This window comes from Cydia amplana, chromosome 14 (genome assembly GCF_948474715.1).
Source record: "Cydia amplana chromosome 14, ilCydAmpl1.1, whole genome shotgun sequence".
Taxonomy (NCBI): domain Eukaryota; kingdom Metazoa; phylum Arthropoda; class Insecta; order Lepidoptera; family Tortricidae; genus Cydia; species Cydia amplana.
The window spans coordinates 11,556,736-11,700,914 of NC_086082.1; the positions used below are offsets into that span (position 1 = coordinate 11,556,736).

The 144,179-nt window shown below is 37.1% G+C and overlaps 2 protein-coding genes across 2 annotated transcripts; one reads left to right on the top strand and one right to left on the bottom strand.

The window, feature by feature from the left end:
* Positions 1 to 664: 664 nt before the first annotated feature.
* LOC134654137 (MOXD1 homolog 1-like) lies at positions 665 to 84,526 on the top strand. The gene is made up of 13 exons (XM_063509586.1): positions 665 to 848; positions 39,906 to 40,376; positions 66,766 to 66,915; positions 70,308 to 70,466; positions 72,411 to 72,723; positions 74,212 to 74,313; positions 75,318 to 75,481; positions 78,035 to 78,151; positions 78,697 to 78,843; positions 79,700 to 79,854; positions 80,696 to 80,796; positions 81,909 to 82,075; positions 83,773 to 84,526. Exons 2-13 carry the CDS (start codon positions 39,936 to 39,938, stop codon positions 83,950 to 83,952), a joined length of 2,196 nt encoding a protein of 731 aa, XP_063365656.1. The 5' UTR covers positions 665 to 848; positions 39,906 to 39,935; the 3' UTR covers positions 83,953 to 84,526.
* Positions 84,527 to 87,714: 3,188 nt separating this feature from the next.
* Positions 87,715 to 121,121, bottom strand: LOC134654138 (fatty acyl-CoA hydrolase precursor, medium chain). The gene is made up of 5 exons (XM_063509587.1): positions 120,384 to 121,121; positions 106,254 to 106,363; positions 104,844 to 106,157; positions 89,904 to 89,995; positions 87,715 to 88,359 (listed from the first exon to the last, which is right to left on the bottom strand). The coding sequence occupies exons 1-5, from the start codon at positions 120,799 to 120,801 to the stop codon at positions 87,855 to 87,857; spliced, it is 2,439 nt and encodes an 812-aa protein (XP_063365657.1). The 5' UTR covers positions 120,802 to 121,121; the 3' UTR covers positions 87,715 to 87,854.
* Between the last annotated feature and the right edge of the window lie 23,058 nt (positions 121,122 to 144,179).

Here is a 144,179-nt window from a genome sequence, read left to right on the forward strand (position 1 = left end):
GCTTGCCGCCTTAAAAAAAAAAGAAGTGTACTTTTCTGCTGAAAATACGCTAACGTATTTGAGACACCTAAGTAGTCGCGGTACCAACATTATAATAATAAGTGCTGATCATCTGTTTGGCTGTTTAATGGACCTATGCCTATTCTATCTATTTGATATGACCATTTCAACTTTTAAAAAATTTGGAATTCGTTAAATATTGGAATTTGTAAGCAACATTGCAGTCCCGAAATCGAGAGTGCAATGTTTTTAACTTTTTAATTAAATAAACTACGCACTTCGCGACCTATTTTTTAACCGGCAACGTCGACTTTGCCGTCCATTTTTGATAAAAATCAATTGTTGTTTACCTATTTTTATTACTTTATTTCTATGTTAGTTTTTAATAATCTTCATACAACATGTAAAAGTTATTGAAGACTGTTTTATTTTTAATCGTCTTGGCGAGGGCATTAATTACCGTGTTCCCAAATAAATAAAAATTATATGCCTAGTAGTAAATCATTATTAATCAACAATCAATAATAAAAACTTTATGAAACACAAATACGTATCATTCTAATTTGCACTATTACATTTTGGGGACTTTCATTAAACCAAAGCGGGTAACACCGAGCGCGGCCGTTCGTTCCGTTTCGTTCATTTCAAGTTCAGTCAGTCCAACGTCGGCAGGCTGATCGGGCGTTACTACGCATGCGCGCAAACTTCGAACTGTCATGACATCGAACGTAAACAAAACAAGTGAATTTTTGTGATAAACTACTTTAGTTTTCCCCAGTTTCCTGTATGAAAACTTTGGATATTGTGAACGAGTTGGTGCTTAGTGGGAGTGTGTAACAGAATTTCAAGTGAGTGTCGTTTGTTTTTGCTTTTCGCATGCTTTGACCGAAGCAGGCCGGCGAAAAATTTTAGTTATTTTCTTATTTTAGCAATCCAACTATAATGAATCTGGGCGCTAATTTTATTTTAGTAGGCAAGGAATGTGTATTGTGTGCCTGGGAACGATTTGGCGAGGGTATTCGAACAATTTAATTGTAATAAATAAATTGGAAAGCGAATTTAATTAATTTAATTATAACGGTTAATTTTGATCGTTTAAGTTTAAGTGGTTGGTTTATTCTGCAAAAGAACTTTTAGGAATTTATTAATCCATGCAATTAGCGATAAAATCAAATAAAACATATTGTTTTTAATTAGTATTTTTCACTGAGACTATAATTAATAGTGCTAATGTAGGTGCAGTCAGCAGCAAAACAAGAAATTGTTTCAGTTATTCCAGTTGGATAAATGTTTAATTTATACCTAGGCAGATGTCCAGTTTTTCTTGATTCGTGGAATGTCAAAAACGTTACAGTTGACTTTACTTTGAAACCTATGTTAGCTAATAAAATTTAATGTCAAATGTCAAAGTTTAGCATTCTGAGTCACCGGGTAGGTAAGTACTTACTTAATGTCGAAACATGTTGCGTGCAAAATGGTTAATACTCGGTATTCATAGTGTTGCACATCTCACAGTTAGGTAAAGTAAGTGCCTATAGTACCCACCTGTAGTGTTATAGTACAAGTACTACAGTAACTGTCAGTTATACTATACTTTAAAAATATTCCAAACAGTCTCCAGGAAATTATCAGAGCGGCCAAGGTGCTCAATAATATATCTGAAGTCTGAACATGCACTGAAACTAAAAGATACTTTGTACAGATATTTGTGAGCATCTTGGCCGTTCGGATATATCTGATGGCGACTATACTACGATTAACGTGTTAAAATTAATCAGCTGTTTTCACATTAACCCATTATGTAAGAGGGCTCCTAGACTTCCTAGGTATCTAACTAAGGCCTCTGTTATTCGTGACATGACATATTGAGTTGAGACAAAAGGTTACCACAGGTACCACACGTTGTGGTAAAAGATGGATAAGTAATATGTAGACTCTTTATAGCCGGCGCCTTTATATACCTACTACCGAAAAAAGTATAGTTTGCTTGAAAACGGCACAGTTATTTTCGTCCGCCTCGTGTTTGTAATTAAAGGGTTTTCCATACGAATGCAAAGCAGGTGGGGCCTCAAACTCGTCGCGCCAGATAAGCTAAAGAGGCACTTCCGTTTTAATAGAGTTGCCATGCATTTGATTATTTTAGGATAGTCTCGAATTTAGAAAACGTGAGTGCGTGCGTGCCTATTTTTGAAAGAAAACTATGTCTGACATATGTAATAGGCGTAATAGTAATTACTTATGGAACTATAAGAATATAAAATATTTATTTAAAAGAAAAAAAACCTTAAGTACCTATTAAAATTTGTTAATGTGGCTTGGTTAGGTATTGTGCTGTTAATATTGCAATAGAACAATAGTTTCGTAAATATTTTGTTTGTATTTCCTTATTTTATTAAATAATGTAACTTGATTAAACCTATAATCATTGTTAAGAGGTCACACCCCATACCTAACATAATGATGTATTGGTATGATATAAAACTGTCATAAAAAACAATAAGTTTGTCTAGGTAACAAGTAAATAAAGACAGTAACAAATAAAATACAGGCAAAACAGGCAATCCATAAAATAAAAACATTTTAAAAATTAGCCTCGAGATAAAAAAATTAACCGTGGCGTGTGCGTTAGAGAAATTAAAAAGATTAAAACGCTGTAAGTAATAACTTAATGGATGGCTCTCTTCTAGTTTCCTACATGTGCACTAATATTAAAGGCAGTCTAGACGCTTCGATTTTCCATTACGCCTAATAAGAACAGATTGCTAATTTGTTGCATGATCTTGGAATTCGTACTTACTTGCCAACACGTGAAGTGGGGACAGATATTTGAGATATTGTTGTGCAACTTTTGCGATTAAACGATTACGATCTTCGAAGCTTTCTGCATGCTACAGCTGGTATTTCCTAAATTTCTGGTTCACGGTTAGGTACCTATTTATTTGAATGATATGGTTTTGCACCTACTTTAATGACACCACGGCACGCACACAGTCATAGAAAGAGTTATTCTAGATGCCAAAAACACAATTTCAAAACATGAAAATACAGATCAAGTATGTTGGTATCAAACTGTATTTGGGATTGCAACTTTCTTTCTTTCTTTGTAGGTATAATATTAGATCAAACGTCAATTCATCCGATGCAAATAAAACTCTTGAGACTCGTATTGCAATTCAGAACTTATGAAGGTCGTGATCGCGATGAATTGATATGACCTAATAATCCGTTTAAAAATACTATTTCATTTAATACATTTATTAGTAATTAGTTTACATGCATATTAAATCAAATTAAGCATATCATACATGCACGAATTGTAATGTTATGAACCAGACCTAGGCACAAATTTGCAAATGACATCCATAGAAAGAAAGAAAAAAATCATTTGCAAAGTTATGTTCGAAATCCATTGAATAGTCTTGTTATGCTTATAAACGTCCTTGCAATTAATAACTGCAGATAGACAATAGGTACGTAATATCTAGAGTTAAAACATAATTGCTAGGATAAAAACAACTACTTAGCAATAGGGTAGGTACTTAACATTATACGTAGCATTTTTTGTTTCAAAGATAAAATATAACAGCAAATCTTACGTTTATTGAATCAAATTATATCAACTATTTAATTTTTGACGACTGGTCTGGCCTAGTGGGTAGTGACCCTGCCTGTGAAGCCGCGGTCCTGGGGACAAATCCCACTAAGGGCATTTATTTGTGTGATTAGCATAGATATTTGTTCCGGAGTCTTGGGTGTTTTCTATGTATTTGTATATTTAATATCGTTGTCTGAGTACTCACAACACAAGCCTTCTTGAGCTTACTGTGGGACTTAGTCAATCTGTGTAAGAATGTCCTATAATATTCATTTATTTATTTATTTATTTATCCTAATAATCGTCTCAAATTAGCGACTTAATTCTAATTTACCGTCAGCCACTATTAATTTGGGGTGCGGAATTCACAATGAGCCCTGTGCCAATTCTAGTATTAAAATGAGGTCACCCTATTCCTCTTTGAGTTGCCTATTTATGACTAGGGTTGCCAAAAACCGTTGGAAATAAACTCGATTTCTTATACCGGATTTTACCGGGTTTTATTTATTGTTGGAAATTTAGAATCATATTTCGAGTCGCTTAATAGGGCACTTTTACATTCGTGGACAGTTGTTGCTGAGAGCCGGGTGCGACAGTTAGCAGTGTTAAAGCGCCCAAAATGCTATACTAATACCACTTATATGCCGAAATACCTGTTGCTTATCTTTTAAACACTGACGCAACTAAATTTGCGCAAATACCAAAGGGAAGTATTATGCAGGCAGGCAACAATCCTAGAGTTAGTTAAGTGCCCATGGCAAATTATTTTTAAATAAGTAAGTTGGCTCGACCAGAAATAAACCTCGCTATTATTTTTTTAATACCAACATATTATCTGTAAGAGTAATTAAATATTTAGTTATCAATAGATATCCTAAGAATATGTAGTGTACAAGAGTACGTAATGACGTATTATTTACCTCAATTATTATGCGTCACAGCAACAACAAATAAAACGTGATGTACAAAATAGTTCGAGTATTCATTGAAGTTCCTATCTATCTTATTCATGAAGTCATGACTCAGGGTGAGTAGACTATGAGTAAGTAGGTTTACGACCAGGTACCTATATCTAAATGAGTCAATAATATTTGAGCATCAGCCAATTTTAGAAATAAAAACCGGCCAAGTGCGAGTCGGACTCGCGCTCCAAGGGTCCCTAACATTAAGTCCGACTCACGCTTGACTGCACATTTCTAATAGGTTTTCCTGTCATCTATAGGTAAAGAACTATTTTGTGTAGTTACCTATTTATTTAGGAGATAAAAGGAGGGGGGGGGGATGGTCGGACAGACAGACAGACGCACGTGTGATCCTATAAGGGTACCGTTTTATCCTTTTAAAGTACGGAACCCTAAAAAGCGTATGCGTTTAAACTAAATACACAATCTATGTAGTACATATTGTATAATTTGTATAGCAATTTTAAATTAGGGTAATTCCGGGGTAGATGGCCATAAGGGGGAGATTGCCCATCCAAATATTTCATGGTTCTGATGGCTAGATGTCGCTAGTTTTTGTTTAGTACGCTTCACGTCATGCTTGGGAGCAAAGATATGGCCAAAATTTTGAGGGAAAAACTTGTAAAAGTACGTAAAATCCTTGTTGATTGTTTTGACTAGTGCAAATATTTCTTAGAGGGTTCATATTTTACATGGTGGTGATGCTAGTGTCTTATTCTAATGGTGTTATTTGCTTTTGGTGCAAAGTATACGGTTGTAGTTACGTTCTAACCTAAATAAGAATGAAGGTCGAGTCTCAACTTGTTTTGATTTTAGGCGTGGTCTTCTCTCCCGGACGAAAAGCAGAGATGGCCAGTTCAAGTTGGGGTATTATGGCCATATGGCCGTGAAGGCACACTGTGATGAAGATGTATCTATCACGAATTAGGTATCACAAAGGTTATCAAATATCAGTGACAACGTCCCCCTATGCATGATAACGATGAATAAAGGAAAATGGAGTTAATTTAGAAAGATAACTATTGCAGGTGTGGGAAAAAATATCACGTGCCTTTTCTCCTCCATAATTGCGCTGTAGGTGGCCTAAACGGGGTCTTGAGAAGAAAAGGGACTTGGGGAAGTTGGGGAATAAAATAGAAAAAAAAATTATACTCAAATGAAGAGTTATGTTATGGCCATCTCTCCTGTAATGGTATGATCAGAAAAATATTTATATTGCGAACAGCTTGAAAAAATGTTTCAAAAAAAAATTACAATTGGCCATCTCTCCCGAGGTATCCGGGAGTGATGGCCAATTGTAAATTTTTTTTGATACATTTTTTCAAGCTGTTCGCAATATAAATATTTTTTTGTTTCTTTAATTTTCGAAAGTCAATTTATCAAAGTTTATGAAGAAGTAAATATTTCTTTAATTACATGTAAACTTTTTTTTTATCGAGTCCTAAAAAAACTATGGCCAACTACCCCGGAATTACCCTAATTAGTACCTACCTAATTGTGCCGTACCTACACCGTTCTCGTAAGTGCAATGTGAACATTATGAACTGCAAACAATGAGGGTCTCTGGGGTCGAGGCCGCGTCGAGCTAATAGATCTTCCGGTCCACATGTTGTACAAAAATAGACTCGCAAGTCTTGGGCGCGTTTACGCGGTTATCGCACTCACTGATCCGCACGCCGCTCCGGTGTATGAGCGAGAACGGTATAACATTTATGTTTAAGCCGCGCCCAAAACCGAATTTCGCAAATTGCTCTTTTATTATTTATTGGCATTTTTCTCTGTCACTCTAATTACGCCTTCATTGGAGTAAAAGAGAAAGATCCACGCAATTTGCGAAAAACTGTTTTCGCGGTAGCCCCTCTGAGAAGGTACAATGTGTGTGCGAAAGCGTTCGCTTAGCGGCTATGGGATGGGACACAACTATGTACCTACATGATATTTGAATCATTTAAAATACATATACATTAGTATGAAAATGTGCGTTCACGAAAGTCCATATTTTTACGTTAGCTCGATTATCGATTTTAGTTCCCCCGTGCACTTGTTATATTATAATATGCCCTTCAATCATTTAAGGCCAGGTTTTCGATTATGACGCCAATCTACGGTGACTCGCGTAATTTCATAGTCATTAATGTCATTATACGGGGCAATTACATGCTAAAACACGTAGGACGTTCATTTGTTATAATATATAATCGCCCAGTGTAATCGCGCACTTAGTTTATTTATAAACAGTCAAACGACTATACTTACTTAGCCATTTAAGTAGGCTAACAGCTGCTAAAAGTTCAAATGAAAGTTAAAATAACCGTTAATAAACAAGAAGAAACCACTTACTAAGTTAACAATGAGACCCTCTCACTGGTCAGCTGCGCCGGCGCAAAGGGTTGGCGTCCAATTACATTTATACACTATTTCATTTATTTTCAACCTTATAACTACACTCATAAAGTCGACGCTACAACGACAGTGTTTAAAGCAGAGCCTCGTTTAACACATTCTGTGAATTTACTGTCAAAAAGTCCTTTCAAGTAGTAAATCTATCAATTTTTTCAAGCAAGTTTGACTCCCATGTAAGCATACTCATGGATGGATCAGGACTGAATTAGATTAAACAAAATTTGACATCCGCAATATCCGCATTGTCGCAGCAGTGACTCGCATGTATTAAAAATTATTTTTCTTATCCCGTTGCCATAAGGTTTATTTTAGCATCTTCGCAATCCTTTTAAACAATTCGCACTGTCCTTTTACGCATGCATCCGCAAACACTTGAGATTATAACAAGTCAAACAATACAACAATAAAACGAGAGATAGTGAGCCTCTCGACGCTCCGTTGTCTGTATTGACCAAATAGTCCTTTACTATTGTCTCAAGGGTCTTTTATGACCGTAGTAGACCTGTTCGATTTTTGGAGGGTTTTTTTGCTGGCATCTATTCATGGTTTGGAATCATGAGGTTTATAAGCGTATCGATATTACGCCATTCAAGTGTTTCGAGGTCCGTAGCTTTTTAGGGTTCCGTAGCCAAATGGCAAAAAACGGAAACCTTATGGATTCGTCATGTCTGTCCGTCCGTATGTCACAGCCACTTTTTTCCGAAACTATAAGGACTGTTGTTGAAACTTGGTAAGTAGATGTACCTATTCTGGGAACCGCATTAAGATTTTCACACAAAAATAGACAAAAAAAAACAATACATTTTGGGGGTTCCCCATACTTAGAACTGAAACTCAAAAAATGTTTTTTCATCAAACCCATACGTGTGGGGTATCTATGGATAGGTCTTCAAAGATGATATTGAGGTTTCTAATATCATTTTTCTAAACTGAATAAGTAGTTTGCGCGAGAGACACTTCCAAAGTGGTAAAATGTGTCCCCCCCCCAATGATAAAACTAAAAAAAATATATGATGTACATTACCATGCAAACTTCCACAGAAAATTGGTTTGAACGAGATCTAGTAAGTAGTTTTTTTTAATACGTCATAAATCCCCTAAATACGGAACCCTTCATGGTCGAGTCCGACTCGCACTTGGCCGCTTTTTTTATTAACGGACGAGTCCTTTTTATTTACGGCATTTCATTTCTTATGAGGGTTGGAGGGACGATAAAAGGGGGGATTAAAAGGGGGGATAAAAGGATGCTGAATTCCTAATAGCAAACTTAAAGGCTTTGCACATTTTGTATTACATATGCACACACATTTGACACGAATGCACATCACGTACGAGAACTTTAAAGTGTTAAACCAACTGATTTCTCGGTACCTAACATTTCTGTTTCTGCGAATGTGCAAAGCCAAATGTTTACATTATGAGAACAGGTTCAAAACGTAACAGTCAGTAATGTATCCAACTTAGCACATGTCAAATAAGAGGAGAGATCAAACAGAATGTTTCCCAGACAGGAGCATGTTTGGAAATATTCCGTGGGAGTGTGGGAGGTGCTAATTAAGACCAACAGCATTAAAGTTTGAGTAGCTTACTAAAAAGTATGAAGGATAGGTCAGGGAATGCGCGCCATGTGTGACTAGGTAGGTATTTATAGGTCTGATTGGTGCATCCCTTCCCTATTCAGATTAAACGAAGAATGAATTGTATTTCGAACATATTATTGATTAAGTATTTCTGTTTTTGGAGTCTGTCTTCTAATCTATGTGGTCATATAATGCCCTGGATATGGTTCTGATCAGTATCAGTGATCATATCATTTACTCAGTCTTACCATTTTATGTGATTTTGCTGCTCCTTTGTGGGGTTATGTAAAATAAATAGCTAGAAGAATATAAACATGCAAAACTGCAAAAACTAAACATATTTTTCATGGAGGTCGAGTAACTCGTCTAATACAACGTTAAATGAAAAGCTTGTACGAGTACGATATATGTTAGGGGGATTGCAAATGCTGCATTAATACCGCGTCAGTACAAAAAGATAATACATTGTCTCACACACACACACACACACACACACACACACACACACACACACACACACACACACACACACACACACACACACACACACACACACACACACACACACACACACACACACACACACACACACACACACACACACACACACATATGCTGTTATGTTATAGAACTGCTATTACATGTATCATAATCCGCATTACCATCTAAATTGAAGGAAAAAATATACAGCCATTACGCGAACCTCCGCATCCAGAGCATTCTACTCTACTATTTTTATTTGCTTTCCCCTTTTTTCATAACCCAGGGAAGCAATTTTGCGAGATTTTAAATTTGGGTGTTATTCCTATAATATTACGAGATATTTGGTCTCCTATAATTAAAAACAAAACATCCTGTAAAATCAAAGAAAGCAAGGGTGTATAAACGTAAAATTTAGTGTAATCTTCCTGATAGTAAAGATCTTTAGGAGTCTGTTTTAATAGGTTTATTTGGGTTAATTGTGTTCTTCCATTAAACTTGACATAAAGATCCGGAACTTCCTTTGTCTCGGGCAAATTCACCTTCAAAGTCTGCATTGCGAAATGACTTTAAGGATTCATGAGATCGAGAAACAGTTAAATTGTTGTTTAAACGAGCAGCCTTTGTTGACTCGTACTAGAAGCATATTCTATCCAAATCTATCAGATACCTTTACTATCGTAACTATGGCGTGGCTTCCATAGAATTATCTAAAGTTATTTCCAATGGCTTGTTTATTTTGTGCTAGTAAAACTTTTGTGGTCTTAATAACCCAAATTCATTATAGTAAAGTTTGATTTTGAACGACAGGAACCACTACGATATCTGCGCGGAAATGTATACCTACATATATATGTGTATGTAGTCAAAGTAGCCAAAGCAATAGAACAATCCTAAATTCACTTTTTACTGAAGATAAGGATAGAATAGAGAAAAAGGTTCAAGAGAGAAATTTTAATGTAGAAGAGAATTGCGAGCAGGAAATGTAAGAAACGAGAAAGACTGTGAAAAGGTGAAAAGTTGAAAACCTTTCGAGTCCAGCCAAAACTACGGTGAAGCGTTTTCTGCATCGCCAAAATTTATTCAGCTCCGATTTCTACATGACAGATCATACAATACAATACAAATCCTCTTTATTGCACAACCTCAGAATAAATGTACATGGAAACACAAATAATACATGAAGACAGAGGTAAACAACAGGTGGCCTTATCGCTAAAGAGCGATCTCTTCCAGACAACCTTTAGGTAGTGGAGAAATGAAAAATGATATAATTAGGAGGTGCAAAAAAAAACATATCATATTGCAATTTCTCTGGTTAGTCCAAAACATGTGCTAACTTTGTAGTCGGCGCAAGCCGTCATAACATAAATTAACAAGCAATAAAACATTACCGTCGGGCATTACAAACGTCTGTGACACTGACTCATCTGTTTATTCATAACTAAACATCTTGACTCTAAATGGAGACATGTCGTGACCTGTTAGTACTTGTCACGAACTTGTCTGTACTGTTAGACGTCTGAAAGTTTATGGATTGTTTTAATTAAATTGTTGAATAAACGGAGCCGTTGCATTTGAATATTTAATTGGAACTGTCTTTTATTTTGTACATTTCAATGTCTCCATTTAAGATTGATTTTCAGATTCAGCTAAATTATTTACAGTTAGAAATTATAACTTTAGCAAGTCTGTAAATTATTTTGGAAGATCCCTTACGTAACTCCGATCGCCAGTAGGTACAGTCAGCAGCAGAAGTTGCTAAGCGGGCCAGGTGTTCAAAATGATCTTGACGCGACTTTATGGTTAAGAGAATAAGAGCGTGTCAAGGTAATTTTGAACACCACGCCCGCTTAGCAACTTATGCTGCTGACTGTACCGCTTCTGATTCATAATACATACCTAAGTGCAATTGACCTTAGTTATCTGACAACTGTTCTATTAATACGTTGTTAATAGTAATCGAATGATTTCGTATTACTAAATCATGCATATGACAATTGCTTTATGTTAATACGAATAGGTTTAAGTTATGCGTGCCTGATTTGCTTAGCTGCGAAATGACGTCGGAATTGGAATGATTACAAAACGGAAATAATATTTACATTTGAGGACTTATGACAATTTGGATTTGCAGCATGTGTACTTTGTGGTTCACGGTCGTCGTTTGATACAACTTGCATATAAATTACAATCCAGTCACTTATCAACTTGTTTATTGCTGTTAGTGGTACAAATTAATGTCTTGAATACCCAAGGCGCCAGTATTTCCTCATAATGTATTTATTTGCAAGGATATTCCAGCAAAAAGTATGGATTGCTCCGTCCTTAATGACCCCTTGAGTCCGAACGGACATCCTCTACATATGAACATGAAACAAAAAGGCATGTTTAATAATATCGAATGGCTACCGTTTGCTTGGTTTTTTTGCCCAAGGGCTTCATTCGCGTGCGCGTGTCTAAAATTACACTGGGAGTAATATTAAGGGAAACATTAACGAAGAAACACATTTTAGCAATTTCCTTTCGGTTCGCGTGCCGTTTTTTTAAGTTTATTTATGCAATATACCTGCGTTTTATTACCCAGCACTAGTAATTAGACGATACTTTGTTACATCTTGACATTGAGAGAGGTACAATAAGCGATACGTAAAGTATCTAATTATTGATGTAATTGTCTTGTTCTAATTACATTCATTGTCTTACATTAATGACATGACGTCAAATTTAAATAAAGTCAAGTCAAGTCAAGTGATTTTGTAATGAAATGACTGACGCAGCGTATGCTGAGCCCGTTCCTTTTGCCGCACAATTATTCTTATTTTTTCAATCCTTATGTTTTGTAACCTGTATGCTTTTTGTGTTGCAATAAATGGTTTCTTATTCTTATTCTTATTCTTATTCAAAGTTACGGGAAAGAATTGCTTACTTAGAAAATTGTAGCGCGATTATCAATCTGTGTCTACTTGATGTGTCTGTCTACTTACTTTTAATAAAACCGAAAATTCAGGATATTAGCAATATCTGGGTTTGTGTGTATACCTAAACTTGAGAACGGTACTTACTGATCGGCTTTTAAACGTTACTTGCGTGATAAAGATCGACGTGGTTACAATCTCCAAAGCAATTTAGAGCTCGAAATGAATTCGGCTGTCGATTAATTTTGTTTTGAAATAAGAACTCAAAATCGACATCATAAAAACACAAATCAATCATAATCGACTTGAATTTCGGCTGCAACTTTGTGGTGTATGTTTTATTATTAAGGCAGAATTAAAATAAAGATAAAATGTGGATCGATTTTAGGGTCCAGTATTTACCACTCCGCTTTTTATTTGAATGAATTTAACTAATACCAAGGTTATTGTAACTTTATCTTAAAGGTTTGTCAAAAGTTATAATTTTAGTTGTCTCGGCAGCATATTATCTTTTGTAACTTTTAAATTAGTGCCGTTGTCTGATTTTGCCGCGGAACCTAAACTTTGCATACCGTATAATGGTTTCAAGTTTTTTATCTCAATTACTACCTACAGCAGCTCGGTCTGGCAGGCTAAGCGCTGCTCAAATCACAGATGATGATGAATGATTGCTGGGATTTCATTTAATGATCGTCTCGACTGGCTCCCAACTGGTAAGACGAAACGATGGTTCGAAATCGTTTCAACTTTTTGCTTTACTTTGGGATACACTTGTATTAAAAGTGTCTGATGTCATGAATTTGTTAGCTAATGTTATACAAGGTAATAAATAATCAAATAAACCTAATGTTTCTGTCTTCTCAGAAGCGTGATGAAGATCAAAAGAAAGAAGAAATCTACAAAATAACTGCCTCTGTTATGTTAGTCAAATCGATATCAAATTGACTATTTATATTCGATACGGCACTCTCTGTGAATATGTTTGTTTAATTCAAGCCGTGTGCCTTTTAAATTATTCTGAATTCATTTGTGAATCGAAGCATGCTGATTTCCTACAAGACGAACATAGTTAATAAGATTAATGAGGCACTATTAGTTCAGCATATTCTAGCGAAATTAGACTGACACTAACAAGCCAAGCTAAATAAGAGTCATTTACGTGATGAAGAATAGGTGTAAGTATAGATATAATCAGAAATTCCGCTTGTTATATATAGCTTTGCGTTGACTCAGGACAGTGCATTTTTTGGAATACAAAGTAGTTTGTGTTACTTTTATGATTCTTATATTTATGCGGTCTGTTGATGTTTACAAACGGTCTCAAAATACTTCATTTTCATCATGCCATGCCAACTCTATTTGGGAAATAACTTTTGGACGTCGCAGATATATTGTTATCTTTGCAAGATCTTTGATTGCCGTCATGTGAGTTATGTGACACACTATACATAGGACTTCAAAGATCAAATCAATCGGCAGGTACAGGACGAATAGAGGTAAAAAATTGGCCGGGGGCTTGCAAACTTAGAGGGGGATCAGAAATAAAATCCCCACAACAATAAATACTCGCAATGTTAAACCGAAAACTGATTAAGGATTCTCTCCACTCCCAAGGTAAGCTTTATGCAAATAATATAATGCCGCGAACGGCCGCGGAATACTGGCTTTACAATCACCCGGTGTTGTTTCAGAAACATGGAAAACCATTCTCGAAGTCCCCGCTAGTTGGATAATGAAATTATGGCCGAGGCCTGAAGCAATATTTTCCATGATAGAATAAATTCAGATGAATTTAATTTACTGAGTGAAATATAAATATTTATCGAACTTTATCGTTGGATATATTTTCAACACGGATGTTGCGTATTGGCACAATAAAATATGTATATTTAATTTGGTTAAATTTGGCTGCTTCTTCCTGGAATCTAAATTACAAGCTCGGACGAGACTACAAAAACCTTTTTTGACTAACATTGTGTAATAACCGTGTATTGCCAAGTATGTTCCTAAAAAAGGACGGAAGGTACGGTTCGAATTTTAAAATAAATATAAAGAACGAGTTTAGGAAATGAACACAACGGTCGGTGTGGGCGAATGAATGGTGCGCAGGAGTTTATTCTAATAGCTCGCAGAGCGCGGGCGTCGGATGATCACTTGGATGATCCAGTATAAGAACCCCTTTTAATTACGCAAAGATATTAAGGGTATCGAGGTCACTTTACACTGGTAATGCCTAAAAATACGATTCGCCTGAGCTCGTGCTTCAAATGGTACCTACACGTTGCGCAGGAGGCAGGAGTAAGGTTGACTGATCTGTCACTGAACTGAATGATGTAACGATGTTGAGATACAATGTGAATGACTCGTCTATTACGTTGACGCTTGTTAAATAAGCTTATGGTAATGTTGAATAAAATGTTACCTTATTCAAATTGGTGATGACTTATGTTTTTTATGAACTGTTTTCTATAATTTGTCAAGACAAATATGTGCCGATGAGTGCCTTAACAAGTTTGGGGTACCGTTAGCAAACAATGACTTGACTATACATACATGGTAGTTATGTACGAGCGGACCGACGTTTATAATGGCGCTCTAATTTATGTTGTTTGAAGTTTGCACGTTAACAAGTTGGAGCGGTCAAACTACTTAGCCTAGTCAGAAATTAATAAGATGGTAGCTATTTACCGGTAACTAGCAACTTGAACTCACGAACTTGGGAAATGTTAATAATTACCTTTGTCGCTTTGCAGAAAATTGCAGAGAAATGAGAAAGTATACGCCAACCAATCAGCATTGGAAAAATCTCTTTCAGAATCAAAATTCAAACAAGTTATTGTGCCCAGCCGCCATTCACTCGTTCCTTTCAAAAACTGGCAACACTACTGTCAGGTGTGTTCCCGCGCCGTGCCCCTTTTTTTCAACGTCCGTTCCCGCATTTTGAAAAGGAATGAGAAAGGCACAAGCACCATGGAGTACAAGCTAAACTGTTCCTTAGACTAATGTTTCACTGCCGAAAATCGCTTAGCCCCCATTAGCTTGATGAAAGAAAGAATGAATGGATCGTTTCCCTTACAATATGTTGCAACGGTTAAAAATTCTGCTTGATTGCTCGTAGTTTTAAAGAATAGAATTCAAGTGACTGAAGCATAAGTGTTAAATATTTATTGCACGTAAACGTATAGCGTTCTTCTTATGATTGAATTTCTCATGATACCTTCAGTACATTTTTGCTCCGCAGAAACCATTTTATCAATAGATACAATATCAATAATCTTCACACGCTACTGGGTATGCTTTCAATTCCGAGATATCGGATATTTCTCACGTTGGTAATGTAAAAGTGAGATGACTTTCTAGGAGATTAAACATAAATATACTTTGCGGACATTCACTAAGTTATATACCTATATTACATACTTTCGGACGCTGTAATATTATCCTGTAATAGGTAGATTGAACCGACGCCCTCAAACCGCGCAATAAATAGGAAGGAAATGATAAAGAATAGAAATAATAGGTGTGTCTAAGAAGAAGAAATAATAGTGAGAAGTAGCCGTCTTCGAAAGAGATTATTTTACGCTTAGACTTTTACTTATAGGAAACTGACACGATCCTTGCCTATACCTACATATTTACGTATTTCTGTAAATGCGAGTCCAACGAAATGAAAATTTCGTGAAACTTTCGGTAATTCAATTACGCGAATGCTATATCACGATAAACTTGAATGGGTCTGCAAATCTTACGAATGACCAAAGTATCCTGTTTCTTCATCTGCAATCAGTACAATCCTATAACTACTAAAGACATCACTGCATTCACTCATGAACCAAGTTCTTTTGCCGATATTTAAAATGCCGCAGCGCAACAGGCCATTTACTTTCCAATGCTCATATCATATTGAAGGGTTAAATCCGATAAGAAACTTTGAGCTGTACACGATAAAGTTTAGATTGTCTTCAAAGTTGAAGAGAGATGTGAAGGAAGTTGGTACAACTAAGAACAGCAACATCGGACGTGGGATGAACGATCGGAGGCATTTGCATTATGCGGACAAAAAGAAAGGAAGTGAAATGTCTGCGGAACATCGATACACTTATCGCATGTCTAACAAAAGCGTTCATCGATTAACAAAAAATAACCCGTGACTGCTAGATGTTTCACGATCCAGTTTCTAGGGAGCACATTGATGTTGGTTTTTATTTTATTACTGATCTCGTTTCGCCAGAATTGGATAAAAATCATTTATATGAAATATACATTGCAAAAACACAATTCCAAAATGAGATAAACTACTAAAAGTGCAAAAAATAAGAAAATGTCCAACTAATTTAATTAAAATCAAAAAAGAAGAGCCCAGAAATAACGCAGTTATATTATAAGCCATAATTTGGTTATTTCAAATTGTGAAAAAAGAAAAAGAAATACAAGTCAATTTAGCAATAGCCTCGCGCAACATTTTCTGATATTTTAACGAATCATTTGAATCTGTCCCCTGTGGGAGAAGCCTTTCGTAAATGGAAAGCGACTGGCTGGGAATTTTAGATTAGGCAAATAAGAATATACCGTACAATCACAATTTAGCTCGTCCTATCTAACAAGATTCCCTTTGAGTTTGAACAATTTCTATTATGAATGTATTGTAACATCCTGACACGTTTTTGTAATCAGGAATTAAGTTTCGCGTTTTGTTGTTAATGAGACTAAGGTATTAATGTAAATTAAACTTTGTGGTTTGTCTTCTACATTCTGCTTTCTTAGAAAATGATAATGCTGTTTTTTGTACAATTATGGTATCATCAGTTCGCAGGATCGCAGCTTCAGACGTGCATTTTAAACTGTTTAAAATATCAAATATTTAACAATTCGCTTGAATGACACAATGCTATTATTATATGAATACAGCACAACATAATCAATAACATAGTACCTACCAATCCCATCACGAAGTGATTGTACCTGTAGATCGTCCACTCGCACCTGTCCATTAACCCTCAGTTTATTGTCAGTTTCGTGAAACGATTTACGATAGAGCAAGTCGAATCGGAAACAAGGCCGTGGCGGCCGTGTGCTCCGAATAGTGTTAATTACGGAATCATTGTAGCCATTTTGCCACGGACGCCGTGCCGGTCATTAACGGTCCCGTGAAGAATGGGTTGGATGGAGCATGCGCGGTGCAGCTGCTGAACGCACGGACTATTTCTGAGCAGGGGTGGAATTACAGTTGCTTCTCAAAAACCAGCGAGTTGAAGGTTTAGACAAACCAGTAGAAGCACGCTGTCATGTTACATATAGTTCTTACGGATTATGAGATCTTGTCAAACTGGTTTGCGCGTGTACTTGACTTAACAACGCTCGCGCTCGCACAATCAAAGGAGATATTCAACCAGCTACGCTTACTAGGCAGGCACATCGCCTATAGCAAACCAGCATTAGGGTGATCTTGGATTACGAATAGTTGTCACGGATCTGGAGTTATACTAGAGATTAGACTTTAAGGGAACTAGACAGCTGAACGCACGAACCACTTCAGATGATCGCGTTTGTGTTTTTGTCACTAACCCACAAAAGCTTTCCATTGCCTTCCGTACTTCTTGTCATTTGCATGTAAACCGTAGCAGTTTAGTTTTGTTAAGTTCGTGTTTGAAAGAAACTGAAGTCAAACTGTGAATTGCATTGGCATTGGCGATTTTTACAAAATGTTCCATTCAAAATTTTGGGTAGGGGAGAAGTCATTGATCCGTATAGTTGAATGGGTTTTTGCCTTTCCTGTTATCTGGAAGAAAGCTCTAGCGAGATAAAAGTGTGTATTGTTGTTTTTGTGTGTTCTAGTTGGCTCATGCCCGGTGACTGGTGGAATGTTCACGGTCCGCGGCGCCTTTCGTAACAGTCTTCTTGAGCGCTAGTGCAAATGTTTTTGTGTGGATATGGTTTAATGGATTTGTGTCGGTTTCGAAGTGTTGACCGATTTAATTTGTATCTTCAAGATCGATATCTGCTAACGAACGCCTAGTTTTGAGTTTCTAAGGGAAAGTTTGAAACAATGGATCCATCCGTGGATTGATGTTCGTCTTGCCAAAGTTTGCAGTTACCAGCTAAGTATAAAGAAACATTTTGAATCCATGAAAATTCGTACGACTTGATCTTATACTTACGAGGGGCGTTCAATATATAATGAGAATGAGATGCAAACTCTTTAAATATTAGGAAAGTAAATACTGGCCGGTAAAGCTAATCTACCTAGCTGATTGCCATGAAAAAAAAAAACTAACTGTTTTTTGTTTAAAAATAAAATACGGCGATTTCTTTGCGATGCTATTGAGTACGTTAGCGAAAATGGAGAAAATTGAACTGCGCGCCGTTATCAAATACTTGTGTTTGAAAAATTTTTCTACGGACCAAGTCAATTTAGATTTACGGGACACTTTAAGGTCTAATGCTCCTCCGTATTCGACAGTCGCACGTTGGTGCGCCGAATTTAGACGTGGAAGAACATCGACCATGGATGACCCCCGCTCCGGACGCCATACTACAGCAGTAACTGAATAAATTGTGAAAAAAGTCGAAAACTTAGTTTTGGCGGATTGTCGTGTCACGGTTCGTTTTATTGCTGAAAATGTAAAGATTTCAACGGGGAGCGTGCATAATATTTTACATGAACGCTTGGGTATGAAAAAGGTATCAGCGCGTTGGGTACCCAGAATGCTTACTGACACACAAAAACAAACTAGAGTCGAGATTTGTCAAGAAGCTTTGGACCTGATACAGCAAGACCGGGAACTTTTTTGGCGCGATTTATAACAATGGACGAAACATGGCTCCATCATTACGACCCTGAAACGAAACTGCAGTCTATGACATGGAAAAGGCCATCATCTCCAACTCCGAAGAAATTCAAGGTGGGCCCATCTGCCGGTAAGGTCATGGGCTCTGTTTTTTGGGATGGTAAAGGGGTCGTAATGATTGAGTATCTCGAGCATGGAGCCACTATTACGGGCTCTTTATATGCCAAACAAATAGCAACATTGCGCAATGAGATCCGTGAAAAACGGCGAGGTAAATTCTCGAAAATTGTGTTGTTCCATCAGGACAATGCACCGGCACACAAGTCCGCCGTTGCAATGACTGCAATACGTGATGCTGGGTTCGATATCCTTAAGCATCCTCCGTATTCACCAGACCTCGCCCCTAGTGATTTCTACCTATTTCCGAGATTGAAGGAATACCTAAGAGGCAAGAAATTTGAAGACGACGACGCGGTAGTCGCTGCAGTACAAGATTTTTTAAGTACTCAAGATGAAACCTTTTTTAGAAATGGAATTTTAAGTTTAGAAAAAAGATATACTAAGTGTATTATGCTAAAAGGTGACTATGTCGAAAAATAAAATTACATTTAATAAAAGTTGTATATAACATACTCATTCTCACTTTTTATTGAACGCCCCTCGTACAGTCTTAGGTACCGGTGTATTTATAAAATATCTGCTTATTAGCTTTCCAACCACAGTTTCAAATTTAGTTGTAAACGATGGATGCTTTAAAAATTTCTAATTTCCATTAAATTGTTCATAACGACACAAATTGAACAAAACTCAGGCTGTAAAACGCTGTAGTGCACGCAAAGTGTCTATTAGCCTTACTAAATGAAATTGTGGCGTGTGCGCTAAGCTCTTTCAGGGGCTCAAATCCTTCATAATTGGAGCGAATAGTCTTGCCAACTGCCGTTAGGCGCGTTCTCTAATCCTTTGGCGATATAGTACTTACTTAATGAACTGTCAACAAATCTGCCACATTGTTTACTCACTAAAATCTATGACAAAAACGTAACATTTTAATACCCATTATTTCGTATGCCTACCTGTTCCGTCCGGTGTGGTCGGTCCTTATTTCCTCAGCTCGGAAAATTTACTTTAGTCCGTTCTCAAGCTTCATATTTCATATCGCAGACAGCATACAAATCCAAAGTTCTCAGACGGATTGGTGGACAAATCGCTCAACAAATCGTCGTCGTGGATCTTCGAATTCGCGAAGGAACGGATGCTGGAATGTCAGATCGTGACGGCAGGTGCACGGGCGTTGCTCCCTTCGCGGTGCCACTCGTGCCGAGTCCGCAATCGGACGCGCTTCTGATTTCAGGGTTCCTTTGACAAAACGAGCCCCTAAAGTGTACTTGGGTGTGAGTTACTGCTCTGAGAGGATTGAGCTCGGAAACATATGGGATAGGATAACGCGTTTTGCGACATTCATCTTATTTCTAAGCCCGTGGTATTTTCTACTTTACTGACTTTAAAAAAACTAGGAGGTTTACTGTTTCACCGTTTATTTTTTCAATACCTATTATCTTGTCATAAACCTACTAGTGATTAATAGTATTTAAATCTTTAATTAAATCCCTATCTAAAATTGTAACCTGCGTAGAGGGGAAGGCTCTAAGTTGTCTTTTCATATCCTTATTTGCTACAAATTCAAGACAGATGTTAATTAATACATCTCCGAGCGGCAAATTCATGGCGTAACGAAGATTATTCATATCCCCGCACAATGTTGCATTGTTGCATCAGCAACTTCGCGAGGGCACAGATGGATGCGTCTTGGAATTCGGAATGCTCTGAGTAGCTGCAGATATTTCAAAGTTTGCAACTCATTGGATCTGTACGAGTAACTTTTACGAGAGTCCCGTGACATAGTAGTCTTGAAGGTGTTTATTTCATCTTTCATATCATTGTATACTAGAAGTACTGTACTGTATTCACCCAGGAGAAATCTTATTTATTTTTGAGAATTTCAACCGAATCAGAATGTCTAAAACGGTTTCAATTTCAAATTTACTTATTAAGAATCTTTGGCCCAGACGCTAAATATTCGATTCCAGAAAAGCTTTTGAAAATTGCGGATACTTTGTTTATCTTTTTTCTCTTCGTTCTGTACGGAATATTTTCCAAGTAGGTACACTCTAAAAAAAATTTGGTTGGCCCTATCAATATCTTGATAGTCGTAATCAAGCATCTTGATTCCATACGAGCCTAACAAGAACTTAGACACATCAAATAAGGTAATTCTGATTGCTATTACTATATCTATGTAACTGAACCAATTAAGATCTTGTTCAATATTTACACGAAAAATAATTATGCTAACTAATTGATCCTAGCAAGATCAACTAAGGGCTTGATAATTATTATCATGATAAGTTACTGTACCAACTAATACAAACAAGTCAGTTTAACTAAGATGTAGGTCAATATTAACATGAAGAATTACTGTATTAACTATTTGACCCAAATAAGTTCAACTAAGAACATGATTACATCGACTAATGCAGCTTATTAGTCTGAACTAAGATATTGTTAAATTTGAATCTCAATTGTTTAATCAGTTCAACTATGAATCTTGTCTAGTACAATATACCATTCTTCATCAATTGTACTAGTACAATAAAAGACAACAACAAACAACAAGCTTCATAGTTGAACTGATTAAACAATTGAGATTCAAATTTAACAAAGTAAAGTTTTATGAAAAGGGGGTAAATGAATAAAACAAAAAAAAAATATATATAATAAGATGTTATTTATTCATCTAAACATTTAGAAAACTAAACGTTTTACATTTAAAAATTGAACTTTCTTTTACATACCTTACATATATATTATAATTAACATTTAAAACGGGCTACAAATATAATGACCGTTTGGCGTACAACTGTCGATTTCCCCCTTAGGGTACCCGTTGGCGGCAGGCTCGGGGACGTCTGTCGCCTACACGAGGGTCCCTGGGATGGCCAATGCGCAAAAAATGGCGCACTCTTAGAGAAGTAAAGGGAAACAGTTCCTCCGAAGTCGAGTCCGCAGTTCGGACAGCCGCTGGCGGGGTTTCGGAAGCATGGTCCCGATCGTTTCCCGTGCCTCGCCTTAAAGCCTTGAGGCGGCCAACAGGCGTTTTACTGGGTAGACCTGGGGTCTCATTAGTCCACAACAGGGATTCCCACATAACCATCCCGGCCCGTCCTTTTATTCCCGTCGCCGCGATTAGCACTTGCTCCATGTTGCACATACACTATTATACATTAGGTACACAAAGCAAAGGTAACACGTTCACTGTTCCAGGCTTGCCGTGAAATAAAGGCACAAGTAAAGTTTATTTCGTTGACGCGTACTTGAATGACTAAGTACGTAGTTGAATGTTGAACGTCGAGGCTGAGACTGACTCCCCACTCGCACGGCCACAGGCGCCGCAGGGGCGCGGGCGGGGAGGACCGCGGGTGCACCGGCGCCCCCCTACTTATCTCTTGATTGAACGGATTAACTGATTATTTAATTTAATTATGAAGAAAATCGATTTAACAAATAATTCTTAATAGAATGGAATATTAGTTTCGTAATTAATGCAATAACTTGATCATAATGGGATTGAATGTTTTATCTTCGTTGTTCTAAATATTATATGTTTAGTTGATTAAAATACCAAGTCTTATGTAAATCAACAAAGAGAAAATAATCACATAAACTATTAAAATGTTCATAACTATTAACATATTTATCTGTTTTAATTAATTTGTTAAGGATTGAATCAACCTACGTTACATAATTATGCCAACAAGTTAATGATAGATGCAAAGTATACAATTGTTAGGATTAATAACATACCTACTTTATTAGTTCAATCACAGATACACTTATTGTTTTAAGTAATCAGGTTTATTTGATTTATATAAGATCGTTATTGTTATAATTAACTTAACGTCAACTAAGAGAAAACTGCTCTTAGTTGGTCTTCATTTTTTAGAGTGTAGCTTCGTACTTGACGATTAGTATTAAGAATGTCCTTTTCGATTCGCTAAACGTGATGAGTCATTGAACAAAATTGACGGGTCTGTTTTAAGTGCCGATATGATCTTTTTATAAGTACCTAATGGTCGGGTGATTTTATTAAGCTTGTTCTACATAAATGTTTATTAGCTTCTACATTTAATTTAAGCAATCATAAAGTGGAATAAAAGCTAATATTGTTATTTTTTCTAAGATAACGTTTACTCATTCACTTTGTCTGGGTTCGTTCACATAACAGTTTTAATTTTACTTTATTGATGAATTTTAATGTATTTTCTGTTTCTGTCTATATTTCGGCTCCGTCTCGGTTCAGAGTTCACAGCTGAGCTACGAAGAAATCAATACGTCTGGAAAGCTATTGTTCAGATTTTCACACAGCTGTTTCTGATTTTCTCATAATTATTGCGGGTAACGTGAGCTTCAAAGGTAATTCCGTCGAGGAATGCGCGTTGTATAATTGACACTGACAATTGAAACGTGGGTAACCTTGGCTACACTCAGATATGGGTATGTAAATCCATGTTTATTTATTGGAATTATTTACCTCGATATTGATATTGATAGTTTTAAGTAAGTAGGTATGAAATAATCGTTGACCACTTTAGCTGATTGAATTGACGCAGTCAACGGAATCAACTCGTCGCTTCGTTCAACGGAATCAACTCGTTGCGTCGTTCCATTTTAACTACAATCGTTACCAAAGTAACTCGTCGATAGATGTCTTTGTATAAGTACTTTCATATCATCATAAAATCATAATAAATAATATTAAGAACACTTGGAGAACTTTTGAGCTCATGTTCTTGTTAGGTTCCTGCATGGCATCAATTTCGTGTGTTTCAAAGAATTAAACATTCACATAATACAACATAATACTTGTATTCAGATTTCAAACCAAGTATTATTTTATAAAATATTTATGCTCATATTAAAAGACTGCAGTTAAGAAGAAGATTATTTGTCACAACTGTTGTAATATAAACTTATACATATGAATGCTTACTTTGTGTTATTATATTACATGGCTAAGCACGGCCACTAAGTCGTTCACATAATTCCTTGGGATATAAAGGATCATATTATTCTTGTGGACATAATGTCTAGGGAACGCATACAGGACTGATGTCTTAAGAATAAAAAGAATGCATATACGAGTATCTTGTAGTATTAATGAGAGACCTTTTGTAAAGAGGCATGGTACATATATAATCGTGGAGTTGGCTGAGATAAAGTTACTAAGCAAGCGAATTGTTCAAAATTATCTACACAAATTTTTGGTCTCATTGCAATAAAGTCCAGGATTATCTGGAGCGCTAAATCATCTTTATATTTATTCGGTAATCTTACTCTTAGTTTCGAAATTCAAAGGTTAGATTGATTATTTATCTCTTTTTCGTTTTATAAAGAATTCGCAGTAGAATTTACGTAAGTAGCTACAAAATAATTTGTTCGAAAATCAACAAGTTATATCATTAGGTATTAAAACGCCGTTCTCTAATAACCGTTATAAACAATTGGTCATAAAACAATTCTGCGCAAAGAATTACATTTTAGTCTCGTATAACAAGTTAAAATACCGTGGGAGCTAAGATGTCTAGTCTTCGTTGTTTAGGATAATGATTTCATAACTAAATAAACTACCTAAATAAGACTTCTGTAACGTCTGTAATTTCTACATTGCGTTGTCGATTGTCAATGGCGGCAGTTTGTGCACGATGTCCGAGGGTTCGAAGTATAGAGGGTGTGGTAATAGGCAGGGGTTCATTTCGCTTCATCGAATCTCGTGAGCAAAGTCTAGTGTAGTATCGGCAAACATTATTAGGTAGGTACTAACTATATGACTACTTATAGAAGAGTCCGGTGGACGATATTCGTAAGATTTCGGGTCACTTCTGGATGAGATTAGCTCAGGACCGGGACAAGTGGCGTACCAGAAGCGAGGCCTTTGCAAAGCAGTGGAGATTATGGGCTAATATGATGATGAGAAGAATCAGAGCTGCAGTTTGCCGACCCTTGGCCATTTGGTCACTAAAATTTTACTAAAATGCATCTTAGGTTAATTATATTTACTAGAGTTTAAAAAAGTGGATATTGAATATTAAATGTAAACAGTTATTAGTCTTAACTCGCAGAATTTATTTACAGCGCATTGGACAAAGTTTGGTTATGTTGTAAAAAAGTTGTTTTCAAATGAAAACCATACGAAAGCGACATAATTATGCTCTAAACTATCGGGTGTCACTTGTCACACTAGAAATGCAGATATGTTCTGTCGTCACGAACAGTAGGTACCTAGATAATACCTGCACTGCGGTATTTGTGCATATTGAGCTTTCACGGTAATTTGCTGAGTTATGGACTATCTAGCTCAGTATTAGCACGATACTGAATACACGAACATGATGGTTCCCAGTACATATTACCTCATATTTGCTAGCTGATATAGGTATTTGTTTACATACCTCCAGGGATCAAGGTACGTAACGCAATGCTACGATTCCAATATAGTAAACCTAGGAGCAAAATGCTGTTTATTTTATTATTTACTAGCGCTGTACGGCTCCAAACCACGCGTGGTAATGTTGTCGTCAAGAGGTAAAAGTTTGACAGTCGAGTTGATACCAAAAAAAAACGTACCTATGACATTGTAAAGCGCTATCGACTCCAGCTTTTAAGTGCGCCTGACTGCAAAAACTTTGCGCGGTAATAATAAGAAGTATTTTGCCAATGCTATCACTCAAACCATTTACATGTCAGCTACCATCATTATACTTATTCAAAATGAACCTTGGTATGCGCGTTTCTAGAAGCACTAGACTAGATAATAAACTGCGAAGATTGATAGCGGATGTGTTTTTGCGCCAAAGCTATGCGTGTTGGCAGACGTGGCCAGAATAATTATCTATTGTTTACAGTTATATTATTGAACTGTTATGTATACAGTCAGACGAAGTGTTTCTACTTCTAGGTACATGAAGTTCAAAACGTAGTTTTCTGACAATTGATTAAAAAAAAGGGTGAATTTTGTCTCATTACAATTTCTTATAAAATATATCATATTATAATATAAGCCAGGATTTTACCCTCGGGCTGCAAGGAAATAAGACTCTCAAATAGAGTTTGCACGACGGTTCCGAAATGTATGGGAAGATCCGCGGATCCGGATCCAGATCCGGATAATTTCATACATTTCGGATCCGGATTGCAAACCCTTCTCTCAAACCAACGCGATTCTAATCTTATCCCTATACATTTAAGCATCGAATAAGAGCGTATTCACATTATCCGATCCGATATCGAACGTCGGATCCTACATTCGTGTACGTAGGATACGCATACAAAACAAAATTATCGTCCGACAGCTGACGAGGGGTCCGACATGTCTGAAATTATCGGAAGTGCAATGCAAATGCGATATGTCGGATGGATATTTATCGTTTTATAACTATAGCTGGTCAACCAAATCTTGTCAGTAAAAAAAGGCGCGAAATTCAAATTTTCTATGGGACGATATCCCTTCGCGCCTACATTTTTCAAATTTGCCGCCTTTTTCTACTGTCAAGATCTGGTTAACCAAGTATATAATGATTTCCTAAAATGAATAAATAAATACAAACAAAAACAAAAACACAACATTTTACTTGCATCCGACATCCTATAATATGTGCCAATGAGAAATCGCTTTCCAGATTGTTGTCAGACTAATAATTTCGTTAGCTCCGGCTCCAATATTAATGTACAAAGATAACATACGACTTTGTTTATCAAACATACTTGTTTTTATAAGAAAAAAGGCATCGGGTTACTTGATATTGAATATAACCTCTAGCCGTCCAGAGACCTATAAAGGTCTCCTGTTCCATTCTAATTTGAACTTTGTGTTGACAAAATAAAATTTCTTTTTGCTTGGCAAGGTTTGACGTATGCGGCGGCTAGAGGTTCAGACAATGGTGCTCTGACAAAACAGAGACAGTTTCATTGCATTAAAGAGTTCCGTGGTGCGTAGATTTTGCTAGTAAAGCTATTTACGGGTCAGAACGATTTTACGCTGTGGAATACATTTTGAATGAAATATATTTATGTTACTATAACCACTGACAAATTTCCTTAATCCTAGTAAAATTAATTACTAAAGGCAGGTGTATTTAAGCAATTCTAAGCCTATAATTATCACCTCGTTTACTAAATTCCGATCCAATGTTATCACGCGATTAAATCGATGAATATACGAATGTAAAGTTTAATGGCGTAAAATTATCAACCAAAACTTGAAATAGATTGACATACTTCTCACACTGATAGAACTCTAAAAAAAACTCGTCTTGACGGAAATGCGAGTTGCAGTCATTTTATTTTCCATAACCGGGCCATTTAACCGACAATATACAAAGAGGGCAATGTCTTTATTCTTTATCCATGCGCTTATTATTCGGGTAGAGAAATATTTAGGAGGACATTTGCAATACCAAGAAATCCGTGTAACTGGTACTTTGGTTCGCATGCAAACATGAATTCTTGGTGTGTCTCGCTTACAATGAAACATTTACATATGTATGTATTACGCCACATAAATTCATATTGGCCCATTCCTTTCTTATTTAGGAATATTACACAATTTGAATTGAATGTGATATCACCTGTGTCTAAAGTGATCTCATATAAAGTAATTGTCCTGTAATATTTAGTTATTTTTATAAATCGAAAATTGCATTACGAGGGGCAAACTGAAAGTGTTTAGAATAGAAAAAGCTGAAGTAATTAGGACGTTACTCTTTATTTTAATGCGTGCTTTATCTCTTTCTGACCACGCGTACAAATTTTCATTAGGATAGGATTACCCTGAAGCACACACAGCTCATTCTTCCAATGCCTTTTTTATATGGCGGGATTCAAGATTTTTTTAACATTGTCATATGAATACTGAGGGATATCAAAAACTACTGATATACAATTTTTTGCCAGTATTTTTTATTAACCGCACAACTGTGCGATGTAAACTTTTGACGTCACTCTTGAATGACATGCTTCTCTATGATCATCCGTTGAATAACTACAAAAGCGATTAAATGTGTAATTTATAAACAGACGTACAAGAACTAGGCTTCATTATGAAACTATAATTGAAGCCTACTGTAACTCTGTTGTTGGCTGAGCCCACAATGAAAATCGTTATAAATAGTAATACGAAAAAATTCTTAGGTCGAAATTGGAATAACGCTCGACGCACAATTTCCAAATTGCCATCAATCCTGAAACACAGATAACGACCAAATTGCATATACCTCAAAAAAAGTATAAAGAGTTATATTTCCATAAATAATATGCCTCTTTTTGTTATATGATCTCTAAGTAGCCTTTTCTAAGAACTTTCAGAGTTGCCTACGTAAATTAAATTTTGGGGTTATATATTTAGACGCAGTGCCCGGTGTCATCTGTTTAAAAAAGGTCTCCCATTCCACTGTATTTTAAATCTTCAATTTGACAAATCATAATTGCATTAGTCTTGGCAAGTTTTAATTTGTGGGCGGCTAAAGGATAAATATGACAACCTAAAAAACATTTGATATAGGTAGGCAGTTAAATCCTTCATAAAAGAAGATTCAATGACAAAGATTTAGATATCTGTAACCAACGAACTGCAGACCTAGCTGCAATTCTTTTCACAATAGTATCTCAGGATATTTGAAACTAATAAATATGATCTTATAAAAGCACAACCGCTCAGATAAAAACCTATCTGATGTAAGCACTCGTGCGCAACTGATTAGGCAAATGTAGACCGCACGATTCATTAAAGCCGCGAAAAAGGAGAGAAAAACGGTTACGATACGGTGAACGATGAAAAATGATTGTTTAAATGACATGTTATGGACATCTGACTTTATAACTACATATTTTGTCGTAATTTTAATTGTTAATTGTACTTGTGCCATACGACTAAATAAATAAAATGTTATGGATGAATTAGAACGCTTATACTCACATAAGAAGAAGGTATAAAGGTACCCACTCGTATCTTTAATGTGACATAAAACTTTACAGTTAGATACATTTGTCATACGCCTGAATCATGCTTATTCCTAATAAGGGAAATACAGTAATAAAATAGGTAGGTACCTACTTCAATAAAAACATAAATACAAGGTGCTAAAATTTTAACGACTTTTTTAAGACCGGGCGAAACTAATCTTTCCAAAAAAAGACTGCTAAAAAAAGAGTTGGTATGGTAAAGTTTATCACCGGCGTAAGATATCTGTAGCTTTTTAGCATGTTTGATAAGTTGAAAAAGACGCATAAGTCTGCCAAGGCTCTAGAATTTATTGTCCATTCTACATACTTAGTCACTAAAACATAATAACAAATACTAATGCTCATTTTTACCTATTCTATAAAACCTGTTTCGCGTTTCGAGCTTTTTCAACACGTCCAATGTCTTAGGAATAGAGCGGAAACGCCACAAAAACTGCCAATTGCCGGCACACCGGCCAGAACAGGGGGTATTATTGAACTACCTTCCAAACTCACCAACTCATAATATCCAGTTCAACTACGATCCCCAGTCGTGCAGAGTTGTTAATAATTTCAATGCCTCACTGTAATGGTTTAACCGAGAGATGGGAATATCGGCCAGAGCCCAGAACAAGATCGGAGATCATTATCCACTTACAGGGAGGAAGTTGAAAACCGCTCCGGTAAACGGGCCATTTTTGTTGGTTTTGCTTTCTCGTCCATATGGGCCTTGAATGAGAATTTTAAAATTGTATAGGTACGTTGTATTTGTTGGTAAAAATATGCTCATAAAACTTACTGTGTCCTAAAAACATTTGACACGCAAAATTTGCCTTAAAATAGTTTTCGTATAAAAGCATATATTTACCCCAAATCCTATACGAAATTTACATGTATAAGTAATCAACGTATTTGTGCCTTGCTTTTATTCTTGTGTGCGTGAGTAAAAGATCAAGCGTTGAGTAGGTAGTCGAAATCAAATTCCAAATATTACAAATATCTCCGCTCATTTCAATATCTACTTATAAATAAACAAAACTAAAACTCCAAGAGATTACAATCAGTTACAAAGTGTACGGTCGTAGTGGAATCGATTGTGAAGTAGGATTAAAATTAGATTAGATTTGAAATGAAGCCGGGACGGAGATTGTTGCAACTGCAATTAAACTTCAATTCAAATCGTAAATACGTTTTGTTGGACTTTTACAAGATGCTCAAGACATTTTAAACGGTAATCCTTTGACACGAGTCGACTGCAGCTTTATTTCAGTAGGTAGTTACCAACACAATTTTTCTCTTATACTTTTATATTATAAATATGTAGAAAGAATAAAGCTTGAACACGACAAAACGTAGGCACACATTTTTGCTTATAATTTTGGTAAAGGTTGGTTACATTTTATTTCTTTACTTAAATTAAAATCGCTATGTCGCAGTCGGATTGTATAATCCGCCGTATTACATTACGGCTAGCCGTTTTACAAAACAGGGGCGTTTTGAAATGCGGCGGTTCGACGATTAGCCGGATTGAATGCGGCTGAATGAAAATCCGCCGGAATGTATTCGGCGCCATACGTTCTTCAAGACGGCTAGCCGTAATGTAATACAGCGAGTCATTAGCCGCCGCTTTGACAGTTTTTAGTGCCCATTTTTAACACTCGTGGCGCTGCCTGACATAACAACAACAAACTATGAAAAACGCTGGGGTGTCCATCAAATCTGGAGTTCGTCGGACTGTTTCTTTTCAAAAAACATTTCCTTTGCAACTTAACTAGACGGAGACCCGCTTCGCGGGGCTCCTATTTCTGAGCGGTTTGCCCTTCGGGCATCTGAAGCTACCTAACGAACCTAACCTACCTAGCTATTGATTTAGTGAGACGTCCGTGAAAACATTACACTTTGGGGAAAAAAGCGTAGGTAGGTAAGTAGGTTAGGTTCGTTAGGTAGCTTCAGATGCCCGAAGGGCAAACCGCCCAGAAATCGGAGCCCCGCGATCTAAGTTGTGAAGGAAATGTTTTGGAAAAGAAACACATGAAGTGCGGTGGGACCATGGTAAAAATAAATTAAATTGCAAACATTGTCAAACTCTGGTTACGTAGGCGACCGAAAGAATGGTCACTCTACAATTTAAATAGTAGATACGATGCGGCTAAACGTAGGCCGCCTTATTGAAGAACGTATCGTAATGACAATCCGGCTAATCGTCGAACCGCCGCATTTCAAAACGCCCCTGTTTTGTAAAACGGCTAGCCGTAATGTAATACGGCGGATTATACAATCTGACTACGACAGCTATAGCAGGAAGAACATGTAATACCACAATAGTTGTCAATTCTATAATTCGTTTTCATGATAACGAGCTTTAAACAATGACGGAGCAAAATCACTTTGCACCAATAGCCTTGGAAAATTCGATTAGGCTAAAGAAACTTGTGAAAATGTTAATATGTCATGGATCGATTCGTTTTTGTGCTTTTGAAACGTTGCGGAGACGTTAATGGATGGAAAGACAACCAGAAAGCAGAAAAACACGAGATTGAAATGAGAAAAAAAAAGAAACTAGGAACATACAGCGTTCTTACATAAAGACCGAAACCTATCTTTTCTTATGTTGCAACAAAGGTACAAATATCTCAAATTTATGTACAAAAAGTGAAGTCAAGTTAGATTAAGAGCTAGCAAAAGCTTATCTGCTCCCAAAATAGTGGTGCTAAATGAAGTTTGTTTGCAAAATGTAGGATATAAAAACGTTTGATCATTGTAACGTATTTGAGCGTGTTAAGTGTTAGACGATGGTTCTATAGAAATTCAAACTTCAGGCAATAACACAAAATAAAAAGTTTGACTTGTATGAGTTGCTAATGATTTGTTAGCTGGACGTCCAATACGCAGTTCGTCCAAATCGCATTTTGTCCATTCGTCTACTACGCAGTTTGTCCATAAGTGATGCGTCCATTTCGTGATTCGTCAATACGCAGTTCGTCCATTTCGCGATTTGTCACTCTGCATTTCGTCCATTTCGCGATTCATCATTACGGAGTTCGTCCATTTCGTGATTCGTCTATTAAGAGGATATGGGAAATGAGAAAATGTCAATAATATCAGCTACGCCGATGATATGGTGCTACTGGGACCCGCTGGTGTTACTGTTGTTAGGGCCCGGCCACATGTCCACGGTGCGGCGCCGGCCACCGTGTAACGGCACGGCGTCGTGCGGCGGTACGGTGCCGTGTACGGTGCCGCGCACGGTGCGACGGCACGGTGCCGCTACACCGGCGGACGGCGCACCGCTCGGTATTTATTGTTTTGCTGTTGCATAGTTCTCACGTGCTAATTAATGCACAATAATGGCTGACAATTTAGATGTCGACTTTTTAATTTCACTAGTGGAAGCTCGTCCCGTTCTCTGGGACAAGACTAAGGAAGACTAGGATAAGAATAAATACCTACACAACACACATTGAGCATGTGAAATTCCTCATTGACGTTCGTTACTTAATGTTGATTAACAAATATGCGACAGTTCCATCCTGAGGGTCTACCGCGAACACCGAAATTCGCAAATTGCGGGCATTTTTCTCTGTCACTTTAATTACGTCCAATTGGAGTTAAACAGAAAAATGCCCGCAATTTGCGGACTTCAGTGTTCGCGGTAGACTCTTTTGGTTTGCGAGCGAGCTGACAACTTTGCGCAGGGAATGCTTGGAAATGTCGCGTTCATGTAAAGTTGTGTGAACGAGGCATATATCTGTGACAGTGACAGGGAGAAGGTACCATTTGAGTAAAATTACCATTTACCTAATTTCATTTGAATTAGAACAAATATACTATATTTAGTTATAGCGTAACAAACTATCCGCGGTATGTGTGGCGCCGACGCCGACCGCCGCTGCTGGCGGAGGCGCGCGCGCGCACCGGCCTGCTGCGCGAGGCGCCGTGGACGAGGGCCCTGCGCACGCTCAATCGTGTTGCTACCCGGATTGATGTGTTCCATTGTTCGGAGAATTACTTCAGTAAAATCACTTTGTTTGTATTATGTTATAATTCTTAGAAATAATTGTTGTGTTGTGTTGTTTTGTCCTATGTAAATATTTGCTACACTATCGCATTGGGCAACTGTCATGATAGCTGTACTGTTATTATAAATAAGTAACAAAAAAAAAATCCTCGGATAGTTCAGTCAAGAAATATCGAAATGCCGGGACGTGCCTCTCTCTACCCAGCCGTGTGTTCCAGTTGATTTGTAGAACTTCGCTTCGCTCGCTCGTTCGCCAATCAATGAATCTTTGTTTCCATTCCATTAACCCCTTGACCGCCAAATACGTCAACTGACGCGTGCGGCTACAGCCCAAAGCCCAATGTCCACCTTCGTGTCTTCCTACAAGGTTCACGAAAACGCGCCGCTCACGCACAGCTGTGTCGTACAACTCGTACAAAGGTGTACGTAACTCAGACAAACGGTTCGAATTTTCATAAATGACCCGTGGCTGCAGTAATGAGAGACGCATAATTATATTTTTCTTGACAAGATTTCTACATATACGAGTTGGACGGAATGCCTACTGGACAAAATGTGTGTTGGACTAAATCCATGTTGGACGGCATGCGGTTGGACGAAATACGTGTTGACGTAATACGCGTTGGACGAAACGCTGTTGGACGAAATGCATGTTGGACCAAATACGTGTTGGACGAAATGCGAATTGAAATATCATTTGGACGAACTGCGTATTGGACGTACAGCTAACAAACCCTCTTGTGATTACATCAAGCGTCGCCGTTAATTGATTCGCATAAGGAACATTGACTATAGAAAAGTATGCAAGAAACATTTGCTAAAATGACTTAAACCTATTTTAAAGAAGCCACAGTTCGTATTTTGGTAGCATTCATCGTGTTGTCATTACACTATAACAGTGACGAAGGAGTATTAACATGGTAGACATGCCGACAATGCCAAAAGGGTACTTTTGGCGGATGGTAATGAATGAAGGCGGATGGCAATGGACTGGGTCCATATCAATGAATATTTGAAAAAGACACCTGTTAAAGTTATATTATCAACTAATCCGCAGTGAATCAGCACATAACTCTGGCTTGGCCTACTGAAACATACGGTAATCATGTCGTGCAAAGTGCCTGTGTCCTGGTCATCACAAAGTCTGTGACATGTTAAATCCTGAGGCTGAAATGAAAGTCTAGTATATTAGCATGATAATTTATAATATTTTCCATTATATTCACTATATATTTCGCGCCATTAAACCTTTATTTTATATTTATTTGTAATTTTATGTGCACAAATTTTGGCGTGTTCAAGCTTTACATGGACTGATAATAATAAGTCCTTACTTCTATTATTGTTCAATTTGACATCGCCAAAACCAACAAACGAAATATAATGTGTTTTTGTCTAAAAGAGTTACTTAAGTTACTTTTATTAACAATTTTTCTCCGGCTAATTAAAATTCAGACAGTACCAAGGCATATTACCTAAGATTTTTATGACATTACCCAGATTTTTATACCATTACAATGAGTTTAACAAAAAAGTGACACTTACCAATTTAGCTTTAAAAACCCGACTTCTCTGGAACCCGTGTATGTGTAATTAAAATTCCGTGTCAACTAATCACTTGCCCAAAAATGTACCAGAAACAGTTTATATTACATTTCAGTTTTTTGCTCTCACTTCCAAATAGTGAATTTATTTGCCGGACTCCGATAATGGAACTGAAGGTGTTTTAATTTGATGCATTAGTGGGCGGTGTTTTTGATTGGTAAAAAGTCCGTTTAAAACTTGGAGAGGATGAAGTGTTTAGGCAACGTCTTACTGCAATGTTCTTCCGAAAAATTAATCTTGTACCTCGTACCCTACTTTTAAATGTTCAAAGATTTTTAAATGACACGAGTTTTTGTATTATTTTTGTTAGTAGCAATTCGTTGTTGGTTAGTTACGTGTTTTGAGATGTTTAAGAATATCAGGCGTGAACTGAGAAATTATCAGTTTATCTTACTTTATAAGACTAATAGACATCGCTAAGTGTCAATGACACGAAGTAGCGTGCAAATGGTTAATGTCAGATTACCACTTGGAAAGTAGGTAGTGATTTACGTCTTCCAATGTATTATTATATGGAGCGTACGCCGATTCATTCATTCATTTGTTCACAGTTGAAGTGCTAATGACAGATATCGTGTCTCATTCCCGCCAAGGGATAATTGTTCTTATCAGGGATGTTGCGGATGCCGATTTTTTGACATCCGCGGATGCGGATGCGGATGCGGATTTTTAAAGGCTCACATCCGCGGATGCGGATGCGGATGCGGATGTCAAGATAGTACCATAAAAAACGTCAAATATTACATTTTAGTAATTTTTATTTCAAAAAACCGGCCAAGTGCGAGTCGGACTCGCATTCCAAGGGCTCCGTACAATAAGTCCCACTCACGCTTGACTGCTCATTTCTAATAGGTTTTTTGGTTAATGACTAAATTACCTAGCAGTCTAGCACTTACGCCGATGCTAAGACGTTCCTGTACCGACCTGTTCCACATCCGCATCCGCATTACATCCGCATCGATTTTATGCGGATGCGGATGCGGATGCGGATGTTGAAAATAATGCGGAAGTTCCGCGGTTGCGGATGCGGATGCGGATATTCGCAACATCCCTGGTTCTTATGACAGTAATTTCACAAAATTGCTCTGCATTGGCAACCATAATTGTATGCCTTTACGCAACGACTATTGGATTTAAAGTTTTATTTTATGTTTAATAATGGTATTGTTCCTTACTCGTTGGTGATATGTACCTCAAATAATTTGGGATAAGTACCTCTACGGCTTTGACTTATCATCTGTTCGCTAAAATAATTATATACATACCTATATTTAAATAGTTAAGATGAGTTTGAAAAAGTGATGACTCGACTATGCTAGAGCGATAAAAAGGCAGATAACGAAATTTCGATTTACTTTGTCCGCGGTAGGCCTCAGAACTTAAGCTTCGCCGTTTTTATCAGTCAGCGGGCTATATAATGACATTACCCTAATACATACATAGTTAACAAGAAAATCAGCGCCATGGCTTGCTGTGGCAAAACGCTGAGTGGGGATCCTTTTTAGTTAGCATCTAATATAGTTTGTGTTGTACGTGTTTATTTTATAATATTGAACTCAAATTACGATGCATGTATTTTATTTCTTTCTTTATGCATTACAATATTATTAATAAATACGCAGTTGCATCTCTTACAGTATTTAAAGCTCTTATTTTTTTCATCAAAAGCAGTTCTCGTTTTTGGAATTTGGTCGCTTTTATTATTCAAGAAGTCGTACATTACACATGGGACATTAATATGATTTATCCTCGAGACACGAGATACAATTGCAAACCACGCCATCCGAGGTGCCTCGGTAACAGATGGACCGTGGGATTTTTTGCTCGAAATGAGAGCGTGTTCGTTTAAGGGCCCGTAATGAAATGTTGAAAACCACACTTAGTTCTTATAGTCTCTGAAAAGGAGACTTGAAATCACTATGTTGGCACTGACAGCAGTAAGGACGAGTGCCTGTAAACTGGGGTAAGGTAGATTCATGTTTGACTTTGGCTGTTCGATGTAGCTTAATGGTTCAGTACAGTCGCCGTCAGATATATCGTAGCCACCAAGTTGCTCAAAAATATCTGAACATTGATTCAATAAAAGAGGCTTTGTGTATGATACCTATTTGTTACCACCTTGGCCGCTCCGATATATCTGATGGCAACTGTACCTAGCATCTTTTACACTCTTCAAATGTCAAAAGCTGTATGTTTCAATCTCCATGCCATGTACGAGGAATGCGAACGAGAAATAATCACTTAAATCACGAGTTGCGGTACGGGGGAAACTCGACCACAAATGGTGCAAATGTGGAATGTGGGTAAGTGGAGTAGTGACAGATGATGTTGATGATCAATATAGGTAGAGCACTTTCGTACTTCCCCTTTGTATTTTGTGTGCAGTAATATTATATCATATGTCAAATGTAAATATGGCCATCATTCTCTCATTTCATTAAGTAAGTAAGAGAAAAGGAAAACAACGGCAAATGTGAATGATGAGATGACGAACGACAGAGAGGTATGGAGGAAAAAGACATGATTCACCGACCCCAAGTGATGGGAAAAGGGCAAGTAAAAAGTTGCTCACATTTATGTACCATAGAGAAATATAGTAAGACAAGAGTGCTCACTCCATACATCAGTTCAGACTATTAATTTCAGTGTCTACATCTGGCATCGAGTAGCGGAACTATCAGTACTGCTACTTGATAATAGATGTCGCACCGACCGGAAAGTCTTATCTCAACAGCATAAGACTTTCCGGTCGGTGCTACATCTATTGTCAAGTAGCAGTACTGATAGTTCCGCTACTCGATGCTAGATGCTAATAGTCTTTTTGATACTAAAACTGATGTATGGAGTGAGCACTCTATGTATTTTTTTTTCTCTATGTATGTACTTATAAACAGAGCCCGGAATTCTCGTGGCATTTTTGAGCTGTCATAGGGACTTCTCGTTTATCGACTTCTGATTATACATATGTATATCGATAAATACAGAATACAATATTTAAAATATGATTACGAGTACAAGTAAACCACATGCAGTCTTATCGCGAATGAGCGGTCTCTTCGAGATAACCTTTGGATACCAACTTTTTACCAATTTCCTAAATGTTAGTTATTATAAATTTGGTGATCGATAACATACAATAGTACGGAACTACTGATGTGCAAGTTGCAGAAAGTTTCTATAAAATTCTATAAATTCTCGGAAATTTCATGAAACTTTCACTAGGAAATATGGGAAATTTAAATTTAAAGTTGGAAAGTTTCAATTCTCATACAAAAATGTAAGAAATTTTCCGAATTTTTCCTACGTTAAATTTCCGAAACATTTCGCAATTGGAAAGTTTCTTTAGGCACATCATCAGTATACGGAACCTTGGGACTCCTGGTAGTGCCAACTGAGCGCGCTTCTCTGGGTATTTTCCGCAAGCCTCTGCTTTGATTTAAAGTTCAAGCAAAAACTTGAATTGCTTAATGTAAGCGGAAGCTATATAAATAACTTTATACTAACCGGTTTTTGTAATCTCAAAATGATAAGCGCGCTTTTAATCAATTACGGCCAAACCAAAAGGGACTATGATTTTAGCAATCTATGTCTGTATAAGTAGGTACACTATGTGGTTTGTATGACTCATGTAGGGTTTGCAATCCGGATCCGAAATGTATTAAATTATCCGGATCTGGATCCGGATTCGCAGATATTCCCATACATTTCGGATCCGTCGTGCAAACCCTAGTCTCATGTGTTCAACCGTAGCATCGAAACTTTTAAGCCGATTTTGATGAATGAGCTGTCAACTTACACCTGAGTTGAGACTGCGGCGGCCTACATTTTTATCGATCCAAAAAAGGTTAGGTTCAAAAATCCGTACTCTGATTCAAATTTTTAAAGTTTTTTGTCTTATTTTCATTTCTTCTTTCTACCAAACTTTGATAGGCAATGTCCGTAAATTATTAACAAAAACAATTAGCTCTTTGTTTTAATACAGCCGTCTTCAATTCCACTATAAAAACATTTTACAGTACCATCTCCGAATTTCACTTAGAATTATTCCGTATATTTTCACTGCCTTTTTATTACCATCCTGGAAGTAGAAAGAGAAAGGGGCATAAAGGGCTACGTTTTTGTTAGGCAAAAGGCTTACGTTGATTTTATGACTCTTCTGTTTTTGCATAAAACTCTCTTAGAAGCAAGATGGTTTTATGGAGGACTATTTGCCGTTGGGATTGATCTTATTGGTTAGCAAATAGCGCTTGAACGCGGGTAAATATTTAAGGGGTTTAGGGGTCGATATGTTTACTTTTCGCACGTGTTTTAGCAATTTGCTTAAATTATTAATTTGAGATCACATTGTAAATATTCGCAGCTTATGAGTTTAGGTTCCAATTAACTGGGAGCAATATTTTTATACCAACATGTTTATATGTACATATGTAATATGTGGAATGGACGAAGGCGGGCTGGATATTATGTGTTGTGTACGTAATTGATTTAAAGTATTAAGTATTTTAATTGTATTGGCTTCATCAATTGCAACGGCATGATTCTAGCTGCCTTCTGTATTAGGTTATAAAGACGTATTTGGCAAATTTTGAAAAATAAAATATTGGTAGTAAGTATTATTAGTCATCAATGTATCCAACAACTTTCATAAAAATATATTCCAAACAAGGAATAAAACACCTAATTGAGACTTGTATGTGCGTATCTCAGTTTTATGGGACCAATGACTCGGACGAAAGGCGCCGATTTGTGACTAGTATGCCAATGGGCGATTAGTCACCACTACTATTTGTTTATTAGAAAATAGATAGAAGATATAACTACATGTATATAAGTATTATGAACTTTTTTATGGACCTGATTTAATTAATGTAAGAATCGGGAGTAGTGTACAGTCAGCTGGAGAGAAAAATGTACCCCCTGAATCAAATTGTGTATGCAAAGATGCTAAGCGAATGCGAAAAAGCGAAAGCGAAGCTATGACCGTTGGTAGACCCTATCTCGTTGCAATTAGGTTTCCGATTGGTCTGTTACTTATTCTCGAAGATGTTCTTGTTAAAGCAAGCATTCGTCAAAAGTTATGACTACAACATATTTTTCCTCAATTTATTTACATCCTTGGTTGTTCTCTACAATAGGCATATTTAATAAAAGTCAAACTCATGTCAATATAGTCACAGTAAATGTTATTTCACAAACCTGACCATATGGACGCCATATCTCTAAAACAGGTCATTACCTCCTGCTGCCAGCCTCGTTATCCAATGTAATCACGAGTTAATACCCTAGTAGGGGCCTTACTCCGGAAATAATACCCGTTTAATGATTACATCCGCGTGTTATAATTTTTATTATCTTTCATTAGTTGCGTATCATCAGGTTTCGGGGGCCATGTTTTAATTTAAGTGTATCAGTTCACTTTTTTACTGGATACAGGTTTTTTTCTCACGAGCCTCACCTTCAAATTTATTAACGCGTCATTTATTTGCTTTTATTTTTGTTTCAGGACTGATGAGCGAGCGAGTATAAAAGAAAAATGCGTCTGCAAACAGTGATCACGTTAGCTGCGATTTTGACATGCGATGCTAAGTTACCGACACATAAGAGCCACATTCAACCAAATGAATTGCCTCCGAATCCGACGCAAAATTCCCAAGCGTTGCGACTATTAGACGTCCAAGCTAAAAGTGCTAAAACTAGTAGAATTGTAAACGAATATAAGCCGAGGCATAGGCGAGATGTGTTTGATTCAAAAAGCTACAACGAATCTAGTTTAATATGGACACATTCAGAGCGTCTAGACGAAAACGGGGATGTAGTGCTCCGATGGGTGAACTCTGATTCGAGTATCACCTTTAGGGTTGAGGCGCGCACCCGCGGCTACATCGGGATCGGATTCAACTCTGCGAGGAACATGCGGGGGGCCGATTTACTAGTCGCCTGGGTCGACGATAGGAACAATCATGCTCATGTTTTGGTAAGTTTGCAATGCACCTATATCACCTTTTTCTCACGTACGATGTAGGTGATTTAACAATTCTTCAAAGCAGGTAAACTGATCGAATAGGGACAGAATATACGAGAAGCTAGGTGTTATAAGTTAAAATCTGTCCATATAATTTTATAGACGTTGGTTTTACCGAAATTCACTGCTGATACTGTATAGTTAATAAAATCGAACAAACGAGTGTTTCGCAATTATGAATATTGATTTGATTCAAAAACGTATAAGTTATCTTTAATACGGACACATTCATAGCGCCAGAATGTACACAGTCATGCAGTACATACACCAATATACTCGTAACACAAATAATCATGCTCACGTTTTGGTAGGTTGGAAATGCACCTGTCGTCCCATTCCCACGTAGCTGGTGGTCGATTCAAGGATTATGTCGTAAAGTTTGTTTTGGAGTAATTAAACAGCGTGATGCACGTTTAATTAATACTTAAGTGTCGCTCGTAAACTTATTCTGCTCCGAGATTATGTGTTACGATTTGACTCTAACAATTCTTATAGTGAGTTAGTTTGCACTATGATTAAATATTAAGGTGCATTGGGGTAACTTCAGGATGATTTTGAAAATGGAAAATATCTACGAAACTAGAAGCACTTTCTACTTTAGTAACAGTACGCAAGATACCTTGGTAAGCGTTGCAGTAGTGTAAGTGATGCTAACGTGTGAAATGCTCCTGTTTTTATAGATATTTGCTATTTTCAAAAGTGATCCCCTTGCACCTTACGAGTAAAATTGGTTTCGTGTAACAAAAAACTAACGCATTATTGAATTACGTGCTCACTATCTCTATTTTATTTGACGTTGAATAACGAAGACAAATCATCGGTCTCTGGCGAATCTGATAACTTAACGTAATCGGATATCTCCATAAAATCTGTTCGACATCAAAAATGTCTCTATCCTTTGAAAAAACGAGCAACCGGGCACGAAGTTACAGTTGCTAAAACAATTTTGCCATCCTCACTCCGGAATATCATCTGTATATTATGAGGCATAAGGGTGTTTTTGGAGCACATTTTTTTCTAAAGGTACAAAAAAACAATGGTCTGAGGTTTCGTTAGCCATGTCAACGGCTGGGAATCGAACCGGAACGTATGACGGCGCGTCTTGCCTCTTGTTTTACAAATTTGAGATAGTTTATACTTGTGCACTATGTCGTGTTACGCTGGTTTTCATAGCGGTAATAGTGTTGTTTTGGGCTAGTACTTACCTACTTATTTGCTAAATGGTTTAAAGATAGATGTGTATAATGCGAAGGAAGAGTATGGCTAATTTACCTGCCATTTCAACGTCAAACAAAATAGTCTGTGAGTAGGCTAGACCAGATATTTGTAAATATCTAGATATTTATCTACAAAGCTACTCAAAGCTCCAGTAGCATTAGACTTAATTTAAGCAAGCAGTATGGGCTGCTGGTCTGTAGCTAACTCACGTAAATGCTGGATTTGAAATATAATTGCATAAGCAAGGAACTTACATATTAATTTTCACCCGAAGGTTCACAATGAAATGAACTAATTCCATTTCCCACCAGTACCTAAGTTTAAACAGTCCCAGGGGCTCCCCTGAGATTAAAACTTTGGAGATTAGAGACGCAGCAAGTTGCAAGAATATTTGCATACGGAATGCACTATCCTAAGCCAAATGTATGCCAGATGCTAGTCTCGTCTGCCTTCAGACGTATTTGTACGTAGGTACATGTACATGTATGAATACATACATAAATGCGCATTTTCCCGGTCCCATTACACCTGCTGCATAAATAGATGCCTATTTATTGTGGTTAACATTAAATACTTTGTGTGCTTACACATATTTCGTAGGAAACATATGCAGCTGGTTTCTAACCTAATGATTGATATGAGTCATAGACTAGCAATCCTCTAGACGGAGTTTAGAGCAATTATTTCATGAAACCGATGCTGCCAAAAATACGGGGGTGCGGGGGGACGAGGTGAGCGAATCCCGTGCCGTGATTGGTCCGTGTCTTTGAACGGACCAATCACGGCACGGGATTGACTCGAAGATGGAGTAAACTACCGTATAAGTGGCAGAGGGGGTAGCGTTACTATGCTCAGTCTAGAGGATGTCTTGTCTGTGATATGAGTATAGGAAGCTTGCTGGAGTTGCTGGGGATGAATATTGTTAGCTTTTATTTCACGATCATACGATGTGAGGATGTTAGTTATCTTGCTATTACGCGACATAGCCATTAGACATTTGACCCAAATATAACCAACAATGATTGCAATATTATAACCCTGTAAAAGTTTGCCGTTGCAATTTACCAATCTCATTCTACGTACATAAATCACCCTACAAAGCGTTTACAACTTCGATATGAATACAAAAGACAATGATACAATCCCATTAGAAATACAATGCTGTTCCGAAGTTTTAATCGGGCGGATACGGGGCCTTGTTCCCATGCAGTTTCGTCTCCAGCTCCACCCACCAATATAACTTGATCGTAAGACTTCTACGCGTTGTTGCGAATCTGATTCTGTATTTCCTAAAGTAAGGACTATGAAGAAGAGACTACGGGGGGAGGCGATGTTGAGACAAAATAGCTATGTAAGCTCGGATGATTCTGCGCGGCAACAGACCGGTGGAATATGTCAGCGTCACGTCACATCGGCTAAGCCTCAGATGCTAAATCAAACAGAGTACTTACTTACCTACGCAGGCAAACCTGCCCATTAAGTAGAAAACTCTGCCTACCTGCCGCAGACACCAGCAGCCTTGTACGCGTTGTTATGATCATAAAACAACTACATCACGACATAGCTCTTCAAAAGATGATATAATTGTGCTCACAGCTTCATTATAAAAATTATACTGTGCTCAAATGATAAGGCATGCCTCATCGCTCAGCGACCAAGAACTTTCCTAAATAAAGATTTAATAAAAAAATATTGGGCACCTTCTAGATGGTTCGAGAGCCCATGGTTTTTAGACGTTTAGAGAGAAAAGTCATACTTGTTCACGAGGAATAGGGAATCTCGAGGAACATATACTGGTTATAAAAAGGTGACGTGACGTGTACAGCGATGATAACAGCAGCCCTGATAAGAGGAAGGATACAACTTGTTCTCACCTCGTGTGAAGCACCATTGTATTCACGTACACTCGTACAGTCGTTGTCAAAAGTAACGAATGCACAACTCTTACCAGTAACTCGTGTTGTAACCACTGTTGTATCCTTTCCGTGCAATAAAATATATTTTTTAACCGCCTTCAAAAAAAAAAGGAGGTTCTCAGTTTGACCCGTATGTATGTATGTATGTATGTATGTATGTATGTATGTATGTATGTATGTATATTTGTTCGCGATTATCTCGCGTTTGGCTGAACCGATTTTGATGCGGTTTTCAGAAAAGTGTTTCTTACATTCTGGAGAAGGTTTTAGTATACATAGATCTGAGCTGATGCTGAACCCTGGCTGTACCTAGTGGAACTCAGGTTTGGTGCAACATAGGCTCACGCTGTTTTGGTCATCCGACACGCCTTGATGAGCACTTGGGAGAGCAAGTACCCAAGATAGAGCTGATGCTGAACCCTGGCTGTACCTAGTGGAACTCGGGATGTACCTAGTGGAACTCAGGTTTGGTGCAACATAGGCCCACGCTGTTTTGGTCATCCGTCTCATCTTGATGAGCACTTGGGAGAGCAGTACCCAAGATAGAGCTGATGCTGAACCCTGGCTGTACCTAGTGGAACTCAGGTTTGGTGCAACATAGGCCAACGCTATTTTCGCCATCTGTCACATCTTGATGAGCACTTGGGAGAGCAGTACCCAAGATAGAGCTGATGCACCAAACCACCCTGGCTGGCAGGGTTCACCCTGGCTGTACCTAGTGGAACTCAAGTTTGGTGCAACATAGGCCCACGCTATTTTGGTCATCCGTCACATCTTGAGGAGCACTTGGGAGAGCAGTATCCAAGACAGAGCTGATGCTGAACCCTGGCTGTACTTAGTGGAACTCAGGTTTGGTGCAACATAGGCCCACGCTGTTTTGGCCATCCGACACGCCTTGATGAGCACTTGGGAGAGCAGTACCCAAGATAGAGCTGATGCTGAACCCTGGCTGTACCTAGTGGAACTCGGGATGTACCTAGTGGAACTCAGGTTTGGTGCAACATAGGCCCACGCTGTTTTAGTCATCCGTCTCATCTTGATGAGCACTTGGGAGAGCAGTACCCAAGATAGAGCTGATGCTAAACCCTGGCTGTACCTAGTGGAACTCAGGTTTGGTGCAACATAGGCCAACGCTATTTTGGCCATCCGTCACATCTTGATGAGCACTTGGGAGAGCAGTACCCAAGATAGAGCTGATGCACCAAACCACCCTGGTTGGCAGGGTTCACCCTGGCTGTACCTAGTGGAACTCAAGTTTGGTAAAACATAGGCCCACGCTAGTTTGGTCATCCGTCACATCTTGATGAGCACTTGGGAGAGCAGTATCCAAGACAGAGCTGATGCTGAACCCTGGCTGTACTTAGTGGAACTCAGGTTTGGTGCAACATAGGCCCACGCTATTTTGGTCATCCATCAGATCATGATCAGCACTTGGGAGAGCAGTACCCAAGATTGAGCTGATGCTGAACCCTGGCTGTACCTAGTGGAACTCAGGTTTGGTGCAACATAGGCCAACGCTATTTTGGCCATCCGTCACATCTTGATGAGCACTTGGGAGAGCAGTACCCAAGATAGAGCTGATGCTGAACCCTGGCTGTACCTAGTGGAACTCAGGTTTGGTGCAACATAGGCCCACGCTATTCTGGTCATCCGTCACATCTTGATGAGCACTTGGGAGAGCAGTACCCAAAATAGAGCTGATGCTGAACCCTTGCTGTACCTAGTGGAACTCAGATTTGGTGCAACATAGGCCCACGCTATTTTGGTAATCTGTCACATCTTGATGAGCACTTGGGAGAGCAGTACCCAAGATAGAGCTGATGCTGAACCCTTGCTGTACCTAGTGGAACTTAGGTTTGGTGCAACATAGGCACACTTTGTTTTGGTTAACCGACTTGTCGTCGTGTGCCTATGTTGCGGAGTTCCACTAGGTGGGTCGATGAACTTTTTTCTAACTGCCTTTAAAAAAAGGACGTTCTCAGTTTGACCCGTATGTATGTACGTATGTATGTGTGTATGTTTGTTCGTGATTATCTCGCGTTTGGCTGAACCGATTTTGATGCGGTTTTCAGAAAAGTGTTTGTTACATTCTGGAGAAGGTTTTAGTGTACAGTACATGGATGGTTTGAAAAACCAATTGGATCCGGTAGTTGGCCATGCTATCGGTATACCTACCAACAAATTTATGTTGCTAAAACCGATTTAGATAAAATAGTGGGAGTGGGAGTCGGACTCGGACTGGGACTGGGAATGGGAGTGGGAGTGGGAGGAATATACATACAAATCGTTTAGCACCAAAACGTCATATTATGTTGTGTCGCGATTATCATCGAGTTAGGCCATCACCAACATTAGTAGACTAAATGGAGAGCCTAACAAACTAGTATTTTAGCCCAAAACCTAAAATAAATGAAGTATATATCTACCTATCACTAAAAAGTAAAAAATAAAATAAAATAAACAATAAATAATTAAAAAATTAAAAATAAACAAAAATAAAACCAAAATAAAATAACTTAATATAATATCTTTTTTAAAAAAAGGGAACCGCCTTCAAAAAACCAACCCACTGAAAAGTACAAAATAATTTTTATATGGCACCCCTTTACGTGTCCAGTCCCTATCCCACGGCGTAAAGTAATTTTTTGCCAAAAAGTAATTAATACCTAATAATAAGAAAATTAATAATCATCCGGGTAATTACTTAGTTTTTGAAGGCGGTGCCAAACCAACAAAAACAGTCTTTACTATCAATCAGAAAAACAATACGAGTACGTAGTACCTACAAGAACTAACTTAATGAGTAAACTAAGTATGTCTTTATAATGCAAGTAAGTACAGCTAGCGTTCTTCGTTGTCTAAAATATCGGTTCTCAAAAATTTTGGTTTGGCACCGACTTCAAAAACTAAGTAATTACCCGGATGATTATTAATTTTCTTATTATTAGGTATTAATTACTTTTTGGCAAAAAATTACTTTACGCCGTGGGATAGGGACTGGACACGTAAAGGGGTGCCATATAAAAATTATTTTGTACTTTTCAGTGGGTTGGTTTTTTGAAGGCGGTTCCCTTTTTTTAAAAAAGATATTATATTAAGTTATTTTATTTTGGTTTTATTTTTGTTTATTTTTAATTTTTTAATTATTTATTGTTTATTTTATTTTATTATCTTTTTATCTTTATATCTCTTTCCGTTTCCTGCAATCCGAGAGAGATTGAATATATTACTATCCGAGTGGAGTTTTTATATAGTGCAGTCAATAAATCTGTTTTGGTCAAGCTACAATTTAATAGCCTTGGCAGGGTAACCTGTCCTAACGTTGACCAGTCTATTTTTGACCGATATTAGATGAGTGGCTGAAATTAGGCAGGTTACCCTAGCTCTCAATTTCAAATCGTTGCTACCCAAGCCAGCTCTGTTTTACATACGTTCTAAGGATATAAATAAGGTCTCGTTCGGATGCCATACAAATGTCGCCCCTGACGTTTTAGCGTAACGAATGGTTAACCACTCCCGTGTTAAATCCCTGCTTAAAGTGTCCGTTACTTATTGCGTAAAAAGCATACTGTGTTTTAGTTTAAACTTTATTTTCAAGTGCTTAGGGTCTAATGTTAATTTGGTTTTAGCGCGGTATTATGTACATTCGGGTAGAGCGGGCGTTGAAATTATTTATTCCCTTTATATATTCGGCTTCCATTTTAGAAGCGTCGGAACAATAAATTATTCAATTCAAATGTATCTAGTGATCTGTATGTGTGTGTTGTGTGTGTGTAATGTATGTATGTTTCGTAGGCCACGTCTTCGCCTCGGCTAGTCTGCGACCATGAGTAAGCCCAATTATAATTAAAAAAAAAACTGCCAGTATACCGTGCTTTGGGTGAAAGTATAATTTAGGCTCAAGAGAATATCCTGCTAATGTATTTTAGAGAATGAATATATCACTTTGCAGACAGAAACACTGCTTTAAAATCATTATTACGCTGTCGTAATATTTCAGGGGCGGATTCTCGGTTCATAAATCAAGCTCCATCTCGATTGTGTGATTCCATTGTATTGAGCTTAAGTCGAGATTTCTGCGATCTCGGAATCGAAACCAATATAATTTCTGCAATTATTTTCTTACCGCGTATGTCATGTAAAATAAATCTTCGACCTGGGCTATAACCGCGAAAATCGAAGTACGAAAATTGCGGGCTTCTTTCTCTGTCTCTCTAATTATGCCTTCATTGGAGCAAAAGAGAAAGATCCCTGCAATTTGCGAATTTCGGTTTTCGCGGTAGGCCCTCTGGTACTGACTTTAGCCGTTTCAAGTCGCACGATACTTGATATTATCGAAATATCACTAAGTATACAATCTATGTCACGTGATGTCAAAACCAAACTGAATAATGCTTCGGTGTACAAAGTTGTAGTCACATCGACCATTTCGCATCGGACGAAGAAAACAAAAACCGAAAAATATCTAACTAAACTCCCTTTTCCCCTCAATAAAAATAAACAAATCAGTCTAAACGAATAATTCAAACCGCTTCCATATGCATTAGTATTCCGCGAAAACGTCAATTCTACGCAGTTTTGGGATAAGGAACTCCCCAACGATTGGGGAACCAATTTCCCGCGCGACTGTACCACAGATCAGTCACCCACTAGATGGAGCATAATATAAGACGGCTCACGCTCCCGTACCAATTTTATACGAGAGCACAACCGCTCATTTCAGTACATCTAATTACTTTATTACTTGATTAACTCGAAGTCGAACCTTGCTGCCGCCATACAAACGAAGTTATGCTCTCATTTTAAAACGAAATTCTGAAATGACATGAAATTTTATATAAATAATTGAATAAAAAACTTCTACTCTTAACAGTAAAACGACATATAATTCTGTAAACGTAAATTTTCATGCTGTTTCATGTAATTTAAGCGTCTCGTTCAAAAATGAGAATGAAACTTTGATTGTAGGTATGGGAGCGGCTTTTTGACGGAAGGTTCCTGTGACTCAAAAAAAGGGGCCCGATTGATGAAACCTTGATTTTTTTGACAGACAACTTAAGAAAAAATTGTTTAGAGTGGACCCACGGTGATTATCTGATTATAGTATGAAATCATGTAAGGTAAAGTGAGTTGTTCGGCATATCTGTGACCAACGAGTCTTCGTGCAAGCTTCAAAACGCGGAAACCATAGGAGGTTAGTCTATGGTACCTACTCAGCATAAAGCCCTTCACGGCGTAGTACAGTCACGTAGAATGAGTCAGACTGGTGCTATACTTATAAAAAATGGCACTAGTCTATGGGTAATATTAATTCTTCGAGGCGTCTAAAGCTTAAAACAGAGTCAGTGGTTGTCTATACTGGATAGATTTAGGAAGAATAAATTATCATCGAAATTTACGTATACCACTTACACTTTAGTACAATGAAAATTAAAACCTTGAAAACCATTTGATACTTATTTATGATATGTACTTATGTTTATTTTACTGGCACGCCCTTCAACTTCAACCGCTCGCATTTTAATGTGTGAAGTGTCTATACTTATTATATTTGTCTCGGATGTGGCAATTATATTAAGATCTTGTAGATAATTATGACTATCCGAGGAATTTGTATGAACATTTCTTACTCATTAATCTTTATGTATAATTCTGATCAACATGGTATGGGATCTTACTAACATTTTACGATAAAAGGCCTTGCTCTAATTACCATCTGATTCATGTTTATCTATTCGATTCTAGATGAGTTTACATAATACATTACATAACACACAAGGAAACATTTATGCGAGTCTTTCTCGAACAATGATAATAAAATGGACTATTAAATCAGACCCTTTTTTTTTCTAAACAGTAATTAATATAGTCATGTGTTTGCCGATCCATTAGGTCCGTCCGGTAAATCGGATCTACCCAGATCCTGTCATATATGTAATTTATAGATGACAGGCTTACAGCTAGAATGGGGTGGGCTTTTACAGGCTTTGTTATACAATTTATTCGTTTTATTACACCTTGTTATTGGCGACAAGTCTGAGTGTTATTGGGATGTAATATTTTATTAATTACTTAGAAAATTTTGTTAAGCAAAATTCGAAGAAGACCTCAATATGTTTCGGGATTTCGGAATTCTGGTATTCATGCCCTAATCCTAGAACCTCCACATAACTAATAAAACCTTTTGAGAAATTTATATAACATTTGTAACAATATTGTATCAATTTAACAGCTCAACGGCTGTAATTTCATCCATGGTTTTTAGAATCAGCGGGCAAGCTTTTTTTGTGTAAAAACAAAACACCACCTCCAAAGCCATTACATTAACCACACCGCTACGGTTCGTAAACCATTCTCAACCTTCCGACCCTCGTAACAAAACTCAAAAATCTACAATCGCACATCCGAAGGATATTAAATGTAACGTGGTAATACGCATTTCGGAATCCAAATTGGTTTAGAAGCAGGAAGTGGAGCTAATCTATGATCGATCCTTGGGATACCCCGAAGTCCTAAACCTAATCGCGATCGCTCTACCCCTCTCTAACTCCCAATTAAACAGTATCGAATGAAAGGAACGGCACTATCTTGCTTTTGTTATGTAGTTTTGAGTGTAGAGGATCGAATTAATGTTTATGGGCACCCCGGGCGGTAATCGGCTAGTAATATGCATTCAATTTTAGTCTATATATCTATCATCGCTGTACTAAGTTTTGGAATCAATTTCGGTGAGGAATCTTAACTGCCTGCTGCTCCCCACTCGCCCAAGAGATCATTGACTGACAGTACCGAAATTGATGGTGATGAGAGTAGATCAATCCACGGTAAACCTATGATTACACATAGGTACTGTTTATGTTTAGGTTTTCCGAAAGTTATTAGTGTAAAAAAATGTAAATAAGTTTGTAAGTATGCAAGTTTCATTTCAAAACCAATTTCATAATATTTTTTTTTATATTACCATCGAGCTGGGCTGATGATACAATCTGTAGATGGCCATTAACTCGAATAAAAGTATGCTCAGGGGTTGAAAAGTAAAGTAGGTAGGTAGTTATGCAGTCGGCCATTTGAGCAGATTTTGTTTTTTCAAATGTAGAAACTGACAGTTTTTTTGTACTTAATTTAATTAAAAACCATAAGTGGTTTGCAAATGGTGTTGCTGACCCATCCACACATTGACAAACATAGATCAGACAAAAAAAACTCTTATTTAGTCATTCATTAGCAAACCAATTACCCATATTAATCATATTTTTTACGGAAAGGTCAATAAAATATGATTAAATTATGTATGCACATAATAAGTTTCCATTGAACGACGTAACTTTAGACTACATTACTATGTAAATTTACATTCCAAATACTAGAATTTCCATACGATGAACTCATACTGGTAACTATTTGGATTCAACGTGTCTAAGCTAAGACAACTTCCTTAATAAATTGGGATTTTGGGATCGCATTGAGTTACATTATTTGCTAAGCTATGGCTATTCTTTACAAATACAAATTGTTCAGCAAGTACAATATAAACGCCTTAAAATTTTATAAAAGTAGACGGTGTTATTGCTAAGAATCGTTCTGTTCCAGACGACCTCTTAGAACATTATTTTTTAAATAAAAGTTTCAAGAAGGACAAGAAGTAAATAAATTGTTATTTTCTCTCCATTAATTAAGATGAGTTCCTTTTTAGTTCTGTCGCCAATTAATTTTATTTAACACCCACCCTTCAGTTGCTTGCCAGCTGAGACTCGAGCAAAAACAGCAACTATTAGAACTCGAGGTATTATGCCGTACAATGTACATACGGTACCTATTAGCAAACTGAATAAACTCAATAAGATTATGTAATACAATTTTATGAAAATCGGTATGTTCTACGTGAATTGGTTAAAATAGTAGGTCTCGACCTGCCTCTTGCTCTTGTAAGTCTTGCAGGACTGCAAGGTCTATAAGGAAGAGAGTTTAAACCACCATTTCTAATCATCATCATCATCTGGGCTTTAGCCTGGTCAAGCAAGTCTCTCCAGTCCGATCTATTTGTGGCCTTCCTTCTCCAACTTCTACTCCTAAGGTCCTGATGTCCTGGTATACGCCAATCATCATAGCTTGGGCTTGCCTTTATTTCTGCGGCCCTCCGGTCGGCCTTCTAGAAGGCGTTTGGGTACTCTGGCCTCGTCCATTTCTAATACTGATACGTATACAAATTCTCCATACCTAATACGGCCTAGGTTCGACAATTTGATTAACCCTCTCACGTCCAAATCGGTCTGTTTAAAATTCCTTCAACACTGCAGCATTTTAAATGGACTCTACATATACATGTGTGTTACCGACACATCCATACGCGCTCTGAATTGGTAACATTTGGATGACACGCACGAAACCATGAATGATTATAAACGTTATAACGAATGCGTGATTAATTGGTAAACGTTATTCATGATATCCCTAATTTGTCTTGTTACGCCGGTTTTAACGATTGTTTTCAATTATTTTTATCCGTGATCAATATATTTTATAAGATAAGGCCATAGGGGGTTTAATACTGGATTTAATAATATTTTAAGCAAAGAAAAACACTGGTCACGTTTATAAATATTATGCTTGTCTCCCAGTGAGCTTGGCGTTTGCAAGAGTTATTAACTTTTATTAACCAAGAAACTGCTTTAAGAATTGATTGTTTCACTGCTTTTTCGGAACAAATTTAAATTAACGTGTCCGTTCCTTCCCTAAATGTTAATAAAACAAAACACCAATACAAAACTGCGTCGACAAGTTGGTTTTCAATGTTTTCATCTTAACTTTCATGGCATACGGAAAACGATTTAATAAAGCGAATAAAAATACAAAAAACAAGCTTTTGTTGTACCCATTAACGCCTTTAAGAGAATTCTTTCCATAATATTTTTACAGGTTCAACTCGTTATTCGTATAAGTAAGTAGGTAATATATTTTTTCCGCTGAATGATTTTTCTTACGACTTCTTTGTGTATTTTTTCCTGAGATGTATTACTTATACAATTGTCTCAACATTGACGTGATATGACAATCATTGTTAATGTGTATTTTTCTGAGACTAGGTAATACTTAGACGTGTGCGCCGATTAAAAAATGATCGGCGGCGGCGTTTGCCAAAAAATCGGCGGCGGCGGCGTGTTTTCGGCGTGAAATCGGCGTGACCTTGACTTTCAGGTTTTTTAAGAAAAATCATTAAATTGTTGTTTTTCTTGAAAATTTGATCAATCCAGGTTGCTGGTCAGTGAACTACGTAGGTATAGTTTTGATTGGCTGTGAGTAAAATAGGGTTTGTAAATGAATATAGGATAGGTATAATGACTTGATTTCCCTAGTAACTGGCTTGCAATAAGGGTTTACCTGGTCCCATTGACCTTCGATCGGTAATCCTCCATTTTCTCATGATTGACATGGTTTTTCGTATTATTTAAAAATGTCGTACTTTAATAAAACAGAAATGCCCTTGAAATTTGGCATAGTGACACATGACATAGTGGATTCGACTGCTGGCTTCCTTTTAATTGTTTTTTTGTCGTACAAGCATCAGGCTCACTGAGACGTATCTCCTTTCTCGTTTTTTCATTGCTGAGGATCGCGACCACATGTAATTTGTTTCCATTTCGTGCGGTCATAAGCCGTATGACTTCACGGTGCAGACTGTCGCAAGCACGATTGCCATTCATTCGGACTAAATTCATGTTTTTCTCCACATCATGTGCGTTGGATAATATGTCCGAAGAATCTAAGGGCTTACCAGCTCACCCATTGCATGTTGTGAAGAGCTGAGTGGCGATATTGAGCTCTCTGAGAATTGAGGATTTTGTTTTTATAGCTGTCCAAGGTATACGCAGCAGTCTTCGTTAACACCACATCTAAAAAGCGCCAAGCTTTGCCACTTCACACTTTTTTAGGCACCATGTTTCGGCACCTTACTGGAATATTGAAAAGACGGTAGCTCGTACCAAGCGCACTTATTTAGTTGCACGACAAATACCTCTGTTCTTCCAGATCTTATCGAGGTTAGCCTTGCCAGCTCTTCGGTGTATCTCGGCGGTGCAACCACTGGCACTGGTTATCAACCCAAGATATACAAACTAGCTCGCTTTTTCGTAATCGCCGAGTGCGTCGGTAATTACTACAAAAATGTTTGGTTAATTGAAAGCAACGAGTGATAAGAAAATGTTGCTTCATCCATTTACAGCTTGCAGATTTCCGCGGGGCAAGCATTTGCGCTATTCGCCAGAGAGACAGTGAATCTATAGTGTGGTCACTCTGTCTCTCTCTCTTTCTGTTTCTCTAAATTTTTGGCACACGACTTTTTTTAGGAAACTGGTCTTGAGAGTTTTCGCACATCAATGTTCTCAGATTTTTGCTGGACTCTACTACATGAGCCCTGTGTTTTCGTTGTCTAGTTAATTGTAAGTCTTCATGACGGAGCATTCTGCTTTCGTATGTGAGGCAATGTGAATTTACAATTAACAGGATAAATCCTACTTCATATTATCGTTTCCTCATCTTTCTTCACGGTGAATACTTAGGATTACTCAGTTACTTTATTAATTTGTGTGTCAAATAGTTTGTGCAACTGGCTATTCTGTTTCATTTAATTAATAATTGATGTATATTTGAGAACTGTAAAATATATAATACATAAAAATCCATATTGTAATTCAAATACCAACTTGGAATAGCTAATTAACAACACTCAAGGTCACGCCGATTTCACGCCGATCATTTATCGGCGGCGGCGGCGTGGCAAAAAAACCCGGCGGCGGCGGCGCGCCGGCGCGGCGCACACGTCTAGTAATACTACATTTCAAATACCAAGGCCCGATTGCACTTGAAACTTAACAATGGAGCTCATAATGTTTGCCTTTTGTTATCTAATTTGGAGCACTTCAAATTGGCACGCGTCGGTGCAATCTGCATTGTTTAAGCAAAAGGGTCTAGCCAGGTATCTTTTGTTATCACTAATCCTATTGTTAACGCCCAATGACCGTCTCAAGTGCAATCGGGCCTTGGTATTTGAAATGTAGTATACTTAGTTTGTTTTTGTTGTAACCTCGGATGTGCTGTGCTGTATAGATTCGGTCATCAGGAGCCTTATCATACACAGACAAGAGGGTAATGTTTTTTTAATTATATATGTTTTATTACTAATACACAAAATAGTATAGTTGAGTTCATAAACATAAATTTTTTCACCTTATTGCAATGGATTAAACTGAAGAAATGTATACATAATTTAGGCACTCGACTGTAGCTGCAAGCCTTTTGCAAATTGTGATAGAGCTTGTAACGTTGCAAATGATGAGATAATGAATGTATTTTTTTTCAAGTAATTTCACATTATCAACTTTAATACCGCCTTTTACTAACTCTGTAGAATCAAAGACTGAATACAAGACTAGCCCATTAATTACCAGCTCATAAGTTCAGTGGCTCCGGATTTGTTAGTAGTTAGGTAATGCAAAGTGGTTATCTATGTGGCATTTAGTGCCTATTTTACCTTATAAGAAACGAATATGTACTAGTATGTATTAGTGAATTTATGTGGGTGTTCGTTTAGCCGTAGGTAGGGCCTATCTTGGTCGTATTTCAAATGGTAAAAGTAGCCGGTCTTATTTAAATAAGTCTTGCCTATCCTAGCCTAGTTGTGTTTATACTTTACGAGTGACCCGCCCCGGCTTCGCACGGGTTAACAAATTATACATAAACCTTCGTCTTGAATCACTCTTATCTATTAAAAAAACCGCATCAAAATCCGTTGCGTAGTTTTAAAGATCTAAGCATACATACAGACAGACAGACAGCGGGAACTTTGTTATATACTATGTAGTGATAGTCGGCCATGGCTTTTTCATTGGTCATAAATGTATTGCCGGATATTCTTGCTCAAATTTATGGAGTCGCACAGTAAGCCCAATAATAATAATTGTATTATGAGTACAAAGATGATGATCATTTATTCATTCATTAACTTCGTAGGGTAACTTACCGACTAGAATAAATAGGTCGTCAAAAGTTTCTGCTTTCAACCTATTGATCAACCGATCAACATATAAATACTTCAATAAATCTAATCACTTACTATAAACTATAAAGCCCGCTTCGGACACTGCATTGAAACAAGGTGCGTGAGCAAGGTGCATAGGGGACACCTGCGCACCTGCAGCCTTACTACCCAGTGCTTACCAAACACTTACCGTATATCAGTTAGGCAGGACCTAGATATTTGTAAAAATAAATTACATATTTTACTTTTTTATAACTGGCCTGATATTATCGTTTGGTATTTAAAGCTTTTAGAAAATAAATAAATATAATGTACCCTTTAATATAACCTTTAATATAAATAATAAAATAAGAATAGCCTTTCTAAATAGCAACGGCTTTTACAGATTCACGATTAAATTTTACGTGCTATCGCTAAGCGGTGTGTTGGTGATGGCATTTTATACTCAATCTCTCTTTCAATATCTTTTAGCGCTTATCCTCGGTAGCATCCTTCGAAGCTTCGGAGTCCGCATTCCGACTTTACGGAAAATATTTTCTGTTTCTAAGGGCAATAAGTCAATTACTATTATTTTATTTTACATCATCATCATCTTCATCTTCCTCGCGTTGTCCCGGCATTTTTGCCACGGCTCATGGGAGCCTGGGGTCCGCTTGGCAACTAATCCCAGTAATTGGCGTGGGCACTAGTTTTACGAAAGCGACTGCCATCTGACCTTCCAACCCAGAGGGTAAACTAGGCCCGTATTGGGATTAGTCCGGTTTCCTCACGATGTTTTCCTTCACCGAAAAGCGACTGGTAAATATCAAATGATATTTCGTACATAAGTTCCGAAAAACTCATTGGTACGAGCCGGGGTTCGAACCCGCGACCTCCGGATTGCAAGTCGCACGCTCTTACCGCTAGGCCACCAGCGCTTTATTTTATTTTACATACAAATTAAAATATATATTAAAAACGGGTTACTCACGTATTTTAAGTCTAAAACGCATGACATGTTTCACTCCGTACCGAGTAGTGTCATCAGGAACTTGCGTTACCCGGCCCCGACCGTGAACCGTGTTGGAGCGTGAGTGACCCGTTTTTAGGGTTCCGTACCCGAAGGGTGAAAACGGGACCCTATTAGGTACTAAGACTTCGCTTTCCGTCCGTCTGTCTGTCACCAGGCTGTATTTCATGAACCGTGATAGCTAGACAGTTGAAATTTTCACAGATGATGTATTTTTGTTGCCGCTATAACAACAAATACTAAATGATAGAATAAAATAAATTTTTAAGTGGGCTCCCATACAATACAACAAACGTAATTTTTTTGCCGTTTTTATAGATAATGGTACGGAACCCTTCGTGCGCGAGTCCGACTGGCACTTGGCCGGTTTTATTAATATTTAATATGTCTGTGACTCACGGAAGTTTTGTTATTAAAGTAAAATATCTTATCCGTATTCGGAGTTCACTCTTATACTGGCTAATAACGTACTCTGGCTTGCGGTGAAGCGACGGGAATAACCAGTACTTTGATGTTATGTATTCGAACGTGCGAGGAATTAAAAAGAAACGCAGGCGAGTGTTGACCTGCACCGGGCCCGGGTTTATTTGTTTTTCAATTCTCCAAACAAAGAGTGTCATTACCAATTTACTAGAATGAGATGTAAATTTAACAGCTTTTGTTGGGTCATCGCGTCACATATCAAAAAGACAATAAAGTTGACTTTTAAAATTAAAAGCATTTCTCGCGAACACGTATTCAGTCTTCGATTAATTGGACAAAAAATACTTCATTCTCTAATCTTATCTACTTCGTACGAACGTAAAAGCATCTCAAAAACGACCACGAGGCCACGCAGAGCTTTAAGTTATTCCCGATCTGAATTCAATGATAAACTAAAGATCGATTTTATTTTATTCAAATCGAGAATTCTTGGATTTACTGTCGATATTTATATCTCCTCCCATAATTAAGCCGGAGCGAGAATTTTGAGTATTTTAACATAGTTTCAAGGGTTTAATCACTGTAATCTTTAGCCGTAGGTACCTTATTAAGTCACCGAAATTAGAATGAATTTTTTAGAAAGAATTTTGAGTATTTTTTCAAAGGTTTAACGATCGTTTTATCAACGTCCCTGGTGTAACTGGGGAATTAAATCAGTTGACAAGGCGAGGTATTATTTGACTTGTCTTAACGACGATTCGTGATTCAACGACAATATGGACATTTTTAAGAACAGTGTTATTACAAAACTAGTTGTTAAATAGTTAGAATAGGTAGTAGTTAAAAATCTAAATTGTAATTGCAAATTCATGTCACTTGGTTTACGTTATAAGTTATAACAAGCGGTTAAAACGCCCGTATTGACATTTAATGATTATTAAATATACATCGTGTCGTTCTATTTGCCACCTGAGTAAAATTAATTATAAATCAGTATTTTGCACATATGTACTTCAAAATGCTCTCACGAGATCTCCTTTTGTAACGTTAGCTTTTATCTCTATCACGATGCTATTGTAATCTGATTGTAATATGTACCTTTTGTGACATAATACAAAGTTGGTTTTGCAATGACCGAGTTACATATGAGGTTTTGTAAATAATTAGTGTCAATGCCAATAATTAGTGGATGGGTCCAATCAAGCGCAGCCCAAACACTATGTTTTATTTAATGAACGTCGAGTGTTGACATTCAGCCACAGGGTTGATTTGATTTTCATTACGTCATTACCAATTAAGTTGTACATGGCTTGAATGGGTTCAATGGTCGTTGCAAGTTGGTATGGAATATTGAAACGTATTGCATTGTAGGTAAGTGGGCTTTGCGTTTGCGGCGCAACGTAATGAGATGGAATATAAATGACGTTGCTTATACATTTAAAATTTAAATATCTGGGTGACCGAGCTTCGCTCGGAAAACATATAAAAACTCGAAAATGCGCGTTTTCCCAGAGATAAGACCTAGCTAGATCGATTTTCGCCTCCAAAAACCCTCGTATAGCAAATGTCGTCGAAATCGTTAGAGCCGTTTTCGAGATCGAGAGATAAACAAGAATTTCTCGTTTAAAGGTTCAAAGTAGTAGGTAATACAAATATTTTTTGGTAGGAAATACTGCGCTCTAATGCTTCGGGTTAACACTGTATTATACTGATAGGTATGGTATTTTAACTCTCTCTCAATCTAATCTCAATATCGAATTATCTGCACCTCTGGAATTCTTAGTAGGTATTTAGAACGGCAAAGTGTCTCCAAACTTTTTGACCCGGTCACTGAAAAAAAAACTCAACTTATATATTGACAGACAGACGAAGTTATGTTCGCGTATATGTATTTATATTATTATAGTAGAGAAGTTTGTATGTGTCGGCGGCCGATCGTAAGATCAGGCAGATCGTAATGTTCCTGTGTAATGTTTTGACGATAGTGACATTAAACCAATATATAGGTAGGATAGGTTCGTTAGGTTGCTTTAGATGCCCGAAGGGCAAACTGCCCAGAAATAGGAGCCCCGCGTCGACTCAGGGAACGGGTCAAAGATTTTCACGTTTCACGATATGCCTAGGAATTTCGAAATATGCCATCTTACGATTGGCCGCCGACATATGCAAAGGTGCTAAGCTAATAAGTAGATATTGCTGACCGTACATATGGATTAATAGTAAACCCTCGGTCTCATATGTTTGCGTATTCCATTGCACGCTCTTCAACGATTCTCCAAATCGATATAGTCTACTCAAATCCCCGGCGATAAATCTTAAAACCTACCTACTCCGATTTGTACCCCCATTATGAAAACATCAGGCATTCACGCGAAGATTACAAATGCCTGATTAGGACTACCATTTTGTTAACGCGAAACATGTAAGGTTGCCGAAAATACATTTTTTACCAGGTAGCTGTTTCACATACAGAGTATTAAAAGCTGAAATAATAAGGTCATATGGGTGATATTCAACTGACAAGATGAATATAATTATAAAGGTATGGCAGAGGCACGCAGAGGTTCAATTGCGTAACAACAGCAGTACGTTGATAAAAGAAAAATGGTACAATGCCTCAAGGGCCTATTTTAGATTTAAGCTAGTTTTTAATTTCTTTTAGTAATACACTGTATATATCTTGTTTGTAAATAAAAGAAAAATAAGGATATTTTTTTATTGAGCGCTTTGGACACTTTTTTTGTAATAGGTAATGTGATGTATGTGATACTATAGATAGATTTTGATGTTGAGATATTGTTGAATTGTCTATTCTCATAGCATCAGTACAGTTTCCTACATATATTTTTCATAGTTTTATAAAATTCTAACCATTTAAACGCCAACCAACAACGTGGTAAGTACCTTTTGTTTTAGAACGACATAATTGATGACGATGAACTTGTCTCTAAGATTTCTCATAAAGATGAGCTATTAAAAGCCATACTGTTTTATGACCTTAATGCTGCATTCTTCAACGTATATTACGCTATTCTTTTTATTATAAGTACTAAAACTTGCACAGAAGCATAACCAAGTGTGTCTTTGGACGCACATATACTTCTTAGAGCACTTTCACACTGTCCTACATCACATTTACTTTTGATGATTGATACATCAAATTATTTAAATACGCAATCCTGTATGCTTCCTATGTATTCGATTCGATAATTTTGTAGGTTAAAATCGTAGCTCAAGAACAAAATTTATTAAGTATTCAAAATCACATATTGTATTTCATATTCTTATACCAAACGATTGTCTAGAAAGCGGTTTCGACATTATAATATACTAAGAGACGTATTAGAATAGACGGCGTCTAACCACAGCTCCGGGCCGCATGCGGGTCTTTCAATGTATATTTGCCGCTCTTCTATTTTACCAAAATCGACCATTTTTGTACACTAAATACTTAAGCTTCGAAATAAATTAAAAGTGGAAAAATTCACTGTCTTGTCTGTCTTGTTCGCAGACGTTTCTGCTTAATACAAAATTAATTCACTAAATACTTGCTCTTTGAAGTTTCAGAAACTGATTATTTCTATTGTTTACTATGTGATGGCTTTTATTTTAAAACGTTGACCCTTGGATAGTGTAAAAGAAGTCTTAGAATCGGCATACCTAAATGCAACACTTGTTTGTGACAAACCTAACATCAGCGTATGACGTCGATTTACATGCTTACCTATTGTCCCCCGATTCTCATGCGCAAACTACCAGGCTCGATTCTCGAAACTTATTCTTTTGTGTGACCGTACAAAGAATTTTAATGTTTCCGCTTGAACTTGCTGTTACACAATAGAATTGCGTAACGTTTTGATCCCATTTTGATGTCGTTTTTCTCAAGAAGCCGCAAAATCTAGGATTTATTGAAGGTGCGGTCGAAGTCGTAAAAATGAGTGGATTGTCTAAGGTCCAGACTAGTTTTACGCTTATTACATCCAATTTTGCCCACGATTTATCGTAAAAAACTTCTTAGGTATTATTTCAGTGAATAGGAATATTCCTAAGATTTTTTTTTATCTAGCTTAAATAAAATAGAGTCTTTATCGTGAAAACAAATTCAGCATATTTATGCAAATAATTGTAATTTATTTTAAAACCGTCATGTCAGTCGTATTTTTCATTAAACTAATTGTACACTTATCTTACACTTATTGTTTCATATCGTATTACATATCGTTGAAATACTTAGAATACTTGGATCCTATATATCACGTCTCATGCCGGGTTTAGTGTTACTCTCGTTAAACCTCCCAAAATATTAAGTACGCAAGTTCACCCGCCAAGACCCAAAAGCACAGGCTACCATAAATCTTGATAGTTGTGCAGTATGAAATACCTACAACAAACTGGTTTAGCAGAGATTCGCAGATTTACGCCCCACGTCCGTTCCCACGATTCAATACCGATCTTTTTATATCATATCCTCCGTAATTTAAGATTCTATACCAGTTTAACTATACTTAATTATCTGCTATTGTCTAATTGGTTATCCTTATTAGTTGAGTGTTTGATTTATTAAACGGATGATTGTCAGGCGACCTCGATGCTTGAGTCTTCTATACTAAGTAAATGTTTTTATTTACACAAGTATCGTCATAAATAAGAAGAATAATGCTTAAAATTAAATTGAAAACTGTCTTGCTTAAGGCTTGGTACATAGCTCAGTTAGTAGAGCGGCGGACTGGTATCCCCGGAGTTGCGAGAGTCTCGCCGAAGACAGTGAATTTTGCACTTTTCCTAAGCATACTTTGTAGACGTTCCTGCTTAATACCAAATTAATTTAAAAATACTGGTAACAATAACACTTTTATCTAACGTGTTTTGTTAAGCCTTCCCCAATATTTTTCCGGTTATTAAACCAAACCATCAATAAAAGGAAACAAGGACTCAATAGTTTAATAGTCCGTAAGCGTTCTTATCACAAAGCTACGGAAAACCACTGAACTGTTTGCCCTATTCCTATCTGTTTCTATGCAAATTGATTGGATTGGAAGTTTCCACACCGATAACCACTTGGCTCTTATTACGGTTGTTTAAAGCACTACTGACTACCATTTTAGGGGAGACTAGTCAGAAGCGATGGACGAAAATCAGGTTGACACTTTTTGATATCGATATTGCTGCGCGGTTGACTTTTTTGCAAACAGTAGGAACCTAAAATGATCCTGCGAATCGTTTAAATACTTTCTATATTTTAGAGCTACCCAGAATAAAACATAAAATATTACACAAAAGAGAGTTAAGGATCAAACTATAATACGGAATCTTAAGATTTATTTTAATCACCCTTGTGGCGCCCTTGCTGTTTATAAAAGGATCCCTATTCTATTTTGCTACACGGCCGATGTCTATTTAAAACTCGTATCACTCATCGCTTACCCATTAGATAAACATAACATGACTATTTTAAGTGCCTGCGAGGAGAGGTATTCTTATAGCAGTTATAACACTTCCCATTTTATTTATGTGTATAAAATGACTGTGTTGGAGCGACGAGTTCCCTGTAATACATTTTTTATCCCGTCTTACCCAAATCTCTAAATGAACTTAAATTTATCTTTATTGTTGATTATTCGTATTTGTACAATTTGGTCTGTGAGACTACAACAAAAATAAATCCCTCAGTCTGTCAGCCCTATTTGAAGCTGTCTACGACTCATGCATTTCGGTCTTAGCATTACTGAATGCTTTAGGGCTCATTGAGACGACGCGCGAACTCGCATACGATTTTAGTTACATTACGGACCACTGAGGTTACATCAATTCAGCCGACCGATCAAATGACGCAATGTAATGAAACTTCTCCCTCTAAATGAGCCCTTATTCTTTGTCGGAGGCCTATAGGTAGATGTCGAACAGAAGTTCGACAGCCGACAAAGGGCAAGATAAAATTCTTCACCCCAACTGACATTTGGTATCATTACACACGCCAGGTGCCCGACATGTGGCACGTGCGTAGACATCTGCCGGCAAAAAAAAATTCCTTTATCTTTATTGCACACTTGCACATCTGCCTATTTCAATATCATCTGCCGCTACCGAAGGTATTGCTTTTTATCTAAGCGATACGAATACAAAAAGTATGGAGCTCGGTTTGGGATAATTTCTTCGATACCCAAATCACGGATTACTTAACTTCACCCACGTATTTTACTTCACATATTTTAATAAAAACATTTTTAAGACCACGTCGGTGGAAAACAAGCATACAGCCTGCCTGATGGTAAGCGGTCACCGTAGCCTACAGACGCGTACAATATTGCGCATTGCCTACCCTTTAATTTTTTTTAAAGAAAGTCCACTTTTAAAGATAATTTTAGAACTTATTGCGTTATATGGGTTACATGCGGTTCTTCATAATAGGAGTGTACTTACAGGTTTTTGCCGAGTGTACAGGCTAAATGGTCGGCAACACGCCTCTGGAGTTGCAGGCACGGTAACTGCTTACCGTCGGGCGAACCGTATGCTTGTTTGCCACCGACGTGGTATAAATGTTGCCTGAAGTTGAAACAGGTTTAAGTTTACCACTTTGTTCCTTGGATCAAAAGTAAACGAAAATTATTTAGGGATTTTAAATCATTCACATCATTGTGTTTACTGCGCGACTGCCGTATAATAAATACACATTTGTGACGTCCTACGGGTAAAGGTACCTTGTTGGCGCTTACGCTATTATTAACGCCGCTCCAATATTATTGCGGCGCTATGCGACGTAAGCGCCAGCGGCTATAAGGTACCTTTTACCGTCACATTTATGGAATATCTTGGACCGGGCCATAATTCGGAACCGTGTTTATTCGCGCCTTGCTTATCTGTTGCATTAAGTAATCTGTTTCCAAATGCTTTGCTTTTATTACTTGCGGGTTCGAAATGTTCTGTTCAGAATCGTCTCTAAAACTTTTGTTTGCTTCCCGATCAATTGCGGACGCTTGATCGACGTTTCCGTATCTTTTATTGAGTTTCCAAATAAAAATAAACTTGGAAACAGAAATAAAATTCTGTTTTTCTTATATCCGGTTTTGCCATTAGCTTGCCCGGTGTTTTATAAATAATAAAGTATCGTTTAACTTTGTTAGGAATTTAATATTACTTTTTAGAGCACAAATCTTAAGTTGGAGCCGGGGGGTTTAGTTAGAGATAGGGCAAGTAAATGGAGTGGACGTCCTTCGAGCTGCCCGTTTTTCTTGTGGAATAGTCATTTCAACTTTCGGGATCACGTGCAAGTGCCGTAAATTATGTTTTAATGCTCGTAATCCAAGTGAAGTAAACTTAAGTTTAATAATATATTTCTACTAGCTTTTGCCCTCGACTTCGTCTGCGTGGAATTAGTTCGAGCAGTTAGAGTAAGTATAGCGCCTGGATAATATGTAATGGCAATAATTTGGAGTATAATGCTTAATTGCTTACAGGCGTTTCATTAATTTCTCTTTTCCACCCCCCTTTTCACTCTTTTTAGGGATGACTTCCGACATAAAAACTATCCTATGTCCTTCCCCGGGACTCACACTATCTCTATGCCAAATTTAAACTAAATCCGTACAGCGGTTTAAGCGTGAAGAGGTAACAGACAGACAGAAAGACAGACAGACAGACGGCCACACTTTCGCATTTATAATATTAGTATGGATTTTGAATTTATAATATTTAAACATGCGTTTTGCCTAATAAGAAAAATAATGTTTTTCTTTATTGCCTGACCTGTTACCAAAAGAGATGCCGTGAAAAAAAAAACACAAAAATAATCATGGTTCAAACTGAGTTTTAAAATCCAACTCTATATTTTTTAAGGCAGCTCGCTTCAGGGTAATCAGAACAACTTGAAATTGGGCCCAATATAATTCAATGTCAAGGGTATTAATAAAACACAGTTAGCTAAAAATGTACTGCATATTTATATTTATAAATATTTCACATTATTTCAAATTCTTCTTCTTCTTCTATTATAAGTAGAATGAATGAAATGAATGAATGAATGAATGATGTAGAAGAGCTGTTAATCATTTTAAGACTGTGGTGTTGCGTTGCCTAAATTGCCTAAATTTACGAGTTTCATATTGTAATTTGTTTATATTGACCTTGGAGTCGAGAGCACTCCAACAGCCATATTCGAACTTTAAGATACGTCAAATATTAGATATCTATTAGCCACCACCAAGATAATAATATGTTAGTGTCAAACAAGTGTCAAAAGTGTCGTTTCTTCAAACAAAAACGTCACCTTTGATACTTGTTTGACACTGACATATCTTGGTGGTGGCTAATAGATATCTAGTTCAAAATCCGAATCGGGCCCCAAGTCTAGTTACTTTTCTAGAATACAGATCAAGAGCAATTAATTATTGAAGAGTTTCTTTATTGAATAAATAAAAAACGATTTTAAGTGGTGTCAGCAGACAGTCAATCAGCGTTTGAGTGTTTATTATTTAGTTAAGACTAAAAGAGAATACAATATAGTATTTACTAACCAAGCAAGCAGTTGATACATCTGATGAAGCATGTTTTGGTATCCAGTAATAAAAAAAAATAAAAACAATTTTTGAACTGACAGTAATAAAAGATACTTAGTTAAATCTTTATGTTAAAAATATAGACTTGATACAGCGGTGTTCTGTTTTTTAAATGAAATTACTTACATACATTTGGCAATAGGATCAGGGATCGGAACCGGTTTTTTGCAAAAACTTAGAAATAACCATATTTTTCGAATTATTTTATACTCGAAATGTAGGACTCAGTTGTGTTTTTAGGTTACGACTTCGTATTATTAGATTGCCCAATTAGAAATGAAGTAATTAACAAAGAACGAAAAAATACCGTTTCCGTTCCCATACAAAAAATACCGGTATCCGATCCCTGAATAGGATATTATTATTTATATTTCGTTAAAAACCTAAAAAAGAAGGTCATACTTTAAGTATGTCCAGTATTTAGAACGTTGTGGTAAACATAAATAAAAGTTATTATAGAAAATAAATAAATTAGTTGGGTATTAGCTACTTTTTGAAGTAGGGTATGTTGAAGTAGGGTTACTTCTCTACGCATTTATATTCGGAGATTCACACCAAGAAAACTATTCATTCAGCAAAAGTCAAATATTAAATTGCTTATACCGATTCCGGAAATTTATGGAACTCGTCTTGGCGAAAATATGACCAGGCGGCAGACAGGTGACGGTCTGCCTCCTGGTCATATTTTAGCATCAGACTTCAATTTCCTGTGGAAATGTGAATAATCTCCCAAATAAAAAACCTTACGAGCCATGAAAGTATATGGTCTATGAAAAGGAATAGGTATTTCTGAATAAAACCAAGGGTCTGACGTAAAATGTTATGTTTATCATCATTATATCGAGCAAAAGGCCACATACCACAGGACACGGGCCTAAAAAACCGTCACAATAATCAGTCCCTTGCCTTTATTCCCCACTCTCCATTATCCAGGCTAGTCGTATTTTAGAAAGCTACATGTAAACATTTTCGACAAAATTGGCAACAAAATTGCGAATTACACGCGTTTTGTACTACCAACAACTCTGATTAAATTGCAATTTTTGTACAATATAAGACTCAGGTGGACGTTTCAAGATTGTAACATTTGCATTCAAAAATAATATGTAATAAGTACCTAATAGTAATTGAACTTTTTGTAGCATACGTTTTTACATATTCTTATCCTTTTGTCTTATTTTCTTTTCAGGATTGCCACGGACTAACGTTCGAAGACAGAGCTGTGGCCGACGAAGTGCAGAACGTCGAGCTGATCTCTGGCTACCAGAATGCCACGCACACCACTGTCGAGTTCAGAAGAATGCTGGACACGTGTGACATACAGGACTTTGTTATTGGTGTAAGTATTTGTTTTTCATGAAAACAATATCTTATTGACAATGCAGGTTTAACGCAGTTCTAAGCGCTGATTCTTCAGGATGTTTTCCTTTCCCGAAAAGCAACTATGCAATAAATATCACACCAGATACTGATACAAAGAAGTGTAAAGTGATGTGCCGTCGAAAAGTTTCCAAAACTGAGAAATTTCCATATTGAAAAATTTCGGATGCGTCTCATGTTTTTGTATGGGAATGTAAATTTTCCGTTTACAGAATGAAAGTTTCCTTAATTTCCTATGAAGTTTTACTGAAACATCCGAGAATTTTTCCAACTTTTTAAAAAAATTCCGCAAGTTACACATCTGTGTCTAAAAAAAATCAAGATGGCCAGGGCAGAGGTAGACCATAAAGGAGGTAACAGGACAAGGTGAACGCATTTTATAGCGACGAGTCGTGAAATAGAGGGAATGCATTTAGATAAATGTAGGTTAAAAAAGCGGCCAAGTGCGAGTCGGACTCGCCCATGAAGGGTTCCGTATTTAGGCGATTTATGACGTATAAAAAAAAAACTACTTACTAGATCTCGTTCAAACCAATTTTCGGTGGAAGTTTACATGGTAATGTACATCATATATTTTTTTTAGTTTTATCATTCTCTTATTTTAGAAGTTACAGGGGGGGGGACACACATTTTACAACTTTGGAAGTGTCTCTCGCGCAAACTATTCAGTTTAGAAAAAAATGATATTAGAAACCTCAATATCATTTTTGAAGACCTATCCATAGATACCCCACACGTATGGGTTTGATGAAAAAAAAATTTTTGAGTTTCAGTTCGAAGTATGGGGAACCCCAAAAATTTATTGTTTTTTTTCTATTTTTGTGTGAAAATCTTAATGCGGTTCACAGAATACATCTACTTACCAAGTTTCAACAGTATAGTTCTTATAGTTTCGGAGAAAAGTGGCTGTGACATACGGACGGACAGACGGACAGACGGACAGACGGACAGACGGACAGACGGACAGACAGACAGACATGACGAATCTATAAGGGTTCCGTTTTTTGCCATTTGGCTACGGAACCCTAAAAAGGCTAGAAGGTGGAAACGCTTATTGTGATGCATGTGTCTTGTCGAACAATTTGTTGTCATCTATGAATAACAAGTGTTCTGCAAACCAAATTAAAGGAAGAGCAGGGTCATTAGCCCACCCCTCTGTTATACTTACATAGTAAATCATGCTCTGAATGCAAATCAGCCGGCTTTCATCGTTATCCCCAAAGATTCACTTTGTCGGAGATGCTTAGGTAATTGCTTTATCAATCAGGCCTGGCAGTTAAATTTGAGAGACATTGTGTTTAGACGAAATATTTATTTTTGTATTTTGGTTTTATATGTAGTCTAGCTTCTGCCCGCAACTTTCATCTGCGTGGAATGTAGAGATAATTGATAAAAAGCGGCCAAGTGCGAGTCGGACTCGCCCATGAAGGGTTCCGTATTTAGGCGATTTATGACGTATAAAAAAAAACTACTTACTAGATCTCGTTCAACCCAATTTTCGGTGGAAGTTTACATGGTAATGTACATCATATATTTTTTTTAGTATTATCATTCTCTTATTTTAGAAGTTACAGGGGGGGGGACACACATTTTACCATTTTGGAAGTGTCTCTCGCGCAAACTATTCAGTTTAGAAAAAAATGATATTAGAAACCTCAATATCATTTTTGAAAACCTATCCATAGATACCCCACACGTATGGGTTTGATGAAAAAAAAATTTTTGAGTTTCAGTTCGAAGTATGGGGAACCCCAAAAATTTATTGTTTTTTTTCTATTTTTGTGTGAAAATCTTAATGCGGTTCACAGAATACATCTACTTACCAAGTTTCAACAGTATAGTTCTTATAGTTTCGGAGAAAAGTGGCTGTGACATACGGACGGACAGACAGACGGACAGACAGACGGACAGACAGACGGACAGACAGACGGACAGACAGACAGACATGACGAATCTATAAGGGTTCCGTTTTTTGCCATTTGGCTACGGAACCCTAAAAAGTACCCTATGTCCTTTCCCGGATTTCAAACTATCTCCATACATTGGAAAAATCATTCAAACTTCAAATTTCTCCAAAATTGTATGCAGTTTCATTGCACCCGTATTTGAATTTATATTCAACTGAAAATGTAAATCGTAAAATGCAAAGCGTATACCAAGTTGTATTTTTATAAGCCCGATAAAGCCATCGATCATTATAAGTATTTAATATTTCTAAAATTTTATCATAAGTCACATTATCATCACTTCTTCAGTCACACATTAATTAACTGGGACAGTTATAATACCGCAGTTTTTTGTTGTCACTGCGTTACAGAACTGTTGAAATATCAAACCCATGTGTTCTTAGTGTAAGGCCTGAGTGGCCTCGAGTTGGGCGTACAGTGGGGCGGAGCGTGCGGCGTGCATGTAACATTAAACAAATGCAAATGTATAGGAGCAAATGCAACGGCCTTAGTGCACGCTGCTTTATTTCTTTATTGCACCATGGTAATTACAAGATGTTAAAAACATAAAACGTATCTCATGTACCCGGAACGGGTATGGCAGTTAAAACTTAAAACTAGGACTAGTGCTATTAAATATGATATTAATAAAAATTATAATTATTTACATTGTTGGTTGGTACAAAGTTACAAACATCGGAATCATTTAAAAAATCGTCAACTTTATAATAGTTTTTATTAATAAGAAATGCCTTCAACTTTTTTGCAAACGTTTCGTCCTTCTCTTCTGACCTAATGTAGTTTGGAAGATTATTGTAATATTTTGCAGAGGAATATAGGGGGCTGCTTCGGAATAGTTCTAGTTTTGGTGCAGGTAGTTGAAGTTTGTTTTTTAACTTTTTATTTTGCTGTTTTTGGAACAGGTGCATATTTTTCCTCACATACATGGCTAGTTCATAAATATAAATGCATAGTAATGTTAGTATACCATGCTCCGAAAAATGAGGCTGGCAACTTTCTCTGTTATATTTGTTTAGCAATATGCGTATACAGCTTTTCTGCATTACAAACAAGTCGTGTGCATCAGTACTATCACCAAACATCACGATACCGTATCGCAACCAGGAATGGGCATAGGCATAATAGGCAGAGAGTGCTGCAACGAAATTTGTATTTTTACGTATTGTAAATAGCGCATATTGAAATTGGGATAGTTTTGTTTTAGTATGTAAAACGTGGGCTTTCCAATTCAAATGACTATCGATAGTAATACCTAAGAGTTTGAACTTATTTACCTCTTCAATTTCTTTGTTCCTCCTGACCCCGACGCCACGCTGCACGCCCCGCCGAACGCTCCACTTCGAGCGTCTACTCAGGCCTATTAATCTTTATTTAATTTCAACAGGACGACACAATGCAAGTGCTGTGGGCGCTCGGCCCCGACGGCTCCGACGGAGACTTGCCGAAACACGTCAAAAGTGGCTCCCGACCCCTTAGGCTGCTGCTGCCCGTGTCCAAACCAGAGGCCATACCGTTGAGGCATTGGGATGTGCGGATAAATAATGTAAGTTGTCTTTATTATATTTATTTATTTATTTGTTAGCCTGTTGTGTCCCACTGCTGGGCCAAGGCCTCCCTCTTTCTTCCACGCGTCTCGTTCTATGGGAATATTAGGCCAATCTTCCCGAAAGACATCAAGATCATGCCGCCATCTCTTCTGTCTTTATTTTACCAACTTTAAAAATGAGAAGGTTGCCTCACACGGCCGCGCACTCTAAGGATCTCAATTTGACGAGATATTTTATTATGTAATAATTATGCATGTTTTCCGATTACTCGAAGACGAATTGACCGATTTGGAACCAATGATCTTTTATACAAGATGAGCCATACCCTAATATAACAAGCGTAAAAAATGCTTCCAACGTGACGTTGCAGCATTACTTACAATTTGTTTACAACTTCATACGCAAAACGCGTAATAGAGACGGCACAATTAAAAGACTACCTAAGTTAAAAAAAAGACGGCTAGTGTTTGTCACTTGCGCGTTGAATTCTAAAAGAAAGAGGTTGATTACGCTTCTTCGATAATCGCGCGAAACGTAAAACTATTAAGAAAAATAAATCATAGAATAAGATTTTTGACAGAAGGTACAAATCATTTTAGTGCAGTTATACGTAGTACTTAATGTACCTACTCGCTACCGAAGTTAAGAGTTTTCACATTTAGTTATGTAAATTAAAGTTAAGTTTTGTTTTTCTGAATATAATACCTATAGAATAATTATTGTACACATTGAGACTATTTTCTTATTTGACGCGACCCGGGCAATAATATGGCCAATAATAATCTCTAATTTGCTAATTGTTGTACTAATTACAAGAAAAAAATTGTTCAAGTAAAAATCCTTAATATTTCAGTTGAAATGTATTATGTATTTATCTTATTTGTACGACAAGCACCAAACTCTGAATGCAACTTACCGTGACATGTCTGATATGGTAACCTATGTACGCGCAGTTGGCGCGTCCTTGTCGCTCTTGATGAAAAGAATATAATCTTGTCTCTTTCTTTCAGACGACCGAAAATGGCGTACGGTTTATTTCATAAACCGAAGAAAAACGGATTATTTTAGCTTTTAATTACGAGTGATATGTGACGCCGTCAATTTGTTTGCGCTTTTGTGGATAATTTGAACATTTTAACATAATGCAGGTCGGCATTTTGGTGCATAGTTCACGTTATTTGTGGAATCGTATTAGCCAGTGTACAGTTGTTCACCTCTCGCTTGCGTCAGGCAGACTGAGACAAAGTGTCCAACTTGTCACAAGGTGAGTGCTTCAATTTTGGAACCTGTATGACGTATCTTGTATAAAAGATCATTGTTTGGAACATTTTTGTTCAGACAGTTTCATTGTAATCCGTCAGAATCATATGATTCCTGGAGAAATCATCAAATATTACAGGCAAACTTACTGATTTTGATATATTTTATAGTCTTGTATTTGCTTTCGGAAAGCACTGTGTGGTTAGTTGCTGCTGATGAAGACCCATGATGGCATGACTGTTTTGTCAAGTTGAATCTTTTTTTAGTATAACACAATATCGGTAGGTACAACTAGGTATAACACTGTTCTCTATACCTAAACAAGTATATATCATTCAGCTAGTTCAGCGACCCCTAATTACTCGTTTGTTTTGTTATGTTTTCCTTATGTTCTCGAGGAAATAAATAATAATGTAACGTAACTGTATACGAGTACTTTATGTGAAAACAAAATCCTCGACGATGATACCTAAACGTATTTTGTTACGCATTAATTACATTATATTGGTAACCCGAGATCACAGTTTTCAAATACTAGGTTTTATTTACTTCGTAAAAATGTTTTTAAAGAATCATTTAGTTTTTAGTGTACTAACTGAGAAGAGGAGGCTGAACACTTGATCAGCTGTGTCAACTTTTAATTTTTACCTACTTTTTAATAATATTCTTGAACCTTCCAGCTTACAATACCCCACGACATGGCGACCCTATTCTGGTGTAAGATCTTCAAAGCACCCGACCTACCCATGAAACACCACATCGTAGGCTACCAGCCTCTGATCGACAGCCGACCAATCAGAGACGGCGTCCCCGTGCTAGAGAAAAATAGGCTTTCCCCCGTTCATCATATGGTCCTTTACGAATGTGCCGAGGATCCTGATCAGCATATGTGGAAGGAATGGGCCAATCAGGATGGGTTCTATGGGCCGAGTAGGCCCAGTGAATGGGCGACTTGTGTTACGCCGGTTGCAGCTTGGGCTATTGGGTCTAAAGGTAAGATATTTTAAAATATTCTTATGTTTCAAACAATTATGTCAATTGTTAGGTTTTTTTTATTTATTTATTAAAAATAGGTAAGCATTTGACCACAATCTCACCTGATGGTAAGTGCCGATGCAAGTCTAGGATACCTAATACATATAATAACATGCTTACCTAAAAGATGTCTAGATTCACTCTCGATTTAAAAAGATCCAAGTTATAGTGGACTGGGAATAGATTTGCAGGAACTGAATTCCACTCCTTAGCCGTTCGCATGATAAAGCTGGATGTATGTGCCCTTAAAAAGGCTGCGTTAGAATCATGTTTATTATAAATGCGAAAATTTGTATGTATGTTCCTAATATACCTATGTCTATTCGACTATCTGTTGCAGTTTTGAGAAACGTTTTACTTTTGCTTGTAGGTATATTCCTCGATTAAAGAAAATAACTGTCGATCATTTTGTCAATCTATCTAATCTAATAGCTAGGAACAAAAACTTAGTATAGTTATTAGTTATAATGTATAACGAGTAGAAGTGGAATATATTATGCATTATGGCCATTATGAAATGCGTTATAAATTCGTGGTTTTGCATAACGTTTTCAAAATATTCAATTGTTTGTAGCATTTAGTATAAAATAACGATTGACAAACCACAAAGCCATTGCATCCAATGCGGTTTCCGGCATCACCAATCAGGTATTCCAACATTCAAATCTAGAACAGCTTAAATGCTATTAAACGCTACTGTACGTAAGACGCTTTGGTTTGGAATACGAATAAATGTGGCCGGAACGACGGACAGGGTTTCTATGATTTATTATTGGATGGGAGTTTGTTAATCGGTCGATTTTTTATTTAAAAATAAAAACTATTTTTTTAGTGCTTCGTACAAATGTTTGTTCATGGAGCACTTATGGGATCACTTGGATCTTGCAAAATGGTTAAATGCATTTTTCTCGGAGACCGTTCCACGCACAGATATCAGTCAAAACTGCTTATTTTAGTCAAAGTTAAGATGTGTATTTAGCGTAGAAACGCCAGCATTTTTAAATATTAAATGAAATGCGCACATAATACAAAAAAAGTTACTAAGGCCTGCAGTGTCCAATACTGCCGAGAATGCTGAATAAGATATCTCTTTAGTATATTTAGGAAATTCATGGAGTGGATAATCCATCTGGAGTTACCCCCAAGAATCAGAATCAGAATTAGGAAATCCATTTTATTTTATACTATCTAATGTTTCGGTTGTATTCGATTGATTCTCATTACGTTAAAAATCCTTTAAATGTTACCACGGTAACGAAGGATGAAGACTTCGAGAAATTAATATTGATCACTACGCCCGCATCTACTTTGCAAATTTAATTGTACATAAACTTTAACAAATGATCATTCAAGTGTCTTCAGTTCTCACCTAAAACCTCATTAGATTTGCAACCTTCTTGCTCTGATTTAAGGTGTATTTTGGTGGTAATTGGATGTTAATTTCAGGCGAATTCCTTCCGGAAAACGTCGGCATCCCGCTGGGCGAGAAAACGGGCGTGTCGTTCTACATGCTGGAGGTTCATTACGACAATCAGGCGCTGCATGAAGGTGGGTTCATTAAGTATTTTTTTTACCTTATTTTCTCGTAATGCATGTTAATTATAAGATGTAATTATTTTTGAAAAGATGTGTCCCGCCGAGTTTGTTGCCGGTCCCATATTGGGATACCCTCCTCCAATTGAGGGGAGATTTAAATCTTTTCGGGGCAGAGGTGTAGGGTTGGAGCCGGTCTACCTAGCTTTATTTGACGTTCATAAGCGCATTGTAATTATGCCTACTTGAATAAACTATCTTTTATCTTTTATCTTTATCTATTATTTACAATACTAATTTGTCTGAGTGTTTAGTGTCAGACCGGTCTGATGGTCCCACGATACTGAGGAGGATCGTGATATATATTTTTTTTAAATAAACTGCTACGATATTTGGAATACCTAGAAGTTATAGGTTTCTTTTAATAAATATGAATACTAGGGGTTTAAAGAACTCGCGATTCAATACAAACCAATTATATTATGGCCTAAAGTCTAAACAGATTGGACGAGCGGCGCATTCGCCAAATCAAGACGAGCTACCGAGAATGCGCTAAGGTGTCGACTAGAATTCTTTAAAGAAAGGCTGTTGTCACAACTCTACTTCAAATAAACAAGAGATAACTTTCCAAGGAATCAAAATCTGCGGAAAAGAAACAAATTAGCTAGCACTTTCACAAATCTAAAAATAGTGAATTCCGGTCCTTACCATATGGCAGTTACAGTATATAACAACATACCGTTAGAACTAAAACATATAGAGAAAGATTCAACATTCTTTAACAAACTAAAAAAGTTCTTGGTTGAAAACTCATTTTACAATATAAAGGAGTATCTTAATTATAAGTCTTAATAATGTTAATTGCTAGTGTGTGCTAGTTTTATAAGTATTAGTTTTTAAGTCTTTATGTATATTGCTGTGCCCCAACGGGGTTTATGCTGGAACATGTAAATACTATAAAATCTTGTAAAACCCATAAAAGCAATGAATAAATTATGAATTATGAATTTTCTTCTCAGTGCTAGACAACTCCGGTATAAGGATCCACTACACACCAGCCCTGCGGGCGCACGACGCGGCCCTCTTAGGCGCCGGAGTGGGGGTGTCCGCGCTCCATGTGATTCCGCCTAAACAGAAGCAGTACAGGACCGTCGGCATTTGTAGCCCCGAGTGTACGAATAGTGTAAGTTGCCATTTGTTATTAATGTTATTATTGGCAAGGTGCGAAGTTGGTGGAGGGGGAAGTGGCGCTGATCGTCTCAAACACAGGTAATCTTATGGAATGTCCGCCATTAGTACTAGCGGCAGCCGCTTGAACTAATTTTACTCCATAAGATTTAACGTAGAAAGTCCGCCAAAATGAGGGCATCACCAGTTGTGCACCTAGCGAATAGTCACACTGGTAGACGACTCCGGTATAAGGATCCACTACACACGAGCCCTGCGGGTGCACGACGCGGCTCTTTTAGGCGCCGGAGTGGGGGTGTCCGCGCTCCATGTGATTCCGCCTAAACAGAAGCAGTACAGGACCGTCGGCATTTGTAGCCCCGAGTGTACGAATAGTGTAAGTTGCTATTTTATTAGTGTTATTATAGTCACACTGGTAGACGACTCCGGTATAAGGATCCACTACACACCAGCCCTGCGGGCGCACGACGCGGCCCTCTTAGGCGCCGGAGTGGGGGTGTCCGCGCTCCATGTGATTCCGCCTAAACAGAAGCAGTACAGGACCGTCGGCATTTGTAGCCCCGAGTGTACGAATAGTGTAAGTTGCCATTTGTTATTAATGTTATTATAGTCACACTGGTAGACGACTCCGGTATAAGGATCCACTACACACCAGCCCTGCGGGCGCACGACGGGGCCCTCTTAGGCGCCGGAGTGGGGGTGTCCGCGCTCCATGTGATTCCGCCTAAACAGAAGCAGTATAGGACCGTCGGCATTTGTAGCCCCGAGTGTACGAATAGTGTAAGTTGCCATTTGTTATTAATGTTATTACTTATGATAGTCACACTGGTAGACGACTCCGGTATAAGGATCCACTACACACCAGCCCTGCGGGTGCACGACGCGGCTCTTTTAGGCGCCGGAGTGGGGGTGTCCGCGCTCCATGTAATTCCGCCTAAACAGAAGCAGTATAGAACCGTCGGTATTTGTAGCCCCGAGTGTACGAATAGTGTAAGTTGCTATTTTATTAGTGTTATTATAGTCACACTGGTAGACGACTCCGGTATAAGGATCCACTACACACCAGCCCTGCGGGCGCACGACGCGGCCCTCTTAGGCGCCGGAGTGGGGGTGTCCGCGCTCCATGTGATTCCGCCTAAACAGAAGCAGTACAGGACCGTCGGCATTTGTAGCCCCGAGTGTACGAATAGTGTAAGTTGCCATTTGTTATTAATGTTATTATAGTCACACTGGTAGACGACTCCGGTATAAGGATCCACTACACACCAGCCCTGCGGGCGCACGACGGGGCCCTCTTAGGCGCCGGAGTGGGGGTGTCCGCGCTCCATGTGATTCCGCCTAAACAGAAGCAGTATAGGACCGTCGGCATTTGTAGCCCCGAGTGTACGAATAGTGTAAGTTGCCATTTGTTATTAATGTTATTACTTATGATAGTCACACTGGTAGACGACTCCGGTATAAGGATCCACTACACACCAGCCCTGCGGGTGCACGACGCGGCTCTTTTAGGCGCCGGAGTGGGGGTGTCCGCGCTCCATGTAATTCCGCCTAAACAGAAGCAGTATAGAACCGTCGGTATTTGTAGCCCCGAGTGTACGAATAGTGTAAGTTGTCATTTAATTACCGCCACATTAATTTTAGATGCGTGTTACAGATGTAGTGCATAATTATTTTCCATCGCTTTTTCCCGGAAACGTACCTACGAATGTGCCTTGCTATTTCAGTCAGTCTTGGTACAAAAAGTATAATATGTGTATTTCTAGTGCGCGGCAAGTCACCACCTGCCTCGATAACTTTGTGAACACATTGTTATGGCAGGTGTCCGTACGTCTTTGTAATAACCCAGTCTCATAGTCCACCCAAACTTCAATCCATAGACCAGTATACTGTTCTCTTTTTCTACTATGGGAGTCCAGGCAGGAGGAGCAGTGCAAACAGCGGTATAATCAGTTAAATAATAAACATTTATTGAAATGCATCGTCGTCTTATATACTATTCCTAAACCTACGAAAAACAGAAAGATAGGTATCTTAGAACTGCAGAATATAATCTACCCTTTGACGTAAATCGCGCCTCTCACGAGTGCGATGGCATATCTTCTATCTCGCTCACAATCGCCGGTTGCATGAAGTGGGTAGTAGAAAATGCAGCAATTCAGAACTACCGCAGAGAATGTTGCTTTCGAGAGTAGCACGCCCTGTCTTCCATCTCGCTCCAACCGTTGCGTAAATACGTGCGCGCCGCCTGCGCGCGCCTCAGTTGCGTCCGGCCGTCGATGCGAACGCATGTCCCATACTACAATAGTCCCAATGCCTGCTGAGACCGGTTCATGGGTGTCTATTGTTGCACCTGGGAACCGGTTCCAGCAGGCGTTCTACATGACATAGAAGCTCTCCAAGGGGCCTCTACGTGTTGGATCTGTGTCCTCACGCAAGCCTATCAAAAAACCGGGATTATAGGCCCATGATATCCAAGGAGATACACTATCTAAAACATAGTTTCAAAATATTGCTTACATTTTCTTATTATATTTTTCCCTTATTTCAGACCATGCCCGAAGAAGGAATAAACATCGTATCCGTCCTTCTTCACGCGCATGGTACTGCGAGGAAAATTTCATTGAAGCATGTCAGAGGAAATAACGAACTTCCGAGAATATCAGAGGTTCGTATTTTACTACATTTCAGCTATCATTTATATGTACTTTAAAAAACTTAAGGTTAAAATTGGACTAGCCGATATTTGCCGCCGTTTTGTGATATAATTCCACACGGTGCGCCATCTATTATTGCATGTACGAACTTTTGCAGCGCTATCTAGCGCATTAAACTCTAAAGGCGAGGCCTGTAACTTGCGAAGAAATGAAACAATGATAGGAAACAAGCTGCCCCGGATTCGCGTCACTAGATGGCAGTGAATTTAAATGGGGAATATTTTTTGATACGAAGAAAATATAAAACTGCGTGACTACTCGTCCTTATCATTTATCATGCCTTAATATTTCTAATAATACCGACAACTATGACAATTGAGAAGTTAGCTTCATTATGTATTATTTCGTCTAGCATTAGAAACCAGTAGTGACCTCTATCTCGCGAAATAAGCACTTTTTAATCCCGTCGTCAACAAAACAGCCATCTAGTAGCTACATTTTAGTAGTACGTAGCGCATTTCCTAGATGGCGCTTTTATAAACAAATTTATTTACAGGAAAACTCCTATGATGTCCACTACCAACAATCCCGCATCGTGCCAGGAGGCAGAAGGTTTATGAAAGGGGACACTTTGATCACAGAGTGCACTTACGACAGTTCGAACCGTGATAAGCCTATTTTGGGAGGCTATTCCGCGTCACAGGTAAAGTAATTTTCGTAAATTTTCATACATTGAGGTCCTTAGGGACTTGAAATAAGGCACAATTTCGCCTGGCATGTGTAAAGTGTATTCACTATAACTGTAATGTATTTTAATGGGACCCGGGCCCCTTAATACGATACGTGGAAAAGGAAAAAAAAAACATTATATATTTGATTTGTTTTCCAAGGGTTCACTGATATTATAACTCTTGGGAAATTTGCCTGTACACGTGTTGTAAAGAAAATATCATTGCTATTTAAATGGTCTCGTGCCTGGTTCAAATGTTGTTACAGTGTGTATGTACTTACCGGTTACCGGTCTTATAGGGTGGCATATGTTTTGGTACGTTAACTTTTTAAATCACTTCACTATTTTAGTCACACTGAACATTTTACAAACTGTATTGCCAATAAGCGCACTATATATGATTAACGAACCGCTTGGAATAGAGAAAACTGTAGGTGTTCGTTGCACATTAAATTAAATAATTCATGTTTTTAACTAGAATGACTGCACCAACTGACATTATTTTATAAATACTTCTTAATTATCACTTGTGTATAAGAAAAGTCAAGTCAGCCAGCCAGTCTTTATTTATTTATAAATCAAAAGGAGTTTATTCTTCAGCAAAGAGAAGAGTTGTGAAGTCTGTGCGGAAAGAAAAGAGCCTCTTCTCTTTCCGCACTGATTACAAAGTTAGTGTTTTCCTTGGGAATCTAGCACTTTTGTGACCATTATTTCTAATACATTTCAATTTTTTTCCTCGTTATCTGTTTGGACTGTTTGAAGTAGGTAATGAGCAAAAAATGTTTTTCTTTTATTATTATGTTTTAATTTACGTTTTTATTGCCTACAGGAAATGTGCCTATCATTCGTGCTATACTACCCTCGCACGGAACTAGCGGGTTGTTACTCTATGACGCCAGTCAAAGAGTTCTTCGAAACTTTCGGTGTGAGAGAGTTTTACACCCTCAGCATGACCGACGTTGAAAACATCTTCTTATCGTCAGGGTAAGTTGGACTTTATTTATAGCGGGTTAAAATACAAAATGGCCAAATCTTATTGCGGGATTATCCTTATACTATGACTCTATTAAAATCAGATTTACAAGAAAGCCAAAGTTATCAATAACACATAACGCTAGGAGTTTGAATGCATTATTAATTATGCCTGTTCAAACAGATTAAGCCTTATGCTCCATACCTAAGGTTTAAATCTGCATGTTGTTATAATTATAATCCTGAATTGTGAAAACCTTGTTTTGAAATAGCTCGTTTTGAGTGCTTCCCAACCACAGGTTCGTTTTAATTTAATACACCAGGTCAATACCGTGTACCTACCACGAAACTACGAAATCACATTTGAAACTTACCTGTTGCTCATTGGTAAAGGAAAAAGCACTAATGTTTGCGTCAATAACAGAATAGTCATTATCAATATCGTCGATTAGCCAATTCAAGTGATTGACCCGTTTCAATTTATTTATTGTCTGCCCGAGTTACACGGAAGTTTTGTTATATCAGAAAAGGTTATCAAAGCGGTCACTCCCGGGCACTCTTAGAGCGGTTTCGCACTACGTCCGATCCGAATCCGTGAAAATATGATCCGAAGTAGCCGTAGAACTATTTCTATGGTAATTTACGCACTAGATCCGTCAGATTTCTTTCCGAAATCGGATGATGGAGTGCGTAAATTACCATAGAAATAGTTCAACGACTACTTCGGACCATATTTTCACGGATTCGGATCGGATTCGGATCGGGTGTAGTTTGAAACCGCTCTCACGATGCAAACGCGCTAAGATAAGGAGAAGACGTGAGAAAGATTTTAAAAGTGTAAATTTATTTGCAGGAATTTGGAGAACCTACCACCAAAGATGGAATTTGACATAAGACAACACGCATCGGAATCTGAAGCTATGCAGGGCGATGATCAGGGCGTAGGCCTCATGAGTGAGTATAATCTATTATTTAGCGGTATTTTTAGGTTGGGTGTGATCAAGCCTTTGAAATTGTGACCACCAGCTTAACTGGGATTCGAAACCCAGTAAATACATTTACTTTTGCGAATTTGTTCCTTAGTTATGTGTGTCCTATGTAATTTTAACGTAGATAAATTCGATATAATTTTTGAAGTGAAAACTTCTTTAGCGGCGCTGTGCACTTTTTGAGGTGGGGAAAAAATGTTAAACTCGAGACAGCGTAAGGCGTAACCCTCTCTTTCTACCGCGCGGCGAAAATGTATGCCTGAGCCTGCTGTTTCGTTTTTATTCACCAAAGAACTTTAGTCATAACGTATCATAATCAGTACGGATATGATGGTCGTTCTTGTCTACGTGACAGCGTGATAAAACGGTGTCCGTCACTTTCTTTCCCACGGTGTTAAACAGTGACAGTTATTTTATCACGTGGATAAAGATGGATAAAGCTATCCATAATAGGCTGGCTGGTCAATTATTTAAAACTGGACTTTTATATTAAGCAATAAAGCTCAATGTTCTAATCGTGTACGGACTGAAATACGAGGATCTCAGTTACATTCTAACTTTATATCGATCTAATATAATTCAATAAAGCTACATCTTGATGAAATCGCTAATAAAAGTGAACTCTAGTACTGGTGAATAAAACTCAAAATATCATGACCAAATATATTTAGATGCGAGGTCTGCAAGGTAACTTTACAATTTCTATTAGAATTTTAAACAATTAACGCTACAAATTTAAGCTCACTGGCCAGCAATTTCGGAACTAAAGTTTTTCAATAGAAAGGAGGATGGGTCAATTATACATAGTGCTGCAGACATTTTGGACTAGTCATTGAGTTTTCATTTCTGTCGGCATTCCCGGAGTGCAACCCGTTGCTTTTTTGCACTACCTACTACGTTACTATTTATGTTACCTATATCGCAGTAGTGGTAAATTGGTAATACTGGTTATGATCCCCGAACATCGTTAAACATGGCTCATATCACTCACACACCTCAATATTGTCGCATTTACTTACTTACCTAGCTAATTTATTGTTATTAATATCAACTAAAATTCCCAAATCACCTTTCCAGAGGAGCTGATAATCCGTGAGCCGGCCGAGTTCCAGAACAAGACGTTCCTCGCACATCTCAACCAGATGCCATGGTCCGAGTCGGTGCTGACCGAGCAGATTGAGAAGACCTTATATAAGGGCATGCATATGACCTTCTGCAAGAAGAGGGATGATAGTTGGGGAGCGGTATGTATTTACAAGATTTTATTTAAAATAGTAAGTGCGAAAGTAGCTCAACGGGTTCTTAATCGCTTCAGAAAGAGACGATTCCAACGGAATGGCATATAGATGGAGCTTCTTTTGAATTCTAAGCCCATGCTGGTAAATATTGTGTCAACAGACGTATGAAATATCAAATAAACATTTATCTAAAGTTACCTATGAGATGTTTTAGGGTAACATTTATACAGCTGAACATCTTAGCCCAAGAACCTTACATTCAAACTCATTCGCGACACAGTGATTGTCGTAAAATTGGTTCTTTTGAAGTTAGCAACGTGGCATGCCCTTGAGTGTCTTAAAGCAGCTTTTTATTGATTATTGATATATTTAATATTATATTTAATGCAATAAATACTTTTACAACTAACGATTAAAATAGGTATAGTTACTATTTTACTATTTCGCATTTAAGTTGGTCCTTTTAGAATTTATAGAATTAACCCATTTGCTATTTAGAATTTAATATCTGGGTGACCGAGCTTCGCTCGGAAAACATATAATAACTCGGAAATGCGCGTTTTCCCAGAGATAAGACCTAGCTAGATCGATTTTTCGCCCCCGAAAACCCCTATATACCAAATTTCATCGAAATCGTTAGAGCCGTTTCCGAGATCCCCGAAATATATATATATAAATAAATAAATAAATAAACAAGAATTGCTCATTTAAAGGTATTAGATAGATAGATATGTATAATTATCTCATAAAATTGTTTTAAAAGTTTTATAAGTAGGCACATGTTTCATCACCTATTTTGATAAGCTTAACTCGAAATTAATATGTTTATCTATGTACTTATCGGCACGGAGTCAGATTACCCCACCAAACCACAGAATAAATAATAGTACTAGGTACAGAAGACTCACTCTCTAACAAAACGCGTCTGTTACGATCAGGACAGATATGGCCGCTAGGTGGCGACAGCGCCACGCGCGGCTTATGGCTAGCCACCAAACTTTGTACTTTTAGCTACCTATAGCTTGTAGCAAAGCGACGAAATCGCGGAGTGAGCCACGCCTGACCAAACGCAGTAATCCGTCCCGAGTGTTACTAACGAGATTACTCAGGTCTCTGTTTACATAAATAATATCCCACCTGCCGCTGTAGGCCTGAAGGCTGTTATTCTTAGACGAACAAAAGTTGTTTTGGAACAACAAGTGTGAACCATAATTTGTTAATCTAATGTATGTTTTTTTAACTAAAGTAGCCTAAACAGGTTGGTGTAGGCCAAAAAAGGTTTCAAAAAGGTTAATGACAATTATTTAGGTTCCATTTCACGAATATTGTTAGACTGATCACTGTCCATCAGCGATATGTATTTTAGCTGTTAGATAATCATGAATTATTCGTAGAGTTTAAAACCTCCTCTTCTAATATTTATTCTTTGATCAACTCTCAGTTATTTTTTTAAAGTAAAGAGAATAGCTTTAAAATGCAGAAGTATCTTTGTAAATTCAGTTTTGACGCCATTTGTGTTTTACCTATTTATAAATTTCAAGTTACGTGTAGACCCGAACAGATGAAGTTAACCAACAATCATACTATAATAATACCAATAACACAAAATACTATCTGAAGCAGTTCTATTTTTCTCCTAAATTCCTATTTTACGGAATTGTTTAAGCAAGATTGTGGTCACATTAAGTAATTTTTTTTTTCAGCCAATACAGATCCAGAACTACCCTGACTACGTGGAACTGGTCAGCAACGAGGCAGCAGAGAAGTCGTGTAACTACAAAAGCGTGCTACCACAAAACTCCGTAACTAAATCCGCCAATGGCATAAGCGGTTCCTTTATATCCGCTATCTTGGCTGTATTCGCGATCATAGTCGCGCGGTAATAAAAAAAATAACTGTATTTTTTAATAAACCGAGGCCAATGATTTGTTGTTTTTCGTTTTGAATTGTTTATGTCTAGGTACTGCAAAAAAATCTGGAAAAGACTTAAGACTAGATTTATCACTTCTATATAAAGTTAGGTCAGATATTTGTAACAATTTAAGAGACTTTTGCAAAGCAGACGTAAATAATACTTCGCAAAGTTTTTGACTGCGATTAGTACAGTCACGAACTGTAATTGCTGAGAAATTTAGGGTTTACTTTACATTGGACATTTCATACCGTTAGTATTGACAACCAAATTAGATTGAACTTTAGATAGGTCAACAATTAAAGTTTGTGACCGTACTGATTCCTAAAGTTGGTACACATTAAATCTGATAGATTTTTATCCAGAAATTGAGTCAGATCAGTTTTAATTGTAAGATAAATTACCAATCTGTAAGATTTGGATGATTTTGTTTTACTCATACTTACTACGATGTTAGTATTTATTTAATTTACGAACAACTTGTTTTCTAATATAATGGTGTCAGTTTGTATGAAACATTTTTCGTTTTTCGACAAACGTGTGTTAAATTTAAATTATTAACCTTTTGGCCGCCGGACCTAGTCGGCAAAGACGCTCACTCGCACGCCAGAGCAAATTTTAAGTAAACAACTAATAAAAAGTTTAGGGATTGCAAATAGTGATATCGATATTTACAATGTATGGTAAAAAATCTTTTCAATTTAGCTTTGTTCTTATCCAGCTTTAATTTCCTTCCAAATTTCCAAAATTAAACATATGTTTTACACCCGCAAATGTTTAAAATATAGGGATTTATCATAAAAAAACAACCACTAAACAATGTCGATTCAAGACGTAATATCGCCGCACTAGGCTGTACGAGAAGTCTTTTATACATGACAACGGCGCTCACGGATTGACCGGAGTGCAGACCGACAAGGACCGTTTCCGCGCGGATTAAGTAATAATAGTCTCTAGGTCAACGGCGTAAGCGCTTGTCGGTACGTAAACTTTATTAGCGTAACGTTAAAGCCGCGCATCATGTGTCGATAACGTCAGTATACCGGAACTATTTGAGTGAAAATTACACGGGGTTGAATTTTCAATGAGTGAAGAAATTATTCCGGAATTAGAATCATTCATTATAATTTCAGTTTGGTATACATTAATCTACTAAACTCTTATCAAATTAACGTTCAACGACTTGTGAAAATAACACATTAATTTAAATGTTACTTATAACAAAAAACTAGTCTGATAAATAGGTATGTCCATTGTACCACTCTTGTGCGAAGCGGTCGCGCTGTATCCCTTCCCACTACGCTATCATCTCAAAATAAAATCAACTTTTTTTTATTTATTTTTTTATTTATCTCTTCTGCAATTAGTCAACAATCCACAAGGGGAAATTTACTTGTCTGGCCTTACTTTTTACAGCTATCTAAAGAAGCTGCCTAAACTTTACATATAGTTATGCCTATCTGTCTCTCGTTTTACGTATTCTGGTAAGTAGTTACCTACTCGTTACCAACAATTGGCGATTAACAAGTGTTCAAATACTTAATTAAAAACATATTTCTGACTTTATATTTACTTTGAAAATTCCCATATCGAGTTAACATTCCCATCCCTAGCTGTCTTTTATACAAGACAACGGCGACGAGGAACATGAAAACCGTTGAAATTTCGAGCAGTTTTTTAAAATGCCTTATTATAAAAGAATAGATTTATATAACAGTTTAAAAAGCAAATAAATGAAAAAACCAGGACCTAAAATATGAACACGAGTGTAAAAGAAATTGCAATTGTTATTATTTTCACATTAAATGAGTGGTTGAATTTGTGTCTTGTATACAAGACGACGGCGCCAGCGTATCGTTCTATCGTTGTCTTGTATACCGGACAACGGCGGTCAAAGGGTTAAGAATGTAGTCCTATATTCGGGATTTCCTTCGCATGTGTTTGATGGAGTGAATGTATGTTTGTGATTTTTGTACTTATGAGTTTTTGCTCATGGACACGTCGGCATGCGATTAAGTCTTACGTACATTTACGTAAATTTATAGTTGTTTTAAGGCGAGTAACTATACCAAATGCTTGGTATTATTATATTAATCTATAGTTACACGTAATGTTGCTTGGACGTTGATAGACTTATCAATTATCAATCATTCTGGAGACTTATTATTATGACTGATTTTTATAAATTCCGTAATATTATTGTCTATTCATTAATAAAATAATGCATTTATGAAATAAGTTTGCAATTCTAAGGGTAGATAACAAAATTGCGAATGTCAGTAATTTGTGTTAATCGTATAAAATTATGTAATTGCGTCTTATAATTTTTCATAATCTTAGAGGTAACATGTCACAGGAGACAACATATTTTTGTAAAACTTAAATTTTGCCTTTTTAAATATTTCCGTAAACAAATGTATGAAATTTTTGATTTAAGCCGTATTGGTTATAAGACTTATAACTTATTATTCACAATTTGATCAGTTTTTCTCTTCGATCAACACGGAAGGGATGCGGCATTCGCACTATTTCCCCTCTGCCTAGGTACAAGATCAACTGATCTAGCGCGGGTAATAAAACTAGTTTGCGCTCGGATTTTTAACTAGACCAAGTCCAGACGCGCGAGTGAACACAGCAGCAGAAAAAATGCCCAATTGCTCGGTTTTTTGTTGTAAAAAGAGGTCGGGGACATCAAATTTACAAAAAGAAGGTGTTATATTTCACACGTAATATTTTTTTTACATGTCATCCGTTTAATTATATTTAAACACAATTATTATATTTTAGTCTCATGTAATTGCTGGATTTATCGATTTTTCTCGCCCAGTACAAATTGCGGATCGGTCGAGCAACAAATCCGACTTCTCATCTCTTGACGAAAATGTGTTAGTGTGCGTGTTGTGACACTTGTGACTCGTCCGTACACAAAAACATATCGAGGTGTGCAAGATTTGTCTGTGTAGGGTGTGGTATTTTCTATGTATTTGTGTCGTCATTACAGATTGGATTTTGTATGCAAGTGTGTGAGAAGTGCGACTGTGTGCACGTTCCCCCCCGCGAAAAATGGCAGAATGATTTGAATGTCAAGATATCGCTTGGGCCTATCCCTTCCGACCTGTCGGAAGCCCGTCTTGATCGAAGGTTTTTCTCCTGGACAGTTTAACGACAGACCAATTAAAATATAAGTTCCTATTAATGCAAAGTTTAGTTTGGATGAATGAGTTGAAAATACATAGTACCAATAGTGCATAATACATATTTACAAAAAAAAATAGCAACAGTGAATTTATTTTAGTAAAATCTTACACGCACTATGGTGCAATTTTATTATGACTAACTTGTATTTTTTGAACGATGCAGCACTTGTTTTTTTTTCTGCGAAATAATTAAGTATTTTACTGTCAATCACTTAGGGCTGTGCATGTTAAATATCTATTTTAGACCATATTCTACAACTAAGTTCAATAACGCTGCACATACATTGTAAAATTAGTTTAAAATATTTAAAAATGACATTTGAACAACAATGCAATTATTTAAAAAAATGCAATTTTTAAACTATTAAACATAGTTGTAGAATTGTGTATCCAATCGATACGTACCCAAGAATCGAATAAGTAATTTTTTTTTGAGTCATACTGTGTAGTTGTATACATTGCATTTTGCTATTATGTATAATTATATCTTAAGGTTAAGTAGTCGATAAGGTTTATTTATTTAAAAAGTCAATATATGTGTTTTATTACATTTAATTGAAGTTTCATTTATAGTGATAAAAATAATCTGTTCCTGTTAGTCATAAGTATTCCGTGGAATTATGTGATTGGAACAAAAAAATATATTTTTTATCCAAAGATAACCTGCTGACGGGTTTTACAAATGAGAACCCGGCGAAGTATATCCTTGTTTTTTTTGTTGTTGTTGTGTGTGTCTTCCCTTGGTAACATGAGTAAGATCAAGATCAACATCAGAATCGGTATCAAAACCACCATCGCCTTGTGCAAGACTTGAAATTCCCGAATTTTGAGTTCCAAAGTTAGAATTCAGAGGTTGAGTGTTAGAATTAGTTCCTACATTATTAATCGGAGTTGCAAGATTAGAATTCTGAGTTCCAGCATTAGAATTCGTTCCAAAACGAGAATTTAGAGTTCCAGCATTAGAATTTTGTGTTCCAGTATTGAAATTCGGTGTTTCTGCGAACTGACTAGGCCGCTGTGCGAAGGTCTGAGGGTTTTTCCTCTGTTCTTCGAGCGCCTTCCAGTTCAGGTACCAGAAGGGTTGTTGGTCTATGGGAAACTTGCTGATTCTGTCGACCAAGTCGCGGTCCCCATTCGCTTCTACGGGCAATCTCTCTGTGGTGCTGTCGCCTTCACCGAATCTGTAAACAGAATAGTGCAAATTATCTACTTGGGTCATATTATGATGGAAAAACGGGACAATCAAACGAAAAGATTAACGAAATACATTTTCCTTAAAGAGCTCATTTATTCAATATTCGCAAAACATACTTTTCCAGTTAAACAACAATATCTACATATTTGAATAGGGGTCAGATTATCGACCATGTCTAGGTACCTATACCTACCTTTTAGGTCGTACGTATGACGCATTTTCCTTAACAGACTTATTATTTCCACAAAATTTGCAAAAATAAAAAACCTTTCCACTTAAACAACGATGTCTACATGATATAACTTTATTTCTAGGTACTTCATATGTACCTTCTATATATTGTTGATATAACTTTTACTGTACTCCTCTAATTCCTCTATGTCCAATTGTTTATTTATTTTTAGATTTCGTTTTTAATTTTTATACGTTAGTTATTTAATTATGTTTTTTGCTTCTAATAAAGACACAATTTGTGAAGATTGTTTACGTCGAAATAAATTATGTTAAGCATTAACGAGTAGATATCGTACTACTTGTAAAGCATTTACAAGTAGTACGATATCTACTCGTACATGATTAATAGGGCTCATTATCGACTTGAGAGACACTCATACCTAAATATTATACCTACTTTGGTGCCAACTTGATGCGGGCAACAAATAAATTATGCAATTTCCTGACGTTCTGTGCGGTTGACATTTTCTAATATGGAATCTTATATACCCGTATACTTATTTGCTTGAAGTCTCAAAGGGCAAGACTCAGACAGTTCTTTCTTGTGAACTAAGTTGGTCATGCGGTAAGAAAATTAGATATCATTTATTTACAAACAAGATATATACAGAGTATTACTAAAAGAAATTAAAAACTAGCTTAAATCTAAAATAGGCCCTTGAGGCATTGTACAAGGATGCTGGCGACATTTCCTCGCTGTATCGCAATGCTGATACGTTGTGCGAGGTAGCCGCCAGTTCTTCGGTCCCCAGTTACGTCAACCAGACGCTTCGCGATTAAATTAAAGAAAATTAGTAAAAATCTAACTGGAAAATATGTTTAGGTTAAATCTAAAATAGGCCCTTGAGGCATTGTACAAGGATGCTGGCGACATTTCCTCGCTGTATCGCAATGCTGATACGTTGTGCGAGGTAGCCGCCAGTTCTTCGGTCCCCAGTTACGTCAACCAGACGCTTCGCGATTAAATTAAAGAAAATTAGTAAAAATCTAACTGGAAAATGTGTTTAGGTTTCTTTTGATCTAATAATTATAAGTACTCAATATCTAAGTGTATCTAAGTTGGTCTTGTTGTTAGTTGAGAGATGTCGATCAAGGCCTCGAGTTTGGGATGGAGCTAAGATAAATAAATGAAAGTACCTACATATTTACTTAGGGTTCAAAGGGTTCGACCCAGTAGGTAGTAAGTCTTCTTCAGAGATATGGGGTGCCATTTGGCCTCCGGCCCGCAAAGATGCGCATTACTGCACTGGATACCATATCGCGGCTACGACAACGATAAAAGTAAACAAACATTACCGATTCCCTAGTGGATCAACTGTAGTAGTAGTCCTGTTGAGCAGTTCAGGGTAGCCGATTGGCCTCTTGCCAGCGAATGAGCCCCGCTGACACTGCACGAGGGCCACCATCGCGGCTACGATAACCACGTGAAAGGTCAACATTATCTGTAAACAAATGTTTATAATATGACAGATAACATTTAGATACCTATAACCTATCAGTTTACTGAAGTACCTACTTTTCTCCAACATATCGTTTGCAGATTTTTTTTTCCAAAACCATAAGCGCCAGGTATATGCAATTTCGTAAGACTCAATACATTTTCAGACATCTTGTTATTCGTCTCCCTCTCTAAATGTATTAAATTCAGGCTCTGACATAAGGATCTGTTGATGCCGCCGGTTAATAGGTAATTTTTTCGCCCCGTCCTAAGAAAAGGGTATCGGTCCTTACGAGGTTAAACTGGTGGGTTAAAGTGACGAACTCGAAAAGTGATGTCCTCAGAAAGTGGCTTTCTCAGAAAGTGACGTTCTCAGAATGTGACAAACTCGGAAAGTGACAAACTCTGAATGTGACGTCCTCAGAACGTGACCTTACTCGAAAGTGACCCCCTAAGAATGTGACATACTCCGCCTAAGCCCCCAAGCCTTTTGGATAAAGTCCGAAAATTTAAACAACATTAATCTGTATTCGGCATTTACCCGTACACATCTAGGTCTAACTAACACTATAATTATAATACTTACATACTTATATGAATTTTTGATGCGGAATAGAAAAAAACCGAAGAGATTGAGACATTTAAAAGTTATTAATATTCAGCCCAAACTGTGGCTCTGGCCATTTTCTTCTTTTGTGCAAGAGAATTGAATTTAAAACGCTCAATTTATATCAATTTGGTCAAATAACGTTTTGTCTGTGAGAAGTGGTGAGAATAAACACAATTGCTAGACTTTCCTTAATCAGTGGTAGCTTGGCACGAATCCAAAACAATATAAACTTAGATGTTTAATTTGGAGTCACTGTTTTGTTTTTATCGGGGTTTTTTTCTAGGTAGGTAGGTACACTAAAATTCTTTGTATCTTGTTAATAGGTGAACGTAAATCAATGGAGATACCTCCATACGTTCAAGATCATTTAAACATAAAACTATTTGCTGCTAAGTTACAATGTGTTTATGAAATCAAACTGGCTCACAAAGACAAAATCATAACAAAACCAAACGAAATATGTCCAAAATACAGCAACCTCAAAAGATAACGATTGTTTACGTCCACAAACATATTTACAAACTTACTTGATTATTGAACACGTTGATTTCGCACTATATTTTAATGAGTATAAATACAGATTAGATATTAATCTGTTGGACACAACCACTACGAAGATCGGCAATGCGAATACTGGTTTATTCAACCCGTTATAAAAACTTAGGTACCTACGTTTATATTGAGGAAAACGTTAAACGGGTCTTAATCTTGTTAAGTCATTTGAGCTTGGCCACTTGGGACTTGGGCTTTGTTCTATTATATTTGTTGTACACTGGTCGCTGGTTTGTCCGATAAATTTTAAAGCTATGTTAATTTAATTTAAACTAGGTGAGTGGATAGGTATGAGTACTGACTTATATTATTTATTAAAACCATAAACATAATTAATAAACTAAACTTACAATAAAAAGTAACCTAAAATTAAAACTACCTACAAATTTAAAACTAATACCTAAAAAATAAATAAAAATAACGTGGGTGACCTAGCCCAATATGTATTATATTATATTTGTTTTCATATAATTTCGTTCCTCGTGTCAATTCACAGCCGTCAGCCAACCGTCGGTCGTACAGCGACAACGTATGAATGGAATTTCATTCATACAGTGGCCACACAAGTACACACAACACACTTATGCCGACAATTCACGAAAACTAGCAATATACACAGTTTAGTCGGAATCACCTTTTTTCTAAGTCATCATACTGTGTTAAATTTTTTATGACTTATTTAATGACGATACCTATTAGGAATAACCCAATAAGTTTCTAACTTAATTATTGCTCATAAATCTCATAAGGATAATCTAGTAGTATTTTAGATAGGTATATTAGTCCGGTGGTTTGTTTAGGTATTCTACATAAATACTTACAGTTGGTACTAAATCTTTTGTCCCTGGTGTGTCTGTGTCCTTATCGTGACAGCGGTATGATAACAATAGCAGAGCTCCGCAATTTTCTATGCTTGGATTACACATAACCTAACTATAACCTACCTACCTACATATATACTACCTACTAATATAGTAGTATACTCCCTACTTGTGCTACTATTTCACCAGTGCTAAAGCTATTTCATATGGTTTGACAACTTATGCTACTTAGTAGTAAGTAAGTAGTAAGTAAATGGGTTGTTATATGAAAAACAGCCTTTTACTTTAGTCCTTTATCGGAATCAGCGACATACCAATACTGCGGCTAGACCAGAGGCACTAAGTGGCACTAGAAGATAAATTCTATCAAAGTCAAGAGAGAGTATTTAATCCATCACATCCATAATCCACACATTTAATACCTAACTACCTACATAAAAAGACATAACATCTGATTTTGGCTACAACAGCCGTTTGCAGATAAAGAGAGAAAAAAAACCATTAGATCTCTTGCCATCGTCCCGCGGGCTATACCTACCGGCCGGCTCGAGTATCGCAGGCACGTTGACGGTGACAACTTGTGAGAGACTAGAGACTCTCTTGTCACTGACAAGAGACCGGCGGATTATGTCATTGAGCGCGGCGTGACGAGACAATCGCCCCGCGCTTCGCTGGCAAGACAGACCATGACGCTGCAGCTGGTCCACATCACTCCCACAGTGGCATTTATGCGGCGCACAGATTGAAACCCCCAGGCGTAGCCAAGTGCCACGCGGAGGATGTTTCCGTCTAGAATCTATAATAGATGAGTGCCAGTATTGGGTGAGGGATATGCGTTGAGCCAGGGGCCAGCGTCTCTACAACCAACTGCGATCAAACGAGCGCCTTCGTATTTATTGAAATTAAGATATGCTCGCGAGGCATACAGCTCACAGAGTCACTTGTTTAATTCTATTCTATAGCAGATAGATAGTTTTAATTTATAACTTTCCCGTCTAAAGTAAGTTGCTGACCAAGCGAATGAAAACAAATGAAGTACATCGAAAGTTCTGCCAACATCACTGGATTGGATTTACCATCACAGTTTATGTCGCAGTCAGTGGTTTCACTTGCTATGAGTTTATTCCGTTAAAATACTAACATAAAATAATCACAAACAATATATGTATTATGTAGGGCTTATAAATAAAAATTACAAACTAAAATATTATTAAAAACTAAACTTAAAAATAGACTACAGTTATATGTACAACAAGAGATCAAAGTTTGATATTTTTTCGAGTGCTTATTTTGAGTCCCGTGCAAGCGAAAGATTCTATAGTCGCTCGTGAATCTAATTTAGAATCTTGAGCGTAGTAAGGCCAAAAGCGCACGAGATGTAAATAACTTTGATATCGTGTAGTTCACAAAACTTTTCACCTCTGCAGTGAGAACATATTAGACAACCTGAAAAATTTAATCCTTCTTCATCACTTAGGTACATATTCACTCATGTTTTCTTAAGATATACTAACAATTAAGTTTAATTACCGCAATCAAACACAACAACAAAACTTAATAAATTTCAGTAAAATAGGTAATAATATATGGAAACAACGACCATCAGTCGATTGACACTTCAATCGACAACTTGTTTTTGTGAAAAAAAAAAAACATTGTAAGATAAGGTCCGAATTGCGGATACTAACTATTTGTAAACTATAGTAGAGATTCTTAAAAGTATAATTATTTATTTTACTTGATATTCTGTGTATTTTTTGAGTTTATTATTTTAATCGTACTATAAATTATGTAAAATATAGTGTTTCTATCAGTTTTTATCAAATCTTAAACTTTTATTAAGAATTCATACTACGAGTATGAACGTGTGATACGTGTTTTGGAACGATGCGTTCTGACGTTTTCGGGAGTCTATTATAAACCGTTAATATACAGTCGAATGTCGTTTGAACTGTTTTTTGTCTCTTTCTTTTTGCTAACGACGTGAAAGGGACAGAGATAATAGAATCCAAGTATTTTGAACTTGTATTAGACCCCACATGTTAAAATGACATTTGAATATTAAGGTCACTTGAATGTCATTTTGTCTCACTCAGTGAGCAAAATGCGATTTTGCTCACTGTTTTTAAGTAGCAAAGTACCCTTGTTCGAGCCGCTAAGGTGAAAAAAAAAATTGTATTCATAGTGTTTCTACTTGAAATAGGTAGGTGTTACCCGCCTAGTAATAAAGCAGTATTTACCTTATCAAGTGCTAAACGAAATATTAATAGTTTGATAAACGCTTATTGCTTGACTTACTTACTTACTAAATGTTGAATTGCTCTTAGTAGGTAATCTACTTTTTCCAGAGACCGACTTCGAAGTAAATAGCAGCTATAGCCATATAGCATAATATGAAAACTATTTATATACCTACTCTTGTGGGATATGTAGTATATATGAATATAGGTAGCTAGGTACCTGTTTAAATATATATTTATATTACCTACCTTCTCTTATTTTCTCGAGTCCGATCCGGCCCCTGCTGACTATAGACTATAGTAGTACGCTGTGCAGTATACACTGTGAACCATCAATGAAAACAAACTCTAGCCGTCGGCAGCGCTAGGCTAAGTAATTGTTTCAAATTTAAAACTCTTCTGGCAAACTATGGCAGCTTAAGATCGTATTTTATGGATAAAATATTGAAGGGGAATTAAATTACTGACACGTATTGAACGCCTGAACGGTGATGTATGGCTGTATAAGCTGAGACAGAAATCGGTGAATAAAACAGACTCTTTGTTCTAGCAGATACCATATAAAATTATGGTAGATCCTTATCATGGCACCACATTAATTAGAGAGATTTCAGTTTATAAGGTTCTTTTGCGGGTTTCGATACTTTCGATGTTTATCACAGCACCAATGACTTAACTGCATATTAAATTAGTAGCGAGTTTGGAGGATTTTTACACCAAACGACTGCAATGGTAATAAATTGTTCGCTTTAAGCTCAACCTATTATTAATTCGGTAGAAAGTTGATGATGCGGTCGATCTAATTTCAATTTATTTAAAAATCAACTTTTTCACAAAAGAGCTTTGGTAACCATTGACAGGAAGAAGAAAACGTACTGTAAGTCAAGAGAGTTTTATTTGTTTAAAATGTCGTGTCGGTTCACAATTCCAACAGCACCCCCAGTATTTTCCGTTGTGCAGCAATCAGAATTTAGTTTGTTTAAAAACTAAACTAAGAAAAGGTATAAATTAGAAGGTACAGGTAGACTTATCGCTAAACAGCGACTCTACTAGTAGATAATACTTTTTATTAGTTAATTAGGATGAAACTAAAGTTTTTCAGTAAACACGCCAAATACACCAACAAAAATAATATAACATAGCAACTGACATCAATATTGATATAAGGTTCCTACCAGGCATGTAAATAAACTTAAATATTTAAATTTAACTAATAAACTGTACTTAATTACTACGTGAAGTCAAATTAATTTGTATCCGAGTCAATATTTTGACGTGGAAATTGTAATTCTGTGTACACTTACCTACTACGCCGAAACACCGTTTCGTATAATTACAGAGTATGGAATGATGGGTATCAAGACTATCAAGTCATCTTTAATCGTCGGTACATTACGTTAGAATGTGCGTATAATCGTAAATCACCCACGCATGTAACCTTCTAGGAGTTCTACGTTTATTACCTACGTATATGATGGTTTTATTTTTTTCTTGTGAGTCTCCTGACATCATGATAAAGACTGTGTTCGTCTCTCTCAATCGCGTGGTGTTAAAAAGTGACACTTATTTTATCCATCCATAATTCGCCTGCAGATGAACGACCGACGGCGATCAGCGGATATGGATGAGCAAGTTTTATCTTGGACATCTAGAATATTTTCTTTTACAAAAAGTACTCGCCGGCAGTGACCAACGATTTATATTTTCATCTCTCTTAAACACGGGATTTAAATCTAATTTATTAGTAAATGTACATTTTTTACAATCAGGCTTCAAAGCTTTGAAGCCAAAAAAAAAAACTCTATACCGAATGATATAAGTGCAGAAACCTTCAAAAAGTTGTGTGATGATAAGTCGTATGTGCACACTTTCAGGATTTAGAAAGCATCTGACCTATATATGTCCGTCCCACTTATTGACACAGACACTGATGTGATTCATTTTATGTACTTATTCTGAGGTACCCTGTATTTCTTCGCCGTCGTAGATCTACTTATGATATTTCCGTTTATTGAAAAGCGACTGGAAAATACTTACAAATTAATAGTACGAACATAAGTACCAAGAAACTCATTGGTGCGAAAAGGATTCGAATGTATAGGCCCTAAAGTAAAGTGCTATTATCCGAGCGGTATCCAATACCCTAAAGTTTAGGACATAACAGGTACAAGAAATTCTGTTTATTAGGCGAAATTTTTGAGTAAGTATCAATTAGAACGTAATCATATTGTCAGTGGTGCCTAACCATGTTATTTAAGTATTATCAATGTTTAGTACCTATGCTTGATTTTAGCAATTGGTGCATTTTTGTTTTGTAAAAAAGCTAACTAGGTGCGACCATGCAGTGCAAGCTAAGGGACACCTTACAAGTTACGTATAAAACGGATTTGTCACGAAGGCTTTAAGAACTTAGGTAGGTTTGCTGGACCTATTTAATAAATGACATAATAGTGGCCCCATTTACACCATTCCACTAACCCGGGGTTAACCGGTTAAACCTGGAGTTACCATGGTTACCAGTACAATTTGAAACGGTGTTTTTTTTTAATTATTATAAATGGGCTTACTCATGGCCACAGACTAGCCGAGGCGAAGACGTGGCCTACGATGGAGCGAGCCTGCCCAGAAGGTGCCTGTTTACCCTTGATCAACCAGAAGTGTCACAGCTGACAGACAAAAAAAAGTGAACTCCTGTAAAGCATGTCGTGCATTTTGCATATTACCAGCATACATTTCTTCCTCTAGTCAGAAATAAAACCAGCGCTTCATATTTCTATAGTTTTAAATGCCTTCTCTGCTTTCTATAAGGTATGGCATTGTGGTTTTCAGCAGATTAATAATAACATAATAATATGGGTTTCTGTCGTACCTATTCCGAACCGCAAGAGATTGCCGCAGAAGAGCCTTATTTAAGCTGTCGCAATTGCGTCGAAAGATATTTGCTTAAAATATACGATTATCGTTTGCGGTCAACGGTTTGATTCTCTAATGAGATGTTATTATTATTAATTTTATTGCTAGTTTTGTATAATGGCAAATTTAATAAGGGTTCCGTTTTTTGCCATTTGGCTACGGAACCCTAAAAAGAGTTTAAAGATATCGTCTTTCTATCGATAGTAATTATATCGATAATCATTTTCTCTAAAAGCCTTGTTTTAAGACGTTAAGTGCGTCAGTGCTTCCACTTTGACCAGTAAAAACAAACAAAGGCACTAACACCAACATCAACATCCCTCTAATTTTGTTATTATCTATTAATCAAGCTAATCACAACTAAAGAACTACAAGTAGAAGAATCACAAATAAATAATCTCTCTCTCTAAAAGCCTGAGTTTGCAGTGAACAAAACGGCATAATAGAGAATGCGTAACTTATAGTCTCATCTCAATTACACACTGCCTGAGTGTGGGACAACTTGTAGTTTAATAAGTACTTTTATTGATTCCGTTCAAACATGGCTACAAATATAATGACCACCAAAAAAAACTTTGGTACCCTAAATAAAAAATCTCATTCACCAAATAAAATTACTCAACACCAAAAAAATAAGGTCTAAAATTACAAAACTACCACCTGTTTTTATCACAACTACCCTGCAAATTGTATTCAAATACCAAAAATCATGAATGATCACCAAATATAATGAATGATCACCAAATCTTGAAGACCAAATTAATGCAATATTCTCACCTAAATAAACCAATATGATTACTAAAAATGTATACGTATTACAAAATAAAGTAAAGTGATGCCAAAATTACTAGCCCCTCCGTCTCAATCCCCCGTAAACCGCACCTCACGCGCCGCGCACGCCCGATGCCCGACCCAATCCTCAATTTAGTCACGCGCGACCCTCACAGAAAAGGAAGCCACTAGAATAATGGGTTACGTTAGGTTAGAACTGCGTTACAGAAACAAAATGCTACTAGAATAGTGGGTTAGGTTAGGTTAGAACTGCGATCCTCACAGAACCGAACCGCTATCAGATAAGTGGGTTAGATTAGGTTAGAACTGAGACCCTTACAGAAATAAAATGTTTTTAGAAAAGTGGGTTAGGTTAGGTTAGAACTGCGACTCTCACAGAACCGAACTGCTATCATGTAAGTGGGTTAGGTTAGGTTAGAACTGCGACCCTTACAGAAACGAAATACTACTATAAAAGTGGGTTAGGTTAGATTAGAACTGCGACCCTTACATAAATAAAATGCTACTAGAAAAGTGGGTTAGGTTAGGTTAGAACTGCGACTCTCACAGAACCGAACTGCTATCATGTAAGTGGGTTAGGTTAGGTTAGAACTGCGACCCTTACAGAAACGAAACGCTACAAGAAAAGTGGGTTAGGTTAGGTTAGAACTGCGACCCTTACAGAAACGAAATGCTACTATAAAAGTGGGTTAGGTTAGAACTGCGATCCTCATAGAACCGAACTGCTATTAGAGAAGTGGGTTGGGTTAGGTTAGAACTACGACCCTTACAGAAACAAAATGCTACTACAAAAGTGGGTTACGTTAGGTTAGAACTGCGACTCAAACTGTGACTTTAACGAGAACCGAACTGCTATCAGGTAAGTGGGTTAGGTTAGGTTAGAAATGCGACCCTTACAGAAACAAAATGCTACTAGAAAAGTGGGTCAGGTTAAGATAGAACTGCGACCCTTACATAAATAAAATGCTACTAGAAAAGTGGATTAGGTTAGGTTAGAACTGCGACTCTCACAGAACCGAACTACTATCATGTAAGTGGGTTAGGTTAGGTTAGAACTGCGACCCTTACAGAAACGAAATGCTACAAGAAAAGTGGGTTAGGTTAGGTTAGAACTGCGATCCTCACAGAACCGAACCGCTATCAGATAAGTGGGTTAGGTTAGGTTAGAACTGCGACCCTTACAGAAATGAAATGCTACTAAAAAGTAGGTTAGGTTAGGTTTGATTTGCGACCCATACAGAAATGAAATGCTTCTAGAAAAGTGGCTTAGGTTAGGTTAGAACGGCGGCCGTTACAGAAACGAAATGCTACTAGAAAAAGGTGACGAAGCGGATTAATTAATTTAATAGGATAACGAGATGTTAAATATTTGCACTTTTTTTAAATTAAAATGTGGTTACAATTTTGATGGTATTTACTATTTTTGGGTTTACAATGATTAGTTTGGTGTCATTTGATTTTATAGGATAGCAAGATAAAAATTTTGGTTATAATTTCACATTAAAATAATGGAGTTTTAATATTGGTGATCATTTACTATTTTTGGGTTAACAATTATTAGTTTGGTGTTATTTTCTTTAACCCGTGAGTTCCCACGTGTGTGACGTCACCATAAGCGTTCTGGCTCAAATTTGAGCCCTTGCATGGGAGCTGACAGGTTAAAAGTATAGCACGATGTCAAAATTTGGTTATCATTTCACATTAAAATGGAGTTTCAAATTAGGTGATAATTTACTATTTCTGGGTTAACAATGTTTTTTTTGGTGTCACTTGCTTTAAAAGCATAGCAAAATGTGTTAAATTTGGTAATCATTTTGCATTAAATTGGAGTTCTAATTTTGGTGATCATTCATTATTTTTGGTGGTAAAAATTATTTTTTTGGTGTTAAATTTTACTATATCTGGTGGTCAGTTAAATACCAGCCTTAAAACATTGCACAACTTGGCACAACGTAGCATCATTACACTTTATAAAACAAAGTCTCTCGCCGCGTCTGAGTACGTATAAGTATAAGTGTTCGCGATGAACTCAAACCCTACTGAACGGATTATCATGCGGTTTTCACCTATCAATACAGCGATTATTAAGAAAGATTTAGGTATAACATTTGTTAAGCTCTTGTTTAACCAGTGAAAAGCTGGGTCGGGTCGCTAGTTAGATGAAATTACCAATGTAGATTTATGTAATATATGTAGGTACATACTTATGATTTATAAAACTCTGTAAACGAGGAAAATTCTGCCATCCAGGAAACTTTCCATTTCCGTTTCAATGCGAGGGGAGTTCAATTTTATTTAATCTTGAACCAATAGCGTATCGGGCAGGAAATGCGTCATTGCTTTCGTTTCTTGGCTTCCTGGGATTTACAGAAAATAAGCACGGAATGAAGGAGTTGGAATTACTTCAAGCAACGAGGGAGGATTCTCTCTGGGCCCGATTCGGATTTTGAAATAGACATCTAATAGATATCTTTTAGACATCACCAAGATGCGATAACGATATTTTTAAGTTCTAACCTGTCAAATTTGACATTTCCGCAATTCTGGAGATACTCTTGAACGATTTCCACAAGATATGACTTAGAGATTCAATTCACATCTAATAGATATCTAACACTATCTAACGTAAAAGTGACAATACAATACAATACAAATGCTTTTTTGCACACCTCATTACAGAAAACAATACAGATAATACAGGAAGAAGAGGTTAAACAACAGGCGGTCTTATCGCTAAAAAGCGATCTCTTCCAGACAACCTTGACATTGGTTGATTGGTTGGAAGTGACATTGGTTGTCCCAATTGCGCTGCAAAAGAGAAGTAGTTAAAATCTAAACTATAACGTATCTAGAATGGATCTAGTACGTGTCGTCTCTTGTGAATATCTTGAAGTTCGAATACGGCAGTGTAGCTTGGTCAGATATTTACTTACCTATTTACTAGAATTATTACTGTGCAGAAAATTTCCTACATTATTCATTACGAGTATTTTCTTAGAATACGACGCTCGCTATTAAAATAAGCTATACACTTACACAAATGTATGTAATGGGTAGTTATATTACCCCCTTGGCCTAAAATATGAGGGAACGGATAACAAAAAGCCAATACTGCTTGAGTTAGCGTATGTTTTTCAAGAAAACGTATTAATTTATTGCATGCCGTACCTATTTATAAATATACAAAAAATTAATTTTAAATAACACACAAGTACTAAATGAATGTGAACATGCACAGGTAACATTATTTACTTCTTTATAAATAGAGTTAAAATGCATTGCCGTAAAATTCGCCATGGCCTTATCGTCCATACATACGGTCGGTTGACGTTCGAAACAATAACTTGTATAAATAATGGAGTAGAAACACGAAGCTACGTCAGTTAAATTAGAAAATATACTTATGTAGATACATATGTTTTATTTATGACTTAAACGTGTCACTTTCGACTTCAACATGTCGTCGCGTAGAATGTGAAAATAAAAAAAGCTTGTACATGTACACCTAACTTTTTGGACGCTAAAAACGCTTTAAACCGTCTTGAGTTGTCATCGCCACAGTGCCAAGAACGCTTGTAATAGCGTATATGTATAGTCTCATAAGTTTATGTAAGGTATATGAGATTGGCTCTGGGCCGGGATAAGTGGCGTACTCGAAGAGAGGCCTATGCTCAGCAGTGGGCGATAAAAGGCTGATATGATAAAGGTTATTTACATTGCTATACGTAACATTAAATTTAATTATATAAGTAATTAACAAAACCTACATACCAATAGACGCATGCGGTCGTAGTTACACTTGTTACTATACAGTACAAACAACATAATAGCCAGGAACTAGGAACTTACCGGACCAGTGATATTATATATACGTAGTACCTACGTATATAGGGTGTTTGAGAAAACAAAGATTATCTAGGTAAAAGACGCCGTTGATACACTAACACGTGCATTTTCTACTGAAATTAATTTACCTTAGGTATCTCCATCGCTCGTTGCACCTTCACTGTCGCCAAAAATCCGCTACAAAAGCTTTGAATAGTAGACGTGATTGCTGTGCCCGGTGGCAAAAAGTGACGTAAATGTGGCGGAGTATGACGTCATGTTTCGCTCTTTTTCGTTGCTGTTGATCATTGATTTACTGACCTTAGATTTCGCATTATGGGTCAGTAAGTTTTGCTTCCTTAAATCCAAGTATTTACATTAAAAAAAATCAGGACATAATATGCATATATTATGTTGCGAATATCGAAAATATAAGTACACTTCATATAAAAACTTTTATAAACCCTTAAAAATATATTTTATGACCTATCAAATTATACCACACGCCGACGTGCGCTAAAATAAGTTTTGTCCGTGTTTCAAAATTTATGGGATACCCCTCGCCCCTTTTTAGTAATTAACTACTTACATAAATGAGAAACGATATCTAAAATAGACCCACGATACCTATCTAAATTAGTTTTGTAGCTTCCGAGAATTAAGTGCCTTTTACTTACCGTCGGACGAACTTTTAAAACTATACAGGTTTCTTGTTTGCTCACTATTAGATCAATTTTATTTGTATAAAATTATAGTTTACTAGTACAAATAGGGTCCTACAAGTTTCATATTTAGATGGTGCGAGAACTCAGAACTCATTGCATTCATTGCATTATTTGATCGGTAGGCTGAATTATGGTAACCTCAATGGTCCGCAATGTACCTAAAATCGCATGCGAGTTCGCGCGCCGTCTAAATGAGCCCTAATTATTTTGTTTTCGGTTTAATCTGAGTATGTTCTCTCATTTATGAAAAACAAGCAACAACGGTTGCACTCCGGGAGTGCCGATAGAAGTGAAAACTCCCCTCACTATGTTACCGACGCCCGGTAACACGACACGATACATACGTTTAGCGGAGGTATTCAATTTATTTATTATATATTATTATCATTCTTAAATAAGATCACACTTTTTCATTGACATGTTTATTTACATACTGCCATGACAACGTCAAATTATTTGAACATAGGTATAGTCTTGAAAAGGAGTCCGCAACATAAAAGTCAAATAACATTGAGTTATTCTTTATTGATTTAAATGCCATTTAAATTATGAGTGGCAACCTTACGGGGCTTACGGTCACGTGATCGCCTTACGCCCCTTACGGTCACGTGATCGCCTTACGCTGTCTCGAGTTTATCATTTTTTCCCCACCTCAAAAAGTGCCCAGCGCCGCTAAAGAAGTTTTCACTTCAAAAATCGACTTGGGATTAGCTAATTCTAATATTACTAATTAGTCTCACCTTTATAAAAAGATATCTATTTTAATTAGTTTTGGACAATAGTTGGGAGTACCTGAGAGATTGGACTAAGTTTTTAAGGTTTTAAGGTACCTACTCTATCTATTAAGTAGTGATCTGTCACGCTACACAGAAGCTTTTGGTGCAAAAAGCTATCCTCCCATACTTCCACTTGGGCTTAACGACAAAGGGACTTTTATTGTCAACGAGACAGCAACACACAACACACCTGACTTCGTTAGATTAAATAAAAACTATCGCAACTACTTGACGAAGGATTTTGTATTTCTATTATTACCAAAATAAAACTACTTTACATACGTTTTTTTAATACTTAGCAATTCAGTCTCAGTACCTACTTCGTGTTTGAATATTGCCCAATGCCCACGAGATTGGAAAATAATTTGTGGGCTACTTATTTCATAAGCTACATTACTCATTTACAAGAAAAACTTTCAACGTACCGAAGAAAATAAACTTCCACGGAAGTCGGTCCAACGGTGTCAAGGTCCAATAATAATTCTAGAATACTAGCGTAATATATTGTTTCGTGTCAACTTTCCAGGTACCGTGACGAAACTGAAGGTCGCCTGGCCAATCGACCTTGGATTTTAGTTATTCATACAGCTTAATCAGCAATCGCAAAAGTCTTACCAGTATAATGTCTGACCTGCGCCAGGTGGCATGAAAATCGTACATTGACAAACGTCAAACGACAAGTCACGTGATTATTTCCATACATTATTTAAGTTTCATTGGCGTTTTCTATCTACGACTAGCGACCCGCCCCTGCTTCGCACGGGTTACACAAAACCTTAACAAATTATACACCTAAACCTTCCTCAAGAATCACTCTATTAATGAGTGAAAACCGTATTAAAATCCGTTCAGTAGTTTATCGCGAACATACATACACAGTTACACACCAACAGACAGATGCGATGGGGGACTCATTGTCATCTTGGCTAGGTCCCCAGTTCTCAGGGAACTGTAATTACTATGCTTAACCGAAGATCTCATTTACACCGGTCTTCCTACAGTAAGACCTATGTGCTGTGAGCAATGAGAATAAGTTTGTATCTTAGTCTCAAGGACAAACACTTTGAACTTTGTAAATGCAAAAAGGGTTTTTAAGGAGACTGTAAATTACTATCTGAAGTGGACGTTTTGGATTTAGAAATAAATAAATGATTCACTTTGGCGTTCAAGTGCAAAGGGGAGAACTTAATGAAGTTTGTGTAATCGTTACGGTTTATGCAAATTCTCCAACTAAAAATTTGTAGCCAATTAACATTTTATTATGAGAATATATACATGTACATATTATGAATGTCTAGGTATAATATGTTTAAGGACTGAATTGATACTACACAAATAAAACGAGTATAAATTAATATCAGTATAATTAATTATTTCTAGAAATTGCTTGGACGTAAATAGGTTCTGCATTTCAACATGTCGTAGCAATAATATTTATTAGTTAATAAACTAAACATTATATATTATGGTTAATAGACTTTATAAAAATAACGCGTTCATTTTTGGAGAAATAATCTGAATTACTACTGCTACGATACTAAAACTGTTATAATGTGAAACGTAAGTAAGCTTTGGAAAAGTCCCCTGGTGAATATTGAGGTGGATCCCGAATCGTCTGTTGGTTCCTTACAACACTTTGTACCGATCTCCACAACTTTCGGGTAAAAATCAGTCCAAAATTCAAAAGCTTTATAGTTAATCGTTTCTGGGGTACTCATCGTGAAATTATTCCTGTCTATTATCAAATACCCTGGCTTTTCCATTTCAAAAGCCTCCCATTCAATTCTTACACTTGAGTTTGTCGGGTGCGAGTACCAAGCAAAATTGGACCACATTTTCATAATTATCTCAGAAATACTTTTATCTCTTTTATCCCATTTGTTCAAATCCTTGGGCTGAGCTAAGTGTGGTAAACCGAAAGTGAAAATTAAATCGAAGTTGTGTGGCACTGAAATCCAGTCCGGGATACCTTCGTTAGCCATATCAGAGAAGGGCTTTAGATCGAATCGGTAGAGATAGACGGGCGCGTGTTGGCTCAGATGTTTGGCCAACTGATAAGTAGTAGCCCCGTGTACTTTATCAGTATAAAAGTCCAAAAACAGCTTTCTCAGTATCGTTTCATTCGTCGTCGGTGGGATGGGCTTGTAAAAGAAAGAAACAGCATCTTGAATATGATGCTGATTAGTGAAACATGAGGTATTGTCTACCGTTATATCAGCTAAGATTATCTCTTCTCTCATTGCATCGAACTCTTTTTGACTGATTCCAGTATCGTCACTATCCTTAGCAAGCAAAAGTGCGTCTTCCATATTAGTATAACCGGTCAATACCGGTACTGGACTAAAGATTTCATCTTTGAACAATTTGCTTGGCAGGTCAGGCAGAAATGGTGTCGTCTCATTGCTAAATCCTAAATCTACAATTGGTTTCCATTCCGTCAAATATTCTCCCTCTTGTAAAAGCGCTTGAAAAGGCACTCTCCGAAGGCAGCCTAATAGTTGATAGGACGGTTTTCGGAAACAACTGAAGGCCGTAGCAACTTTATCAACAGTTATAATTTCTCTTCGAGGTGTGTTTACTGTGTCGGGTGACAAGACATTTCCACTCATTGCTATGGCTTTTTGAAACAGTCCCGATGAGTAGGATGAAATCAAATGCAGTCCAACGCTTACGGCTCCAGCGTCGTGTCCAAAAATGCAAACATTTTCCGGGTCACCGCCGAATGCTGCGATGTTGTTTCTTACCCAGGTCAGAGCAGCGACTTGGTCTAATATGCCGTAGTTTCCAGTGGCCTGTTGGTCTAATGTCGAAAAAAATCCGAAAATGTTCAATCGATAGGCAACTGAGACAAATATCACCTGAAATGAAGGAATTGCGTTTTAGTAGTCTGTGTGAGCTTGTTGTTTATTTTTAAGTACTTAATATCAACATTAAATAATTACATATGTGCTTACTTTTTGTGATAAGACCAATTGAAATGGGTTTAAATCGTTGGGACTGCCTCTCATGAAATTGCCGCCATGAAACCATACCATCGTAGGATAGCCGCCTTCTATTTGGATACCTGAAACAAAAACGTAGATTTGATCATATTCAATTATATTGCCAGTATCCTTAGCACAATTTTTACAAGCTTTTGATACAAGTTTTTTATTTAACTTGCAATGTTTGTGCAAGATCGGATCAAATCTTGCAAGCTAAGTTAGACCCACTTCCCATAACTCGATTTAGCTGAAAATTTACATATATTATTAAGTTGGGTGACAATGCAATAGTACGGTACCATCGAGTTAATCTGATAATGCACAGAAGGGTCAGGAGATGCCATAGGAACTCTGTGATAAAACAAAGCAAACTCATTGTGTTTGGGTTTATTAAAATTGCATCGATGAGTAAGTTGCCTGTTGCAAGAAAAGTACAGTCAGCGATGAAACACAGCAGCCACAAGTTGCCCTGCGTTGACTAATTGCACTAGGAAAACTAGCTGATGGTAAGGTTTCACATCCCTACGAAAATTATTATTTTTATAATATACTTACGACTAGTAAGTATGACTTAGTATGGTAGTATGTACGTAGTTGTAGGTACGATAGTAAAGTATCCGTCACTGATGACTAAATAAATATGTTATACCTATATAGAGTATGAAGCCTTATCTTAAAAATCGTCCCCGCAAATTAGCAAAATGACACATGCCCGAAATGACTTAAACTTCGCCAGGCAGTTTTAACGTCAAATTAATCACACCAACATTTCCAACTACGTCACGTCTACACGTCATATTTAGGTCACAAGTGGGATTAAGGCCAGCAAAGTGTTTTATAACGGAGGGTTAAGTAAATTGGCACGGAATACTTGCATTAACGACTTGAGCCGTGAAGCCTATTTGCTGGCGTTGTGGTTCTAAGAACGTTACGTCATTATTGACCAAGTCATTAGGTCACTCGGTCAATTTTTGCATAATTTTTATGACACTTTACAACTAATATTTTTTGCAAATTATATCGTGTTATAATTTAAGCTTTGCAAGCACAAATTGATAGAAACAACTATGTAAAAATTCAAAATTAATAAAGCTTACTTGGCGTAATTTTGCAGATTAATATTGAAAAGGTCGGGATATATGGAATAGCCTAAAGAGTGTGATATAAACGGTTGTTGCTCTTACACAAGGCTAGTAATTCCTATTTCGGTAGACGTTTTTATAAATAGTATATTGCTAAACTAACTTAATTTAACAACTTTGGGAACATTTACGGCATTGCAACGCTTATCAAGGCGTCTTCGTTGGTATTGTATACATATAGGAATGCTCCTAGTTTAATAGACATTTGCGACTTTTAAAATCATCTTTTTATGTTGCCTTATAATCGAGTTCAGAATAGATTCCATCAACTTTGAATAGTCCATACACCTTGACGGGTGCTGCCTCTGCGTGCGTCACATGACACAAACATGAGCACCATCCGCTCACTCGGTGAACCCTTTACATCCCATTAAAGTGTCAAAAGAACCTCTACGTTTTGAGGTCAGCTCCGCGCACGCCTCCCAAATGTCAGGAACACCATTGTTCCATACTAACAATTTAGCCACCTAACATACATTCTTCATTTTCAATTATTTTCTTACAAGAACCTAGTTAGTACGTTTTGTTAATTCCTAACACCATTAGATGAATAATTAATATTCATTAAATTACCGGTCGGCAGAAAAATGCCGAGTCCGAGACCTTCCCTAATGATTGTTCGATGTATTGGGTAAGAGTATTTTTGCTTTCCGCTCTTAAAATATTCTACAAGGGTGCTTAAATAAAGTAAAGGACTCACGTTAGACCGGGCCGAGTCCGGGCCGGAGCTTTCGGCGCTTAGTTTTCTATGACAATGACAGGTGATCACGTGATGCTTTCTATAGAAAACAAAGCTCCGGAAGCTCCGGCCCGGAGACGGCCCGGTCGTGTCATGTTTCCTTCAAACAATTTTTTGGGTCCAAGGTACTACGGCTGCCCTTGGGATTGTTACAAAATAGACACCAATCCTTTAGCCAATCCTATCAAAATCAACAAATTAATACTGTAGTTCGATAACGCCTGAGTTTAATTAAAGTACTATAATAGTAGGTATAGTCGATACCAATTTCGATCCATGAGCCAAAATAATGTCATTTGTTATAGGTAATGCGCGAATTCATTTCGCTCGTACCTACTTAAGGTGGTCCATTTCCAACCGCAGCTGCATTACTGTTCATTTTACTATGGAAATTGACAGTAACAGCGACGCGTTCAGTACCAGTAGTGCAGCTGCGGTCAGAAATGGAATGTTACCCTTATTCGTACAATGTATTGGCGTTCCACTATATCAAAGCCTCCATGCCAAAGTTCGTCATCCACTATACGTCCGCCTGTCACATTTGAGAACAATTTTCACACGTATTGGTTCCTAATCCGTCGATTTGTCAACATTACGGAGTGCTTGTGTTATCGCCTAAAGGGTAAACCGATCGTTTGCCATCGTGACGAATCGTCCGGGTGATTGGTTGCAACTTGCAAGAAGACCGTTGTATCTAATGTGGGGTATGTTTTATTAGTGTCGACATATTATTCATTGCTAATATTTTTTTCACATCTAGGGCATGTTCTCAGATATGACATAGTCTACAACTGATAACAATAAGAAGATTTCTTAAGAAAATGAAGACGCTGTACAAAGTAGATGCACTATTAAGCAATTTTTAAATGTTATGTAAGCCAGAAGATTCCTAAAAAATGGCAGCATACTAGTTGTTAGCAACATCAGTATGTTAGAAGTAAGATATTTTTTATTATCTTCCAAATAAACAAAGAAAATGGAAAGAATGTGGTCTAAGCTAAGTATGAGCACAACGTTTATCCATACAGTTTTACAATTCTCGGCCTTTGTATTCACAACAATGTTTCATATCTAAACATTTTTCTAGATGCTGAAATTTATTTCATCTCGTATTTTACGTTTGAAAATAGTTTAGGTACATTCAGTCTCTAAACATTAATAAGTACCTATATTTAAAGGTATACTAGTTATAGACGAAAAAGTACGGGAGTTACATTTTGTTCACAGTTGTATATTTTTTTATAAAGATTAAAATGAAGAATGGAAGCGGTCGAAATTTACTCAGTGTGTTCAAGCTATCGTGAATATAATTTTAATCATAATAAGGAGTTCGTATTTCTTTATTCATAATTATGATAATTGTACCAAATAATACCACCAAAATACAGACGCCTCTTAAATTTAGGTTCTTATTGTTAGCTTTCAAATACAGTAGGTACCTAATATATTATTTAGTACAGGAGCGGGATTCGAGTAAAATTAATAATTTTTGATATCATTTTTATTTGCATAGCCATATATATTACCTAAGTACCTAATCATTTTTATCACAAATGTTCACAAATATTATCCTATGTGCTAATACCATGCATAAAGGAGACATTAATAATAAAAAAAGACAACAACAGGTTGGTAAAACCAATACCAGCTCTGCAAGATGTTCATTGTCATTGTCACTCTTTATTAAATTTAAAGAAAGTTGGAACGCCCAATGAGAAATATCGGAGAATTAAATTTCGCTCCGGGAATATTTCATCCCGACAGGAAAACGAATTACCGATCCTCTAGTAACGGTAATTTCTACAGAACTTTGTAGCTTAAGTTACCATTTTGCGGCAATCATTGCAATCATTTCTTAGACTAACGTTTAATGAAGGTACTTACATTTTAATTTAAATAAATTAGTAATTTTAAAACAGATAGCGTTCAGGTTATTATTGTTTTAATTCTGTGTTAGTCGAGAGTGGAAGCCCTAAACGACGGCGTTGCATGAACAAGAGATTTCCTTTGGCAGGATTGGTCCTTAGGACCCAAGGATGGATTTAAGAAGTGGAGCCACCGAGATTTTTGATGTAAATTTTTAGGGAGGGGACTCTCAACCTTATCTTGACATCTACATCATTTTAGTTACTAGGCCAAGTTTGGTATCGTTTTCGTATAAATCGGGGATACCGAATTCATTTATGATATCATAATGACACCATTCCGAAGTAAAAACATATAAAATATGAAAAAAATACTTTTTTTTATTACCCTTCACGGTTAAACTGCTGAAAAATGCTGCTGAATTTAGTTGAAATTTGGTATAAAGGTGGTTTAAGTCCCAGGGAAGAACATAGGAAACTTTTAATCTCAAGAATAATCTCTAAAGGGTGTGAAAAGGGAGGTGGAAATTTGTATGGGGATTCAATAACCGCTGAACCGATTTTGATAAAATTTGGTATAGAAATAGTTTGAGTCCCAGGGAAGAACATAGGATAGTTTTTATTCCAAAAAAATCCCCTAGAAATGAAAGGTAAGGTGTAAGTTTGTATGGGGAATCAATAAACGCTGAACCGATTTGGATGAAATCTATGTCTACATCTTTGATTTAGTTGAAAATGATACTAAACTTGACTTAGAACCTAAACTTAAAGAATTATTAACCTCAGACGTCGCAGACGCTTAAAAAACCCACCACCCCCCCCACCTGCATCAAAATATCTGGGTGGCTCCACTTCTTAAATCCATCCTTGGATCCTAAGGACCAATCCTGCCAAAGGAAATCTCTTGTTCATGCAACACCGTCGTTGACTTTTTTGGTCTCTGAGCACACTCGACTATGTCTGTATAACTAATTTACTTACACTATTTATAAGTTAGTTCTAAGATATCCATTTTTTTTCTCCATTTTAATGACCAAAATTGTCATCATGTAAACTGCTTCTGCAACTTTCGCATATTTTGCAAATAAATATTATTCATAACAAAATGGTGGTACTCGTAGGTACGAGTACCAAAATTAACTCTTGTAGGTACAAGAGTTAATTTTGGAAAATTAGTAATATTTAACAGCTTTAGGACTATAATAGTAGAGAAGTGCTTAGGTACTACTTAAGTACATTGTTTTGAATAGGTACATATAGCAATTTATCAAGGAGATTGACAATGACACCTCCCGCGTCACCGCTGCAGTAGTAACGTCGTAACAGTAAAGCTGCTGCAACTGCATGTCATGCGAATGACACCTTAACTTTTATGTTCAAGCTCAAAGCAAACAATGTAGTGTAATGTGCATACATTAACGAGACCCGAGCTACGTTGCCCTACTAAACAAGAAATTACAAAAATGCTAGCATTCCTTAGCAATTACGTGCATACATTCGCCTTGCCCAGTCTAACAAGCCACATGCATGTAGAAAATTCCGTATAGGACAGACGACTTTGCTTAGAGATTTCAAAAAGGAAAAATGTTCCAAGTATCTACTTTAATTGGTCAACGAATTGCAGCACGCAACGAAATGTAGTCAATTATTGTAGGTTAAATAATCACATTATGATACGAGATGCACTTTTTAATCGACTTTTATGTTAACTGTTTAAATTAACATAAGCAGTACTAGTTTTCGATGGGTCACGCACACAACGCATGTGTTTTGGATATGATGCTGCCTCGTCGTTTTATGTACAGAATTACTCAAGAGCAAAATTAAAACAGAATTTATTTTGTTGCCTTTTCCAACGTTTCGACGCAGGGGTCGTGGTCGCGGATAACTGATGTCCCAGGCGTCCCAGCAAAATACGTCGGAAATAAAGGTAACATAATAAATTCACGATAGTTGAAATATATGTTTTAGCAAATGTTCAACGCGAAAGCTTTAAAATATCTTAAAAGCAACGACAACCGGTCACTTTGCAATAAAAAGTTTTTTTGGGAAAGTTTCCGTGTGAGAAATTTTATTAATTGAACAGTCGTGCGAAGGGCTCTTCTTAAAATGCCACTGTGAACTTACATCTTACATCTTACTTAGGTAATTTACGCGTATCTTTTAACTACCTATATACGTTTGATATCCAAATAAGGTAGTTTGAAGGTTAACCTATATCAAAATACATTGACGTCTAACCTATAGCTCCAATATTACTTTCTTTGATTTTGATTACCTACACAATTGAATATATTAGAAACCGATCATTCATGCAAACTTAAATAGACGTAAGACGTATTAATTTTCCTATAATCAAAATGTCTTCCGAGTCCCTTGTCAATCTCGTGACTTGCGCTAAAGAAGAACAATAGTGAAGCCTTAGTAAACTTGGGGTCGTTCGGGCGAATCACGGTCGCGGCTTTGATATCTTGCCAAATATTAAACAATAATTCACAGTGTAGGTTATTTAGTTTTTGGGTTTAAACGTTTTTAACTGATATTTAGATTCATAAAACTAAAGTGTCCCATAATAGGGATGATGACACATGTTGAATTTTATTACAAAATCTAGTAAAATAGATAGCAAATAAGCAACTTATCACAATAATGTGGATATTAAAATAAAATACGGAAATGTTACAAAAGAAAAATACATGACCTGAAAGTTTCAAAATTTAAGTTTTTTATAACTTCCAAAAACTATAAAAGTAAAGGTATCATTCGATTCCTTACATTTTATCCAAAAAAATATTGTATAGCAAGTATAAACGCAATATTTCACGGACAAAAACGCAAGTTTCTTGTTTTGTCCATACTACAATTAAGATGGGATCTCAGTGACCTTGACGTCACGTTCACTTATATCCTTTTGTGAGGGACGTTTCGCGAGTGAAGTGCGACTGTCGGACTTTGACTATAATTTCTGACTTTTGTGTTGCTTTATTGCAATGGGTCCCATATATACATTTGACCCTAAAAACAAACCCGATCGATTGATACCATAAATGAAAATTAGTCATGTAGCCTATTGGTGCCGTTAGTAAATTGTCGTGTTTGTCCGCGTGTGTTAGTGAGTCCGGTGAGTCCCTGTTCTTATCAATCTCATATAAAAGGCGGCCGCATCATTAAATTTAGGTATCGGTTTAAGTGCGAACATCGCTACGGGAACGATGCCGCGCTCATCAGTCTCATCACTAATAGCGTCACTTGCAGCTTAAATCGGTTTTGAGTGCAAATAGCCTCGCGGAGAAAACATTGTATTATTTAAATGGTTCCTGGGGCCTCTTGTTCTTCCTGCCCTTAATCCCAACTTCATTTGGGGTCGGGCCTTCGTGTGCGTTTGCGCCAGGCTAGTCTGGCGTACGATTTTGTGTAAATGTCCCAAAAAGGGCTCACATATCTCCAATCCTGGCTGAGAAAGGGATACTTAACATGGAGTCGCGAAGGGAACTTCATATAGCATGCCTGACACATAGAGTAGTGTATACTAAGAAACCGATTTATCTTTTTGAGAAACTATCCCTCCACAAAGAAAATCGATACCCCACACGAGAGACAATAAAGCTCAATTTAATAGTGTTTAAGCATAAATATGCAGGGTTTAAGGGTAGCTTTAGGTACGCTGCCTCAAAAGTATGGAACAATATACCACCACCTATTAGATATAAACGTTGTTTGATTACATATAAAAAACACTGCAAACGCTTAATATTTAATAAACAAAAGGAAATGGCAAATGTACGTACCTAATAGGAAAAATAAATAAATAAATAGAATAATAGATGAGTAGTCTACAAGATTTTAGCACTTTGTTATTTATTCAATTATATGCACTAAAGTTTATTTTGCCTTTTTTTCGTTAGTGGCTAAGTCTAAATATTGTATCTGTGTTGTGTAGATGTTAAGTACGGAGCTAATTTAATTTGTTTTAATTGGTAACCTGGTCTGGGCTGAAAAACAGCGCTGCAGTGTCACTCATGCTGAGTTGATGCTGGCAGCATTATGCTGACGCCCAAACCATTTGTCACAGCAAATGTTTAGTTATTAAGTTACAATAGTTTGGTTAAGTTTTTAGATAATAGGTATACCTAATGTTTATAGGTTAAGTAACTTCTTTTTTTATATTGTGTGTCATGTATTCGCTGTTGTGTTGTGACAATAAATACATCTTCTTCTTCTTCTTCTTCTTCTGTAACAGGAGCAATAAATTAAACTGTAGGCTGTACTCCTCAAACTGACCAAGATTTGTTCAGCCACTTTTGAAAATAACTCATGTCTTGATTACACTTTAATCATTTGTATTACACTTTAAAGTTTATTTTAAGACGCAATGTATTGCAAATTTTGTTATGTTTAAAGCGTGACAAGTAACGTCAAACACTGATGTCAGCGTATATTGAAGGCAATATTTATTTTGTATGAAAAAGTGGAAGTCTAAAGGATTCATAATTTTTAAAAGTTGCTGAATAAATGTTGGTCAGTTTGAGGAGTACAGCCTACAGTTTAATTTATTGCTCCTGTTACAGGAAGCACCCTGTATAACAACAAAAAGGTGCACTATGCAGCCCGCACATCCAATATAAATGAGGACCGCGGTAACTCACGACCGTCAATTAGTGGCCCGTGGATGGGGCGCCTGATTGTGCACATTTATCACTGATTGTAGGACAAAGCGAATTGGAAGGGTTGAGATAAGTTCCACGGGGAATAAATTTACAAAACATGATATTTATAAAATAAGATTTGTTTTGAAAAGGTATTTGAAAATCTGTCTTACGATTGAATAAGTAACGTGACCAAATTTTGGAAAATGTTCGCTTTTAAGGAATACTTGATAAAAGGTTAAGGGTCTATCGTGAACGCGACGATCCAACGCAGCACAGGTTTCACTGATAACAGACGTCTCAGTAATCAGAGAAGTGATTCGTAATAAACAGGCATCGGAGTTTTTGTCGCATGGTAAGAGTTTACATTTATGGCAAATGTCGACTCCATAGCTTGCTATTAAGTCTTACCATGCGACAAAAACTTCGATGCCTGGTAATAAACCAAGCAACGTAAGAACTTTACTTACAAGTATAACTAATGCTTGTAAAAACATACCAATGAATCCCACGTTAACATGTTTTTATCTGTATTCTTCCAATTGCATTTGTCCCGGCAATAAGTCACAAATGCCCGGGCGGCTCCCGATGGCTGCTAATCGACGCCCATGAATTACGAATAGGGTTTGCAATACGGATCCAAAATGTATGAAATTATCCGGATCTGGATCCGGACCCGCGGGTATTCCCATACATTTCGGATCCGTCCTGCAAACCCTTATTACGAAGCAATCAACGTCATATACGGACAGAAAAGACGTGGTAACTGTTAATTAACGATATGTGACTTTCCACGAGTTGATACACGTGGCAATGTGTTGTGCTATCATTAAACTGGTACGGTGATGGAGACAGAAGGTAGGTACTTTGTAATAATACACCTCTTCGTCATTGAGTTTAAGCTCATTAAAATCGTTTTGGTTTCTGCAAACATATTATTATTAAACTTGGAAAATTTAGGTTTATTGAATTTTATTGTACAAACCTTGGGTTATTGTAATGAAGTACCTATAAAAAAATTCAAATTACAAATCTTTTTCCCAAAAATCATAACGCATGTAAGAGAAAAACATACCTACCTATTTATAATGATATCCTTCATTTAGTTTTGTTTTAAGCCTTTATATCGAAGTCTACTTTTAAATGTTATTTTTAAAACATTTAATTATAGACGAAAATAACGATTAGTAGGTATATAATATCGCTTACTTATAACTAATTAAACTAAAATGAAAATATTAAAGATTGACGATGCAAAAACATGACATTAACTTAAGAACCTTATTAAGTTCCTTAATTAGGTTCACATTAAATAAGTTACTTGAGAAAAGTCGGACCGTTTTTCGGTCCAATTGTAACAGCAAGTAAAACAATGTTTCCTCCACGTGTAGGTACTTACTAAGTTCAAAAGTCTAATCATTTTCACTTTCTATACTAAAGATATCAAATAAAACATAGAACATTCGTCAAAGTCAGTTAATACATTTAATGTGACAGATAGTTAATGCTATTTCTTACTCTTTTTGATAAGCTTTGCTTTTTTTCTAATTTTATTACACTAAAAGGGTAAAGTAATATGCTAGATTTAAAAACAATATTCCAAGTACTTTTGCGGTAAAATATAAGCATATCAGTGTAAAATATTGCCTACTCTGGCCAGGGGCAGCGGCGCGGCGTTCGAACGACACGATTTATGGCTAACGATATTTGAATAAACAAAGCTTTCTTTGCGTTCTGCTTTGTGTAAGTAAGTATATGTAGAATATTTGGCGACGGTTTATAATAGGTACTTACACAAAGTTTTATAATGTTGAGTTCATTAACTACTAACAAGGTAAATGCAGTTTACTACATAAAATAAATAATCAAATATCGAAAGAATGACTCATTGAATGTTTGTTGAAACAACACTTGTAGTTTAAAAAAATCTGTGGTTATTAAAAAAAGAAGATGAAATGAAAACGGTCATATTATACTCACAAGCGGTATTGAACCTTTAAGTCTGAGGAGAGACCTTGCCTCCTTATGTGTGTTCTACCGCTTGTACAATGGGCTGTGCTCTGAAGAATTGTTTGACATGATGCCAACGGCAGCTTTCTATCACCGCACCGCTCGCCATCGGCAGGGTGTTCATCCACACACCCTAGAACCTAAATGGTCGCGTACTGTGCGGTTTAAGAGGAATTTCCTCCCGCGGACGCTCCGGCTGTGGAATGAGCTCCCTTCCGAGGTTTTCCCGAGGGTCTACGATATGGGGTTCTTCAAAAAAGGAGTGTACAGGTTTTTAAAAAAAGGTCGGCAACGCGCATGTAACACCTCTGGAGTTGCAGGCGTCCATAGGCTACGGTGACTGCTTACCATCAGGCCCGTATGCTTGTTTGCCACCTATGTGGTATAAAAAAAAAATATTATACCTACTCGTATTGCTACTATTTATAATTTGGAAACGTAAAATTGGACTTACCTGACCGTTTAAATGTGCTCATAACTTAAAGTAAGTACCTAATAGTTACTGTAAAAACTTAAGGAAAACATTATATTTATATTTAACGGCGCTATGGAGTATGTATTAACATTTATTTGAACTTGTCAGAAACCTCACTAGATAGACGGTCGGTCGGAAAGACCGTTCAAGTTGATAAACAAGACCCAGTGCGGGTAGTTAAAAAATTCGCGCAGCTAGATGTTGATGTCAACTTTAGCCAGTCTTCTCCGGGACCATGGGGACAACGCCGCCGTCCTCGAAACGTTGGAGGTACATTTAAAACTCAATTAAACGCGATTAAATCCGGAATAGTAATGAGTTGGACTTATTAATAATATTCTGCCATAACGATTCAAATAAATAACAAGCAAACCAACATAAAAACCGGCCAAGTGCGAGTCGGACTCGCGCACGGAGGGTTCCGCACCATCAACAAAAAATAGAGCAAAACAAGCAAAAAAACCCATCCAAGTACTGACCCCGCCCGACGTTGCTGAACTTCGGTCAAAAATCACGTTTGTTGTATGGGAGCCCCACTTAAATCTTTATTTTATTCTGTTTTTAGTATTTTTGTTGTTATAGCGGCAACAGAAATACATCATCTGTGAAAATTTCAACTGTCTAGCTATCACGGTTCGTGAGATACAGCCTGGTGACAGACGGACGGACGGACGGACGGACAGCGGAGTCTTAGTAATAGGGTCCCGTTTTTACCCTTTGGGTACGGAACCCTAAAAACATAAACAAACTTTAGGAGACCGGTTTGTCCGCTACAAATAGTACCTACTAATAACCAAAACATATTAATTCTACCTAGACTTACTCGTATTTATAACTCACTACGCAAGTCGCCACAATCGAAGCTAGCAAAATACTACTAAAATGGCCCTCTTCGAACGGGCCCTAGAAAACGACCGCCTTATCTGATCGAGGGGGAACCTTGTGAATTTTGAAACTAGGTTAATGAAGGACTACGTATGCTCATTTTTATTGTATATTATTATTTATGAGTGATATATTGTCGTGTATTTTAATGTATCGTGACGCCAACTTACTTATGCAGCTTATAATCCCTTAGTATAAGGGTCAGGTATTTTTTGTTTTGGTATTTTTTTGTGGTTGAGGGATTTCTGAGATTATTATAAGACCTAAGAGTTTATAAGACGTAAATAAAGGTTAAAAGCCTAATTTATTACCTCTAAGACTAAGCTCTAAGTATCTGCATGAAAAATGAGTTATTTAAATTCTTTAATTTAGTATCGGACTTGGTTATCAGTGTTTCGCCGCATAACTTGACGTTTAGTCTATACTAGCGACCCGCCCCGGCTTCGCACGGGTTAACAAATTATACATAAACCTTCCTCTTGAATCACTATCCATTTAAAAAAACAACGGGTTGCACTCCGGGAGTGCCGGCAGAAGGGAAAACTCAATGACATTGTGACAGTTTTTCGATCAGGTCACGTGTCCGTCTTACGTCTTACGAATCTTACGGTCACGTGACCTGTCGCGAGTTTAACATTTTTTCCCCATCACAAAAAGTACACAGCGCCGCTAAAGAAGTTTTCACTTCAAAAACCGCATCAAAATCCGTTGCGTAGTTTTAAAGATCTAAGCATACAGACAGACAGACAGCGGGAAGCGACTTTATTTTATACTATGTAGTGAAGATTAATAACCCGACTGATTGTAAATATAGCCTTAAACTTTCAGCGGACGCGATTTATAAAGGGTCATAATAATTAACCCTTTAACCGCCAGAGTCTGATATATAAGATATTACATATCCAGCTCATTTCACCACAGATAAATATCTCTGTCACAGATAAATAAGTCTGATAAATAAGACAAAGATCTGATTTGGTTTTTACAGCACATTTATAACTCCCGTAACTATGCCAACCTTACTCTGCGTGGTACAATTACTGTCGGTGGCGACACGAGCACGCTCGATCAAAAATTGCTGGCGGTTAAAAGGTTAAAGCTAAGCCTCATTGCCACTTCGTAGCCCTAGACATTCTGCTTAAGACAAAAATACAAAAAGATTAGATTATCGGTTAGTCATTTTTGCTTTACGATAACAAGTCCCCTATCTGGGTACAAGCCTACTCTCCTGTACGAGAAAGATTAGGCTATAAACGTTTCACTTTAGTACTGAGCGGTTTGACTTCACACATGAATTACAGGGCTCACCCGGTATGTTCTGAAAACCTATTCTGAAGTAGTCGGAATTACCCAAATACACCATATTCGGGTACTTCCGGCTACTTCAGAATTTTGATTCCATCATTATTAGAGTCCATTATTTATAAGTCCATAAAATATTGCGACGATTTTACTTAATTGCACACTAGCGACATAGGTAATTATAGCTTACTGCTGTTTCAGTATTAAAGTTAGCTATGCTGCTATAATTATAAGTACGAATACAAAACTATTATAATTATATGATTTAGATTTAATTACATCCTGAATATTGTCCTAAATCTAAGCTGATCTCTTTCTTATCGTACCAGCAAGCAAGATGCTCGGACGAGTGATATCAAAATGAGATCAATTTGAAATAAATTTATAACTTAAATACAGTAAAGTTATCTACACTAGATAGGTAATGCGTGTAATAAATTGGTTGCTTTTCATTTGAATATTTGTACTACGTTTTGTAATAATGCTTGAAAAATGTCAAAAGCCTTCTTTGTGAAATATATCCAGCGAAAGATAAAGATAAAGATAAAAGATAGTTTATTCAAGTAGGCATAATTACAATGCGCTTATGAACGTCAAATAAAGCTAAATAAATAATAAATTAAAAAGAGCCTCAGGGTTTAAATGCATATGTATGTATTCCCCTGTGATACTCTAAAAAATACTTGGTGATAAAGAAAGCGTAATTTATTTTCTTTAAAAACGATTTTTCGTGTAACTGTGTTTCGCTTTGGTCTTTCATTACATCAATCACATAGTTTCATAGTAAGAAGTGATATTATTATATATTCAGAAAATTTCCGAGCGTTATGATCACAACGAATTTTTTTTCTGTAATGAGCGTACCATGTATTCAATACTGTATTAAGTTTTTATTGCCTATTTCTTGCCGCCCAGAAGCCTACAAAAGGCCTTCTATTCTAACTTATATTTAATCTTATCAGACATATCTTGCACTACTTGTCTTTCTGAAACAATTAAATGATGATTTAATATCAAAGTGGTCATAGAAACTCACCATCCGGAACATAAACGTTCAGGTATAGACAATCTTCACTGAATTCCTTCTTCCTAGGCTCCTCCAATTGATCCTCAAGGAGCGTAGCAAACAGTTTATCATGCTTACTCAACTGCACTCTCTGCACATCTCCATCTTCCCCTTTAGGCTCACTCTGCATACAATCAGGGGCAAACGTCGTTGCATTTCTCACATCATCCCAACCCGGCAAAATTGTGTAATCTGGTGCCTGGAACCTTCTTAATTCAATTGGCGGCTGGGCGTAAGGGATTCCTAGATACGCGGCGATTCTCTTTGTTCGAAAACGTGTCACATACATTCCTGATATTGTCCCTTGATTGACTAGAGTGATCTGTTTTGGTTCCCTAGCTGAGAGCACTAAGTTTGTTGTCAAAAAGAGTAAAGCTACGCAAATCATGTTCGAACTGGCCACAATAAAAATAAAACTATCACAAACACTTCATTTTCAAATATCGAATCGTTCGAATTCGATGTGCATTTGTTTGAAACAGTTTTAGTATTGGTGGGTGCTCGTGTTCGAAGGTGGTGCGTTACTGTTCTCGTGCTGACTTCGGCCCGTAAATATGGGGGTTGGTGGTTGTTATAGCGACCAAGGAATCGCTTTTGTGTACCGCAAGTCTCGTAGAAGTGGCTGTTTGTTTAACATTTAGAGGGGAACACGATTTGAATGAGGCGTGGCGAACAGCGGCAGAATATATATAGACAACACTCTCAATAAAAAAAGCCCCCCAACAATGGCTCATGATTACCGCGCTCGATTATGATGCAAAACTGGTTCTGTTTAACTAGGTACTTAGCTTCCCGCTTATCTTTAGACGCAGTAGTCGCCGTGCAGGTCAGGATCTCGATGACTCAAATAACATTACAAGTTCAAATTGTTTTGAATTTAGGTACTTCTGATTGACCGCAATAAAGCATATGTGGAGCGCTGCCACTGGTGGGCTGAAAGTTGAAATTAAATTAAGTAAATTGTCGAACTTGTACTAGCTCCATAGTATAGGTATGATTGCACTTATAATTTATTTGTGAAAATTATGAAAATACCATAGGTACTTTTTCGTAACTCAGTCGATTTTATGGACATACGGTTGCGCTTACCTATGTATATTGTACATAATAATATCAATCCTCCAAATTTTATCGAAATCTAATGAAAAATTCGACAAGTAACTAAAACGCGGCCGAAATATTAAAATATTTTCAATTCTAGTAGTGCATAAGAAATGTTTGCAAGCAGTGGAGCTCGCGTGACCGGAGTTGAGCTTTAGCGTCATTGCATTTGCTTCTGTTTCTTACGTACCTCATCTTATAGTTAGAGGTTGGGGCGGTTTGACTTATATCTAAATAATTATAATTATTATGTTTATATATGTCGGCGGCAAATCGTAAAATCGGGCATATCGAGATATTCCTAGGCATATCATGAAACGCCGCCATTTCATGATCTGACTAAGATTAACCCAGGCGTATCACGATCTGCCTTATAAAAGAGGCGGCAGATCGGTCAGGCCAATGTATTCGTTGATATTCCTAGCTTCATACCGGGCGCATCGTAAAATAATTGATGAGATATTCCTAGGCATATCATGAAACGCCGCCATTTCATGATCTGACCAAAATTAACTCAGGCATATCACGATCTGTCTTATAAAAGATTCGGCAGATCGATGGGAGCAATGTATTCGTCGAATTGCTAGCTTCATTCATACCGATAATTGCATTTTTTGCCACTGGTGGCGCTGCATTCTATATGGCGCTGCGTCCGAGCCAGTGTTGCCAGATCGTATCTTTTAATACAAGTTTACGTTCCTTTTGAGCCTTGAGGTTTGCTCGATATGGCTGGTGGTCGCTAGGCAGATCATGAAATTCCGGCGTTTCATGATCTGCCTAGGAATATCACCCCTTGAGGCTTGCACGATATGGCTGGTCGTCGCTAGGCAGATCATGAAATGCCGGCGTTTCATGATCTGCCTAGGAATATCATCCTTTGAGGTTTGCACGATATGGCTGGTCGTCGCTAGGCAGATCATGAAATGCCGGCGTTTCATGATCTGCCTAGGAATATCACCCCTTGAGGTATGCACGATATGGCTGGTGGTCGCTAGGCAGATCATGAAATGCCGGCGTTTCATGATCTGCCTAGGAATATCACCCCTTGAGATATGCACGATATGGCTGGTGGTCGCTAGGTAGATCATGAAATGCCGGCATTTCATGATCTGCCTAGGAATATCACCCCTTGAGGTTTGCACGATATGGCTGGTCGTCGCTAGGCAGATCATGAAATGCCGGCGTTTCATGATCTGCCTAGGAATATCACCCCTTGAGGTTTGCACGATATGGCTGGTCATCGCTAGGCAGATCATGAAATGCCGGCGTTTCATGATCTGCCTAGGTATATCATCCATTGAGGTTTGCACGATATGGCTGGTGGTCGCGCTAGGCAGATCATGAAATGCCGGCGTTTCATGATCTGCCTAGGAATATCACCTCTTGAGGTTTGCACGATATGGCTGGTCGTCGCTAGGCAGATCATGAAATGCCGGCGTTTCATGATCTGCCTAGGTATATCATCCATTGAGGTTTGCACGATATGGCTGGTGGTCGCGCTAGGCAGATCATGAAATGCCGGCGTTTCATGATCTGCCTAGGAATATCACCTCTTGAGGTTTGCACGATATGGCTGGTCGTCGCTAGGCAGATCATGAAATGCCGGCGTTTCATGATCTGCCTAGGAATATCACCCCTTGAGGTTTGCACGATATGGCTGATGGTCGCGCTAGGCAGATCATGAAATGCCGGCGTTTCATGATATGCCTAGGAATATCACACCCTACTTATTTGATATGCCTAAACGTCGCTAGGCAAATCGTCAAACGTTGATGTTTGAACGATATGGCTGGTAGTCGCTAGTCAGATCATGAAATGGCGGCGTTTCATGGTATGCCTAGGAATATCTCGATATGGCCGATTTTACGATCTGCCTCCGACATATACAATATTTGACTTTTCGGTTCCATTTCTAGTAATCCATGAATCTCTCCTGCACCAACATTTATGTCTCTGTTTAACCCAATGGTTGACTGGTAGAGAATGACTTTTGGCGTTAAGTCCACCATTTGTACATTTTTCTTTCTTTGTGCAAAAAAGATTAAATAAATAAAATAAATCCTATGGGACCATTTTACACAAGACTACGCTAGTTTGGCCACGTAATGTGCTGAAATGAAGACCACATGATTCGAGAGGTGCTGACCATAAAAGAGGCAGAGGTCCACCAACCACCTGGGTGCGAGCAGTCCAGAAATATTTTCTGACGACGGGCTTAGCGGTGGAAATGACACAAAACCGCCAGGGGCCCGTTTCTCAAAGGCTTGTAACTTGTAATACAAGCGGATGTTACTTTTTGACAGCTTTTTGTTAGAAAGGGACTTCCACTTGTATTACAAGTTACAAGCTTTTGAGAAACGGGCCCCAGGAGTGGCAAAAGAGTCAGGGTCAGATCAGGAGGGCTGACCCTGAATAGGAATAAAAGCCCCGATTGATTGAATCTTACACAAATTTATCTAGTCCTGTAAACAATTCGCTCAAAAAGGCTTATATTGTGGTCATTAGACGACACGTAATACTCGTCTCTGAGCGGCTACAAGTTAGAATTAGACAAATCGAAACGATATATTAAACAGCATTTTTTAGGGTTCCGTAGCCAAATGGCAAAAAACGGAACCCTTATAGATTCGTCATGTCTGTCTGTCTGTCTGTCCGTCTGTCTGTCCGTCCGTATGTCACAGCCACTTTTCTCCGAAACTATAAGAACTATACTGTTGAAACTTGGTAAGTAGATGTATTCTGTGAACCGCATTAAGATTTTCACACAAAAATAGAAAAAAAACAATAAATTTTTGGGGTTCCCCATACTTCGAACTGAAACTCAAAAATTTTTTTTTCATCAAACCCATACGTGTGGGGTATCTATGGATAGGTCTTCAAAAATGATATTGAGGTTTCTAATATCATTTTTTTCTAAACTGAATAGTTTGCGCGAGAGACACTTCCAAAGTGATAAAATGTGTGTCCCCCCCCCTGTAACTTTTAAAATAAGAGAATGATAAAACTAAAAAAAATATATGATGTACATTACCATGTAAACTTCCACCGAAAATTGGTTTGAACGAGATCTACTAAATAGTTTTTTTTTAATACGTCATAAATCGCCTAAATACGGAACCCTTCATGGGCGAGTCCGACTCGCACTTGGCCGCTTTTTTTTATTAGAGTATGTGCAGAAAGAAAAGAGTCGTGGAATGTATGGAGCCCAATACATTCCACGATTCTCCTCTTTCCGAACAGACTCTATTTGATTGAATGAGGGTGTGCAAAAGATATCATTCACCTGCTGAAAATGTTTTGATTATTTTTTTGGCTTCACTTTGCTTTTAAATGATCATAGGAGATACTCTTACGAATTATATATTTCTTTTCCTAAAAATACAACACAAATGTAGCCTCCATGAAACTTATCTCTGTAAATTATTTAATTCGAGATAATTTCAGCGTTTAGAAAAACCCATTAAGGATATTTTAATAATCCACTACGAAACGGAAACTATATAAATTTAGTTACATGTATTCGCTAGGTGCACGATTGGTGCTGCCCTCATTTTGGCGGATTTTATACGTTAAATCTTATGGAGTAAAATTAGTTCAAGCGGCTGCCGCTAGTACTAATGGCGGACATTCCATAAGATTACCTGTGTTTGTGACGATCAGCGCCACTTCCCCCTCCACCGACTTCGCACCTTGCCAATACTGTAATCTTACGTTGTCTACCTACGAATAAAAGTTCCTGTTCATCTCTAAAACAGGCCATACAGGTAATATGTATTTAATTGTCTGTGAAGGGTTTGTGACATACACCAACGGGTCTTAGATATATGTATTTTAACCCAGATGGCGATACCATAGTTTTTCAAAGGACTGTCTCATTTCAAACATCGCAGAATCATACCTACTATCTTTGTCTTACACTAGTACTAGCCCCCAAAAGAAAAGGATGAGTACCTATAGTTTTTTTTGTTCTTATTTACTGATAAATTGGTTTGACTAACTATATATTTAATTTAGTCTGAGGTTTTTAGATTTTAAATAAATAACACTGTCGTCGTTTACCGCGATAGCTGTAATGTTCATGACAGATTATATCGTGAAAAACGAATTTTGTATAGGTAATACATCCCTACGTTTCGAGGCCTCGCGATTATGGTTAGACGAGAGGAGAGGGGACTCCTGCGTCTTCAAACGCAGCACAATATTGACATTATGTTTTTTTTACATAATTTTATTTATACATACTTATTATCAAATATAGCTGTACCCTTGGTTGACTTTTTTCTATTTTTTGATTAGTTTAAGAATTAGGAGCGAAGACCAAATTCAATAAGAATATTTAAATGCTCCTAATTCTTATATTAATTCGGGCTGATAAAAGCTAGCACATCGTAAATATATTTAAAAAAATACTAGGTATTATTAAATATATACATACATCATTTCCTTGCTATGCTAATATATAATGCGTTTAAAATGTGTAACTTTAAAAATAAAGTTATGGAAATACAATGTATGTAAGTATACCTATATTGGAAACACTGCAGTCGAACTATAGGTACGATAGCATGTCGTGCGAGCGTGCAATAATATCGAGAGTGCGCCCTTTCACACTGCGGCATGCCGATGCCGGCCGGCGCTACACATGTGCACACTTTATGTTAAATTAACATTGTTAATATAGATACTCGAAAGCTGTGAAAAGGCGCACTTTGTTTGGGCATTTATTAAAAGCGGCCAAGTGCGAGTCGGACTCGCCCATGAAGGGTTCCGTATTTAGGCGATTTATGACGTATAAAAAAAAAACTACTTACTAGATCTCGTTCAAACCAATTTTTGGTGGAAGTTTACATGGTAATGTACATCATATATTTTTTTTAGTTTTATCATTCTCTTATTTTAGAAGTTACAGGGGGGGGGGGACACATTTTACCACTTTGGAAGTGTCTCTCGCGCAAACTATTCAGTTTATAAAAAAATGATATTAGAAACCTCAATATCATTTTTGAAGACCTATCCATAGATACCCCACACGTATGGGTTTGATGAAAAAAAAAATTTTGAGTTTCAGTTCCCAAGTATGGGGAACCCCAAAAATTTATTGTTTTTTGTTTTCTATTTTTGTGTGAAAATCTTAATGCGGTTCACAGAATACATCTACTTACCAAGTTTCAACAGTATAGTTCTTATAGTTTCGGAGAAAAGTGGCTGTGACATACGGACAGACAGACAGACAGACAGACATGATGAATCTATAAGGGTTCCGTTTTTTGCCATTTGGCTACGGAACCCTAAAAACGTGACAAATATTTTTTGCTTTTAAGTGTACGAATTCGAGTTACCTGTTTTAAATAAGTAACGACTTATGCGACCATTAGTTTTACATGTCTTACCTACCACTTTCAACCTGAACCTGACTCATGCCCTACAGACGGAATCGCAGGAGCCTTCTCGAGTAGGTGTTTACTGACTTCCACTTCAAATAGTTTTACAGTGTGTATTTCACTGATAAGTGCATACTTACACATTTTCTCAATTCGTTCATGTTTACCAAATATAATAAAAAAGTAATATTATATTTTATGTTTTCGCTTACCTATTTTATTTATCACATATTATCAGTAATTTTAAATTTGAATCTTATATAAGGTCCTATAGAGTCTATTTTCCGTCTCAAACCAGTGTAATTAAGACCTTCTGAGTGTCTCGTTACGATTTGCGGATACGTGCGGATACGTGACACTTTAGAATTTCGGAGCGCTGTCGAAACTTATACTCCCAAAAGAGTTCGATTTATAGTTGACTGAACGCAGCAAAATGAATAAAAATACGTACCTTACGCTGTCTTTTTGGTACGATCCCTCTGGGATAAACATTTTTAGGATTGTATACCTATTGAATTCTTTGATCACATTTTCAAATTGGCTCACGTTCAATCCGTATAATCGAATTTATTTGTTTGTTGTTTAGTCCAAATTCCTTATTGCCTTTTATTGCAATGCTAAGAATCGTATAAGAAAAACGAGCTTTTTTTATAAATTATTGCGTTTTTCTCAATTTGATGAAATACAAAACTTCAAATTTTCCGTGGAATTGCCTGATATATTTTGTTTTTCTTTGAAATATAGGTAATTTCCCTTTGCTTATTCTTTTGTATTCCCGTACGGGCTATAAACGCACTCAAAACTCCTAATCCCCCTGATTGATGTAGGCTGCATCTTCAATCATGGCGCCTTAATAAATCACACCCGGATGCTCTGGCCACGTATTCCTATCCTTACCTAGCGCATACTGGCTACCTTTAAGGAGTTTAAGTTCACCAGTGTGTATGGTCTTTAGATTTTTGAAGTGAAAACTTCTTTAGCGGCGCTGTGCACTTTTTGTGATGGGGAAAAAATGTTAAACTCGCGAGAGCGTAAGACGTAAGACGTACGATGTCATTGAGTTTTCACTTCTGTCCGCACTCCCGGAGTGCAACCCGTTGTTATTTTTAAAGTACAGACTAGTTGTTGAGCCAAGCCAAGTCTAGTTTTATCTTAAGTTACAATAGGGTTAAAATAAAGCTCACATATTCATTAACAACCATTTCTCTATGCCTACGGGAACAGCGACTATGTTGGATAGATACGAAATGGCGTATTTTGCCACCAAATACAAGTAACTTTTGGCATTCTGTTCTCAAACAACAATGTTATCCTCTAGCCGCCCAGAGACCTATAAAAAGGTCTCCTGTTCCATTCTAATTTGAACTTTGTGTTGACAAAATAAAATTTCATTTTGCTTGGCAAGGTTTGACGTATGGCTAGTATTGGCTAGAGGTTATAGGAAAATATTACATGAGCCATTAAATCATGCGCTGTCTGGCCTTGGCACGGCTTGGCTGGACGGTGTTTCTCTGTAATCGACTGCCCATAATTTTGGGTCCTTAGCCGCCCTTCTCGAAAACATTTTGTTTTTGTTAATGTAACTTTAACCCTTTATATGGCATACTTTTACGCCAAAAATGACCACCCTGGACTTTAAAGAAGTGATGAGGCTTAACGTGTTTTTTATAAATCTGGTTGGTTATATATTGTCTTTATAACCTTTAAAATTTAATGTTAAAGTAGAAATAGGTAATCTATGAATCACTAGTTGACACATTTAGGTATTAGCATTTAGGGTCGGTTATACTCCAGTTACGAAGTAGAAAAAGCAGACGTAAGAAACAGGCTTATTGAAAAAATTACTTGTAATTAAATTGAAAGCTACGAAAGCCAATCTAATGAAACTTTCAGGTAACCGATCTCAAGCCTAATCTGAATTTGACTAATCTGACTTTGCAATTAATCTTAATCCTAAAATGGCTGTTTTCCAAGAAGGGCTTAAATTAATTTTTGCCTCAACTTTTAGACGACTTGTAGGGACACCCCAAATCTAATATCCTACAGGCGAAGTTGGTTGTTTAAGAATTTACCGCGGGGCCGGGACACTTCGGAATTTCAAGTACCTAACAGGGAATATTTGAGTTATTGGAAACGTGCCTTTCATAACACTGGACGATAAATTTTGGACTCAAGTTCATATCTAATATATTTGCTTGTGGGTTTTTGGACTAACAATTTCATAACTCATAACGATATATATTAATTTTACGTACCTATAGCAAGTACGTTTAACTTAATCAAATAACATCTGGGGATGGATGTTCATACCTACTTCAATAATAGCTGTAAACATGTAGGTACTTTTTTGTAAAGTAATTACTTTATCTAAAGACCTATGTTTATTTGTGTTCAATTTGTAATTTATGAAATGCTTTTTAGGAATACAAATCAAACAATTTCTTAAAATAATTTCAATAGCTAAGGTAGGTACCTACAGGTACTACTAAGAAGGAATTAAGACGAACCAGGAGCTGAGATTTAAATATTTTAGGTAAATAAACCCGTCTCGCTAACGGAAGCGGCTCCTAAAACTAGTGCGATAAGGACAAGGCGAAAAATCCTGCGTAAAAATCTCAAAAATCAAGGTTTCTTACTCGACTGTTTCCTCCTCCAAAAACTTAACCAATCGTAACCTAATTTGGAAATCTAAATGATTATGAAATTATCTGTGTCGGACCGTTTTGCTTTTTTGGCTAATTGATATCCGTTTTGAATACCACGCCTCTCATTGCGGCATAGTCAATTAGGCCATTTTGGCCATTTTTGAAGGGCTGTAGCGCCTTAAAAAACAAAAATATCAAAAAAAGCAAAACGGTCCGACACAGATATTGACAATATTAATATGTGTTGAAAAAATCATTGCTCTAGCTTCAAAACTCACGAAGGAAACAGTCGAGTACGTTTGTATGGAGAAATGACCACTCTTGTTGGCTCTTAACAATAATTTTATGTTTTAGCATAAGAGGGATTCTTCATAAGCGCGACAGTCGCACTTATAGGAAGAAGCGCGACTTGCGACAGTCGTTCGATTATTTTGTTCTGTCGTGCAACAAAGTGCAGTTTCTGCAACGTTATAGACAAGGAAATACTAAGACGCGTAAATTAGTTAACATTATTGTAGGTAAATAACAACTGAAGTAAGTATGTTCATGGATAGGTAGTCAAATGTATTTTTTGAATAATTCAGTTACCATATTTATTCGTAAAAGCATGGCGCCGAACAATGTCAATCTACTTTCAAAACTTCGGCTACAATATGTTGTTTTACTTTATGCATTTACTCCTTCGACTATGATTTTCATGTTACAGTAGTATGAAATTAGAATAATTTAACAAATAACTTAAAAGCAGCAATAAAGATAATTCTATTTTTATTCTTAGAAATACTTAGTTCCAAATTTCAAACATGAGAAAAATGCGATAGTTGAGTTGTTAACCTTTTGTAAAATCCCTCTTACTTCGACGTCAACTTTTTCATGGTCAGTTTCAGTATCGTACGTACCTACTACGGCTAGTAGGTAACTATTACCATAATAATGGTGGTAACATTACCAATCCTAATCAATGGCATCTAACCTTCATACTGGGGTTTGGCCGTCTACAGTTATAAACGTTTCAAGGCTGTTTTGCTATTCATATATACTTGAATAGTACCAGGAGACCAGTGAATAATAAAAACAGTGAGGCGCACTCCTTCCCTTCTTTAAGGGGCCATAATTGGAATTGCTTATCTATCTTATTAAAAAAATATACCTATTGGTAAGTTTTTGTCACCCATAACAACATTACTGTCACAAGGACTTCATTTCATAATGTCTTGTACTTTAGTCCGGTGGCCGCTTTCTTTAGTAACCTCGTCTCAATGCGATAGTAAATTTTAACCCTTATAAATCGCTATATGCCATGTAATAAATAGTCTATACTCCACTAGTTGACGTAATGCCATTGCAATAAAGGGGGGAAGAATTGACAGCACTTCTGGTACCATGTCGCTGCCGTGAAAGATTTTTTATTTCAGCTTTATTACTGTAAGATTCAGGCGCGGCTCGAAAAAGAGATAGCGGGGTGATCAAGGACTGACGGAAACTTGCTCAGCATAGGCATAGGTAGAAAAGGCGAAGTTTAAATGTAAAATCTAAAAAATTATATCGTCAAGCCACTCGTACATATTTTTAACCTCAGCATTTCATCGGGTTCTTTTCCGGAATGCTGGAAAGTTGCTGCAGTGGTTCCCGTTCATAAAGGAGGTGACAAGAGCTGCCCCGGGAATTATCGCCCTATTTCTCTTCTCAGTAGTCTGTCTAAAATGCTGGAAAAGATTATTAATAATCAACTAGTCAATTTCCTTGAATCAGAACACCTACTCTCCCAAAGTCAATATGGCTTTCGGAAAAAGAGATCTTCTGAGCAAGCCGCCACCTTACTGGTTAACCTTGTCTCTTCCTATCTTGACAGAGGAGAATCCTGCGTGGGAATCTTCCTAGACTTGGCCAAGGCATTTGACACTGTCTCAATCCCGATATTGCTTAGGAAGCTTGAACTGTTAGGTATTCGCGGTATCGCATGGAACTGGTTTAAAAGCTACCTTACAAACCGGAAGCAATGTGTAAGACTTGGCACTTTAGTCAGTGACTCAGCCCCGATAACTTTCGGTGTACCGCAGGGAAGCATCCTCGGTCCCACCCTATTTCTGATCTACCTCAATGACTTAATCTCTCTTCCCATCAGTCAGGCAGAAATTATCTGCTATGCAGACGACACTGCTCTGCTGTTTCACGATGTCTCATGGGCACGTTGCTTTGCAGTAGCGGAGTCAGGTTTGACTGTGATTACAAAGTGGCTCGCTGACAACCTGCTCTCACTTAATATTTCAAAAACAAAATACTTATGCTTTCATAAAACGGCCTCTTCTGCCCCCAGCTCACGGCCAGATCTCAAGCTTTCTTGTGGCAGTGCGGAGGACGACCCAGCTATTCACTCATGTAGAGTTTTCGATGTGATTAGTAATTGTACCACCATAAAGTACCTGGGTATTACGCTTGATGAAAATCTTAATTTCAAAAAGCACATCGAAGTGCTGTCTGCTAGAGTCAGAAAGGTAGTATTCATTATGAAACTACTACGAAATTCTGCTACGAGGGAGTTGCTTAAGCTTGTATACACTTCAATATGCGAATCCGTCCTATCATACTGCATTGGCGTGTGGGGTGGTTCCACTAGCTCTGCACTACTGCTTCTCGAAAGGGCCCAAATCAAGGTCATGCTTGGAAAGCCTCGATGGTTTCCGACGATTACCCTTTATAAAGACGCGGATGTTCTTAGTGTGAGGCAATTATTGATCTTACGAGTTACAACTCACATGCATCAAAAAACTATAAATTCGGCAGAATATCTTACCCTAATCCGTAATCGAATCTATAAAATTCCTACTCCCATCATAAAAACCGCTTTCGCGGGGCGTCTTCCTAACTTCCTGCATCCGTTTATTTACAATACAGTGGCAAAGTCCTGCAACATATCTGAAAAGTCCCCTCTTGAAGCAAAATTCGTAATTAAGCACTGGTTAAAAAGTCTTAACTACAATCAAACTGAGATGCTGTTGAAGGTCATCACCTAACTTACATGCTAACTATCTTTGTAGCCTTACACGCACACACACACACACACACACACACACACACACACACACACACACACACACACACACACACACACACACACACACACACACACACGCACACACAGACACAATTTTTTCTTTCCTTTTTTTTCCTTATTCTTTGAATTGCTTAATTTCTGTAACTATTACTTTCATTACCTTCTATTAGATTAGTCCTTGGTTCTTTACTTTACCTTCACTTTACGAATTTCGATTCCGGCCACCACGTGACAGGCATAGCCTAGTGTGGGGGCCACTGGACATTATGTATTATTAATAAGGTTTTTCTTTTAATAAATATTATTCTTTCTTCTTATCTTATTAAGTCCCATAGATATTGAAACACGTGCAGTATATAAGAAATGGCCTATTATATTTACATCGCGGAGTATGGATTGAAATCATACCCCGTGTATTATAGGACAGAAACCTCAATAATGTCGACAAACATGAATTTACAGATTGGCAGTCTATATTACGTATATGTCTTTGACTTAGTCCAGTAGTTCGTTATCTGATTGAGAAAATTGCTAACCGACCAGTATTTCAGTGGAAAGACTGATTGCTTGGGGTCGTGAGTCACTAGTGTCCTTCATGTAGGTATGGATTATTTTTAGTAAAAAGAAGACCAATTAAGTTAAATGATAATTAATTTATGATCATTTTTTTTGTTTTAGCTACATAACACTAAAAACGGTAAACATATTGCTATATAAAAAAGTCATAGAAGTACTCGTACCGCGTGTTATAAACTGTTCATGTCGGCATCGTCGGCACAAGCTGTGTTGGTTCATATTATAAGCTCGTTGGCGAACGAAGTAGTTCGTAGAAACTTGAATAGATGGCGTGATTTTATGTTTACTATATGAGGCACATTTGTTTTCATGATCGTTCGTGACCTGCCGATCATATTTATAAGTTAGACGAATATTACAAATTCACTGGGAAAGTAGATACCTAGTACCTACTTTCAAAATGTATTTACTGTTCTAATCATAACGATAGATATTTATTAAATCTAAGTACCTATGATGCGGCGCTGTAATATCTAAATATACTTATTATGAAAGTTTTACACAATTGAATTTTTCGTTTGACTAAAATTTCACTGACAACATTACAATGTACTTATATAATTTATTCGTATATATCTTACCGTAAAATGGGGTGAGTAGGGTCAAAACTGACATTCAAACCTCGATAACATTTTATTTTTACATTTATGCAAACTGAATGGTGTATATAATAAGTGTTCCGGACGTTTGTATTTTAGTTTTTATTTTATTTTGGGTAGTTCTATTTCATAACTTTGACGATAAACAGGAAAACCCACCTCACCCCGTAGTCCCTCGTATTTGGGGTGAGCTGGGTTTTCATACAAAGGTGATTTTGGAAGATTGTTGGATAGATTTTTTTTTATTATGAGCATTACTATAACTCTATTTTAAATTGGAATACATTATTTTTGTAGCAGTAGCCTTAAAATCCCATCTCACCCCCCTTTCATCCCTTCTCTCCCCATTCATAACCCAACTCTCACCGCAAAACCTACTCACCCCATTTTACGGTACAAAAATATGACAAAAAAAACAACGGGTTGCACTCCGGGAGTGCCGACAGAAGTGAAAACTCAATGACTAGTCCAAAATATCTGCAGCACTATGACCACTATGTATAATTGACCCATCCTCCTTTCTATTGAAAAACTCCGAAATTGCTGGTCAGTGAGCTTGTTTAAAATTCGAAATTCAAATTTGTAGCGTTAGTTGTTTAAAATTCGAATAGAAATTGTAAAGTTACCTTGCAGACCTCGCATCTAAATATATTTGGTCAAGATATTTCGAGTTTTATTCACCAGTACTAGAGTTCACTTTTATTAGCGATTTCATCAAGATATAGCTTTATTGAATTATATTTGAGTGATATAAAGTTAGAATGTAACTGTACGATCCTCGTATTTCAGCCCGTACAAGATTAGAACCTTTTTCATGTAATGTCATTGAGTTTTTCTTTATTGATTTAAATGCCATCTAAATGAGTGGCCATCTAAATCTTACGGTCACGTGATCGCCTTACACTGTCTCGAGTTTATCATTTTTTTTCCACCTCAAAAAGTGCCCAGCGCCGCTAAAGAAGTTTTCACTTCAAAAAACAATAAATAAAAACAACTTAAAATTACAATTAAACTAAATACAAACTACAAACTATTCTACAATAAGACTAAACTAACCTAAATCTAAAAAAGGCCCCTGCGGCAAGGTCCCCAAGATGCTGGCTGCGTTACCCTGCAATTAAGGCTCCGTTAACGATTTTAGAGCCAAAATGTAAAATTGATAGATTTCGTTGTTGAAATTGTACACATTTTGTTACGTAATACCTAAATAACAAGTACTTGTTTCTATTAGCACGTCTTCTCATCTTGCCTTTTAATAATGAGGTCTCGAGCGTGCGTCGCCGGCAATATGTGACGAGAAGGGGCAGTTTTTAAAAATTCATCATAAAATTATAGTGGTAAATTATACAAAATGATGTAAAAGAACAGTTTCAGGAAATGTTGTAGATTGTTTAAGTATCAAAATTAAGTTGAAATTAAGTAGATTTTCACGAAAAAAAATCACTTCTTTTGAAGTAATTTCTGGTGAAAATTGATTTCGTCTAACTTTCATTTACTCTTGTTCAATATCATATAACAAAAATGTAGTCTATGAAAGTTGGAGTACAGGATATGTGTAATAAAAAATTACCATTTTTAGCAGTCCAAACTTTACGAAATTTCCAAATAAGATCGACTAAATCAGTGCTTTGCGCGCGTTTACCTAAACTTCCATCAGAAAAAAAACATTACTAATTTAGTGAGTCTGTTTTCAAAAAAATAATCTGTACAAGTGCAAGATAAGAAGACGTGCTAATAGATACCAGTACTTGCTATTTCTATTACGTAACAAAAGGTGTACAATTTCATCGACTAAATCTATCAATTTTCCATTTTTGCGACTAAAATCGATACCGGCCTCTTAACCCGTGGAGCGCCCTAACAAGACACGTGATAGTAACTCCATACTATTCTTGGTTCGGGGCGCTCCATGGGTTAATTTAATATGTTGACAAATTCAAATCCGCAGCGTAGTAGGCTTCGTAATGATGTTGGTACTCGTACGAGTGTTACAACCATTAATCATCAACAGGCGTCGTCATTACACACAAACAATAAGGCTATCCACAACAGGCTTCGTCATTTTCCTTTATGCAAATTTTCCGTTTTACGTACATAAGTTAAATATGCCTATATGCGAAATATGTATTAAATTTCAATTTGTTCCAGTTTGTTATAACTTTCATCCCATTTTTTGCGGTAAAGATAAACACACAACTAATCAAACGAATGATTGCAATCCGCGAGTTGAAGGTATTTACATATTTGTATATTTTTATTATAGAGATTTGTTTATTTACACAGATAAGATATGTATACAGAATCTTGATTTCAAATCAAACATAAATTAGAATGGGCTGTTGAAGTTGTACGTAAGTACCTAGTGCATATGAGCGAGTCGCATGGTTAGCGAAACGAAAAACATAGGTAAGTTGCATTCAACGTAGCAAAATGTTTTCGTCATTTGTCAACTTTCTAACTGACGTGACCAATTGCCGTCAGGTGAGTTCGTGAACAAAGGCAAAATTCATGTTGAGTGATTTATAAAATGTCAGTCACCCATTTAAAACTAAACCAACACCTAGCAAATGTATTTTAAAACCTCATCTATTTTTAAAATGGCAAGCATTTGTTACCTAGTTTTCAACAATTTAAATAAGGCAGCAATACAACAAAACTGATTATCAATGGACACGCAAAGCTTGCACGCGAGCGCCATCAATTCGGACTGGGGCGATTTCGATTGGATCCTTGCTTAGGAAAGGGGGCAAATACGTAAACTGTTATGTTGGACTTACAACCTTGTCATAGATAAACTGCGAGTGTAGCGTAGATATTAGAATATCAAGGGTTTTGGATTACGTGTTTGTAAAGTTGGTTGATAGCTAATACCTAAGTTTATTTTAGATGCTATCCCTAAATGTCACTACTATTATGTACTATTTTGAATGACCGCAACAAAAATATTAAACTAGTAAGTTACCTACTTAAAAGCTACGGAAGGTTTTAAGCTTACTTTCGCGCAGGCCTCTTAAAATGCCCGCGTAATACACGCCATCTATAAATAAAGATGAGACAGCAATCAATGTTGCAAAATAGTTATTTTCGATACAAGTGCGTAAAAGAGGAAATTCGAAACGAGTGGCGATAAATTAAAACACGACCGAAGGAAATGTTTTAAATCGACACGAGTTGCGAATTACCTATTCGCACGTGTATCGTACAACGTTTTACAGTACATATGGCACTTTAAAGTTTCGACATACGCACGAAAAGTGCTATTTTACGCACTAGTGCGGAAAAGTAGCCCCATGTGTACTGTAAAATTTATTTTTCTTTTTTCAAAATGATGCAGGTTCATGGAGGTTCTTTAAGTTTACAGTTCACAGAACCTTAGTACTTATTAATAGTGGTACCTATTTTATAATAGGTATCTTATTTATTTTGTCTGATGTGTTTCAATTATTTACTTAGAAATGTTTTTTTCGCAAAGCTGAGGCGCAAAAGTTAAATTAAAGTGCTTGTTAGCTCTCGTCAAGCACTTAAAGTAATAACCTACAAATTAGCCAAGTTTGAACAAGTTTAGAGGTAGAATAATTGACAAGTTGGGGAAGCTAGTAATTTGCAGTCAGTCTCATCACTTAAATACTTACTTAATTGAAAGATTTGTGTGATTGTTTCATACCTATTAAAATTACTGTATAATTACTTATTAGTACAAACTTAAAATCTAAATCTAACAATTAACAATACTACCTATATACTAGGGTTGACGGGTACCCAGGTAAATGTACCTAGGCTAGGCCTAGCACACTGCATGCTGGCGTTGCTTCTTTGAACGGCCAGCGAAGTACCTGGGGTCGCCGTCACCGCCTTTTTCCCTGACGCGTTGACCTAACTTCACGTACCTAATTACATTTTTTTATGCATCAGCTAAAATATTGCTCTGCCTTAATTTACAAATAATGAAAGATCTTGTTGCTAACACAATTTCTGTAATTACAAAGGACGCAATTAAACTGGACTTTCATAAAAGTTCGCTACTTCGCTGGTTCGGGCACCTATTGGGAATAGGAGATGACCGAGCTGCCAAGAGGGCGTACCTGGGAAGACCGACTGGTGGCCGCCCGGTAGGTCGGCCCAGATACCGCTGGGGAGACAGTGTGGAAGCGGATCTGCGTCAGCTTCAAGCCGATAATTGGCAGGAAACGGCGCAGGATCGGGAAAAATGGTGTGCTTTCGTTTCGGAGGCCAGAGGGTCTCCTCTTTGGGTCGCTGAGCCGTAATAGTTAGTTTAGTTAGTTCATAAAAGTAAGTATTGATAGAAATAAGAATGTCCTGATCATTAACAATTTACTCAAAGTTTTCATAAACAATCACATTGAATGGCCTCTAAATCGTCAAGTCCCGAGAGCGCTCACAAACAATTTGAATTAAGAGGGTTTACGCAGTAAGAGTGCTTTTTTGACATTTTTCACGATTTCTTCTATGTTTTATTTTGAAACAGATTTATCGATGCTTTGAAAGAAAAAAAAAAGATTTAATTAATCAAATGCCTAACTTATTAAGTAGTACGTTAGATACAACGCGAAAAATTAGAGTATATGAAGGGTCCACGGAAAGAACATGTCTAGTCACATTTTTCGGAAAATGAGATTTTTATCTCAAAATGAAGAGCTCTTAATGAACTATTAATTATATCTTTTGCTACCACTGTATAATAAATGTAACACAACTTTATTTTTAGTTAAATAATACCTGGTCACGGAATTACCATACGTTTTGACATCGTTCCAAATTTTAAAACCGCGATTACTCAAAATGTCACTAGTGTGACTAGACATGTTCTTTCCGTGGACCCTTCATATATGGAAACTCGCCTGCAAACAAGAATGCTTTTTCCGATACCGGTCCGAAACTTTTAACAGCATAAGTTCATTAACTACCTATGTAGATGTAAGTTTGTACTAGGTACGTGAAGTATTTTTGCCGACTAGGTTCTTCACTAGGGTCTTCTAAGGTTAGTAGACTGCTTAATCCGGTAATCATCTAGTATCTACTATACTACTCTACCTTTAATAAACTAAGGGCCTACCACTAACCACTTCAGTCGCTTAACTTTGTGCTTCTTAAGAGAGATGCAGATAACTTTTACATATTCGCGGTAGGCCCTCCCTTTATTTGTTTATACATAGAAGTACGAGTAAATAATATGTCCCACATTAAGATGCATAAGATATCCATTAGATGTTTTGTCTTACATCCTGACCCAGACGTATCCAATTTCTAATTGTATTTACCGTTGTGTTCGATCACAGAGGCCTGCAGAATATAAATGAGTAATAACGGATATCCTCTAGCCGTCCATACGTCAAACCTTGCCAAGCAAAATGAAATTTTATTTTGTCAACACAAAGTTCAAATTAGAATGGAACAGGAGACCTTTTTATAGGTCTCTGGGCGGGTAGAGGTTAATGGGGTTTTTCAATCAATATTCAAACATCATCATCAAACATCAACATTTATTCAGCAAATAGGCCACAAGGGCACTTTTACACGTCAACATGGAATTTACATACAGAAAAAAAAAACACATCTACAATTATAAAATACAACGTCCGGTTCCGGATATTGGCGGAACCCCTGTCAAAAATTGCGGAATTCGTGTACTTACCTACAGTTTTTTTCATGTCTTTGTTTAGTGACACTCGTTGAAATTATTTATTATAGAGGCCCAATGCAGCCGACATTTCTTTTTGATAAAGGCTTCTTTTAAGTAAGTAGGAAAAAAAAAGAGTTTAGCATTCATGTTGAAATCTCTTTGTAAGCTGTAGGTTTTTGAGGCTTGTGAAGTTTTAACGAAATCTGCACTGCACAGGGACTTAAGAATATAATAGGTATGTAAAGTCGAACCTAACCTCTTATGATTAAATAAAGGTAAGTAGGCAATTATGTTGTTCATTACCATCATGTAACGTAGTACCAAAAACTGAGCGAATATTAATAAGTACAACTTTATTTAAAACAAAACAACACAATCCTAAACCTAAAATAAATCATACAACAGGCCACCCTGTTACTTACATTCGACGTCAAAGATATGTTTACATTTTTGGCCTTAAAACGAAGGAATAAAATGCAAAAATGTATATATATTTCTGACACTGTACATTTTGACGAAATTCGGTCACATCGGATTAAGGCACTATGTCAACATCCAAGTATACTCAGTAATCTCACAACTTTCCTTTAGAAAATAAATATCCTGTTTTGATAAATATCTAAGAAACTAAAAATAGGTATTTTTTCCTTTCTTCCGACGCCGATACGATCCTTAATCCGGGGACCAATAGCATTATAGCATTGCTATCGCTTTCAGAGTATGAGTCAGTCAGTGGCTCAGGGAAACCAGTATAAGGGTCGGTTGGACCAAACTGTTTATCATCGTTAAAGAGTCCATTAGTGATTGTATGGAAAGTTTCATACCGCCGCGTCTGTCAAGTGCGGATGGTGCAACTCACGTGCAACTGGCACTAAGTCCGTTCTTAAATCACGTCTACTTGTTACATATATCGAAGGCACGTGTCTAGCTGTTTATAATTAGTTTTTTAAAAGTCTCTAGTTATGTCCTTAGCTCTTTGAGAAGTATTGGAAACTTTCAGTCTCTTGTAAATTTTTAAGACCTTTTCAGGGCAGATTTATTTTTGCAATTAATTTGTCTTCATCCATATGTAATTACCGTAAAACGGGGTGAGTAGGTTTGAGAGGGGGCTGAGAAGGGATTTTAAGGCTACTGCTACAAAAATAATGTATTCCAATTTAAAATAGAGCTATAAGTAATACGCATAATAAAAAAAATCGATCCAACAATCTTCCAAAATCACCTTTGTATGAAAACCCCTCTCACCCCCAATTACGAGGCACTACGGGGTGAGGTTGGTTTTCCTCTTTATCGTCAAAATTATGAAATGGAACTACCCAAAATAAAATAAAAACTAAAATACAAACGTCCAGAACCAGTCCGGAACACTTATTATATACACCATTCAGTTTTCATATGTAAAAATAAAATATTATCGAGGTTTGAATTTCAGTTTTGACTTTTGACCCTACTCACCCCAATTGAATAGTGATAATTTCCATTACCCTTTATTCAAACAAAATTGATTATTGAGACTTCATTAGAGGATTGAAGTCCGAGTCACTAAAATATTTGCTGTTTCACAAAAACCGAAAACGGGTTTCCTAAAATACGCACGGTTTTGACACCCCTAATTTTAAGTAGTCTTGTAATAGTGAGTCTCGTCGCATTGCATGGTTCGCCCTCAGTCGCGTGGCCAATAAGAATACAGGACCTGGACTTTGAGCCCGCCAAAATGTTAAGAGCTGCCGTTTTCCCGGATTAGGTTCACTGAAGGATATAGGAATTGGCTGAAACGTTTTGAAAATATTTCAGTGTACCTAAAATTCCTTCGTATATTATTTTTAACAAATAGATCTTCGGTTTTCTCAATACCTACCATTTTTATTGTAGCATTTTAAATGGCTCGTTTTATATCAAACGTACCTGGATGTATGTAGATACGTTTGATATTAACCGAAAAAAATTTGGTAATCGAAAAGTGTAAATAACTTTTATCTATTAATCGATACGATTGTTGAGACCATATACTATTTTTGACTGTACATAATCTCCTCAAGTAATATCCTGTGAACCCAAATATTTAACGTGATCTAAATACAAAGAAGATGAAACGTTTTCAAACTTATGACACGTACAAAGTGTACAAACGAGACTAAAGAAAATCTACCCCGTCTAACGCTGCGTCTTACGTACCTAAAGGTGACAGTCCATTTCCAACGACAGCTGCACTACTGTTCATTTTACTATGGAAATTGACAGTAACAGCGACGCGTTCAGTGCCAGTAGTGTAGCTGCGGTCAGAAATGGAATGTTACCCTAAGCATAGAGAAATATAGTAAGACAAGAGTGCTCACTCCATACATCAGTTCAGACTATTAATTTCAGTGGTTACATCTAGCATCGAGTAGCGGAACTATCAGTACTGCTACTTGACAATAGATGTAGCGCCGACCGGAAAGTCTTATCTCAACAGCATAAGACTTTCCGGTCGGTGCTACATCTATTGTCAAGTAGCAGTACCGATAGTTCCGCTACTCGATGCTAGATGCTAATAGTCTTTTTGGTACTAAAACTGATGTATGGAGTGAGCACTCTATATATTTTTTTTCTCTATGCCCTAAGTGAACAACTCGCGAATGCGAAGCGACGCGGCACGGCGCGACGGGCCCACGGCGTTCGCGTTCGCAACGAGATCGCCCACGTAGGACACTTCTATAGGCATCAAAGGATTGATTCACCCCGCGCCGCATCGCTTCGCTTCGCTTATCGCGTGTTGTTCGCCTACGTAGTACGCTGTGTAAAGAAAATCTACCCCGTCTAAAGCTAAGGACACATTGGAGCCCATTTAAATGCCTGCTAAATAGGCAGTTAGAGGACGCGAGGATCTCATTTGCCATTCTCTTAGAACGGCGACACACGTCATTTAAGTACTTTCTGACTTTTGGGCGTCCAAGTCACAGTAAAGATTATTTTTCAGTAAGACCATTGAATATCAAAATCACTCGTTTTACAAGGCTCTAAAAGAAGCGTAGGTACTTAGCTGATGTTACATTTATAAAAATTCAATACAATTCAAAGGTTTCTTGTCATACTTTCCGTTCTTTGAAATTAAACAAACGCATAAAAAAACTATATTGAAGAGTTAGAGTTAAGCAACGAGGCAACTATCGTTGATTTGATTACTTTTTTAATTGTGTACACTGGACGTGTGTGCGTGTATGACGTGTCGGAAGCCTCGGCCCGGGCCCGGCCCGGCCTAGAGTGAGTCATCCTTTAAGGTAATAGTGCATTAAACGCACATAGTAGCACAAAATGAAAGTCCGAAATACTAAATTAATTATTTAAACAACATTGAAAAACGTTGATTTTTGCACTACTGTTTTTAATCCGTGCACTGTTATCTTCTACCCAATTATAATTTCTAAATATTCTCGGCATCTCCCAAGGTTCCCACCTCGGGCCCGGCTTATTACGGCAGCTGTCGATCCTACCTCACAGTTATTAACATTCATCTACAGAGCATTTGGAATGTTTAATATTTTAATATACTTAATAAAACTTGGGAGAAAAAATTGACGCGATTCTCTTATCGCGTCAATGTGATAGGTTTGATTATATCTCTATTAACACAGGCTCTTTTGTCTTTCCGGGGTTTTTATTTCTTTTTTCTACTCCCGTACTTTTATTTGTCATTTAAAGGGTTCGTGCACACACCTTTAAAACCCTACCTTATAGTTGTCAAGACAAGTCTTTAGTCTATTCCCCAAAAAAGAATTTGTGCATACACGCAGTATCTTTTGGCGATTTTACGATACTTCGTGTAATGACCACTTAAAAAATATTGAATGAAATACAGTGTTGCCAACCTTATTTTAAATGTCATCTCTGACAAATAAGTGAACCATAGACATGTTTTTTTTTAATTTCATTCATTCTTTTCCCGCCCGTACCCTCCATTTTTGCTACTTCTTGAATTAAAAATATTTGTTAAATTTATAATTTTATTTCAAAGTAAGTGCTTGGTCGTAGAAAAAGTATTGTACGCAACGTTGTTTAACTGAGTCAAAAAATACTCGTGGCGTCTTTATTAACAATTTTCGGCTTCGCCTCAAATTGTTACTCACACCACTCGCCTTTTTTGACCTCTCTTAAACAACGGTTGCATAAAATACTATTATTGCTCTGCTTCGTCAATAAATTACGCTTGCTTTTATACGTATTTCAAGCACAGCTCTCAATAGGTAATTGGCAGTTACTATGTTACTTGGAACCGAAATAAAATATATCGGTAAAAACCGGTATAGGTATTTCGTTTTTCCTCCGAACTTGTTCTTTTCAACGAAAACCTTTGAAATACTTTATCGTAACCTACATAGGTAAATGTAAAACATGGATTTTAGTTTTGTTGTGAAATTGCGTAGGTACTGGCCGAAGCAAAATCAAACAGTCCATCACATTATAGGAAAAGACGGCTCTTGAATTTATTTTACTATACTTTTTATATTTTTTGTTAAAACCGCAATATATTTTTTATTTTATTTTGACTTTTATTGAATAAACAAATATAACACCTGAAATATTTTTTTTTTGCAAAACCTTTAATTTTCTATCTTGTTTCTTATAGTCGAGAGTGGAAGTCCTAAACGACGGCCTTGCATGAACAAAAGATTTCCTTTGGCAGGATTGGTCCTTAGGACCCAAGGATGGATTTAAGAAGTGGAGCCACCAAGACCAATCCTGTCAGAGGAAATAAATAAATAAATAATAATAATAATAATATAATAAT

Bases quoted from the DNA above. Each gene is read 5' to 3' on its own strand.
- LOC134654137 (XM_063509586.1), top strand. From the start codon at position 39,936: ATGCGTCTGCAAACAGTGATCACGTTAGCTGCGATTTTGACATGCGAT. The intron at 66,916-70,307 runs GTAAGTATTTGT...TAATTTCAACAG, and splicing joins TACAGGACTTTGTTATTGGT to GACGACACAATGCAAGTGCT. The intron at 70,467-72,410 runs GTAAGTTGTCTT...TGAACCTTCCAG, and splicing joins GGGATGTGCGGATAAATAAT to CTTACAATACCCCACGACAT.
- LOC134654138 (XM_063509587.1), bottom strand. From the start codon at position 120,801: ATGATTTGCGTAGCTTTACTCTTTTTGACAACAAACTTAGTGCTCTCA. The intron at 106,364-120,383 runs GTGAGTTTCTAT...TTTTTGTTTCAG, and splicing joins GAACGTTTATGTTCCGGATG to GTATCCAAATAGAAGGCGGC. The intron at 89,996-104,843 runs GTTTTAGTATCG...GCCCTCGTGCAG, and splicing joins TTACGTTTCACATTATAACA to TGTCAGCGGGGCTCATTCGC.